The 126,978-nt window shown below is 31.2% G+C and overlaps 11 protein-coding genes and 1 long non-coding RNA gene across 22 annotated transcripts; 7 read left to right on the forward strand and 5 right to left on the reverse strand.

Moving 5' to 3' along the window:
* The first annotated feature begins 5,159 nt into the window (after positions 1-5,159).
* Positions 5,160-6,085, forward strand: LOC126265798 (uncharacterized). Its single transcript, XR_007548265.1, has 3 exons — positions 5,160-5,335; positions 5,402-5,550; positions 5,842-6,085. It is a non-coding gene; the product is annotated as an uncharacterized LOC126265798 (long non-coding RNA).
* An 8,897-nt stretch (positions 6,086-14,982) lies between these two features.
* Positions 14,983-16,118, forward strand: LOC109597434 (leucine-rich repeat-containing G-protein coupled receptor 4-like). Its single transcript, XM_020013111.1, has one exon. The coding sequence runs from the start codon at positions 14,983-14,985 to the stop codon at positions 16,075-16,077; it is 1,095 nt and encodes a 364-aa protein (XP_019868670.1). The 3' UTR covers positions 16,078-16,118.
* Positions 16,119-16,299: 181 nt separating this feature from the next.
* Positions 16,300-17,444, reverse strand: LOC109597433 (carboxypeptidase N subunit 2-like). Its single transcript, XM_020013109.1, has 2 exons — positions 16,781-17,444; positions 16,300-16,730 (listed from the first exon to the last, which is right to left on the reverse strand). The coding sequence occupies exons 1-2, from the start codon at positions 17,433-17,435 to the stop codon at positions 16,300-16,302; spliced, it is 1,086 nt and encodes a 361-aa protein (XP_019868668.1). The 5' UTR covers positions 17,436-17,444.
* A 3,337-nt stretch (positions 17,445-20,781) lies between these two features.
* Positions 20,782-23,849, forward strand: LOC109597445 (histone-lysine N-methyltransferase PRDM9). 2 transcript variants are annotated; one of them, XM_020013132.2, is made up of 6 exons: positions 20,783-20,971; positions 22,062-22,520; positions 22,582-22,700; positions 22,761-22,939; positions 23,000-23,252; positions 23,303-23,849. In XM_020013132.2, exons 1-6 carry the CDS (start codon positions 20,965-20,967, stop codon positions 23,711-23,713), a joined length of 1,428 nt encoding a protein of 475 aa, XP_019868691.2. In that variant the 5' UTR covers positions 20,783-20,964; the 3' UTR covers positions 23,714-23,849. The 2 variants fall into 2 exon arrangements, with proteins under 2 accessions (XP_019868690.2, XP_019868691.2); XM_020013131.2 differs by having other exon boundaries at positions 20,782-20,971; positions 22,582-22,939.
* A 404-nt stretch (positions 23,850-24,253) lies between these two features.
* LOC109597436 (short-chain specific acyl-CoA dehydrogenase, mitochondrial) lies at positions 24,254-31,263 on the forward strand. Its single transcript, XM_020013113.2, has 5 exons — positions 24,254-24,564; positions 24,622-24,779; positions 30,047-30,305; positions 30,362-30,514; positions 30,569-31,263. Exons 1-5 carry the CDS (start codon positions 24,528-24,530, stop codon positions 31,177-31,179), a joined length of 1,218 nt encoding a protein of 405 aa, XP_019868672.2. The 5' UTR covers positions 24,254-24,527; the 3' UTR covers positions 31,180-31,263.
* Positions 24,795-26,852, reverse strand: LOC126265794 (programmed cell death protein 7-like). Its single transcript, XM_049968454.1, has 3 exons — positions 25,548-26,852; positions 25,313-25,499; positions 24,795-25,257 (listed from the first exon to the last, which is right to left on the reverse strand). The coding sequence occupies exons 1-3, from the start codon at positions 26,460-26,462 to the stop codon at positions 24,890-24,892; spliced, it is 1,470 nt and encodes a 489-aa protein (XP_049824411.1). The 5' UTR covers positions 26,463-26,852; the 3' UTR covers positions 24,795-24,889.
* A 1,357-nt stretch (positions 31,264-32,620) lies between the features above and the next one.
* Positions 32,621-34,122, reverse strand: LOC109597450 (cytochrome c oxidase subunit 6C). The gene is made up of 3 exons (XM_020013138.2): positions 33,880-34,122; positions 32,917-33,084; positions 32,621-32,856 (listed from the first exon to the last, which is right to left on the reverse strand). Exons 2-3 carry the CDS (start codon positions 33,078-33,080, stop codon positions 32,784-32,786), a joined length of 237 nt encoding a protein of 78 aa, XP_019868697.1. The 5' UTR covers positions 33,081-33,084; positions 33,880-34,122; the 3' UTR covers positions 32,621-32,783.
* Positions 34,123-35,382: 1,260 nt separating this feature from the next.
* LOC109597439 (lactoylglutathione lyase) lies at positions 35,383-36,447 on the forward strand. The gene is made up of 3 exons (XM_020013119.2): positions 35,383-35,639; positions 35,695-35,924; positions 35,981-36,447. The coding sequence occupies exons 1-3, from the start codon at positions 35,568-35,570 to the stop codon at positions 36,234-36,236; spliced, it is 558 nt and encodes a 185-aa protein (XP_019868678.1). The 5' UTR covers positions 35,383-35,567; the 3' UTR covers positions 36,237-36,447.
* Positions 36,308-37,015, forward strand: LOC109597441 (biogenesis of lysosome-related organelles complex 1 subunit 6-like). The gene is made up of 4 exons (XM_049968506.1): positions 36,308-36,387; positions 36,476-36,601; positions 36,654-36,828; positions 36,879-37,015. The coding sequence occupies exons 1-4, from the start codon at positions 36,362-36,364 to the stop codon at positions 36,996-36,998; spliced, it is 447 nt and encodes a 148-aa protein (XP_049824463.1). The 5' UTR covers positions 36,308-36,361; the 3' UTR covers positions 36,999-37,015.
* A 21-nt stretch (positions 37,016-37,036) lies between these two features.
* On the reverse strand, positions 37,037-37,730 carry LOC109597440 (iron-sulfur cluster assembly 2 homolog, mitochondrial). The gene is made up of 3 exons (XM_020013120.2): positions 37,644-37,730; positions 37,330-37,590; positions 37,037-37,276 (listed from the first exon to the last, which is right to left on the reverse strand). Exons 2-3 carry the CDS (start codon positions 37,581-37,583, stop codon positions 37,099-37,101), a joined length of 432 nt encoding a protein of 143 aa, XP_019868679.1. The 5' UTR covers positions 37,584-37,590; positions 37,644-37,730; the 3' UTR covers positions 37,037-37,098.
* Positions 37,731-39,470: 1,740 nt separating this feature from the next.
* Positions 39,471-40,678, reverse strand: LOC109597449 (protein FAM136A). The gene is made up of 3 exons (XM_020013137.2): positions 40,277-40,678; positions 40,001-40,219; positions 39,471-39,948 (listed from the first exon to the last, which is right to left on the reverse strand). The coding sequence occupies exons 1-3, from the start codon at positions 40,361-40,363 to the stop codon at positions 39,829-39,831; spliced, it is 426 nt and encodes a 141-aa protein (XP_019868696.1). The 5' UTR covers positions 40,364-40,678; the 3' UTR covers positions 39,471-39,828.
* A 1,581-nt stretch (positions 40,679-42,259) lies between these two features.
* On the forward strand, positions 42,260-121,018 carry LOC109597457 (protein daughterless). 10 transcript variants are annotated; one of them, XM_049968407.1, is made up of 13 exons: positions 42,260-42,327; positions 56,221-56,267; positions 63,551-63,811; positions 113,012-113,329; positions 114,375-114,548; positions 114,916-114,984; positions 115,944-116,166; positions 116,300-116,408; positions 116,652-116,738; positions 117,348-117,446; positions 118,043-118,188; positions 118,248-118,375; positions 118,507-121,018. In XM_049968407.1, exons 1-13 carry the CDS (start codon positions 42,267-42,269, stop codon positions 118,561-118,563), a joined length of 1,779 nt encoding a protein of 592 aa, XP_049824364.1. In that variant the 5' UTR covers positions 42,260-42,266; the 3' UTR covers positions 118,564-121,018. The 10 variants fall into 10 exon arrangements, with proteins under 10 accessions (XP_049824364.1, XP_049824366.1, XP_049824370.1 ...); XM_049968409.1 differs by having other exon boundaries at positions 118,513-121,018; XM_049968413.1 differs by having other exon boundaries at positions 117,357-117,446.
* Positions 121,019-126,978: the final 5,960 nt, after the last annotated feature.

A 126,978-nucleotide genomic window follows, 5' to 3' on the forward strand; every position in this document is an offset into this window, starting at 1 on the left:
GAATTAATATACTTTAATTTAAAATTAATTAAGAGAAACCAAAATTAAATATTTTATTCACCTGGAACTAAATATCGGCTTACAATAGATGTTAAATATTCCTTTTTATTATACCATTATTAAGCAATATTATAATACTGTTGATAATCTGTGGCTGGTCACAGAAATAGGACACTTTTGAAAAATATATATTTGTTAAATTTAAACAAAATTGTTAATATTTTCTAGGGTACCCTTTGTTCGTTATAACTATCTGTAAACGGTGAGGCAAAGTTTCAATGAAATATCGGTAATGGTCGTTTGAAATTAAATATCACGACCCTTCGATTAATAATCACAGTTCATGTAAATTTGATGCTTTTAGGTGTTTTAATCAAGATTACATATCGTTTTATAAGTTTTCAATTGTATTTACGATGGTCTATCAAGAATCTCAACATTTTTGTCTTTTAACCAACTTTGAACAACTTTGGATGAACGTTTCGTATCATTATCATGCATAAAAATCCATGTAACTGGTAAATTATCATTGGCAAATAATCCTATTATATCTATCATGATGACTCTATATACGAAACGGTCCATTTTACTAATAATTTCTTATATGGATCCTATCCCATGACGAGGAAAGGAACCCCACATTAAAACTTCCAAAGGACAATGAGTATGATGTTGTTCTATTGTATACAGATTATTCATCTTTAAAGTACCCTTCGCCAAAATTCTGGACGATAATTAATACATTTTTAATCCCGTTCGAATACTCTTTTTTGATACCAGTGGTTTCTTTAATGAAATATGCCCTTGCAAATTTTGTTCAGTCATTCGATTATTCCACTGGACACACTGATATTGTATGTCCCAATTAATTCTTTTTTACCTAAAGGGCAAGATATTATTTACTAATTTTTCCAATATGTCTATCAATAAAAGTTGTTTTTTCGTTATGATATTTTCTTATTGTATTTTCAATTGAATGAGTGTGTTGTTACATATTTGTTAATAATAAGTTTTTAACTATATTGCTGATATATATTTACATCTTTATGTTTCATGTTAATTATTATTTTCCTCTTCTCTGGAGAGCAACGTTTATTTCTTCTCACTGAAAATGAATTTATTTAATAAAATAATAATAAATCCCACTAAGAATAAATTCTAACTAAAATTCGACTAATATTGGTATATGCGTTTAAGGTAATGTCTCCGACGTTTATAACAGATGTGTAACAAAAAAAGCAAAAAAAAATATAGAATATTGAAATATATATTTTTATACGGAATGGACAAAATTTGAATTAAATCCTTTTATGCAATAGCTTACAATATGTTTGATTTTAAATTTGGTGGGATTTTTCGTCAGATCCGAAAGAATTTTGGTATTTTTGGAGACAAAAGTAAAACTTTTCAAAAACATCCAGTAATCAATGAGTAAAGTCTGAATTGTAAACTTCCGTTTTTGACGTGTTTGATAAAATATTATTAAATAATTTATAATCCTACGGTAAGTATAATTTTTTGTATACTTTATTTAAATAATGTATTTCATGAAACTATTTTAGGCATATTATCTAGATACCAATATTTACCATGGCTTCTTCCGATAACGAATATGACACGGACAATAAAAAAACGTAAAAGGGGAAACAAAAGCAGAACTGCCAACATAAGTATAGAACTGAATGGGAGAAAATGTATGATTTCAAAAACCGGATAAGCAGTAAAGTAATATTTTTTTTCTGTTGCAAGGCCTGAAAACTGGATTACAACAGTGGAGCAACGTCAGCTGTCTCAAAACTATATAAAATGTTGCAAAAGACTTCAAAAACAACCAAAGTTAAATACAATGACATCATCTGTGGTTATTACTTCTACCAAAGAACAACTGAGTAAGTTTATCGCTAATAATAATTTACCTTTTAGTTTAGTTGAAAGTTTGATCGACTTTACAAAAAAAATATTTCTTTAAAAATAAATCAAAATATTAAACAGTTAATATGCAATCGTTCAGTTCACTAAATAAGTTGTAAGGTACATCTTTTTTGAAGATAATTGTGAGCAGTTTGCAGCTTACAATTGAACACTGTGATGAGGAACATCGTTTCCTCCAAAACTTGTTAAATGCTTATGTCATTCCCTTACACTAGTAGCCTCTTATGCATGTGAGAAATTACCTGGTTGTATAGAATGTTTAGAGACAAGTGTTCATATTTGCAAAACTCAAAGACATTGAAACTATATAAAGAATTTCAACAGTTTTTATATATTAAGATACAAATATTAACTAATCCAAATTCATTGTTTATCACTAAATAGTGTAATTAATAAAATTCTGGAGCAGTGCCCTAAAATTGTTTTTCCAATCTTAGTACTCGAAAAAAACATGATAAGAATGCTGAAGAAATTTTTTGCTTTTAAATAATACTCTTATAAATTAAAAGTATTGCCAAAACGGTTTCAAAATTTCTTCAAAAAATAATAACACTTTTCCAACTTTGTCTAGTTTTGTGAAATATCTTTTATATATTCTCCATAATAATGAGGCCGTAGAACGTGTTTTTAGTGCTAGTAATTTAAATAAAACTAAGTGCAGCTAAATGTTAAAAGTTCAGATAAAACTTTTGTTAATTTTGATATAGAGAATCAAATTTTAAGCAAACCAAATAACAGTATGTATTAATAATGTATTTTGTTTTTTTTAAGGATTTTCGTTCGTTCGTTTTGCGGTGACGACGAAGACGACCTAGGCACCCACCTTACGATGAACACGATACGTCGGAGGCCACGACGAAGACGGATTAAGGAAAGCTGCAAGAGGCTAGGTTGACGAACTTTTCAAGAAGAATTAGACCTTGCCAGAGGACGGAAACGTGATGGAATAAAAATGAAAGGAGAGGACACGAGTGAAGGTGATCAAAATCAAAACGATATTGACAACATCAGGACGAGGGCATGAACTTCGAAACATGGCTTAAAGAATCGTCCGCTGAAAAATGGCAACGGCGCAGAGGGCGGGGCCTAAACAGGATGTTCGAATTAAGTGTTTCCGGTTGCTGTCAAAAGAGAGTGAACGAGTGATGTTTGACAGTAATGGGGTAAGACGTGTTCTTGTGTGGTCTCTAGACGTGTGCTCCATCGATACGTCATAACCACCTTTTCTAAGTCTCTTTTAACTGCCACCATACCACAAACTGGGGGCTCAAGCGGGATTGTTAAAATAGAAAAAGAATCACTCGGAAAGTTTTTTTCTGAAAATGTCCCGAAAATCATTCGCTGAAGAGAAGAACGAAGCCGCGGGCGAGACCTAAACAAGATGGCCGAACTGTAAGTATTTCCTGTTGCAAATGTCTTTGATAATAAGAGTAAGATTTTTTTTATTTATAATAAAGGGAGGAAACCTTCAAAAAACATTTCTTGGTGGAATCCTGGAAAAAATAAATTTAAGCATGTGGTAACACTGATCAGAAGTTAGAGCGAGTAATCTTTAACAGTAACGGAGTAACACGTGTATTTCTATGATCTCAAAACACTCACGTGAGTTCTCCATATAAGTTATAACCACTTCCTTCGTGCTTTCTGTAACTCCGGCAATACCATAAATTGAGGGCTCAGCCGGGATTGTTAAAATAAAAAAAGATTTACCCAGAAAGTTTTTTTGACGTAAGGATTGACGTAAGAAAACGTCACAAAAATTGAAGAGGCAGAATTACGACGCAAACTTTTGCGGTGACGATGAAGACAACCTAGGCATTCACCTTACGATGAACACGACTACCGATACGTCGGAGGCAACGACGAAGACGGATTAAGGAAAGCTGCAAGAGGCTAGGTTGACGGACTTTTTAAGAAGAATTTGACCTTGCCAGAGGACGGAAACATGATGGAATTAAAATGAAAGGAGAGGACACGAGTGAAGGTGATCAAAATCAAAACGATATTGAGAACATCAGGACGAGGGATGTACTTCGAAACATGGCTTAAAGAATCGTCCACTGAAAAATGGCAACGGCGCAGAGGGCGGGGCCTAGACAGGATGTTCGAATTAAGTGTTTCCGGTTGCTGTCAAAAGAGAGTGAACGAGTGATGTTTGACAGTAATGGGGTAAGACGTGTTCTTGTGTGGTCTCTAGACGTGTGCTCCATCGATATGTCATAACCACCTTTTCTAAGTCTCTTTTAACTGCCACCATACCACAAACTGGGGGCTCAAGCGGGATTGTTAAAATAGAAAAAGAATCACTCGGAAAGTTTTTTTCTGAAAACGTCCCGAAAATCATCCGCTGAAGAGAAGAACGGAGCCGCGGGCGAGACCTAAAGAAGATGGCCGAACTGTAAGTATTTCCTGTTGCAAATGTCTTTGATAATAAGAGTAAGATTTTTTTTATTTATAATAAAGGGAGGAAACCTTCAAAAAACATTTCTTGGTGGAATCCTGGAAAAAATAAATTTAAGCATATGGTAACACTGATCAGAAGTTAGAGAGAGTAATCTTTAACAGTAACGGAGTAACACGTGTTGTTCTATGATCTCAAAACACTCACGTGAGTTCTCCATATAAGTTATAACCACTTCCTTCGTGCTTTCTTTAACTCCGGCAATACCATAAACTGAGGGCTCAGCCGGGATTGTTAAAATAAAAAAAGATTTACCCAGAAAGTTTTTTTGACGTGAGGATTGACGTAAGAAAACGTCACAAAAATTGAAGAGGCGGAATTACAACGCAAACTTTTGCGGTGACAACGAAGACGACCTATGTACCCACCTTACGATGAACACGATTACCGAGACGTCGGAGGCAACGACGAAGACGGATTAAGGAAAGCTGCAAGAGGCTAGGTTGACGAACTTTTCAAGAAGAATTAGACCTTGCCAGAGGACGGAAACGTGATGGAATAAAAATGAAAGGAGAGGACACGAGTGAAGGTAATCAAAATCAAAACGATATTGAGAACATCAGGACGAGGGCATGGACTTCGAAACATGACTTAAAGAATCGTCCGTTGTAAAACGGCAACGGCGCAGAGGGCGGGGCCTAGGCAGGATGTTCGAATTAAGTGTTTCCGGTTGCTGTCAAAAGAGAGTGAACGAGTGATGTTTGACAGTAATGGGGTAAGACGTGTTCTTGTGTGGTCTCTAGACGTGTGCTCCATCGATGTCATAACCACCTTTTCTAAGTCTCTTTTAACTGCCACCATACCACAAACTGGGGGCTCAAGCGGGATTGTTAAAATAGAAAAAGAATCACTCGGAAAGTTTTTTTCTGAAAACGTCCCGAAAATCATCCGCTGAAGAGAAGAACGGAGCCGCGGGCGAGACCTAGACAAGATGGCCGAACTGTAAGTATTTCCTGTTGCAAATGTCTTTGATGATAAGAGTAAAATTTTTTTTTATTTATGATAAAGGGAGGAAACCTTCAAAAAACATTTCTTGGTGGAATCCTGGAGAAAATAAATTTAAGCATGTGGTAACACTGATCAGAAGTTAGAGAGAGTAATCTTTAACAGTAACGGAGTAACACGTGTTGTTCTATGATCTCAAAACACTCACGTGAGTTCTCCATATAAGTTATAACCACTTCCTTCGTGCTTTCTTTAACTCCGGCAATACCATAAACTGAGGGCTCAGCCGGGATTGTTAAAATAAAAAAAGATTTACCCAGAAAGTTTTTTTGACGTGAGGATTGACGTAAGAAAACGTCACAAAAATTGAAGAGGCGGAATTACAACGCAAACTTTTGCGGTGACAACGAAGACGACCTATGTACCCACCTTACGATGAACACGATTACCGAGACGTCGGAGGCAACGACGAAGACGGATTAAGGAAAGCTGCAAGAGGCTAGGTTGACGAACTTTTCAAGAAGAATTAGACCTTGCCAGAGGACGGAAACGTGATGGAATAAAAATGAAAGGAGAGGACACGAGTGAAGGTAATCAAAATCAAAACGATATTGAGAACATCAGGACGAGGGCATGGACTTCGAAACATGACTTAAAGAATCGTCCGTTGTAAAACGGCAACGGCGCAGAGGGCGGGGCCTAGGCAGGATGTTCGAATTAAGTGTTTCCGGTTGCTGTCAAAAGAGAGTGAACGAGTGATGTTTGACAGTAATGGGGTAAGACGTGTTCTTGTGTGGTCTCTAGACGTGTGCTCCATCGATGTCATAACCACCTTTTCTAAGTCTCTTTTAACTGCCACCATACCACAAACTGGGGGCTCAAGCGGGATTGTTAAAATAGAAAAAGAATCACTCGGAAAGTTTTTTTCTGAAAACGTCCCGAAAATCATCCGCTGAAGAGAAGAACGGAGCCGCGGGCGAGACCTAGACAAGATGGCCGAACTGTAAGTATTTCCTGTTGCAAATGTCTTTGATGATAAGAGTAAAATTTTTTTTTATTTATGATAAAGGGAGGAAACCTTCAAAAAACATTTCTTGGTGGAATCCTGGAGAAAATAAATTTAAGCATGTGGTAACACTGATCAGAAGTTAGAGAGAGTAATCTTTAACAGTAACGGAGTAACACGTGTTGTTCTATGATCTCAAAACACTCACGTGAGTTCTCCATATAAGCTATAACCACTTCCTTCGTGCTTTCTTTAACTCCGGCAATACCATAAATTGAGGGCTCAGCCGGGATTGTTAAAATAAAAAAAGATTTACCCAGAAAGTTTTTTTGACGTGAAGATTGACGTAAGAAAACGTCACAAAAATTGAAGAGGTGGAATTACGACGCAAACTTTTGCGGTGCCGACGAAGACGACCTAGGCACCCACCTTACGATGAACACGACTACCGATACGTCGGAGGCCACGACGAAGACGGATTAAGGAAAGCTGCAAGAGGCTAGGTTGACGAACATTTCAAGAAGAAGTTCAAGGTTAGACCTTGCCAGAGGACGGAAACGTGATGGAATAAAAAGGAAAGGAGAGGACACGAGTGAAGGTGATCAAAATCAAAACGATATTGAGAACATCAGGACGAGGGCATGGACTTCGAAACATGGCTTAAAGAATCGTCCGCTGAAAAATGGCAACGGCGCAGAGGGCGGGGCCTAAACAGGATGTTCGAATTAAGTGTTACCGGTTGCTGTCAAAAGAGAGTAGCAGAACACATCAGTGTTTGTTTTCAACCCGTAGTAGGCATAATCTCGTGGCCAATAACCGATATACGATCAGCCTCATCCAGAACAAAATATTTGCATGAAGTGAAAGACACGATATTACGAGAGACAACATTAGACGATCAGGGTAACTTAGTCTGGATAAAAAACTGATGTGTCGCCACAGCACAATACGAACATCTTCGTAAATTTGTATGACAAATTCAGTTGTCGGAGAGATTATTTCCACAATGGGAAATACTGGGCAATCTTCAGTGGTGGATGGAGGTTGTTCTTCCATTAATTTGTCAATAATGGGAAGCAGAAAGACTGTAGTTTTTCCCAATCCAGTTTGGGCACAGCCGATCAAGTCTCTTCCATTTGCAATAATAGGTACAGCATATTTATGAATTGGAGTTGGTCTGGTTTAACCAGACACACCCGAAGTTATGAGAGTTATGAAAACGGATCCTTAACGTTATATACCGGCATCATTTGCGTGAATATCAGTGCGACTTTTTCCACTGGAGTAGCCCATGTCGCAACTAACGCTGAAGACTGGTTACACCAGACCACCTACAATTCAAAAATAAACGATACCTATTATTGTAAATGGAAGCGAGTTGAAGGGCTGGGCCGAAACAGGATCGAGAAAAACCGCATACTTTTCTGCTTTTCATTATTGACAAATTAATGGAAGAACCATCCTCATCCACCACCATCTTCACCCCGGTGCCACCGGGGGCTCCTTTACAACGACCTCCTCTATAACGACTTCCGCTCGTGCCTCTTATACCTTGGTCTCTATCACTGCCACTCCATTCAACGAAATATCAGGTGACGGAAACACGGTGGAGTAAAGATGAAAGGAGAGGACACGAGTGGGGAAGGTAAAAAATATCGAAGCGATATTCAGAAAACCAGCGGGCGCATGGTCTTGCTTGAAAAATCGCCGTTGAAATGGGCAACGGTGCTGAGGACATTGCCTTATCAGAATTGGTGAATTGTAGTGTTTTCGATTGCACTCAAGTGTCGGAAGAGAAATACACTAACGGAGTAAGAGGTGTTGTCGCTTAACAAGATGGCTAAGAAGTCTGCGTTGTGTTTCGTTTCCACAAACACAAGAGTTTTTTCTTTACCTTTAAATTTTTGAAGCATTTCAATTAACTTTTCTCTTATCGAACTTTATTACCAAGTGAAAATATTGCTCCACATCATTTGAGGCACGCACTGTCTACGATTCCAACTTCCACAAATACAAGACAAGAATTTGCCGGCCAAATCTTTTAAGGAAACGTAGCAGACATAGTCTTGTGGTGTAGCATTTGCTCAATCGCCAATATAAATCTCACATCTAGTATGCCATCACCTTGATCTAGAATAAAATATTTACATGAGGCAAAAGACACGATGTTATGAAAAACGAAATGGATTAGGCGATGAGTAATCCCAGGACCAAAATGTGACATCAGGCTTGTTCTCTTGTCGGAAAGATTATTACCACATTGGGATATGCTGTTCTTCCAAACCCAGTTTGGGCACAGCCCATCAAGTTCCTTCCATTTACAATAGATCTCGCATATTTTTAAATTGGGGTTGGGTTATACCATAACCACAGTCTTTACGTTTTCAAATAAAGTAATCGGACTGCACACAGTCACATCAACGTCAGTCAGTTTCATGTTGGATGGTGGTTTTTCTGGACCGGCGTCATTTGCGTTAATATCACTGCGACCATGTGGCCCATCCGATTACTTAATTTAAAAAGTCACAACTTTTAACTTAAAACGTAAAGAAGTCTGATTACAATATTTTCATGGAGTGAAAGACACGATATTACAAGAGACAACATTAGACGATCAGGGCAACTTGAGTCTGGATAAAAAACTGATGTGTCGCCACAGCACAATACGAACTTCTTCGTAAATTTGTATGACAAATTCAGTTGTCGGAGAGATTATTTCCACAATGGGAAATACTGGGCAATCTTCTGATTACACCCAACTCAATTAACAAATATGCGATACTTATTATGGTAAATGGAATGGAGATGATGGGCTGTTCCAACAACAACAATAGTATAAACTGAGGAATCGTTGAATGTGGTAGCAGTGATAGAGACAGACCAGGCGCGAAAAGTCAAGATTTTGGTCAAAATGATGCCAGACGCCACAGATCTAACAGCAAGAACGAAGCATGCGGTGAAAACAACGAAGAAGCGAGAAGCAGTTGAGGATGTCGTGACAAAGGATCCTGCGTTGGCAGAGAAGAGAGCGACAGCTGCAGTGGAAGAGGCTATTATAGCTGGGGTGGAGATGGTGATGGCTGGGGATTGTTCTTCCATTAACTTGTCAATAATGGGAAGCAGGAACCCTTCGGCTTTTCCCGACCCTGTTTAGGCACTGCTTGTCAACACCTGTTTTACTTGCAATAATGGGTATTGCATGTTTCTGTATTGGTGTTGGTCTGGTATAGCCTGACGTTTTTGCGCTTCCAAATAAAAGCTACCTAAGTTGAGAAGTTTCGAATGAATTAAAAGGACCGGCCACATTTTCGCCTGACAAATTCACATCAGTGAATGTGTCAAGAGAAAATGTGCCCAGTCCGATTATTCCATTCGAAAATTCCCATCTTGAACAACTTTTATTTGAAAACGTCTGGTTATACCAGACCAACACCAACTCAAAAATATACAATACCTATTATTATAAGTGAAACACGGATTTTTATTGGCTGTGCTCAACCAAGGTCAGGAAAAGCCGCAGCCCTTCTGTTTCCCGTTATTGACAAATTAATGGAAAAATAATCCCCACCCACACCACCATCTTCACCCCAGATATGGTCGCCTCTTACAACCCAGTCGTCGCCTTCTCCGCTGTCATCACGGGCTCCGTTGTCATGACCTTCTCTACTGCTTCTTGCTCCTTCATCATTTTCACCTCATGCTACGTCATTGCTTTTAGATTTGTGGCGGCTGGCACCATTTTGACCAAAATCTTGACCTTTTCCTCCTTCTCTGACTCTGCCACTGCTACCCCATTCAACGAAGTTTTGGTCGAAATGGTACCACATGCGACAGATTTAACAGCAAGGACCAAACATAGGATGAAAATATCAAAGAAGAAAAAGTTCATAGAGGAGATTAGTGTGTTTGAAATCATGGTAGTTCTCAATATAAGTCATGACCGTAATTTCTGTGTTTCCTTTCATTCCCACAATCCTACATAATATTATATTGTATCAACTTATGATCTAGTTTGGGGCTTGCTTGCTCCAAATTTCGCCAGGAAAACTTCCTTCAACGTTTACTTCATAAATGTATAGAAATTTCTCGAGAGTTTCAAATTTGAAATTTACCTTGTACAACATTGTTAAGGAAAAAATATTAAAATTAACTGACCAATTTGTCACATTTTAACTTATGAAAAGCTCTTTGTAAGAGACTAATTTTATGGCAATTGTAATGTGTCTTATGTGAAATATGAATAAAATTATATCAATTCGATACTGGTGTTTATCTGTGCTACTTTCCAACCCCACGAGTCACGAGTGTGACAATAGTTTAAACCTTTCAATACCGCAGGATATATAAGTCCCAGAGAATGTTCAAAAATTATTGGTGCGAAAAGTATCCACTTTTAAAGCGCTGGGATGGGACTAAACAGTAGTGATGTGATGATTAGCAATCAAGTAAAAAGATACAAAAGATGTGTGATATTTATGAGCAACTGTCACAATGCCACTATTGATACTACAGTTCGAAAAATGAAAGATGGTACTACTAAAAATATTGAATGCCCTGAAGCTGTGATTTTCTACAATAAATATATGGGAGGACGTAGATCTTGTAGATCAAATGATTACTTTATACGATTAAGATAGAAGAAGTGGGAAATGGTGGAAGTCTTTTTTAGTTTGCTAATGACCCGTGTTCATAATTCGTATATTTTGTATCAAGAACTCACAAAAAAATTCCATTTATCGATTTCGTAGTAGATGTAGCTGAAGAGTTGATCAGAATCTTTGTACAAAAGGTCCAAAAGACAGGGCAGGGTTTCAAAGAATGTCAGAGTTTTCGCAACTGTTGGAGAACATCTTCCAGTTGAAAAAGGCGGCCGAAACAGATGCATAAGATGCCAGTCCAGGAAAATTGAAAAAAGGACTAAAATCATTTGCCAAATGTCAAGTAACTTTATGTATTGATTTTCTTACACCATACCATACATAATGTAACAGTTTCAATAAAAATAAAAGTAAATATTCCCTACTCTTTAGGTATTCAGTACCTAAATTTGAGGTCTGATTATTTACTGCTGGCATATATTTATCCCATAATTAAACTACAGTAGGGGCATATGTATAATAAGGCACTTTTTTCTAAAAATCTGAAATTATGTAAACATGTTCCTTTACTTATTTACAGCACATTTATAATTATATCTTCACTGGCCAAAAGTCGTATTGAAAGGGTTAATATTGGTACTAATAAGCAATGTCGTAAACCGAGAAATGCCAGGAGAAGATATTATAGAGAAATATCCACAGAATACAGTAGCAGTCATAATCTAGTAACTTAACGAGATGGTTAGCGGATGGGGATTCGCTTGACTCAAGACCTACAAGAAAAGCTCTGATTTCTACTAAAAATGTGCCCAATTTTGACTTGCTTACATATTCGGTGGACCACAGAACAGGGTGGACGAATGGTTTTTAGTGACGAGTCTGTACATTAAACATGTTGCTCCTACATATTGAAATGATGCTCTTAATAAATGTGATTCAACAAGAAAAGGATCCCAAACACAATCAAAATTGTAATGTTGCTTTAGAGACGATGTTTTATTTTGTCCGTCCTAATCTCTAGACATCAACATAACAGGAAAAAAAAAGGATCACGTTTATAACCAAATTCGACACAAAAATTTTACAAATTTAAATGAATATTTAACATTTTAAATAATAATGGGGGCTGCTGTATAATAATGGAACTTCACGCATCCCTAAATTATTCCCTACAAGCTATGAAATTTAGTATAAAGAAGTTTTTGATCACTATTCGTGTGCTTTTAAGTTGCTACTGTTACAAAGTTGAAAACTTTCAACATCCTCAACAAGTTAGCACATTTAAATTGATCAGCTCTGCAATTAAAACTAATCATTAAATATGTAAATAACCTTGCACTACCGCATTTTTTCACGGCTTATTGTACTTTGGGTTTTAAAAAGTTTCATCCATACAATAGTAATGATCTACATCCCTCAGGTCATTACTTTGTGCGGTGCGGTAAAAAGAAAATTGTTATTTGATTGTTATCAAACGGATTGGTTTTATTCAGTAAAATTGTTGAAAATCCCATTATTGTAACGCGAACGAATTGAAACCAACCCGACCCAACAATAATTTCATAATGTCATATCAAGCGCAAAGCTCGGCTGCAAAGAGAATTAGCATTGATAAGCGTATGTCGGGAGAACGGCAATAACTTATTCGATCTGAAGTGAAATACAGCCTTTGCATCGGCTTTGGAAACTGCCATGTCGACAATGACGTTATCGAGAGCGCAGTTTCGGACCAATGGAAGAATTAAAGCAGTAAAATATATCAGTCCAGATTCTCTATGCTTATTTACGCCAAGCTGATGAATATCGCTTCAGTGCGGCGTATTGTGTTGTTAAATGGTTGCGGATTTGACTAACGTAAAGAAGATTAAACTAGATGCATGTGATCAATAGAAAATTATTTTCAATGGAAACCAAGACCTCTCACTGAAAAGAAATTAACGCACCACACCAATAAAAATTGATATTATTATTTTTTGAAAACGGGAAAAATAAACTCTTTGTATATTTATTTAAAAGCAGGTTTTATAATTGTTACAAAAAATCTTAACAAATAATAAAAAAAATAAGAATTTACAAAATTTGGTCTTTATCAAAAAGAAAAATTTGATCTTAATATGTGGTATTTCGACCTCTACTACGAATGACAGCCTCACATCTTCTGTTCATACTCAAAATCTAGATTCCAGTTTCATTTTGGTCCAAATTCGCCCAAATTTCGAATAAAAGAGTAGAAGCTCCACAACAAGTTATTCAGACTGTTAGGATGGTCCCTTAAACGTCTCCCAAGAATGTCCCAGATATGTTCCGTGAGGTTAAGGTCTTGACTGTGAGGTGGCCAGGTCCTAGCATTAATCACAACATCAGCAAGATAATTTCGGACTACATAGGCTGTATGTATGTGGACGTGCATTATCCTGTATTAGTAAAAAATTGAACGTGTAAGCGCATATGACGCGACATGTTCTTCTAGAATACATTTTGGTAACGCTCACCAAGTCGGTATGTGCTGTTAAAAAAATGCCTCCTCACTCCATAATTGAGCCCCCACCAAATAAGGTAGCATTTACGAAGTTACATTGAGCATATATTTCATTTAGCCGTCGAAACACACAAACACGTCTATGGAATGTGTTCAGGCAAAATTTAGATTCATTTGTAAGCAGAACTCATTGCGAATCCGCTTCTATCCAATGCCCTCTAGCAAAATTTAGTTGGGCTCTACGATAATCCATGGTTAAGGTAGGTTATCTTCCTTAAGACATTGTCGAATAGTTTCAATACTTATTCGAACCCTTTCTACGTTTTCTAACTAAGACTGTAAACTTCTTGTAGTCACAAACCGTTGTCTCACAGTTAAAAGTCACAAAAAAATGATCTTGAGCAGAAGTTGTAGCACGCTTTCTACCCTGACATGGTCTAGTATGTTCACCAGTCTCCATATATCGTCGTCGTATAACCTACGAGTAATGGATATATGGGCTATTCTGTGGTAACTCCAATCTTGTTATATTAAAACAACCCATTGATTCAATTAACGAAAGTTAAGAAGAAAATGGGGATGATAAATGAGTTCTAACGACACGACCTTTTTAATCTATTGTACTAATTTACCAAAATCGCTATATTTCAAATAACAAAAGAACTAAACATCTTGTAAAAACGTTTACACACTTTTTAAAAGCCATATACGGGGTTGTTTCAAAGATAATACAAACAATGTACTATTTACTTAAATGTAAAAATTTATTTATAAAATTATAGGTGCGTTAATTTCTGTTAAGAAAATATTTTTGTTTTATAATTTAAAAAAGGATAAAATATCCTTATAAAAAATAAATAGAATAATAAATAGAAATTTGTTCATGAATTTACTGAAGTATAATAAGGTTAGAGTGACTTCTTAACTAATAAACACTAATAAACAAAATGATTACCTCTGATGATCTAATTTTGATGTAGGTCAGCGTACCAGATGGTTTCAGGAAATTTATTCTGTTACCTCACGTCACAGAAACACCAAAATAAATTTGCAGAAAAAGTAACAATAAAATATTTATTATTACACCTGAAATGTGAATTCCTTAATAAATACAGAATATAACATAATAAAATATACATGTTTTAAATTTGTATATGTTTATCCGTGTGTAAAACTGTCATTCTTAATTAAAATATGTCCTCTATTAACTTAAATCAGATAATATTTATTTTAGGCTCCTTATACATGTGACTGACACACTTTGTGCTCAAAAACTAATTATAAGATAAATTGATGTGACAAAGTCTAATCACTTTGGATCCCAAAACTAATGGCACGGAAATTTTTCAATAAACCCCTTTAAACCAACACCGCTCTTACACCGTCAACAGACCATTGTCGTGTCCGAGCACAGCAGATAAATAAACTGATTTAATGTGACGGAGAAAAAAATTGCTCAATGAAAAAGATTTACTTATCCGGTCAAATTAAACACCAGCTCCGCCGTATCTAGACCATGTTGATTTCAATTCAGTACAACAATTGATCTCAAGACGGCAACATGTTACAGCGCATCGTGTTGTTAGTATCATTGTTCAGTGCACTCTTCGATTTAATCGTCACCGCACAAAGGTGCGAATATTTGAGAAACATTACAGTTACGGTTTTCCAAGAAAATGGGGACCCCTACAATCAGACCATCAACGGATGCATTGAGGACGTCGTTTTCAGTGACGAAAAGAACGTAGTCACGGCCATAACCATTTCCAATCAAAATATCACACACCTTGGAGAATATTCTGTGAGGAATATGGCGTACATAAATGAAATTATAATAGAGAATTGCGTGCTGCAGAGCATTGAGGCTGGGGCGTTCAGTAATTTGCCCAAACTCAGCAAAATCACGTTGGGTTTCAGCGAATTGAAAGATGTGGCTATCGACGTGTTTAATGTCCTGGAGAATTTGCAGGAGATTAGGATACATAACACCGACTTGGACACAATAGACAAGGAAAGTTTTGCTAACATGCCGCTCTTGAGGAAGTTCTCCAGCGATATCAATAAATTGGAATACTACGACAAGGACTGGTTCACCAACAGTGTCAATTTGGAGATACTGGACTTTCAATTCAACAAAATTAACTCGTTACCAGAGAAGGCGTTTTATAATTTGAAAAAATTGAGGAAGGTCAACTTCAACAACAACGAAATATCATACATCGAACCGAACGCCTTTGAAGGACTGGACAATCTGGATACGTTATATTTAAACTACAACAGGCTAAAAATAATAAACGACGACATTGTGCCAGACAAATTAAAAATCGCTTCTTTATACATTAACGCAAATTACCTAAACTATCTGTCAAATGCACTACTTAAGAAGGTAAGTGTGAAACAAATTTCCTTGGACTACAATCCTTGGAAATGTCCTTGCCTCGATCGCATTAATTATTGGTTAAACGAAATAAACGGCACCACCATAGGAACACACAACTGTACCGGATACACACCAATGTGTCTTTATTCGAAGAACTTTACAAATACATGTTTGGATACGATCGATGAAGATCTGACTACGGAATATATTCATAAATTAAGGAACGCCACTAAATTCAAAACTGACCTCAACCCGTACTGTGCTAGATTAGACTAGATTTGTGTCTGTTTGTATATATTTATTTAATAAATTATTTTTTTGATTGTTTTTATTGTTGTCTTTTAACTTCATTTCATTTCGCTCTAAATAAAACTTTGTAACAAGCAGCAATGTATTATAATTTGCACTGATTATTCATGAGTCTAAAAACTCTTTCAATAAGATATTTGTATTAGGGGGAATTATAGAAGAAGGTAAGTAAAATGTTCATAATTTTTATTACAATAAAGTCAATTTTTCAGTATTCACGCAGTATTTCAGTGCGTCCACAGCATCCGTCAATGTATTTAGAGTCTCCAAAAACATCTCGTTCACCTCGTCGTCCGCCACTTCGATACAAGTTTTAGAATAACTTTTCGGATAAACGCAAATGGGTATTTTACTCGTTGTGCAAATTTCCGGACTGTAAGTAGTGCCATTGGTTTCAAACAACCAGTAATTAATCCTGTCTAAGCACGGACACTTCCAAGGGTTTCCGTACAGCTCCAAAGTTTTAACGGAAATCTTTTTCAATACCTCATTAGAAAGGAAGTTTAGATAGTTCCCACCAATAAACAACGTATCTAGTTTGAGACCTCTTGGAAAAATGTCCTCATTGATCGTCTTCAATCTATTGCCACCCAGTCTTAACAGTTTTAAACGTTGGCACCCTAAAATCAATTTTTATATATTTTGTGTAAGAATATATTTAAACCCAAACCTTTAAAAGCGCCTGGATGAATTTCTGTTATTTCATTGTTGTTGAAACTAATTTCTGTTAATTTAGGTAACCCATCAAAAGCCCTCCTTGGCAAACTGCGAATCTTATTGCTATTGAAGGTTAATCTCTCCAAGGAAGTGCTGTTGGTAAACCATTCCCTGTTCCAGAATTCTAATTTGTTGTATGAAAAGACTACAGTCTTCAACTTTGACAAGTTGGCAAAAACTTGGTCAGCAATGTAGTCAATCATGTTATTAGAAAAGTTAATGTATTCCAATAGAGGAATCACATCAAAAGTGTTCCTAGATATTTCCTTCAGTTTACTTAAACGAATTGACAACGTAGTTAATTTTGGAACATTTGTGAAGGCTCCAGGTTGCAACTCTTCCAAATCGCCAGCCACTGTCGATAGTGTTATCAAGTCCGGCATTTCTGTAACCGAACTTTTTCCCAGCCGTTGCAAATTCTCCTCGATGTAAACAGCCGTGACATTCCTCCATTGGAAAGTGGAAGCCGTTATACACCCATTTGTTGTCAGCTGCAATTTGGAGTCATCGCCCAACACAACAGTCAGTTTGGTCTGTTTAAGATACTCACAAATTTCCCTACTAACACTAAGACCAAGAATGCAAAAAAATAGTAAAATGCACTTCATTATTTTTTTTTTTTTTTTGAGTTACAGACGCACACACACACTGCAGTTAATGTCTTGCACTGATGGGAAACCGTTTAACAGTAATTTGTTGACGAGCGTTCTTCTCGATTTATAAAATCCGGTTTAGTTGTTTATCAAAAATGCGTTAACAATTAAACTGGGCTGAAGTTTGATAACAATGCGATTCGTAGGGCAATAAGTAGGTAATGAGGTAGTTATTGCTTCTTGGAATTTGACGCTAGAGAAAGAGTTAACTAATTGGATGTGGATATGTGAACTGCTCCTCCATTAAAATTTAGTCTATTATGTAAATTTCCGAAAGTTTTGGTTATTCCATTACGTTCGCAAAATTATTTTGTATTGGAAAGGGAGAGAAATAATTCAATCAACCACTAAATTTTAAATTTCCCGTTGAAACTTTTTAGATTTTTAAACGAACATAATTTTATATTTGAAATAAAAAATACTAAAAATAATCTAAATTATTGCATGCGATTAAACATAAATAAATAATAATTTTATTGCCATGAAATATTCTGCTAACATTTTTAAAAACTGGTTGTTATAACTTAGCGTCCGGTTTGAATATCCCTCGATGTATTTTAAGCACAACTGACTAATCTTTGTTTTTCATTTTCCCCAGGTACAATTTACATAGATTTTTCGACTACAAAAGGGAAACAACAGCATAATAAAATATTCATATGAATATTTTTAAGCTGAAAAGTAAATACATCACGCACATTGTGTCCAGTCAATATTTTAATACGGCAACTAACATAACAAGGGCGCCCTCCATAAAGCGATAGTGCAAACTGTTCGACAAGTTCCAAACATATTCCTACAATGCGTTCGAACGGTTCAGGTTTTGTCTGATGAGATGTCCTTTAAATTTAAAGCTCTTAAACTATATTCACACACCGAATATTTTCAGAAAGTTTATCAGGAGGACTAATTTTACCGCAAAAAGCATAGCCCTAAGTGATGGTGTTTTGAATTTTGTCGAAAAGTTTTTTGCCAACCTGTAAAACCTAAGTTTTGAATGGATCAGCCTGTATATAATTTTTGAGGAGTAAAACTTGTTAGTACTACCAAAAAATTAAATTTGTCATTATTAATAATGGAAAATATGTGTTTCAATGTTAGTGTAATGAAAATAAAGATATAGTTTCAAATATTTCTTTAAAAAAAATTAATAATCTCGAGATCTCTGAGATCTTAATTTATTTAAGTCTATTATTTTTATATTTTTGTGTAGATAATTAATGTGTGCCCCAATAAACGACAATTCTACTTAACACTCAAAAATTTAATTTTGTTTAATATTAATCTCAATTTTCTAAAATTACTTCCTTTTCTATATAATAATATAAACTTTTTGTTTTCACACTTAAAAATATACTTAAATATAAATAAATAAATATAAATAAATAAATATGAATAAATTGTGGTGGACAAAAAAGCACACATTACTATTCTACCGTTAATGAGGAAAGGCACACTTCTAATTAAATGCAATCAAAGTATTTTATGTTTTATTTAAAATAATTACACTACATTCTTTCTACCATTATTCATTATGTAGCAAAATCAAGATAATTTCTACCTAAATTAAATCTTAAACAAAATAAATGCCAAATGTGGCTGGTCACAGAAATAGTACACTTTTAAGAAATATATAGTTGTTAAATAGTTTCTACAAAACAAAATTGTTAACATTCTGTTGGATACTCTTTGTTCGTTATAACCACATGTAAATGGTAATACAAAAATTGAATGAAATATCGGCACTGGTCGATTGAAATTAAATTTCACGACTCTTCATTTAATAACCACAATTCTCATCTAAATTTGATGCTTTTTATCAATCATCCCAATATCATTATCTTTTAACCAACACAACAACTTTGGAAGCATGCTTCGCATCATTATCATATAAATCCATGTAACTGTAAATGTAAATTATTGTTGGAAACATCTCATCTCCCATGATGTCCCTATATACAAAATGGTACATTTTACTAAAATTATTTTGTAATAGTCCTATATCATGCCAAGGAAACAAACTTCAAATAAAAACGTTTCTTCCATCGTGTTTCAAAGATTTTGTAGTGTATCTAAGATCCCTTTGCCAAAATTCTGCAAGTAATTAAAATATTTTTGTGCAAAACTTTAGTCTTGTTCGAATATTCATCTTTGATATCAATAATTCCTTTACTGAAAAAATATATCCTTGCAAGTTTTGTCTTTTCAGTCGACGTCTGATTGTTTTACTAGACACTGATATTTATTTACCTAGAGGACAAGAAAGGATGTCGTTTACTGATTTTTTTGTCTGAAATTGTTTTTTGTTAGGACATTTTCTTATTGTATTTTCAATTGAGTGTGTTTTACATTTAATAAAAAGCACTGTAAATCAATTTTTGAAAGCATTTTAAGTTTTTAGCGATATTAGTAATATTTAGACCATGTTGCTTCATATTAATTATTATTTTCCTCTTCTCTGGAGAGCAATGTTTCTCACTGAGTGAATTTATTTAATAATTTAATATAAATCCTACTAAGAATAATTTCAAAATACATTTGAATGTGACAATTCTTTGGACCAACCAAATCAAACTAATAAATGCGTATATAAGATGTGTAAAAAAAGCAAAAATAAAATAAATATATATTTTATATATTGACTGGACAAAATTTGAATTAAATCCTTTTAGGGAATATCTCAACATTTTTATTTATTTTTTTATGTATTATTTATATATTTTTTATTTATTTATTATTATTTTATTATAATTATATATATTATAATCTATTATTATAATTCGCGTTAATTCCCGGCTCAATATTCCGATAAACCCTTAGAGTTAATAATCTTCCCAATAAAATAATTAATAAATTATTATTATTATTTTATTATATTTAATAATATATATATATATATATATATATATATATATATATAAATATAATTATTTATGTAATATTATGTAAAATATAATTCTAAATTCAATAATTCCAAAATACTTTTTGTACCGATATAATTTATACAGTTTCGCGTTAATTCCCGGCTCAATATTCCGATAAACCGTTAGAGTTAATAATCTTCCCAATAAAATCATTAATAAAGACGCAATAAATTACCGGTCACATCGGCACCGACCGTTATGCAAAACGCACAAACAAACAAAAATTTTGAGCTGTTAAAAATCAATACGAACGAATGCGCCGTTCGAGCGATGTCAGCTCGATAGAATAAACGCTCCAACATCATTGGCTGCGGAAAATCAATGGCCCGACTCCGATTTTATCGATTTTTAGCACCACATCTGCAGCCAAGGGCCGCATAAACACCACTCGGCTTTTGAATGCAGTTCTCGCTGTTTCACGTTCGTCACAACGTCGTGCAGGATATATAATTTGTGTTGTCTAATTGCGATTGATTTTCTTTCAATTTGTGATTATTGAATTATTTTGAGGATGATGTGATTCGAGATTTGTTCGGGTTTATGATCAATAATAATAAACAATGGCAAGTAAGTAGAATATTTTAGGGTTACTTTACAACACTTTGGCGCCAAGTTATGTCTAATTCTTAGATATATGCGCATTCTTAACCTCTATAATAGAGCTACGTTGTAAAGTTTTTGTAAATAAGGACGAACAATAACATTCATTTTGAAGCTATTTTCTATTGAATTAACAAAATTCTTTGGAGTATGTAATCTAATTGGTTCACACGCATATTATGTTTATGTTAAATTAATGATGTTCATCATTTTCTTGTATGTTTTCAAATTAATACGACCTAACATTATTTATTAAATTTTACAATATAGTCTATTTCAATAACTTACATAGAAAACAACACTTTTTGTTTACTATTGTTTTATATTTTGATTTATCACAACCTTTCACAATATTTATATAATTTGGGTAAATAATTTTATTTGTTGATATCATAAAGAAGTGAATTCTTTCTTTGGAATATGTAGAATATTTTCCTGAGCTACAGAACTACTAAATACAAATAGAAACTTATTTGAATCCCATTGATTTATTATTAGAAATGTTGTGTCAGGAATCAAACAAATATTATAGCCAATGTTCAAAAGAACTGTCATTGATGACATAAGATTAATATTTTATTAGTGGCAACGAACTATTAATTATTTTAGTAAATGCCTAAAAATATTTTTATGAACAAAAACATTTATTTTAAAACAATTTTATATACAGTGTGCGACATTTGAAGGCAGGACACCCCTACAAAATTTGCATTTCATATTTTTTGACCCAAAACCAAAGTCAATCAAAATTGAAGAAATCATACAAGCAAATTTTATATGGAAAATCTGACTACACCATTGGATTAAGCACTCCCTGAAATGGGTATATACGAAATTTCATAAAGAAATATGCAATTCATAATCTGTGTAAAAATTAAAAATCATATGTTTATCAATTTAAATTTTTTTTTTAAGTATAATATAGAATAAACTGTCAAAAATTTTTGAAGAATATTAGAATATTTATTTACATTATTAATATTTATGGTATTCCGCTTTCAAATGGGTCACATTGTATATATAATATTAGTAAACTAATTCCTATTTTGTTTTTCAGACATGGATCCGAATATAGAAAAATACCAGCTAAAATGGCACTCTTTTACTTCGTATCTCCATTCGTGCGTATCATCCTCCCTCCAGAGCGAGTCCTACACCGATGTGGCTCTAGTAACAACCGATGGTCATCAAATTATGGCTCATCGATTCGTATTGGCTTACAGCAGTCAGTACTTACAGGACGTATTGAAGTTTCAGCCGAAGGTTACCACAGCCCTACCCATAATGATTATTCTTCCGCCAGAAATCACCTATAGAACACTGAAAATCCTTATTAAGTACATGTATAGTGGCGAGGCCACGGTTTCAAAAGATATTCTGGAGAGTGTACTAAGAGGAGGTGATCTACTGAAGATAAAAGGCTTATATCGTCCCAAAGAAGACGATCCCTTAAAGGCGGTTAAAACAACAGCCAGGTCCGAAAGCGTTTGCTCCTCACCTGGTCTGTCAAGCACTGGTAAGATCATTTTTAATAAAATACATATTAGATTAATAAAAGGAACATTTAAATCTTACAGGAGTGAACTCGCCCAGTCAACCGTCTCCAGGCCCCCCTCCATTAGTCAACATTAGCAATAATATCGTGACCAAGCCGTCTACATCAGGCAAGGCGTCATCTTCAGCAAATAGCCAAAAGGTTTTAACTTTTGAAAGAAAATTAACTTCGGTCTTCAATAAAAATAAGCCCCTTCCTAAGGTACTGAACTACGCGTTTAACGTGAACAAGCCGCAGGACAAGGATGGCGAGAAGACGACCAAACCCGCAACGCAACCAAAGCCAAATTCTAGCGAGAAGGAAGAAGATCGCCAGTCAGACGAAGAACCCAAAGAAGAAACCCTGCAGTTCGTAGTGATTAAGGATGAACCAATTGAGTGGTAATTGGGTACCATATTTAATAGTATAAAATGATATAGTATAGATAATATGTGTAACAGGTCGGAAGTGTCGCCTGCAGAGATGGAACTAATCGATGACAAAGAAGTTTTCACGGACATAAACGTGAAGCATGAACTTTACAGTGAAGACTCAGAGGACAATGTGCATACAGAACAACTTTACACACCGTTAACATGCGAACTTTGTACCGAAACGTTCTCAATTCCCGCAGAATGGGTACGGCACGTGCAAACACACACAGACATGCTGCCAGCGAAACGTCAAAGAAGAGACAGACCCGACGGCGAACCTGTGAGTATATCGTGTGGATAACTGATTGCCAAATTATATATGGTTTTTAGGACGACGGTGGAACATTCCCGCCACTGCATTGCGACCTGTGCCAGAAATACTTCCCAACGCCTGCCGAATGGGTGCAACACATCCAAGGCACTCACACGGAATTCGAACTGCGTCTCTCCAATAATGAAAAGACTAACAAAAAACCCATCAAAGAAGTTGTCTCATCTAAACCATCAACGTCCAGTTCATCCATGAAAGTGTGCACCGACTGTTACAGAGTGTTCCCGTCTCAAGCTTCTATGCTGATTCACAAACGAACTCACACCGGAGAAAAGCCATATCTTTGTGAATATTGCTTTAAAGGATTCAATGTGAAGAGCAATTTACTGAGGCATCTGAGGACGATTCATGACAAATTCGTTCATCCCACTGATTTGGACAAAAAAGACGAAGAACCAGCGGACGATTGAAAAGATTGTGTTTTTTTTTGAGTTTATATGGCAGACATCTGGGACTGAATGAAATTGTTACGTGATTTCATACTATATTTTTGTATACTGTACATTGTTACATTTTACTTTCAAATAATACATACTCTCATCCAAATTTATTGGTTCCTTTATTAATTATTTATGCTCATATGCAACTAACATGTAAAAGTAAAATGATTTTCATATTCAAAGACTACTAATAAGCAGGAAATTACTTGATTATCTTTTAAAAGGTTATTAATAAGTTGATTGTACCAGTTATCAGAAAATTGATGAAAACATCCTTACGTATTTAGTGTGAAAAGAAACACCAAGTGTAAAACTATTTTTAATACGAAAGAAAATAAATCAATTTAAAAAATGAAAAGCAGCGTGCACTAGTTGACTGTGGTAACATATTTCAATTAAAAATATAATTTTCACAGTTCTTGATCAGACTGCACTGTGATCCTGGTTGCCTAGACACAACGTCAGATTGTTTATTTTATTAAAAGAAAGTTAACCTTGATTTTTGTTCTGTGATTAAAACTAGCCACATTAAAATATGAATGTTTTTCGGTTTCATTATGTTTTTATATGCAAGACAGAATAATTCGACTAAATCATAATTACTTAAACTTCACAAACATAATATATCAGATAACGTTATTGAATAAGAGTATAATTTGTAACATTGTAAATAAGATAAGAACGATTCTGAAAAGGTCAATATCAGGTTCTTTAATTGTGAAACATATAAGAAGTGCTTTTATGCAAATACCATCAGTATTGAACTAGCAGGGGAACATAAAAAATGTCTCTTAGGAAACTGACCACATGCTTTTTAAAAGGTAAATTTTATATTGTTGTTAATTTAATTTTGTTTTAATTTTGCTGATACGTTTTAGTAAACAGTCCACACAACAGCCTGGTGAGATGTTTCAGTCTACACAAATTGTCTGAGGAACACTTAATGTTGCAGAAGACATGCCGTGACTTTGTTGAAGCAGAATTAAAGCCTGTTGCAGCTCAATTGGATAAAGAGCACAAATTTCCAGCTGATCAGGTAATTCTTAAGTAATTGAATTAAATGACATAACAAAAGAAAACAGTATAATTAATATATCTAATATATGTATATATATATATATATATATATATATATACAACAAAGGATTACTTATTTAGAAATTTAGCCCACAGAACATTTGGTTCCTCGTCAGGGACTACCCAACCTATTGGTATTTTAGAACCATCATTACTGTTTTCATCAACTAAAAATGTGTCCCAACTCCTACGAATGGCTATAAACGTTTGCATGTTACATTCTGCAGCCATTAAAGACCAATACAGAAACTGATCTTCTTGTTCTACTTTTGTATTCCCAAATAATGCTATTTTCCATTCTTCATAATGTTGTTTATGCTTTTTCATAAGTGCCCTTTTTGAATCTTCTAAAGCAGTCTTTTCCAACATTGTACGCAAATTTTGTTCTTCGGTGCTGTACCTTTTTAACAAATTTCCCCAAATTTTTATCAGTTTCTCTGAAATGTATATGTATTGTAATTGTTGCGAATTTTACTAAACTTGATTTAGTACCTGTGGTAATGTTAAAACCTTGCTTGTCCTCCAATGTCAACTTCGTACCTTCCTGCTGTGCCTTATTAGTCCTGACATTCCTAAGTTTAATTAAAGCTGTAATCAGACACAATTGCTTTCTGGCTTCTAACTTTTTTTTAATAACTTCCTTTAGTATACAATCTGCATCCCTCTTCTTTTTTTCTTTCTGAAATAAAATATTGAGTAATTAGTCCACAATAGTATAGAATGATACCTCCTTGATCTTATTAGCCTTTTCCTTCATGCCTGCTAACCAATGGTCAATTTCTTTCTCCCGAATTTTACTTTGTAACAGCTCCTCTTGTTTCTCTGCAACTATCCTTATTTTTCTATTTTTTCTGTTTATTCTCTTTTTCCGTGTTTTATCAACTAGCCTTTTAACGTAACTCATTATATTTGGGTCTCTAAGCTCACTTATCAGAGAGTTATACTGTTTTGTTAACAGTTTCATTTTATTAATTTTCATTCTCCACATATTCTCATCCATACTTGCTGATTGTTCAGTAAGCTTTGATTCTATCTTCAGAATATCTGATATGATTATACATTGCTGTAGTATCGCCTTTACATGATGCAGCGTTAGACTTTTTTTAGGGGAAATTAAAGTACTTGCTGACCACGAGTTAATTATCAATTTATCATAAGTATACACATAATCTTCTTTTTCATTATATAATACACATTTGGAATCAAAATTATCATAAGGTGTATAATCTGTTTCACTTGAGTTACTAAAAGGGGAATCATTTCTAGTTTCCAACACATCATAATTATAAGGAGTATCAGAATTGTAGTCACTGTAATATGCAATGTTTTCAGCTCCTGTTGAAATATTGTTGTAAACTGGCATATCTTGTTGCATTTCTGGAGGGGCACTGATATTAGTATACTGAAGATAATCTCTTGTCATGGTGGTAACAGTAACATTATTGTAAGGGAAGTAATTTTTTTGTGCCTGGACTGCATTGATATTTTCATAAGTGGGTCCTGGTGGGGCATTAATAGAGTTGTAAGAAAAGTAATCCACTGTTGTTCTTGGAGTGACACTAACATTGTTGTAAGGGGCACAAACTTCTGAACCTGTTGAGGCCATTGATTGACCATAAACATTGTATAATGGAATATTCATTGTATCTAACAGGACAAAAAATAAAAGATAATCATATAAAATTAGTTAGCACATGTGGCGTAATTTTTCTTGCTTTGGCAAATGTCTTCTCGCATCAGCCAAAGCTTTTTGGGCCTCTAGATATTCAGGAATCTTTTAAAATTCAGTGAAATTGCTCAAAATGGTGATGAGTTCATTGCAGGCAACTAAAAGTCTTCGATGGGAGTCTGGAATGATAAATTTAGTCTCAGAAGTAATTTTCTCTGATGTCGCACTTGGCGTCATCAGAAGCGTTAGCCAGAAACCGGTAAATTACTACGGCTTGAAATTATGTTGGTAGTTTCCGCAGGCGCATTAGATTCAAAAACTCTCACAACGTTGCCGCATTTGATGTTTTATTCCTTTCTGAGATATTTTTTGTCTGTTTTTTATATTCCATTATTAGCGGAAAATGTACATTAGAAATAAATAAAACACTCTAATTAATTAAAAATATATTGTTTCCTTAGACAAACTAAAAATGAATTAAAGAAATTTCGGCTGCTTTTATCCTTATTTCGCCAAACAAATTCGTGTAGATGCGAGATAAATAGAGCTTTTGATGTCTCAAATTGGCGCTTTTTGCTCTCATCCATATGTTTTTTATATTTTGTGTGTGGATGGTGACATCATCGGGATTCGCAAAATTCCTCTTGAGTGTAGATTCCATCCCTAATCTCATCTTTTCAATTATATGTCCTTCACCCATTTGAGATAGGTAATTGTTTAGAATCATGGCTCCACCTATTTTCAGCCATAAAAAATTGAGCTATCAATTTTTTTTTTTTTAAATTATTATTAAATAAGGAGTATGTTTTGACCGAGTAAAAAAAATAATATTTAATAGATTAATTATAAATAGAATTAATTTTAAATTTGAAAAAATGTCAATTTTTGCGGTTTTAAAATTGTTATGAAACTTTATTATGCTATATGTCTATTTTTTTCAAAAATTCATCATGAATTTTTGAAAATTTAACAATTTTTATTAAATTGATGTTTCACGTTCTATATAATAAAAAATTAAATATTCATTTCATATATTTTTTTAAATATTTTAGATGTGATGAAGAACTTGTCATGGTCAATTAAAAAAAAATTCTTATAAAAAAATTGATAAAAATTTCAAATTTAAAATTAAAGTTTTATACAATTTTATATATATTTTTTTTTTTTTTTTTTTTTTTTCATAAAGCTCATCAAAAGTAGAATAATTAAAAAAAAAAGAAATAAAACCAAACCTAACCTAACTTAACCAATTTTTTTTCAGGAAGTTCATCAAAAGTTTTTGTTATTATACAAATATTTCAAAATTTTATTATTGTTAAAATATTTACAAATTTGGAACAAAATCAAAAAATTTGAATTAATGAATATGTTAATTTGAAAATAACCTCAAATATCAGTATTTTTCAAATTTCTCTGAGATTTCATTTCATAAAAAAATAAAAACGGTGACTTTTTTTAAAATATTCTATTTTAGATGATCTTTCCGAAAAAAAAAATAGGTTGGATTAGGTTTCTATTTCAGTTTTTTTTGAGAATATTATATTTATTACTATGATAAAAATATATAATCAGCATTTTTCAAATTTAATGTTAATTTTTCTCTAAGGAATCTTTTACTTGATCGTAACATATTCTTTAATGTACCAAAGGATACTAATATTCAGAAAAAAAGTATGAAAAAATATTGTTTTTTCGATTTTTTATTGCCAAAAATAGATGGAGCCCCGATTTAAACAACTACCTAAAATATTAATAATCACTGCAAGATTCAGTGAATTAATCCAGTTTCACCTTATTGAATTTTGGGTAGTTTCGGAATTTTCACCGAACCCAATTTTCTCAATTGTGGGGACTTGGTTAACAATCATTCAAATCCTTAAAAAAACTAAACAATTTTGTTTCAATATTATTATTATTCATGACTGATATTATAATTAAAATAAAACAATGAATATTTTAAAAATTAAACTTAAACTGTCGCACAATCTGAAATAGTTGAAATAAAATTAATAATATAATATACAAATAAATTAATTTTTTACTTTTTCTTTACTAAAATTGTCTGTAAATTATTTTTGGATAATTTATACTTATCTTAAAATTAGTCTTCTTCTTCTAACCCTTTTGTTTACTCGTTGTCTTTTATTAATGCGTTGAAATCGAAAGTTACAGATATCTACACTTGCCAGCGGTAAAATTAAAAAACAAACTCATAATATGTGTACATAGAATACACGTGATTTAAATTGTGTAATCTGTTATCGTTTACGCAAATAACTGTGATTTATGCTCGTGTCATTAATATTTCTATAATTCAACGAAAACTTCAAATCATTCTGATACGTCTTACTTTGATAAAAAGCTGCGATTAAGGATTTCAAAATAAATATCATCTTAGTAATATTAAATAAATATTGAATCTTTTTATAGATTGTTTAATTAATTTTTATCTAATTAAAATAAAACTTGAGAATAGTACGGGTTTAGTCACTCCTAAGTGATAAATTTAATTATAATATAACGTGGCATCTGTCTGATAGAATTATCTCTCCCACATATTTTTTATTAAAAATATTGTAAACACTTCACTATAATCGACTTGTAGTGGAATTTCTCAGTTATTTTGTATCCTTTATGGTCGGCATCAGGTTCCTTCTAATTTTTCAATGAGGCAGGCGATGCTTTTAAATAAAGATCACTATAACTTAAGTAATTGGACCAAACATCCCGTTCGATAACTAATTTTCTTTTAATGGTTTATTTCTCTTTTTATGCACCAGCACAGTTACTAGATGTCCATTAACCACTTTTAATGGAAGTATGGCAGATTGTTAAAAAACTAGAAAATGAATAATTCAGGTCAGTCATGGGCCAACTTATTCATCATGTCAAAAAATGATTAAAAATTTAATTCATATAATACACTAATCCGAGAAATTACTGCACCACCTATTATTTTTACTGGGTGATCACACCAGAAGTACAGTACACTTGCTCAAGATTGTTTTTTGAGTATTTGAACTTTAAATCAACAGTTTGTAACCGCAAGTATGCAACATCTTAGGGAAGATAATTTACAACCCAATGTTTCTTCTTAAGGCCCGACATTAACTATGGATAGTCGGTTATCTTGCTCCCTTTGAAATTGTTCCGTGGTGTGCCCAGCCTGCAATCCAAACCTCATCATACATATCGGGCATATGCTTGGAAGAAAATTAATGACCATACAAACCGTTCCAAGAGCTTGAAGGAAGTATCCCCTTCTTTTTTAAATTTAAGATAACCTGTACAAAACGATATTGAAACCCTGATTTTGAGTAATGAACAGAGAAAGTAAAGCTTTTATCTATTCTTAATTTTTATGTGTCTAGTCTATTTCTCATTTTTAGAAAAAATAATGACCAATTATTTTTGTGGTCCGTTAGGTTCTAAGGTCTATGTACCTTAAACGGTATTTTTAATTTACGGACTTTATGAAATTATTTTAAAATTAATAATAAATATTGGTTTCTTTAGAAAATGCAAAACTAAATTTTTGCCAAACTTATATTTTACAGATTAAAAAGTTGGGAGAATTGGGATTGTTATCCATCAACGTGAACGAAAAATATGGCGGATCTGGCCAGGACACTTTGGCTCTATCTGTTGCTGTTGAGGAAATCGCCAAAGGCTGTGGTGGTACCGGCACAATTGTTTCCGTGCACAACTGTCTCTACGTAAATCTTATTGACCGTTGCGGCACCGAAGAGCAAAAAGAGAAGTTCCTGAAGCCATTCACTTGTGGTACATTGGGTTGCTTTGCCTTAAGTGAACCAGGTGTGACTAAAACTTTGTTACTATATGGAAAACAAGATATTAACCATTGATTACAGATGCTGGAAGTGACGTGGGTGGTATGTCTACAACTGCCGTCTTAGATGGAAATAGTTACATTTTAAATGGTACAAAATCTTGGGTGACAAGCGGCACAGAAGGAAAAGCTGCCGTTGTTTTCGCCACTATCGATAAAAATTTGAAACACAAAGGTATACGTTACTGAATAATAAAACTAGTACATTAAACTCAATTAATTTACTTAGGTATTACTGCATTCCTCATTCCACTGCCAACGCCAGGCCTTTCTCTAGGCAAGAAGGAAGACAAACTTGGCATCAGGGCTTCTTCCACCTGCAACCTGATCCTAGAAGACGTCCGAGTTCCCAAGGAAAATGTATTAGGTACAGTCGGTGGCGGTTTTAAAATGGCTATGGAGCAATTGGACAAAGCCCGCGTGGGCATCGCGTCTCAGGCTCTGGGCATTGCCCAAGCTGCTTTGGAAGTGGCGGTTGATTATGCAGCTCAGCGTAAAGCATTTGACAAACCTATTAATAAGTTTCAAGCCGTCAAACTTCGTCTCGCCGACATGGCTTTAAAACTGGAAGCTGCACGTTTGTTGGTGTGGCGGGCCGCAGTGCTTTGCGATGAACCTGGTAGATCGACCAAGGAATCATCTATGGCCAAATTGGCTGCTAGCGAAGCTGCAACATTCGTATCCCATAGTGCAATTCAGATATTGGGCGGAATGGGTTATGTCACTGACATGCCCGCAGAACGCCATTACAGAGATTCCAGAATTACAGAAATTTATGCTGGAGTAAACGACATTCAAAGACTGGTGATTGGAGATCTAATTGTAAAGGAATACGAGTAAATGTTCGCGTAAAGTGATATTTTTATTATACACTGATATATTTTTATAGATCTTTTTTATTCAAATACATGGTGTTATTGTTTATGTTGTTTGTATTAATTTATCAATCCAGTTAAATGGTTTAATAAATATGGGATTATTGTCTGAACTAACCAACATAATGATAAACCAAAAAAGTGCAAAAAGAACAATTGTTAAATTTTAGTATTTTTAGATCTTGTTGGATTATTAATTGTTATTAATATAAAAAAACTCGTGTTCAAAAGTTAGGCATGTGATATTTTTTAGAATAAAAATGGCTCCACTTTAATTGTATTTGATTTGTATATATTTTTTCAATTTTTATTAAATTTAATACGAAAAGAGAAGAAAAATGATTCATACAATTCAAGTCAGTATAATGTACATTTAGTTTATAATTGATTACAATAGTGTTTCCATGAGTATTTGTCAAAATTTGTTCGTATAACTATGACTAAACGTAAATTTACTCAGATTTTCATTTATGAAGGCCATAGCGGCGCATTCATTTGACTCACGTCCATAAGCAACAAAGATTAGACTGGGAAAGGTCCTAACTTCACAAGTCGTGAGAATGGAAATCTACACAGAGCAGCAGAATTTGGCTATTCAATGATGATGCTCGAGGTAGCATCTGGTCCTGACAATATACTTGAAGCGTTCAAGAATTTTATCCATTTGGTAGGTGGAGGAATTTGTTAAATGTCTGTACAAAATGGTACATATGTCAATACATGATGACTGGTCAAATATACTCAAGAGACATTGTTAATAGTCTTCAAGAACTTCGTTAACAATCAGGAATTATGTTCGAGACTCGAAATTTTGGATATTAAAACTTTACCACCTTCCTCGAAGTTTGTTGATCAAAATTAAGAAGTTGTTTTAAAAAAAATTAAATTGATAAATAAAATATGTCATGTTTTCGATTAAAAAAAATAATTGAATTTGTCTAATTTTTTTAATCTTTTGTATCCATTCTAAAGTTTTATGGTGTTTGCGATCAAATGATAAAAATTATACGTTCATAAAGGCGTTTAGTAATTTTGAAAATCATAATTATCATTTAATATATATATATATATATATATATATATATATATATATATATATATATATATATATATAATATAAAATTATGAGCTAAAATATTAACATTAAAAAAAATTCGGAATATGGTAACTGAAAGTTGTTAAAAGTACAAATTCCTCTTGCTATATTTTTAATAAATGTGTAATAGTAATGCCTAAGTTATTTATAGGTTTATTTTTAGATTATACACAAGAGCAATTCTGAGAAGTCAAGAAAACAAATCTACTTGAAAACTGGCAGAATATAATACCACTTTCGTCAACCCTCTTGGAATAACAGGATTTTCATTTGGGAGGGTTTAAGGTATATAATTATGTTCATATACAAGCTCGTTTTATATTTTTATTCTCTATTTACATCAAGAGTTGATCCTGAAATTACAGAACTAAGGCGTAAGAAAAGTAAAGTGTACACAACGTATTTATTTACTAACTAGTAGTCCATTTACTATATGCGCACATTTAATCACATAGAAGTGCATGTTATAGATGTTAATTTGAATCACATGAGTCAAAAACACCACGTTTCCTTTGACGCTCAAATTCCTTTTCTATATCATACGTTCTGCAAGAAAATCAAAGTATTATTTATACGTGAATTAAAGTAAACAATAATTTTACTTACCTATAAAAGTCGGCGTAAGCTTTCTTTTGGCCGTCCCCGTAGACAAATCTCATGTAACAACCGGCAGCAACAACCGAGATGAACGCCAATGTCAAGTTTTTCTTGATTTGCGCATGCAACAGTCCCCTCATTTGGGGCTTCTTCAATTTTCCGACTTCAGACATTGTCCTAAAAAATTTGCGTTATATAATTTACACATACATTTACACAACTTCATAATTACTAAAAACATTTTTAGAAAAAAAAACATAACAGGACAAATGTTGTACAATTACGTAATAGTGACTAATGGCCGTCTGATATCTGAGGTAGTAACAAGTGAAAATAAAATTTAATTAACTACTCAAAGCAATAAAATGCCCAGTGAACACTTCATGTCATGTATCGGGAAAAACATAAAGTCTATTTTCGTGCTGAATAATGACATAATCTACCGCAGTTTTACAAGTATTACCACAACTTCACTTTTAATCAACAGAAATAACTATATAATCTAATTAAATATATAAAAATAACGTGTATCTGAAAAGTTTAGTGTTAATTTTAAATTATGACTTGTAAAACATATATTTACATTTAGTCAAAATATTTATTGATTATTCTAATATTGAAGTAGAAATGGGGTTGAAACCCTTATAAACGAAATACTTAATATAACGCAGTAAAATAGTGGCTAAAGTAAATATATTAAATAGTGGTAAATAACATATCAATACATCTAATAACTTTAACTTTAGTTATTACAATATTAGGTAAACATGTATGAATAATATTAACAAAAAATGTTATGTAATATATGTGATTGAAATCAATAGATATATTTCCAATAAATAATTACTCGGCCTATAGTAAGTAGCTTTTCAATATACATATGTAAATACAAATAACTGATGTATTAAATCACTCACAGAATACCAAAAATAATAAAAGAAATGAAATGTTTTAAATGAAAATATTACTTACCTTAGAAATTAATGTACACCTTAAATAAAACGTACTTTCGACTGATATCTCAAATAATTTCCCCTATTGATAAGGTGCGTCTGTGCCTTATCTTTGTTGATATTTGCAGTTAATAGGTGAGATACAATAATACAATATCGAGATCGAAAGATGCACGTGAGAACAGTACCACATACGAATCGAGCGCTAACTGAAAAAAAAGTGCTGCGATCGATCAGGAGCCGGTGTTGGTGCGCAAATATTCGCGGGTTGGGACGCGCTGCGAATATTCACCAAAGCACAAAATTCGCTACGTGACAAAACGCATGTGAAGGTATACTGTAAGAAAATATTTGGTGACGAAAATAGAAGAGATCAATAAAAGGCTTAGCGGGTGGCTTCCTCTGGTGTCGATTAAATTCGGGATCAATATTGAAATATATCAATTAATACGATCGGATATTAAAATAAATCTTTCATATGCCCAGGTGTATTAATCAATAAATGGAGGGGATTTCTTTTTATATAAATAAAATTAAAATGGTGTTAAAAAACTGAAATATTTTTATTAACAAATCCTTTCAAAATTTTATTACCTCCCTCTGGGTAAATCAGATAGGACAGTTAACGACTGCAGATTACAGAAATGATAAATATAGAATCACAATAAACAGTGCAATATTTACACAGCACATATGTACATTTAAAATTTGCTGGTTGTCAGAATGCTAGGATTTCCTGTGAGCACACTAAGAATAGTTAGTAGTAGTTTAGTAAAACTAATGTTTTTACTAAACAATTAATTACATCAAGCTCCTCTTAAACAATTAAAAAAGTAATTTTAATATTCCCAAGTTACACCTGTTTATTTTTATATATAAAAATTAAAAAAGTATACATATAGTATATTCTAGTAAAAATATTTTAATGTCAATAAATTGATGTAAGTAACATCCAAATGTGGAACATACACCACTTATGCATACACCAATTAAGTACACACCAATTAGGCATATTTTCTTTAATATGCCCTAGAGAGCTAGCTAGCTTAATGATTCTCTGAGAATGTAAATTTCCTGTAAAAGATTAAATAATCTTTGAATGTTTATTTATTATTAATAAACGAAATATTTCTATCCAACTGGATTATAAAATTGAGGATTTGATTTGTATCCATATTATATTTAGATATTAACTATAGATTTATTTATATATACATATAAATAAGTATATATTTTAAAAAATTCCACACTCTTCAAATTAATATTTAAATATTCCGATTCGATAAAACATTGACCTTAGTTAAATAACTGGTGTAAATGATGCAGTTTATAAAAATTAGCATTGTTATATAATACAGAGACATACGGTTCTATGTGATACACATACATATTATTACAGACTTACAAACATAATAATATCTAAAAATATAAATAATATCTAAAATATTATCTATTATATTAGATTAAAAGTTAAACTGCAGTACACGTATACTATACAGCGTAATAATATTATCTGAACTTCATATAATAAAAACGTTTTTTGTGTTTTGAAATCTAAAAACTTTACATATTCCAAGTCTAAAAAAAGCCAATTCTGTTCTAATAATATCGGCAACAAGTGTTACATTTGCACCGGACATTGCAGGTTAGGATTCGGTGATTTAAGAAGTTGTCTTTTATAGTTATAATCAATTTATTATTAACAAAATGGGTGATGTACCGCCAATTTCTAACGAAGAAGCTCTTAAATTGTGCAACCAAAGACCCGAAGAAACTAAGGTAAGAAGTGTAAAATTGAATAAAACAACCGGTAATTAAAATAAATTATTTGCAGGAGTACATATTCCAACAAACCATGTACCGCATAAAGGACCCAAGGAAGACATTGCCGTTTTATTCCAACGTGTTAGGAATGAAATTGCTATGCAAATTGGACTTTCCATCAATGAAATTTTCATTATATTTCATGGGCTATGAGGACGATCAAGATTTGAAGGGCGAGGTCACTTCACAGGAAAGAGTTCAGTGGACAATGGGAAGAAAGGCCACAGTTGAATTAACTCAGTATGTGTTAACAAATTACTTTAAAATATATTATTTTTAATTTTTATTTCATTTAGTAACTGGGGCACAGAAAGTGATGACAGCAAATATCACACTGGAAATCAGGAGCCGAAAGGATTTGGTCATATTGGAATAATGGTCCCAGATGTTGAAAAGGCCTGTGAACGATTTGAACAGCTTGGAGTCAATTTTGTAAAGAAGCCGAATGATGGAAAAATGAAAGGCATTGCTTTTATCACTGATCCTGATGGATATTGGATCGAGATTTTCAACGATAAACGAGTTGGCGAAATAGCCACCACTTTTAATTAATAAATATATTTTGAAATTTGAATAAATTTTATATTTCGCGCCTTCATTTCAGAGTAGTTCAAAAGTCACCACTTTGTTATAACCTATTTTTATTTATTGTTGTTTTTGTTCTACATTCTTGAACTATGGATACAATTTCTACAGAAAATATGTTAGTAATAAGTATTTGATAAATAATAAATCTGTATATATTAATAAAGTATTTGATATATGTTAATTTTCAATTAAAACTTTTATAGTTGTATGGGAGTAAATCAAACAAATATAAATCCCTATGTAAATTCAGTTGACTTCTTGTCTGAAGGATTGTTGCACATATATCAGCCCAGTCTAACAAATGTAAAAAAGCAATTAAAGGAGTTGACGTAAGTCCAATGTTTGATTTAAATTCGTGGATAATATTGTACCCAATTTTAGAGACAAACAAAAAGCGATTCTAGATCAATTACATGAAGAAAATTTATCTTTATCTAAAAACCAGTACAGTGCAGACCTTGAAGAAATATTTAATAAAATGAAAGTATACCAAACTAAATTATTGAATATAAAAAAAGACATTAAAGTTTTACATGATAGGAGTACAAAATTGAAGGTAACTAAAATATAATTTTGATATTTAATTTATAAAAATAGTCCTTTCAGAAACGTGCTTTAAAGCTGCAACAATTAAAAGAAAAAGAGGAATATTTTAAACAACAAAAGGAATTGAAAATAAAGAAAGAGGAGGAATTAATAGGCCCTTCTAAAATGACAGTTGACTAGTATTAAATGTAATGTTAGTTATATAATAAATCAAATGGTATGTCTAAATAAATATATATTTACATTATATACAATAAATTTTCTAAACAAAAAACATCTATTAATCTAATCGGACTGCAAATGATGCACCACAAGAACACCCCTGTTCAGCCAAGGGATTGTTAACAATTTTAAATGAAGATCTAATCAGTTCCTCCTGATAATCAACTGTAGATCCTTTAACATATTCCAAAGATGTTTCATCAATTACAACTTTGGCCCCATTTTTTTCAAATACTCTAAAAATTTATAAAACAATAACAATTTATTCAATATACCTTAAATGACTCACTTATCATCTTCATTCATTTTGGACACCAAGTCAAATTTGTACTGGAAACCAGAACATCCACCTCCTTCTACAGTGACTCTCAAAAAGCAGGCTTCATTTTGGGCCAATTTCTTCAGTCTTTCGACACACTTATCAGTCAAATACAATTCTGGTTTAACGTTAGCCAGAGGTTTTACATTTGCATTTTGTACGTTACGAGCAAAGGTTTTTGTTATGGCTGGTCCAATTCTTCTGACTAAAATTCCGGGAAACATTTCTTAGCTGTAAATAAAACAGGAGATGTTGACAATAAGGTTATGATACGAATGACCTACCAGTATGTTTATAATGTTATTCAATTCTTTTAAAAATAATAAAATATTTAAATCATGTTTGTGTCACAACGATGATGAATTTAAAAGCAATAATAACCTAACAAAAATAAAAAATAATTTATTTACTCATTTAAAAACCGCGTAACTTGAATTTCGTTCTTCAAATCTTTTTTGAAAAGATCAAGCATGTTGATTAGTTATTTCAAATTATCCCCTTTGCTTATAAGGACAATCTTAAATGACCAACTACTTGAATATTTGAAACACATTATATTTTAATTAATTATTCTATTAATTTAAATCCTTTTCTCACCAAATCGGATGTTTTAATAACAATATATTTTTATTTTTTTTTACCAGTAGGATCAAATTGAATGAATTGAACTCATTTTTTAAACGCTTCCATTGTTAGCATACGTTTTAAAAAATATGCATAAAATAGTTATTAAAAGGAGTTTGATGATATAGTCTAATTAAGATACATGTAAATAATTTTATATACACTACTATATATATAGCAGTAGTAACATAGTAGTGCAGCTATAGCAGCAATGTAAGATGTATTTTTAGTATAAACTGTTAAACTAAATATTGATATTAACAATCTGAGACACAATTTACACTGTTTACAAATATATCGCATATGGGATATATGTATGTCAGTCTCTGTTAACAAGTTACAATATATTCTAATATTGTAATAAAAAATTGGAAGTAATAATAAAATAATGTTAATGAATTTTTCAAAATAAAAATTAATAATCCTTACTAAAGCGACGAACTTCTTTCTATAATTATAATTGTGATCAGAATAATTAGTTAAAATAAAATAAAAAAAAAACAGAATATTAGCTTCTACATTTTTCCAAACAGTACTTGGTGTCATTTCTTGCTCTACAAATAGCTTCCTTCCCTTCTTGACATACTCAAAATTAATGAAGGATTAAATTCTTCATCCATAACTCGCCAACCCTCTCTAAGAACAAAAACAAGATCTTCCAAATTTTGAAGCTAGTGATTTCGAATGTAAATTTGTCTTTCAAGACGATCCTATACATGTTGGAATGGAAAGGAATTGAGATGCAGTCTGGTGAAATGGAGAGTCACTGCATTTGAGTAGTCACGATTTTGCAATGCCAAATTTACAAATCTCGCACAGTGAGGTGTCGTCTACAAAAACAAAATCTGGTCCAAATTCTTAAAGAAGGGGAATAATAATTATCTGAAGTCGTCTAGTCATGTGTTGCGGGTAATCTGCAACAGAACTTGTCGAAGATGTCTTCTGGTTCTAAGACGGGCTTCACGCAACCTTTTTCTGATGGCAAACAGACTAATGGTGGTTCCAGTGTCCCCACGAAGCCAGGATGTAAAGAACATGCGATTTCGTCTAGCAGAAATATTTAGTAAGACATGGTTGTAGCTCGTTGTTGACCATCACCATGTCTTACCATGGCATTACCAGTGTGCCGATTATGATTAAAAGCGTAACTTAATACGCTTTGTGAGATATACACGAACTACTTGTTGACTTAGATTCCAAAATTGTAGTAATAGCGGTAAAATCTTCTTTGAAGCAATTTACAGCGCTAAATAATAGAAAAATTAAACATGATCTAGGAAATTCAAATTATCGATTTGAAAGACACAGTGTATATCTAACAAATTTTGGTTTTCTTTTGACAATTTGGTCTTACATAATATATTTCTTGATAACATAATAAGTTACCAAAATAAGAAACTCAGAAAGAGACAATAAAATATAGAAAACAAATGTGTTGATATCTTAGAAAGTGGTCTGCAAGTAACTGGGTGTATACATACACTACATTTTTATAAACAATTTTTATTGGCAGTTTTTGTTAATGAGTTCAACCTTATAATATAAAAACATTAAGGGACAGAGAACATTAATATTTGCAGAAATGCAGTGCAAATGCAAAACAATACCTTCCATTCAATCAATGTCAATTGGCAACACATTTTAAAGGAATACTGCAATAACTACCATTATACCAACAGTCTCTGTAATAAAAACATCCTACATTACTGTAGTAAAACAAAAACTTGTTTGCACTTTATATCTAACAATGAGGAACATTTTAGTTGTTATTAAACAACAAACCAAACTATCACTTTATGCACTATATGATTGTAAAAATATATTTACATTAATATATTACATATATTAAGGAAATCCTTTCTGCAACTCAGTCTTCATTTTCTTGAGCAGTGCAGGCATATAACCCAATTGTTTGTCCACACACTGAGTAGCACATTTTTCAAACTGTGCTGTGAATTTTTCAATCTACAAAGAACAAAGATATTATAATGTTTAAAAATATAACTGTTAAATTTACATCTGACTGAGAGGGATCGCGCCCCATTTTAAGTTTAATGTCATCATTGCAGTCCATTACACAATGTTGTAGTCGGTTCTGCAATTGCTCCAATTCCCCTTGTACGTAAGTTTGGGCTGCATGCATGGGACTTGAACATTTCTCCACACAACTTTGCACCTTCTCCACCGATAGTTCTCGGTTATCGCAGCACGTAGCTGCACATCTGTGCATATCGGCCTAAAAATAATCGAGTTTATTTTATGTTACACAACATTTTCGTCCGTAAAGTTTTACCTGCATTTTTCGAAGATAGAGCAAGTCCAGCTCCGTGACCATTTTGGTCATTTCTTGCTCGATACGTTGTCTCTGTTGTTCCACCATTTCGAACTATTATTCTGCGGCGAAAGTAGGAGAACACAATGATTTAGCCGAAGGAATGAGGTTATGTGTTGCGGAATGTTGATTCCTCACGTTCTTTAGCAAGTTGACCAACGCCAGGATTTGGAAAGGCACCAAGTTTTCGGATTAAAAAAAAAATAATTGGCGCAAACTGCTGGGATTTCGGTAACGCCAGCGGAAAAATTAAATAACAATTGTGTGTAAAATAAATGTAAATTGTAGTGTATAACAAATGAATATAAATATACTTTAAATTGCCAATAATTTCGTCGAAGGCGTAAACGATTAACTAATCGGCAAATATTTTAATAAATGTCGTTTTACTCATTGATAAAAATAGGGTGCACACCAAAGCGGAAAACCACCCAACATTCACATGCGTCTGCTTTCGGATTTCCCGCTATGGTTTGACAATTGAGCATTGGTGGGTGTCGTCAGGGTTGCCAACCTGATGGATTTTCTGTCAAATGTTGTGGATAAAATTGAAAAATAAATGATTATTGAAAAGTGGAAAGATAGTCTAATAGCTGACTTTTAAACGGAAAATAATGAATTTGTCTTAGTTTTAATATATTTGTACTGTATATTTGGGGGTAACTATTAGAAAGAAAAAAGATAAGAATATGATCCATTTTAATTTACATTCATGAATTTCATTCATGTTCATTTCACTTGTATTTATTTAATTTGTATTTTTGGTTTATTAACTCTAGACAAGCGAGCCAAAAAAAAATCATTAAACTTTATGTTAATTTAAATAAGGTTATTGATAATTATTAGTATTTATTAACGGTGAATGTATTAAACATTATAACTGCATCTTACCGAATGATTTAATATTATAAAAAATATTTTGGACCTCAATTTTTAAATAATCTAAAACTTGAAAACGGAATTATTATAACAATTCAACCATAAATTAATATACTTAAACTTAGCTAAACAAAAATAAAATTTTTTATATTGTAAAAATATTATTAAAACATTTTATACTCTAATACAAGTTAAAATAAAAAAACTAAATGTGATAAAAGATTAATTTTAATATACAGTTTAAGATTTGAGAGTTGTGAAATATACAGTTTTAATCTAAATAAATTTTATGAGTCAATTAAAATGTGAGAGAATTTAATGATAATTATAAATAATTATACAGAGTGCCCATTGGAAAGAAATTTTAACGAAGTTCTCTGTCAATTGTAAAGCATAAAAATATGTACTTATAGACAAAATATGACTATTATTTTTTGGTCCAAAATCAAAATCTACAGGTTAATTTTTTAGATATAAAAATTGAATAAATCAGACCAGTAAATTTTTTTTTTTTAAAATTTAACTGCATCAAACTTTTTGAAAAATAAGAAAATTTGTGCTATTTTTTACATTTTATTCTAATGCCTACTTAAAATAATAAAATAAGTAGTTAAATTTTTTATAAAAAATTTGCTAGTTCAATTTTCATGTCTAAAAATTACTTTATTAATTGACTTTAGTTTTGAGCCAAAAAGAATGTGAAAGAGTACACATTATCAGGCTTTACAATTAAAAAAGTTACAAAAAATACAAATTTTATGGTGGTATTGCTTTCAAATGGCCACACTGTATATATTAATGTAAACATACACTAATACCTATTTTTATTATTTTGTTGGGTTGTATTACGCGATTGTTGTGTAAATCAGTTAAATTATTGTAAAATCACATGAATATTCAAATATTATTTAATTTGACGCATTTTCCATGGTGTCGGAGAAAAGGTGGGCATAACGGATTTTTGACGGAAATTCACAATAACATTGACGGAATTTTAAAATTGTTGTTGGCAACACTGGGTGTCGCTGCTGTTGTTAGTAGTGTCAAAATGGCCGCCAGCGACGATGAACCTATGCATCATTTATATGAAGTTTTTACCACTTGTTTTAATAAAATAGCCAACAAAGCACCAGGTAAGTCAATTATTGTTAATTTATAAATGTGTCAGCGCTCAAAAAATAGTGGTGATCGCGTAAATTTGGTCCTGGGACGCGAAAATTTGAACACTACGCGTGCGACATCCCAAAACATTGAACAGCTTGTTTTAAAATCCGACTGTGTACGGTGTTTTAGATCATTTATCTCGGGCTATATCTAATCTGATGTTATATTAATTTGCACCGTTGTTTATTAAATATCTTTATGTGGTTCGGTTAATTCATGAGAAACAGGTACTACGTTAATGTCATTCTATTGTAGTGAGCTTTTCTTCAAAATGTTTACATTATTGTCAGTTGTACGGCGAAGCTTGGGGCTCATTATTGTGGCCGTTCCTCCAAAAATTCACACGGAACAGTTTATTTTCCTATTATTTTTCATATTTGATTCGCTTATGATCATTGTTTATGTTATTATTTCGTTTAAATACCCGTGTTTGTTTTTATTTGGATTTTGTGTACGGTGAAGTTCTGTACGATCAACCTGAAAAACGTTCACAATAAGATGTTTTACAGTTATTTTAAGACAAATTAATGTTGTTAACGAATTTGAAATTGTCTTAGACGCACGACAAAACCTCGGTCCACACAAACTAATAAAAAGGAAATATAATTTAATCTGCGAACGCTTGATTCGAAATAATTTGTTTTAGTTATTGTATGTAAACATCAATTTTGATATCCTATATTTCGCATGCACGTTTATAAGTGCTCTTTATTACTAAATTACACATTATCAATAGATAAATCGTATCGGTGTTATTAACATTAACAAGCAGCAGTATTAATAGTTTACTCTCATCGTCAGTTCACCTGTCAATAGTGTGTAATTTTTTTGTTAATTCAGCAGTCGTGTCTCGGATAATCGCGAAAAATGATCGCGGACGATGACAGTGATATTTTGCTTTACTTGAATCTGGACAGTCAGACACAGTCACACCGTAAGTTCTGCACATGCAATTGGGGGACAGGTCTGCGTTTGTTGCTTCCAATTTGGGGGAATTCCTTCAGCTCCTACCTGTTGACCAACTACCGTCTGTTCGATTTTTATTATTCCTTTATTACGATTATTTAACTTCTATCGTAATTGCCACATGTTACCTTACACATATATCCTGAAAAAAATTAATTGTATTCTTTTCTCTTAGATGTTAATAATTCCATTACATGTGACCAAACGTTTGTCATCATTTATTTGTTTGTATTATAAATAAAAGACACAAAAAGTTGGTATAAGCATTTATAAGTCAATGGCTTTAAATCTTATATTTGTTTATTGAATTTTCTAATATGTGATTTAGTTAAATGTAATTGCTGTATTTTTAATATGTATCAACAGATTGCGATGCATTTTAGTTGATTCTTTTTACAAATAAAGTGAGTTTAAACTGAAATGTTTCTATAATCATTGAAATTTTGATATTCCCAATAGAAAAGTGATTTTAAAATGTGGAATTACGACATCGAAAATATGGTTTATTATATAATTTTAGAAAGAAATGTAAAACTTTTATAAATAGACAAATGACAATCAAATTTGTTATCTTTATCAGATCAAAATCAGTTTATAAATAAAGTGTGGAAGCTAAAGAGATGAGTCTAAAATTCCTGTAGTTAATCTGATACATTCACTCGGAAAACAGGCGTTCTAATTGGTCAGGGAATATTTCTATTCTTCTGGTCAATGGACTCTACACATATACATAATACATTAAATATAAATGAAGACAATAGTAAAAATGTAGTAGCAAATGTTTCTTACTTTACGCAATATTCGTATCAATCTTATCTAGGTTTTAAGTTGGCTGTATTTTGTCTAAAACATTTACCTGGAATTTATAATTTAACAAATGGATATAATGTAGATTTCTTTGTTCAATTTAAATGAATTATCATTAGATATAGTCTATTAAGTAATATTTCAAATTTATAGGTGCTTTAATGACGGATTTCCTCGTCAAAACATGTATATCTCATTTCCTTTTGAATATGTTTTTATGTATTTACTTCGTTAAGTAATGTTACTTCTTCCGGAATGATTGTTTAGTCTATTAGACGAGAGCATATCGAAAATTTGATAAAGATCGTTTACACGGGGTGTCCAAACTGAATGTTTTATTATAACTGATGTGTGTATTTTTCAAACACGGTCACTCTATTGTGTGGATGATTCCAAATTTACATTCACATTTACTAGAATAACGTGAATTTGTGAGTATTTTTTTAAAATTTGTGCCTACATTATTTATCAATCAATTACCTAACTAAAAGGAATTTTTGCACGTCTGTGTTCCCTTATTTTTAGACATCCATAACCTTTAGAACATCAATAAAATATTTTGTTATACAACTAATTATATATTACAAATGCCATTTAAAATGTTATTTCCTCCGGGTTAAATGGAGCAAGAAACAATCCGTCTTACATCTCTTATAACCTATATATTTAGCGTTTTTATTATATTAGTTAAATATGAACAAGAAACAATTTTTATTATTTTTTACTGATTAAATTACCATCATTATTATTTTTTTTACTAAAAGAATGTTTATGTTAAAAGTAACTGCCGGAAAATAATTTATTGATTTTCTGCTGCTGGTGATAATTAATCACATTATTGTTGTTTTAGATCTTGCAATTATATCTACATTTATCAGCAATGTACCATAATTGCAGATTATTTTACAGTTATCCAAATGGTTTCCTATTAATATATTTTACGTTGACATAATCTTATACAGTATAGTGTGCCATTGCCTTTTAGGTACAAAAGAAATAAATCAGTTTTTCGCCGTTTACTAGTAGTCTATAAATGCAAATTATAATTTATTAAACAGGTCCAATAAAAACAACGAAATCAATCTCCAATTTACACACTGTCGGATGGTGTGAAACGCCCATTATTATTTTTTATTTAGTAAACCTGATGTTCCGGAAATTCTTCGGGCATTTTATTGATGCAATATAATTCCATGAAGTACTAAAATAGTCGAGATGTTCCATATTAATTGCTGGGCGGGCAGATTTATTGTTCTCATCTTCGCGTGTAGGTTTATTCGATGACTAATATCCGAATTTAGGATTAACGTTTTATTAGAAATTCATCATTGGCGGATCACACGCTTAAGTCAATTTGATTAACTGTATCGTTTTTAGTTTGTCGATATTTTTTTGTTTTTGTAATTTTATGTTCCTCGTTATTTGTTTTTGGCCAGGCCACATTTTGCCTTATCCAATTATTATTGATTAGGCGATACTTTGGTTGCGGTCGGAGAAAAACCTCAAGTATTTATATTAATTGGCCTTAAAAATGTAAATCGTATCGGTAATGGCGGAAGAATATTTATGAATTCGGAATTTTTGTCTGGAAATGGATCGTCAAGGTGTTCGGCAAGACGGTTTGTGTGTTTGTGTGTGGGAAGTGGACATTCATTTTTTTTTTGAACATTATCTGTATTTAAAAAAAATAAAATTACCTTCTTAAATGATTTATTGGATGTATCGTATCAATATCGTTCTCAGTGATTAAATAATACATATCATTCTCGCATGTATTGTGTCTATAAATGTGTACAGTCACGTACAAAATTGCTCTCCTTTTGTGGACGGTTAAAATTTTTGTTTCGATTTAGGTTGGCTTTATCTGATGTGGGAAACAAGATTAGTCTTTTAATGCAGTCGATGTGAAATATTGTAAATTGTAAACCGTGGGCGTTACATTATAAATTATAATATTTGAGAATTATTTATATGCTGGCAAAAGTGTTTTACAACGTGCGCTGTAAATCCACAAACTCTCGACGTAAATTTATTGTGCTCATTATGACAATTGAAAATTAATCGTTGAGGTCCTATTCTTTTAGTTTTCAGTTTTATGTTACATGAAATATTGTAATCAATTTTTAATATTCAACTTGAATAGTTCGGGCCTCGGCAGACAATTGGAACAATTGCGTCTTAACTGTGCCGCAATAAAATCTAAGACTGTCAAATATAAATGAGCGCCCTGTAGATCACTAAGCCTCATCTGTTTCTGAAGTTTACGACTCTTTATTATTCCACGCGTCCTTTTAGCCCTTCTCCGCAGCGTTTTAAGTACGTCGACCCTTTGTAAATGCGTTTTTATGACCCTTTTTTTCCTCACTAGTGCTCAAAACTCCACGTAACGCCATCGACGTTGTTAAAACAGGTACACTTAAATGCCCCGGTCGATCGTGATTGTTTCAATGAAATCCGTATTTATTCATTATGCGAGATAGCATCGGACTCCCGCATAACAAGCGGATGACGGACGGGGGAATCGGTTCCGTTCCAAAACCGTTTTCCCTGCAACCCCCCCGGTTTCATTTTCATAGGCGCAGTTTCGTCTTCTCCGAGTCTCACATCTGTCGAATGCGAGACGACAGGTAGAGAGGACCGAGATCGAAGAGCGAGATGATGCGATGGGGCCGCACGGTGGTACAAATCCATTTTGGTTTCAACATGAACCATCGTTTTTCCGACACGTTTTGCTGCTGCGGCCGTATTTATTTGGGGGTTGAATATGTACAACAAATCACAAATTGTTTAATATTTATGGTACTTCCTGACCACTGCCTTTGTTGAAAAAGTCCTCAAATTTTGATTTCGAATGGGAACTATAATTAACTTTAGCTATAAGATGTCGAAAAAATAAAGCTTTCGAGCATATTTTGATATATTTTATATTATTGTTTTAATATCTCGAAATTTACCAGAAATGTTGTTATATTTTAGCTGGAGATAATTTAATATATCACGTATATTTTTGGATTTCGTTTCTTCAGATAGATATGGAAACGTACAAAAAGTTGTATTATCTCAAAATTTTAAGGACATATTTATAGAGTTTATATTATTTACAAAAATTTATACCATTTTACCATTTATCAATGAAACAAAGATTGATAATTTATTTTATTTATGTCTTAAAAGCCAAATTTTATATATACACGAACAATTATGAGATAATTATTGATTTTCAAACAAAGCATCAATGTTTACGATATTTTAATAAAAAGTTTGTCAAATATCATATTTGGTAACTCTAATATAACGGATGAAAAATATTTTGTTCCATTTGTTATAAATGACTATATGTCGAAATTTCTCAAAAATATCGTTAAATTTTAAAACAAAGACGGGTAATTTATTTTATTTGTTTTAAAAGTCAAATTTGATATTTACACATGAAAAATTATGACACAATCACTGTTTTTCTCTTAAGGTATCAATGTACTTTACTAAAAAGTTTGTTAATTATCAGATTTGATAACTTTAACATAAGTGACTTAACATATGAAAAATATTTTGTTCCAAATTGTATAACCATGAATATCTCGAAGTTTATATTTATGTTTTAAAAGCCAAATTTTATATTCACATGAAAAATTATGACATAATTACTGATTTTCAAACAAAGTATCAGTATTTAAGATACTTTAATAAACATTTTGTCAAATATCATATTTGATAACTTTAATATAACTAACTTTTGAAAAATATTTTGTTCCATGTTTTATAAACGACGATACCTCAAAATTTATTAGAAATATCGTTAAATCTTAAAATAAAGACTGATAATTTATTTTATTACTGTTGTAAAAGCCAAATTTTGTATTTACATATGAAAAATTATGACATAAATTACTGATTTTCTAACAAAGTATCAATATTTAAGATACTTTAATAGACAGTATGTTGGACAAATATCATGTTTGGTAACTTTAACATAATTAATTTATGAAAAATAGTTTATTCTATGTTTCATAAACGATGATATCTCGAAATTTTTCAAATGTCACTTTTCGTAGATACTTCAGAAATAGTCGGAGGTATCAAAATGAGGTTTGTAGAAAAAAGAGCGAACTCTTGGACCTTCGATTCAGCTCTTTCTCTGTCAGGTCTAAAAATTTTTGTAACAGTCAAACACAACCAATTTGGGACACCCCGTACTGGCGGTCGTTTTTTTCGTTGAACTTGTTTCCCGACGTTAGGGCGTTATAAACAGCTCCTATATACGAGCGTTTGTGCGGCCCACGAAGTGTTAAAATTTCGTTTTTTCTTTTGTTCCTGTTTCATTTTTTCATTTTTTTTTTTCTAAAGAACGTACCGAAACGAAAATATTTTATGTGTACGAGAAGGAGTAGGAGCAGTACGAGCCGATCGTGCACAATTGTAATTAGCGAGAGCTGAAAGCCGGTTGGCTATCAAAGACAGATGTTCGGTGCGGCAGCGACGAGGTCCGTTGGCGTTACGACACCGCGGCGCACCGTCCTCCTAAAGCCCTAAATTTCGACCTCAATTCGAGCGACGCGACAGACACACGAGTTCACTATTTCCTTTTTATTTGTTTTTGATTCTTCAGGTGTTTGGGGGCAGAGAATTTCTGTTTACTTACATTCATTACGTCCAGAGGAATTTTTTAAGGACTCATCAATTTTCACAGTGGAAATTTTCGATTCATTTCTATTACCGTCTAATGTGTGTCGATTTCTATTGTCAAGTTTTTTGTTCTATTTTTTTTTTGGATATTGTGTAATGTGAAAAATATAAAATAACAGCTGTTATTCTATAAAATATTCCATAAATATTACCATTTTAAGTTATAAAAATATATTTGATATAAGTAATTAATTTTAGAATAAAAATTTTTCTACTTTCTTTCAAACTTTAAAAGAACTTGTTTTTATTGATATATTTAATGGTTGGTTTACTCCTAGATATATTTTCACTATGAGTAAGTTTTTTTAATTTTTAATAAACCTTTGGCTGTTCATTTATGTTTTCAGAATTTTGTGTTAAACTTATTTATATTTATTATTTTTGACAAGATATGTCTTAGTATAAGTATATATTACTTTATAGGATTTTTTAGACATCTATTTATTAAATTATAAAATATTAGCTTTGTTTAGTTTTTTGTGTGTTAATATGGGAAGAAGTTGACTTGAATTTTAATTCCTTTTATTTAAAAATGTCTACAAAATTAAAATAAAATTTAGTTCTTTAAATGTTTCACTATATTTCTACGTTATGCATATTTTTATTTCAACTATTATTTTTTTAATTAGTACATTCTGTATCAATCGCCTAATTCACTCTTGAGATATTTCGTGATATATATAGTGTTGTAATAATCATAATTTATAAGTTTCTATGTACTTGTCAGTTTTTATATACTCAATAAAATTAATTATTTAGAACATTTACGTTAGTATATTTTGCATTTGCATTTTGCATACATTTTAAGTGATTTTTCTAGCATAGCATTAAGTTGTTATTATTAAATGTTAACTATAAAAAAAGTCTTTGTAGAGTTTCTAAAAAAAATGTTTAATTATTCATGTTTTATTTAAATAATGTGATAATCACAAAATTACTATGTACCTTTATGTATTTTTTACATCTAAAATTTGTTTGTTTTTTAAAATTCAATATCATAAAGCATGAAAATATGTACACAGAAGGTCACGTTTTTTTGTCTCAAAAAAGTATCAAGAACAATTGAAAAAGATAACTTACCTTACTTATCAAAAAGATGCATTGAATTGAACGGTGGTTTGGTGGAACTAAATAAAGTTTGGGTATTAAGAGTATTAAGTATAGTTTTATTAGTACAGTATTTCCATATTCTTGAAAAATATGTGCTATTTTTATCAGTTTATTCATAAAAATAATTTATTTTTTTAATTTTTCCACAGAATTATGAATATGCATAAATTTGATATATACCCATTTAAGGAGTGCTTAATTTGGTGGAGCAGTTAGATTTTCTGTAAAAAAATTTAGTATGATTTATTCAATGTTTGTGCCTAAAATTATTCTGTAAGCTTTGGTTTTGAGGCAAAAAAACGTGAAATTTTGTTCATAAGTACACATTTTCTTAATTTACAATTGAAAAAAAAAAAATTGTTAAAATCGTCCAAAAAATACAAATTGTATAGAGATGTATGTGGGGCACACTGTATTTTTGGGAACCTCGTTTTTTTCGTCACATTTTAAACAATTATTATTTGCAAATTTTATGGAGACACATATTTTTTGGAAATTAGATTAGATATCAGAATCAATCAAAGTTTTTTTTTAAAAGTGAGCTCTTGTCAAAGCCAACCAATTTGGGGCATAAAGGAACAAACCTTTATGGATGTTAATAACCATTTTACAACCTTAAAGTAACAAACATATATATTATACATTTCATAAACTCATACATTGAAACGGGAAATAGTGAAACAGTATTCCGTTTATTAATTCTTGCACCTGGAATAAAATGAGCAAAATGAAAAAGAGAAGAAAGAAAAAGAGAAGTAAACGGACAAAAAGATGTTTGTCCAAGTGCAATTATCTCGGACATCCCCATACGAAAAAATAAAAGAGCCGTGCACCAAAAATCGAATCCGTACTTTCACTTGGTCGAAAATCTTTCGCGCACAAAATCTTGGTATGAAGAAGAAAACAGGGCCGCCGCGACCGTGGGGGGGCACGTGCAGCACCGGTGCTTCGGCTCTCTGTGTATGTGTGACCAGGTTACGATTCTTTTTTTTTTTCTCGTTGTTGTTGTGTTGTTTAAATGCCGCACTTTGTAGGAATATAATTAATCGCGTTTTAATGGCGGCAGATGTGTGGGTACGCGTACGGTCGCCGAACGAGAGCAGCGGCGAGAAGAACGCGGACCGTGGCGTGAGGTGGCGCCGTCCAGTCTTCCCGCGGGTCCGTTATCTCTGACTCAACAATATTCGTTTGTTTTAAGATTTCGTGATTCTGATCTGATGTTTTAAAAAAAATTCCAGTATAAATAAAATGATTTAATCAAAATTTTGCGATTGGACGACTAGATTGGTGACATTTTAATAATGTGTATTTGTCTGCCTATCGTTTATCATACGTACACATGTATATCTACAAAGCTAGGATTAATTACACTCGTACAATGTGCATATATTTTAATATAAATTAATAAATTGTCTCTTTACTTAATTAGATACTATATCTTGGATATTATCATTGACTGTGGGAAATATTTCCGTTCATTTTAAGGGCTCTTAAAATTCATTCTATTATTAAAATTATTAACACTTATATGGTGTGGCCATAATTATAGTAATATATTATGAATATGAGTTGTACTACTAATTAGATGCCAGTACCTAAAATGTTTATATTTTCTGTTATTGCAATTAGTCAATCTAATTTTAATTTTTAAAAAATTTTTATTTTTTATTGCACAAAATAGCGGTAACTCTTTACTTTATGGTCTCTCATTGCTCTTTGTGAATTTAAATCGATTATTAACTAACATTCTTTTGCTTATTATAGTAAAACTGTAAGAAAAACTATAATTCAGTCTTACAATGACCGAGAGAAACAAGAAGAGATGGCTAAGAGTTTATGGATAAATAAAAAAAATTGGATAACTTGCTAAGTGGTAGCTACGAAGAAATATGTCTGAGATCGAAAAACTTGAAATTCAATCAATAACTGGATAATTTGTATGTTAAAAAACAATTTTATCTTATCGTCAAATGAAATTAAAGCTGACCTGGAGGAAAGGGGACTTATTGAAGGTAAATCAAGGAATGTGAAAAGATTTTTTCTATAAACGTCGGGGTCTAATTTTGACTTGCTTAGGATCACATTCATTAGATCTCAGAATCGGGGCTGGAATAGTTTTTACTGACGAGCCTAAATTTAATTTATAAAAAAGTGATGGTTCTGTTTATGTTAGACATCCTACAGGGACACAAAAACTACACAAAAGTTGGATATACCCACAATATAATAATTTGCTAATAATATATTGTTCCATATATTGAAGAAATGATAAAAGAAAAGATCCCAAACACAAATCCAAAATTGTGACGGATTGGTCAATGGTTCAAAGCATCACTGGATTGTTTTGCCCATACCAATCTCCAGACATAAACCCATTAAAATATGGGGGATCACGTTTCACGATTACTTAATGAGATTAGATTAAATGTTTGAGAACATTTAATATAATATTATTAATAGTAATATACTATTAAGAATATTGAAATCGATATTTTGTTTCATTCAAGTTCATCAGGGGAAGGGAACTTTTAAAGGCGTCACTGTGGATAGAGTGAGGCCCATTAAAATCCAGTTAACAACAAAAAAGTTATAAGTATATATAAAGTTATCTGTATATATTATATATGTAGGTATGGTTACTATACGTAAATATTTTCTTAAATTTTCAATATATATTACGTAGAATTTCTTTTCATTTAAAATACAAATAAATATTTGTTGTTTATCAAATATAATAATAAAATATAAATCATCAATGATGTTTTCCAATCAAACAGTGTAATTTTTGTTCAAGTTGACAGTGATTAATAGTCATGACTTATGTATATAAATATAAAAATATTTTAATATACTTGTTAAATTTAGAAGTATTTATTTTATGGTAGTTATTAAATTTTCTAAATTTACTTATCGAATCTCAATTTAATTACGTGGAATATTTTTCCTTAAAAAAATAAAATAATCGAAAACATATCATAAAAATATTTTTCCAAAAATATTTCATTGAAAGTAAACATTTGAATTTAAAATTTTACATTAAATGTTCGTAAACAATCTTTTCAAATGAAAAATATTTTGTATGTTTACTGTTATTTTATATTAATAACTAAAAATGTTTGATTATATGTGTGTGATTGAATGAAACGGACATTTTATAAAAAACTTATGCAAAGTAATAATAACTTAATACGTTTAATTAGTTTGAAAGTCTTTCCAATGCAGCTTGCGTCATTCACGTGAATTACGTACACTGCATCATGCAAACAAGGTGTCTTCTTGGCGTCCGCAGTCGCTAAATTAGAGCTGATCTATAGATCCAGCTTCCGTCTCGGTATAAATGGCGTGCTCGTACACATTTATCGGGTCCATTGTAATTGCACTTAATCTACGAACTGGTGGATACGGCGATATGCGGCGTTCGGAGAGTTTGTCTCGTGAGTATCTCTCGGTTTCGAATTGCACATGCATTCCCGTTTCGGAAGGCGTCTATCTATCTCCATTAATAAAACGATCGCGACGACGAAACGTTTTCAATGGAGATCGTATTCGGGGTCACAGATATTGGGTTACCGACAGTAACCTGTTCCTTTGTCGTCGCAGCCCCCGCACGACCCGTGCGAATTTTTTTTTTAAACCTTCGTATCCTTTTCAATTTTTGGCCCGGTCAAAGTCGCAATTCGTGCTGCGTTTTATCGAGTCGAAAGTCAAATTAGTGCAGAGATCGGGGGCAGTCGGCCGTCCAACCCTTTTCCTCCTTAATCCGCGTCACTTGTTCGGGGCGCCCCCGTCTCCCAAAAAGCGGATCCGGGACGCGCTCGGGCGCACGGTCCGCCGGTCAAACACGTCCCGAACAATGTGTGTATCAACGGGACGGGACGTCGCAGCAGCAGTTTCTGCTGCTAATGAATATTATCTTGGACGTGTCTTCAGCATCGGACACAATGAGGTTCACGGTCGCGTGGACTTGACGATCGTCCGACCCCGGAGTTATTAACCGGAGATGTCGGTCGGATTGGCCGGCAAAGTTTAGTGAATGCCGCCGACAACCGTCCGTCCTCTTTACCAAATGGACGTCGTCGAAAAATCGCCAAACATTTCGCTCATTCTTTGACTGACTGATGTATTTTGTTTGATGATCAATAAAGTCTTGTGTTTAATCTATACATAAAGTGGAATAAATAAGCATAGAATTTATGGAGTAATACTAAGAATTTACAGCAACATAATAGTAACACAACTGTTGATATTAATGAAAAATAAGTTTTATATCATCTAAACAATTTACACTTACACATATATTTGACTACTGAAATACGCGTTGAAAAACTGTGAGTAACATATTAGAAATGTACATGATAAAAATTATTATTTAGATTCAAACACAAACATCATAAAAGAATGCGTTGTTATTCCATGAATATATATCTATAACAAAAAATAGACTTCGTTCTTCTAGGCAATCTCAGCTTTAGTGGATATATCTGACCTAATTACTCATTTCTGTGTAGATATTTTTATGAGATTGAGATAATTTTACTGTAATTATTCCTGAAAGCTTTGTTTGAAAGAACTTTTTTTTTGTAAGGGAGATTTTGTGATCATTTTAAAGGTAATTTTATTATCTATTCAATGCTTTATTTAATGAGTAAAATCTTCTAAAAAAAGTCTATCTAAGTTTTTATTACTAAAAAATCGATATTCCTTTTAAAATTATGTATTACAGGTCAATATTTACATTACAGAAGACAGTTGTGTATCTCGTTTACTGAATTGCTAGTTGTGCTTATAATAGTTATCAGTGTGGCACGTTTAAAAGGGGAAATCGTATTTTTTATTTATAACTATTTTATCTATTTTAATGAATGACATCTCAAAAGAGTGACATGAAAGAGATCTATGTCACCTAAAAATGTGTTTCACGTAACCCGACCGAGGGTAACTAACATTTTTTGTCAAAAAAAACTGAAACCACTGATCTGTTCAGTCACTAATTAATATTGTCACATATTTTTAACACTTTATTCTGTGTTTTATTTAAGCTGATCAGAAGAATTTGAAAATTTATCAATATATAATATGTGTACCTGATTTTGATACGAAGCCGTTTCCATCTTAAATGTGCCACACTTTACATTTTTTTCTCTTAAAGTCAACATTGAATATAGAGTGAAAAGACCTTTCAGATGAGGAATCACAAGGCTAGTTAGATCGAAAATATTTTAGATGGTTTTTATTTCAGGTCTGTATTATGTTCCATTCAAAAGTTATCAGAGGAAGGGTACTTCCCCATACAATATGACTCATTTAGTTTTTTTTATAATTTGATTTCAATGCCAATTTTTTCCTCTTAAATTCAGCAAAACGTCAAAATTTCTAATTAGGAAATATTAGAGAATTTTAACGAATATTGAAAAAAAAATGGAGTTTTGTATCATATTATTGGATTCTGGTCCTCCACCTATGATTTCAGCTAATGGTTCATTATATTTTACAATAATATTACTCAATAATATAAGATTAAATATGTGATCACATAAAATTTAATATAAGCAATATATTATTATGAATATTGGTTGTACGTATAAGTCTCTTAAATTTTGGTTTTCATCCATATCTTCATTTTCATATTTTTGTTTATATGTGATGAATTATCTACAGACCACCTAAAATCTAAAATTTTAAGAAGTACATTGATAAATACAATGTTTATGTATTTTTCATTAACTCCCATAAGTATTTATTCGTGTAAAATGAGAAATTTGATGAATTTCTGTGAAGTAAACGCACACTATTGTTTACGTATGAAGAAATGCGAAGGAAATGCTCGGTACGCGGTAACCAAAACTTATTTTTAGACGTCTTTCGATTAAGGTTTTTGTCATTCACGTAAAAAGAAACGTTTGGATGTTTGTTTTCTCAACAATTCCGTGTCGTTGATTTTCCAGTGAAACCGGGCAGTTTTACGCTGATCTGTTTATTTAGACTGCGTCGACAAGCGAACATTCAAGCACCGCTCAATTTTACTGTAAGCTCATCTAACTGGTACCCGTTTATGTTTGTTTTATCGCTTTCGTTTTATAGTTCCTTGTTGAGAAACTGAAGTCTGATTATTTTATTATTTTAAGTTCAAGTTTAATGTGCGATGATCGGATATCACTTTTGTTGGCAGTTACGTTTTACTTAAAACGTTTAGTGGTACGGAGGAGCACAGATAAGCCTCCCCCATTTCAAATATTGACAAATTCGTATAAAAATATTGATGGATGTACATATCTAACAAGTATTATTTGTTCCAGAAAAACCGGGGTTTCAACCTCCCTACGGAGGAATTGATAATGGGATGGTAAGTAAACTGACATTTCACTACCTATTATTTATTGAACGTCGCGACATATACAGGGTATGGAACATGTACAGATTAGTAAAATGATAATAAAATTTGGTGGCTTGTGTAGGGTGTTCTTAATTGGCGCCAATGATAGGTCATTGTAAGATAAAAAATACACCGTTTATGGGACACTCTGTATACTTGAAAATGATGTGTTTCTTTGTATAATTAGATTTTTTCTTGCCCGTTTTTGACATCAAGAAATCTACTTTAGAATTTTAAATATTAATACATTTTGAGATGATTTATGCTTATTCAGCAGTAGCATTTAACATTTTCTGTACAATAATCAAGATACATAGTACTGAAATTATTAAATGATAAGATCTAGTTGCCTTAAAAAGACTAAATAGCCTGTGTCTTATCCTAGCAAGCCACACATAAACGACAATTACATGTTATGTCAAAAATAATTGTTATAAATTATGTTGACCAACGCATTATTTTCAAATATACAGTTCATGAGTTACATCAACAACGCATATCTGTAGATTCAAAGTTAAACAAAATGTTTTTCTCTCCGTTTAATGAAACTTGTTAAAATTTGGTATGGAGAAATATTTTCAACTGCTGAAACTAAATGTGCTACTTAAAAATTTGAAATAATATATAGAGTGGTCGTTATACAATATCGATTTTTTTACTATAATATATTCCAAAATATAATTTTGTGTATTTAAAAAAGGGTTTGGAATGCTCTTGTTTGATGTCAATAAAATACTTTCTTTTCTAGAAAATCGTAACTCAATTTAGTTCTGTTTCCGAGAAATGTTTTCGTAAATTTGATTTGATCTTGAGTTCGTTGAAAATCAATAAATACATAATAAAAAAATTAGATAATTGAATATCTTGGACACTAATTTACGTTTCTAATGCTTAGCTTTAAAGTAATATTTATTTTACAAAATTATCACTGTAGTAATCAATTTTTGGCAACATTCTACAAACAAATTTTTGTCACGTGAAAAAAATTCTTACAACTGAAGAAAAAATCAACCTCAATTTTGACTACCTCTTCACAATTATTTGTTTATTATTATGTAAAAAGTTGGACAATGATAAAAATAAATAATTCTCACAGAGAAATATCTGGGTTATATGGTGGATGGGGTAGAAAAAGATTGCCTTTAACTAAAAAAGTTTGTCTTTCACTTAGTTTTTTATCAACTTGGTCAATTTGACATCAGTAGAGAGTTTCATTGGTCTCTTGGTTGGTAGTTAGTAAGGTAAAATTCCATGTGCAGTCCACCATGTAGTCATCAACATCTTTCTGGTTTTAAGACTTTTAGATACTATTCCTCCAACTTTAATCCACTGTCCAGACTGATGAGAATTGTTGTTTCATGTTCGATGTAACAATACGATCAATAAAAGGTTCATTTGAAGGAGGAGAGTATTAACAATTTTTAAGTGCGCAATTTTGAAATTCATTAAATGAAACCTTTTTGTAATGGTTGTTTAATGAGTGGCCTTCTGCCACTTTTAAATCGACGAAGTCATATTCGTACGACTTCATTAGTTACTGCATCTTCTCAAGACTTATTGTTGACACTTCTGTTGTTCTAAACAAGTTTTTAAATAATACACAAAGGTTAAATATATACGTTTACATAAATTTGTACGAATTATAGCATTTGTATATGCAATTTTGAAACTAAAAAAGTCCAGTACAGTAAGTAAAAAATAAAAAATAAATAAATAAATAAATAAATTGCAGTGTCAAAAATAAGTATAAAACTTGTACAGTCTAATACAAAAATGTGAAAATGTATTTTAAAATTTAGTCAAATAAATAATGAATCAAAACTTAAATAAATAACTTTTCTGGTACATACCTAATAACACGAAAAGAGAAAAACATTTTATTAAACTATTTCGACAGTGGGTAATTGTTTAGAATCATGGCTCCACCTATTTTCAATCATAAAAAACCAAAAAATTTTGCTATCGACAAATTAAAAATAAATAAATTAATACTTCTTAGGGAAAAATAATTTAAAATTTGCCGAAAATTGCCGATTTTTTATGTTTTTTTTTTGTTGAAATTTTTATAAAAAATCTTTCTGCATGCGTGCCAATTTATTTCAAAAAACTCATTAAAAAAAATAAGCAATAGTATAAAAATTTAATTATTTCATTAAAATTACAAGCAAAAATCAGCATTTTTTTAAATTTAAAATTAATTTTTCTCTAAGAATTCTTAATTGATTTTACTCGATCAAAACATATTCTTTAATGCGCCAAAGAGTAGAATATTTTGAAAAAAAAAAAAATGAGAAAATATCGGTTTTTCGATTTTTTTATAGCCAAAAATAGGGTGAAGCCGCGGTTCTAAACAGTTATCCGACGATGTAATTTAAGGATAACCCCGCACATAGTCGCGGTACCACCCTGTATACGCTTAAAAAAAAACACCGCGGCTATTATTGAAACATGAGCCGCAACGATAACTGTCCAGTTTGTTTACATAGCATTCAATTTCACGGAATCAAAAATAACAAATCGCGACCCGACCTCTAGCACCATTTATTGCGCGTCCGTAATTATTTTACATTATGTTACGATCGCACAACGAGAAAGCGATATTAAACAACGGTCATTAGGTCGTAATTAGCCGGTGCGATTCAAAGGCTAATTAATAAGCAAAGGAGAAACAAATCCGGGCTGATAAGGACTCAGGCCGGGCCGGCCGGCCCCGTCGCCCCGGCACGCAGATAAACTCTCGGGACCCTCGCGCGCTCTTTGTGCCCGAGCGGCCTGTTTTGTAAACACGCTGCTGCTGCTGCTGCTGCTCCGCCGTTTATCGCTTGCAGAAACCACAAATTTTATTGGAAATCTTTTCAACGCGACGCGCACTTTTGTTTTTTATGTTTGCAGTGTTTTTTTTATTTGATAACTATTGTTGTTTTGTATGTAAACATAAAAGAAGCTAGTCAGTGACACTGAAAATGTTTTTTTGTTTTCGTGTTTTCGTGATCATCAACATCCGAATGTAGAAGTAGTGATTTTGACCTCAAAATTTCTTTTTATTAATTTGGATAAAGCAAATTAAACAAATTAAAAAAAAACAAAAAAATAAAAAATTCGTAAAAAAATACTATTAAATAAAGTACATTCAGTAAATTAATTATATATTAAGTAAAATGAACAAATAAAAAAACGTAAAAAAAAAACTTAGTTAAGATGCTTCTTCTAAATCACTTTTATTCAATAAAAGTAGAATTACTATTATCATTTTAATTCTAAGATTATACTGATTTTTTCTTTGATATAATATTTTTGAATGAAATTTTTTTGCTGATTTTGTTGAATTCTCTTAAAAGATCAGACTTAAAATTTCAATTTGCAAGATTTTTAAAATATTTCTGGATTGGAGACCTCCTTACATCACTTTTTTCTATCTGGTTTAGATGTGTCCAAAGTATAAAATAATAAATCCAATTGGGACATCCTCAAAATTTCTTTTTATTAATTTGGATAAAGTAAATTAAACAAATTAAAAAAATAAAAAAAAATTCGTAAAAAAATACTATTAAATAAAGTATCTTCAGTAAACTAATAATATATTAAGTAAAATGAACAAATAAAAAAACGTAAAAAACTTAGTTAAGATGCTTCTTCTAAATCATTTTTATTCAATAAAAGTAGAATTACTATTATCATTTTAATTTTAAGATTATACTAATTTTTTCTTTGTCATATAATATTTTTGAACGAAATTTTTTTGCAGATTTTGTTGAATTCTCTTAAAAGATCAGAGACTTAAAATTGCAATTTGCAAGATTTTTAAAATATTTCTGGATTGGAGACCTCCTTACATCACTTTTTTCTATCTGGCTTAGATATGTCCAAAGTATAAAATAATTAATCCAATTGGGACATCCTCAAAATTTCTTTTTAATAATTTGGATAAAGCAAATTAAACAAATTAAAAAAATAAAAAAAAATCATATAAAAGTACTATTATATAAAGTATATTCAGTAAACTAATTATATATTAAGTAAAATGAACAAATAAAAAAACGTAAAAAACTTAGTTAAGATGCTTCTTCTAAATCACTTTTATTCAATAAAAGTAGAATTACTATTATCATTTTAATTTTAAGATTATACTGATTTTTTCTTTGTCATATAATATTTTTGAACGAAATTTTTTTGCAGATTTTGTTGAATTCTCTTAAAAGATCAGAGACTTAAAATTGCTATTTGCAAGATTTTTAAAATATTTCTGGATTGGAGACCTCCTTACATCATTTTTTTCTATCTGGCTTAGATATGTCCAAAGTATAAAATAATTAATCCAATTGGGACATCCTCAAAATTTCTTTTTATTAATTTGGATAAAGTAAATTAAACAAATTAAAAAAATAAAAAAAAATTCGTAAAAAAATACTATTAAATAAAGTATCTTCAGTAAACTAATAATATATTAAGTAAAATGAACAAATAAAAAAACGTAAAAAACTTAGTTAAGATGCTTCTTCTAAATCATTTTTATTCAATAAAAGTAGAATTACTATTATCATTTTAATTTTAAGATTATACTGATTTTTTCTTTGTCATATAATATTTTTGAACGAAATTTTTTTGCAGATTTTGTTGAATTCTCTTAAAAGATCAGAGACTTAAAATTGCAATTTGCAAGATTTTTAAAATATTTCTGGATTGGAGACCTCCTTACATCACTTTTTTCTATCTGGCTTAGATATGTCCAAAGTATAAAATAATTAATCCAATTGCGACATCCTCAAAATTTCTTTTTAATAATTTGGATAAAGCAAATTAAACAAATTAAAAAAATAAAAAAAAAAATCATATAAAAGTACTATTATATAAAGTATATTCAGTAAACTAATTATATATTAAGTAAAATGAACAAATAAAAAAACGTAAAAAACTTAGTTAAGATGCTTCTTCTAAATCACTTTTATTCAATAAAAGTAGAATTACTATTATCATTTTAATTTTAAGATTATACTGATTTTTTCTTTGTCATATAATATTTTTGAACGAAATTTTTTTGCAGATTTTGTTGAATTCTCTTAAAAGATCAGAGACTTAAAATTGCTATTTGCAAGATTTTTAAAATATTTCTGGATTGGAGACCTCCTTACATCATTTTTTTCTATCTGGCTTAGATATGTCCAAAGTATAAAATAATTAATCCAATTGGGACATCCTCAAAATTTCTTTTTATTAATTTGGATAAAGTAAATTAAACGAATTAAAAAAATAAAAAAAAATTCGTAAAAAAGTACTATTAAATAAAGTATATTCAGTAAACTAATAATATATTAAGTAAAATGAACAAATAAAAAACGTAAAAAACTTAGTTAAGATGCTTCTTCTAAATCACTTTTATTCAATAAAAGTAGAATTACTATTATCATTTTAATTTTAAGATTATACTGATTTTTTCTTTGTCATATAATATTTTTGAACGAAATTTTTTTGCAGATTTTGTTGAATTCTCTTAAAAGATCAGAGACTTAAAATTCCAATTTGCAAGATTTTTAAAATATTTCTGGATTGGAGACCTCCTTATATCACTTTTTTCTATCTGGTTTAGATATGTCCAAAGTATAAAATAATAAATCCAATTGTGACATTCTGTACATTAATAAAAAAAAAGATGTATCTGAAATTATGAAAATATAAATATTTTTTGTCTATCAGAAAATTATATATTAAGTAAAATAGATAAATTAAAAAAGGTGAAAGAACATTGAAAAAAGTAGGTTTAAATAAATATTTAGTAAAATGCAAATGTAGAACAACATCTTGATTTTAAATTATCATTATCATAATTTGTTAATCCTAAGATATTATTGATTCCTTCATTGTTTTAGAATATATTTTATAGGAGAGGGTAGGTAGAACTAACAGTATCATTATTTATTTATTACTTCCTCACATTTTCATATAACATCCACTTAGTGTAAGTTATTGATTTCCGTAAGCAATTGACTTAAAAATTGGTACAAAGAGTAGTTAGCCATTATTAAATAAATTGTTTTATCCAAATTTTTTAGAAATACCTCGTGTAAAGGATATAACAATAGCAACTTGGTACTATTATTTACTTATAGAAATTAGTGAAAATAGAGGTAAATTTTTCCATCATGATTTTTTCTCAAAATTTATTATTTACTAATAAAGAAATTTGACTTAATATATTACGTTCTCTGGTTAATTTAATTTTATCATACCATGGACAAGGTGATATTTATCAGACTTCAACAATTATATACATACGTAATATGTATTAGAAATGGATCACCTATTTAAAAAAATAAACCGTTTGATAAGATGGGTTTACGAAATACTCGAGATTAGGAAATAATTCCTCTGCTTTTACACACCTGACATTTTTATAAGCTAAATGTAATACAATTTTATAGAAACGTGATTTTCTGAATTAATGACTGAGAGTTTCTTCGCACCTGCTTATCAATATCACAGTCAAATTAAACAACATAGATAAATAACATTTGAAAAACCAGATACATTTAATATTAAAATTTCCTTACCATATAAATAATGTGCATAAAATTGTGATGTAAGCAATTCTGTGTTAATTAAAAAGTATTAAAGGGTATTAATTAAAGTCGTTTATTCTTTAATTTAGCCCAGTTGCGGAATATTTATCAGAGAAAATGTCACTTTAATTATACACCGCTTTGTTATTGCGAATGTGCCGACATTTTTTCATGCAATCCAGTAAATTGAATAAAAAAACTGATATTTATTTTTCCTAGACGTCGACTTCTGCATTCTGAACCATTGTTTTCCACATGTCGAACATTATACACCTGGTTATTTTAAATTTCCCAACGGATAGTTCTCATGGGCCAGCCCGAAATAAAAAAAATCGCCATTAATTAAATAATCGGCGTTAAATTAAAAAACGGAGTTAATGATATTTAAAATACCACCATCAATTGAAATTACACATTTACGAGTGAATTAACGACGGACTTTAATTAAGAATAGATTTAATCGGTCCATCGCCACGTTTATTACGGATTATAAACAGAAATTTGTTATCTTTGAAACCCGTAATCCGTGTTTGATTATGTAAATTGTCGAAATGACCACGGGCATTAAGACCATAATGATTGTTTGCCCGCCAGGCAATCAAATTGTCTTAACACACGTTAAGGCAAGGCGAAACCGAACTTTTAACATTTTTTCGATTAGTTTCCATACTAAAAACGAACGTATTTTTTTCCATCCAGGCATACGCGCTGAGTCCGGCAGGTCCAGTATACTCGACGGGGGCGGGCGCCAGTCCGACGCAGGCGGCGGGCGGCGAGCCGTTCGCTGCCGACAGTCCGTATTTCCCATTCGGGGCGCGGCCCGCAGCCGCCCCCGGCGCCCGCCTCTCCGTCTCGCCCGCGAAGGCGAAGGTGGCGGGCGCGCTGACGCCCCGCGGCGCCAAAGATGATGCACAACAAACTGCCGGAGGACCCGGACTCGACAACCAGCAGTGGGGAGTGGTGAGTACCATTGTGTGTAATTTTTTATGCGAACGGGCAGATTTTTGCCATATAAAATAATGTGGGTAAATTATTATTAAATGTAAGCCGACGGTTTGGTTTAATTAAGGTGATCATCGTCTGTAAATTGTCCATGTAAATTCAGATATCGTCGATAGCGTCCTGAGTACATTGTATCAATGCCTGTAGAATGCATTTTTATGTTTATAAATAATTATGAAACTCCACTTAAGTCCATGTGAATTACAAACATAAAACTAGTATTATTACCCATATTATGGGTAATAAACTACATTTTGTGCCTCTATAATCGTATGCACTTAAAAGAGTATTACTTAGTTATAAAAAACTTAGTTAATTTGAAGTTTCTATTAAATGGAATTAATAACCTTTTTTAGTTTTTTGCTACCGGTGCTTATTAGATTTTATCTGAGTAAATATACAGGGTGTGATTTTGGTTATTTCGTGTATTTCTTGACCAAACAGACTTAAGTGGTCAGAATTCAATTTTTTGTACGTCGATTGTTAAGAACTGCAGTTTCAAATAGCTGAGATTTGGCAAATTTTAAAAAAGTTATATTTTTGTTTAAATTTATTTTTTATTACATACATTTTACAGGTATTTTTTACATACTACGTACTATCATATGTATCATAAAAAATCGCATTAAAATTTTGAGGTAATATATGTTATATATATTTAATTTCAAATGTGAAAATTGAATTTTCGTATTTAAAATTTTTAAGAAAATAAAATTTTCTAAAAAATCCGTAATATATTAAATTATTTTTAGCTAAGATATAACGATATTTCTAGTTTATTTCGAGATGATATTAATAATACGCAGTATAATATGTATCTCGAAAAATATCTCCTTAAAATTTTGAGGTAATATGAACTATAACTTTTTAGTTCATATGTAAATTATAATTGAATTCCTCTTTAAATTGTCGAAGAAAATCGAGCTTTCTCAAAATATAAAAGATATGACGATAATTTTGGTATATTTCGAGATAATAAGGAATTATTTCAATTGTGTTTTTAAAAATCAAATTTTATGTTTACCAAAGTCTCAAAAAGTTGTGACATAATTTCTGATTTTTAAATCAGTTTTCAATAGGTATGATACTTTAATAATAATTCTTTTGTTTTATATTTGTAGATATTTTATAGTCATCTACAGTAGTATAAATTTATGTATCAGAAATATCTATAATATCTCAGGAGAAGATATTTTATTTCATTTATTTTTTGAAAATTTTATTTTAATGACATTTTAAGAGCAATTTAATTGTGTTTAAAGCCGTATATTTTTTGACCTAAATATCTTATACTACACAAAAAAATTATGTAGAAAGTTTTTTATGATTTGACAAAAAAATAGATATTGCATTACATTTGACAAGTTTTAATAAACCATTGATAATTTGTTTGAAAATCATCAGTTTTTTTCTACTATAATTTGGAGGAATACAATATTCCTTATCAGCACAAGATAATTTATTATTTTTTGGCATTATAATGGCAAACTACAACTTTTTCGAGCTTTTCAGGTATATTTTTTTGAGTTAACAATCTTATATTATGTAAAAAAAATGCCTCCGTTTGATAAAATAAAAATAAAAGAAAAAAAAAACGTCAGTTTTTGTAGATATTTCAGAAATCAAAATGCGATTACCGACAATCAACGTTATAATAAGAATGAATTCTAAACATTTAACTTAATTTTGCTCTACCTGAACTGATGGAGATACTCTCCGGCCAAAATGTACCAATTTAGGATACCGTATACATAATATTATTTATGACCCATTTGAAAAATAACATATTGCTAATAAAAAGTCATGTAGCAGATACAAGCCGAGATAAATAATTTCATTTAGATAACATTGGTTAAACTGGTACATATTAAGCCCTCCTCTTTTCCAATCGTAAACTATAACAATTGACCATCTGAGAACAATTTATCGAAATTACAGTTTAGTATGGACACGAACGCGATATTAATGAACTGTAATTCGGAAATCATTTATTTTTTTTAGTGTTGCGAATATGGTGGCTAAACAGTTAGGTTTACATCTAGGCAAAAATCACCAATTTAATGGGTTTCGCGTACGTGAGATTGATTAATCAATCATCGACGTTGATTGTGTCTGTGCCGAATCGCCGTAAACAAACAACAATATGCTATATAAATTTTTTCATTGTAAATCGCGATTTGATACGCATTGTTTTTTTTTCTGTTTCGTTTCAATCATACATTACGGATAACCGTTAATTCAGCGTCTTGTATCCATGTAGAACACACATTAGCTTGAAATTTATTTATGTGCAGAAGACTTATTGTACGTTCAATTACTGTATACAGTTACGATATTTTATAAATATGTTATTAAATCAGCTTCTGAGTACAGTATCATATGGATTGATGTGGCAGGCATTGTAGTTACATGTGTGCACATTAAAATTCCGCTTCGGACGTTTAATGCAATTCGAGAACGGTGTGCAGCCTCTTCATGTTTTTCCGTACGTGCCAATTTTTTTACGTATCGCTGAAATAATAGAAAAAAATTAAGCTGTCGAAGAATTTTTACGAAAATGATGTTGAATTTATTAACAGAGCTGCGGTTAAATATAACTTTTTAATTTATCGATAGAACAGACCTTGAACAATCTCTTTATGTTGAATTGTGCTTATCTCATTTTTATATTTAATGCACAAATAATATTTTTTATTTAATTATTAATTCAGTACAGCACTGTTTACTGTGTAAATGTTCAAACGACACGTTAATATAAATCTGTCTTATTTAAAAATCACGTAGATAAATCGCAGAATCGGGCCTACGTGTATTTTATTATGCAGGAAACGGGAAAGTGAGTCCATGAATTTTCCGACCTGTTCTGTTTCGTTTCGCATTGCCCTCGTTCCGAATAATTTGTCGCATCGGACAGTCCAATTTTCTTAACGTTGTCACTTGATTTATTTTCCTTTTATATTTTAATTGTTCTAATTCAATCAGACTAATTTTCTTCCGGCGTGTCACGTAGTAATTACGGGGGGATTAATGTTTAATAAGGTCATTTTCCTGTCAAACTCTTAACCTTGATAAACTGGGTGGTTTTCGGATATTAAGACGATACAGTAAACAAGCTTACTAGTTAACTGATGCAAAAAAACATGTCTAAACTCGAAATATACCGTTATAAACATGCAATTTTACAGGGTGTCCTAAATAAGTTAATTTTTGTAATAGGCAAACTAACTTATGGTTAATCTTTTAAACGTTTTAAATGTGTTTTTTCGACTCGAAGACAAAGTTGGTCATACATCAAAATTTTATATTTTTTGTAGTATCTAATTAATATATAAAAAATGCCAATATACAGTTTTTACAAAAAAATAAGTAAATAAATGTCCAAAAAATCACTTTGACGTAAATATTTGAGAAACGGTCAGATATATCAAAATGCAAGTTTCAACATGAAGGCTTTCCACAAAATTAAGCTCTGGATATTGAAATGTCAGTTCTTCTGTGTCCGGTCTGGATATACTCGGTAACAGTCAAAATCAACCAATTAGCGACACCCTGTACTACTGCGTACTGCCAAAAATAATTTCGCACCGGGCCAATTAGGTTCCGGGGCCGCATTGACAAAATAACGTAGCCGGAATCGAATTTCCGGGGCGAAAAATGGCGCGTCGCCTCGGACTCTCGGGCTATTTGTTTCGGCGGACGATATTTGTCAGGGGCAGGAGGGTGGGATTCCTGCGGGAGCGCACTTCACCCTGGCTTATTTAAGCGTTCGCGTTTTTTGTGCCCCAATCCGTCCGCCGTAAACTGTTTTACTGGGACGGTTTTTCTTAATGATCGACGTTACAGTTTGCCGGGTCGAGCCAAGAAATATTCGCCGAATCTGAGCGGGGGCGTCTACCACGTTCGAATGGGTCTCGGTCGTATTTAATAGTTATTAGCAATTTTCCTTGTCCGGTCTCGGATTTCTGTTTCACTATAGTCAGTGTTACTTTTTTTTATTTAGACTAAAATTGTAGGAATTATTAAAAAATTCATTAGTTCACTGCTAAAAAAACAATTTATTTAATAATAATTAACATAATAATAAATTTTAGGATAAAGAAATTATGTTATACAAAGCATAAATATCTAACAACTGTAATTTCAATTATTAATTTTATAAAATACTCAAATACATGAATGTTCATTACAAACTAGAAAGAAACTTACTATTTTCAAAAGACATACATACATTTTTATAATTATTTCAAAATTTTAATAATTAAAAAAAAATAATAAGGAAATTATTTCAATGTAAAAAATTGTCCCATTTCGGTTATTAATTTTGGAAGATACATGTTTATTATAAACATGGGAGTCACCCATCCAATTTTTTATTTAGCTTAAAATTAGAAGAATGAAAAAAATGAATGAAGAAACTACAAATCATAAAACTGTTGGTTTTGTTCAACTGATTTATTTTTAAGTTAATTTTTGATGAAAAGTTGTGGTAATATAAAAGATAAATATCTAAAAAAATATGTAAAATCAATTATTCGTTTTATATAATAATTAAGTACAATTACAAATTAGAAAGAAACATACTGTTTTCGAAAATCATTGGTAGATTTTTATAATTATTTCAATATTTTACTTAATAATAAGGAAATTACAAAACCATTTATATTAATTAATAAAGTTGCCATTTATTAAAAAAACTTGCAATTAATAATTTATTTCAATATAATATAAAATACCTAAAAAATTTTGTTATTTCAATTATTAATTTTGGAAGATATTCAAATACATGTTTATTGTAAACAAGAGAGAAACTCACTGTTGAAAACAATTAATAGGGAAATTACAAGTTTAATTTTGATAAAAATCTTACGATAGAAAAATTGTGGTAATATAAATTATAAATATATAAAATAAAAATATGTAAAATTAACTACTAATTTTATAAAACAATTACAGTTACAAACTAGAAAGAATTTCTATAATTATTTTAATATTTTATTAAATACAATAAATAATTTATTTCAATATAAATAAAAAAGCAATTACTAATTTTGGTAAAAACAAAAGGTATAATTCCAACTAATTTTATAAAATATATAAAAACATGTTCAGTACAAACTAGAAATAAATTTACATTTTTCGAAAGACATTGGTAAAATTTTATAATTATTTATTATTATTATATTTATAATAATAAGGAAATTTCAAAATTATTTAATTAATAAAATTATATTTAGTTAAAAAAACTGGCAACAAAGAAATATTTTTTTATATTAAATATAAAATAAAATATCTAAAAATTGTGTCATTTCAATTATTTGGTATTTTTGGAAGATAGTCAAACGCATGTTTATTATAAACTAGAAAGAAACTCACTATTTTTAAAAGTCATTCATAGAACTTTTATTTAGCGTAAAATTACAGGAAATACAAAAAAAAAATGAATGAGAAGAGATAAAAAATCTCTTAGTTCTGCACAACTGATTTAATATTAATTGAGTTAATTTTAATGTAAAAAAACGATACAGAAATTATGGTAATATAAAATGTAAAAAATTGTTGTAAACTATTAGTTTTATATAAAACTATCTAGTACATGTTCATTATAAACTAGAAGTCTTATATTTATATATTGTTAATCAAATCTAATAAATTAATAAAAAAGTATATCATTATGTTGGATTAAGATTTTTGTATTGTATTATTACATAAAAAAGAGCACAAAAGTAGATTAAGACCAAAGAACATAAATTAATGACTATTATCGAAATAAAAAAAAAAACGATGAGAGATTAGAAAATTGAAATAAAAATTTTAATAAATTAAACAGACAATAACCGATAAGCTGATAACATGAATAAAATATTATGTAGATAATTAACATTTTAATATTAATTAATTAGAGAACCCTTGATTCTGTGATAAAATACAATGTTTTCTAACTAGGTTTGTTTTACTTTCGTAACTGTTTCAGTCACGGAATGTTACTTCGTCTGAGACCTATACAAAAATGTGAGGGAAACGTAATAGAGCAATTTAACCACCGCCACGAAGCGATTTCGCTTACGGATCCCTGTTTTTGCTTAATTAAATAAAACGATTCTTAAAACCGTTCCATTTCGCGTCATGAAATCTAATTAATTGTCATAGATGATTTATTTATTATCTACTCGACTCAATCCGGAAACCAGTGTCATTATGTCGTATTTTGTATTTTACATTGCAATACTTGTGATAAATTAATCCATTATACATATTAATTGCCCGACTGACGATCGCATAGGCAAATAGTCTCTTGTTCCACATTTTTTCGCTACAACGGCCATGTTATTTTCCGTTTAATTGAAGTTCAACTCCGTTGATATTAATGTACCACTTACAGGAAACACAATTAATTAATACTTCTAGACGTATATTTATGGCACTATTGTGTAATTAAATATGATATACACACATGATCGTTTCGAAAACTTATTATTATTGTTATTGTTATTTTTAATTTTGCGTGCCTTCCCACCCGTGCGGGGGGACCCTATCTTTGATCTCATGTGCTCGGTTCCCATGTTAAAAACCGGCGAATAAAAAAAAAATAATCCCAAACCAACGGACTTATGCATGTGCTAAATAAACATTTTCGGACGCCTTATCGTTCGGTACGTGTTAATTAGCGGAAAAATCGCTTTTTCGGGTCAAACGTTTCTTCAGGTGTACCAAGGCACGGAGTATCGCGCCCCACACATCAATCCTCCCGATTAATTACGGGCAAAAGTCGGGGGGGCCAATGTGCTAAATATTCGTTGCACACACGAAACATCACTTGGCGTACGGGGGCCGATCCGTCTTAACGACCGTACGGGGTTTTGTGTGTGGGAAGCGTGACTGTACGTATTATCTCGGTGCCCCGATAGATTAGGGTGTACTTAAGGCGCATTTGTCTACTTCAAATGTATTTCGTAATGGTAATTCAACTGTCGCCGGCCTATTTTGAAACTGCCTGCCCGAAACCGATATTAATGAGAGCTGCACGTAGCCAATATCGCACAATAAATTCAATTTTCCCCGTCTCCGTTTGAAAATTACGTATTAAATTAATAATTACATTAATATTAATCAAGTCTTGCACAACAACAATTAATAATATTTCAAACTAGTTCTAAGCCGGCGATATTGCTGAAACGCATTTACCACTGCTACTGGTTATTGTTTGCAAAACAACTTGTTTTAATGGCATTGCAGATAAATCACTCTGGGCTATTTAATAAGGACAAAGAAGGGGAATAATGATTGAAAACGCACGCCGATACAACACGGCTAATTTGGTTTTCTTTCGTTTTATTAAGCTGCCATCGGTTTTGATACCTTCATAACTGCGCCACGTCTAGTTTACGTCGAACGGCTCTGTGAGATTGAAATTGTTGGTTTATACGGAGTTGGCAGTGAGATAAATACTGGATAGGTATTTATCCAAAAAGTGGGTGTATTGACTATTATCTTTTTCTGTGATTCCCCTGTTTTCTTCTGTTTCCTACGGATATGTCTCTTACTTTTTTTTTGCCATATTTGCATTAAAAAAGTTAATTAATTTCAAGAATAAATGGTATTATAATTATTTACAATTATTTTCATATTGCATATTAATAAAGAAATCATATAAATACATACCTGACTTTTTAATTTCGACCACATTTTTAGTAATATAATTATTAGTTTAATAATTATTATTATTCAATGACACATAAAATCTAAATTTAAATAAAATCATCCCAATAAATACCAAGAAAGAATTGGTGTAACTACCCAAAATTCTGTTTACTGGATACATATTATTTATGAAAATTGGAAATACCCCCGTAAATTTTATTTACCACTGAACAATTGATTGAATGAGTCACACTGTAGATATATTTGTTATTTTATATTCATTTGTTAAGTAAAAATAGTACTGATACATTTAAAAAGGAAACACTCGAAATATTTTTATAACTCAATTTTGATGATTAATAGTCCAAAAAATAGATAGTAAAAAACTTAATTATTTTCCATATTATTTGACTGAGATCCACTACTAGCATATAATATTTTTTATAAAGTGATGTCACAGATCAAATTTCTGTGAAACGCCGGGTACTCAGTCACCGGATATATGAGTTTTATTTTTTATTAATATCAATATTTTTCTGTTTCTTAGTTTAATATAGTGATCATCATTTGGATGATGTTAAAAACAATTATTTAATAAAATCATAATACATAAAAACTTATTTACATATGTGTTTTAAATAGATCAGACAGGTTTTTTATACAGATCTTAAAAGTAAGTGAAAATTGATTGGGATATGACGGTCGAAGAAATATAAAGATTTGTAAATTTAACATATTCAACATTATTATCAATGTAGAAAAGTTTCTGTTCAAAAGTTTAGTAAACATGAAGTAAAACCTGCGACAATAAACTTTAAACAGCAACCAGTTGTTCTTGTAATGAAAAAGAGAACTTCTGTGATACTTTTAACTGACGTTAAATGTCGTAATTAATCACCTTTCGGTGCCAAAAATCAAGTTCGACGAACAAAAATAAATATCGACGGCGCACTACATTTACACTTCCCACGATACGGTTCTCAGTTGTCGAGGGTGCCGGAGGATTTCTTGTGTCGGTGTTCCAACGCGCTTCGGTCTTCGTTGCTGGGGGCATGTCGATGATCCCCATTCCGATACGGAGTAACGCACACATCCGGTCCGTTTCAAGTTACAGAGTCGTTATATGCGTGTATCGGTGAGTGCATACAAGGGGAGGACGATCGTCGACGGGCCAACAGCCGTTTTACACAGGTTTTATTGTCGTTTTTATGCATAACCCACGAGGTTCGTCGCGATGCCAATACACACGGATTTCAACCTCCCCCTTTTTGCGTCGCAAACGTACCCCGAGAATTCGTCGTACCTGCTTCCATGTGACTAGTACACGGTTCGAGTGCCGTGCATTTCGCTCGCTAACTTTTAAACACAGACGCAAATTATGAACGATCCCATAAAACCTGACCGTACAACTAAAAGACGTCCATGAATTATCCCATCATAGCCAATGAATTAAATCGCTTCGTCAGTTTCCTACCGACACGAAGAAACATCTCGGAGAAACGCCATAACTATCGTAATAAATTCATTAGATTTATTTTGTATAAGTAGTTTAAGCGAATTTACGACTGATGCCGACCCATGCCAATTAATAATTTTATCTTGTTTAGACATCGACTTGGCATCATTACGCGATACGCCGCGGCGTCGTCAATTACCGGGGGCTCCCGGATAAAACGGTCTCGCGAAAAAGTGCCCACTCTCTTAATCGTCCGAACACGGAAAATCTAAAATGAAATCATGTTTATGCGCGTCTTGATTAATGATTATGACCGAGCGAGATGCATCGTTTCTCCGGTCAATGCAATTTCGACCTGACACGGCGGATAAACAATATTGAATACAGAACGGGACGAGCTAGCACAGATACATACTAGATGCGCTGCAAAGTAAACAGGATTTTTGGAATGGGACCTTTCTCTGGTGGCATCATCCATATGTGATGCTTACGGTGACAACTGGAGTTTTTGCGATGGAATTGACAGTATGTTTGACCAAATGTATTTCAAAATTCAACATATTATGAATGATTAGACAGACCAAGTAGGAGGACAAATTTCTTACTTTTCAAAACAAGTCACTTTTGAATCTTTTTTATTGGGTTGTTCGGAAAGTCATTTCGTTTTTTCCCGACAGAGGATTTAATTGTATTTCTTTGCATCCAACTTCACACTTAAGCCGTATAATTTTTTTATGCATTGAGAGCTCATATAGCAAGGCTTGTGTGTGAGAAATTCCAATTAATTCTACGCAGAAGTTTTTGGTTGGTGCCTTTTTAAATATGCAGAGCGATAAGTAGCATTTTCGACATATCTTACTGTTTTACTACAGAAAGGGTAAAAATGCTGTTCAACCCAGAAAGAAATTGACCGATGTGTATGAAGAAGGTTGACAGTACGGCAGTGCCAGAACTGGTTCGCTAAATTTCGATCCGGCAATTTTGATGTCGAAGATGCACCACGTTCGGGAAGGCCGATTGAAGCTGATAAAGACGCGATAAAGGCATTAGTTGATGCGAACCGGCGAATAACAACACGTGAGATCGAATTGAGGTTAAATTTTTCAAATTTAACAGTTTATGACCACTTGAAAGGCCTGGGATTATCCTCGAAGCTCCCACAGAGAGAAAAAAACGAAATTACTTTCCGAACAACCCAATAATTTTGGTTTTTCTGATGCCTTCGACTGAAATTCTAAGAATGAAAAGAAGACACATGCTAAATTGTGAAAAAAATTGAATTTAACAAAATGGCAGAGTTTTGAAAAAATAATGTACAGCGAAACATTTACAAAATAAGCAGAAAAAGAGGTACAACTGCAGTAAATTTGATAAATGTAGTTTCGAGAAAAAAGTGTTTAAAGATCAAATGATTAATTTCATTGTTACGAATAAATGAATATCATATTTAGAACTAATTTGCTATTCCAGGTCCATATAATTCACCTTCCTCTTCTTCAAAAATCGCCTGTTGGGCTGTTGTAGCTCTTCGAGATGATTGTTGATCCTCTTTCGAGACAGCTCGTTAGGTTAACTCCGTTTATTCAGATACCGAAAAAGATTTTGAATCTTAATTCCCACAAACTGTCTATAAAAGGCACATTTTTAAGTTTTACACATCACTAAATTGCTAACTGCATAAAAAAAAACGACTAATTCCATACAAATATAGTGGACTATATTCCTGGAATCGTAGAAGCCAATCAACATCGCCTTCACTTTTCAATTTAAAAGTGACTTCTACTAAGTTTGTCACCTTTTACATCTTCTTAATGAAATATTTCTGGCTTCTCTGACGGTTTTCATCAAGATTTTCTCATATTCAGCATTCTTCGAATGTGCGATTCTGACCACAATGATGAAACAAGCATATTGTCACTACAGATGCAAGAACCACACTTACAGTGGGCCAAATGTCACGAAATTTTGACTGAAAATCGGTATATTACGTGGCATTTTAACGCAATAGCCACATACGGGAACAACTTCCATACAAACATAGTGGACAGTATTCTTGGAATCGTAGAAGCCAATCAACATCGTTTTCACTTTTGAATTTAAAAGTGTCTTCCACTAAATTTGTCACCTTTTACACCTTCTTAATGAAATAGTTCTGGCTTCTCTGACGGTTTCCATCAAGATTTTCTCATATTCAGCATTCTTCGAATATGGGATTCTGACCACAATGATGAAAAAAGCATATTGTCGCCACAGATGCAAGAACCATACTTACAGTGGGCCAAATGTCACGAAATTTTGACTGAAAATCGGTAAATTACGTGGCATTTTAACGCAATAGCCACATACGGGAACAACTTCCATACAAACATAGTGGACAGTATTCTTGGAATCGTAGAAGCCAATCAACATCGTTTTCACTTTTGAATTTAAAAGTGTCTTCCACTAAATTTGTCACCTTTTACACCTTCTTAATGAAATAGTTCTGGATTCTCTGACGGTTTCCATCAAGATTTTCTCATATTCAGCATTCTTCGAATGTGGGATTCTGACCACAATGATGAAAAAAGCATATTGTCACCACAGATGCAAGACCACACTTACAGTGGGCCAAATGTCACGAAATTTTGACTGCAAATCGGTAAATTACGTGGCATTTTAACGCAATAGCCACATACGGGAACAACTTCCATACAAACATAGTGGACAGTATTCTTGGAATCGTAGAAGCCAATCAACTTCGTTTTCACTTTTGAATTTAAAAGTGTCTTCCACTAAATTTGTCACCTTTTACACCTTCTTAATGAAATAGTTCTGGCTTCTCTGACGGTTTCCATCAAGATTTTCTCATATTCAGCATTCTTCGAATGTGGGATTCTGACCACAATGATGAGACAAGCATATTGTCACTACAGATGCAAGAACCACACTTACAGTGGGCCAAATGTCACGAAATTTTGACTGAAAATCGGTAAATTACGTGGCATTTTAACGCAATAGCCACATACGGGAACAACTTCCATACAAACATAGTGGACAGTATTCTTGGAATCGTAGAAGCCAATCAACATCGTTTTCACTTTTGAATTTAAAAGTGTCTTCCACTAAATTTGTCACCTTTTACACCTTCTTAATGAAATAGTTCTGGCTTCTCTGACGGTTTCCATCAAGATTTTCTCATATTCAGCATTCTTCGAATGTGGGATTCTGACCACAATGATGAAAAAAGCATATTGTCACCACAGATGCAAGACCACACTTACAGTGGGCCAAATGTCACGAAATTTTGACTGAAAATCGGTAAATTATGTGTCATTTTAACGCAATAGCCACATACGGGTGGCACCACCAGACCTTGCCCTACTCCAAAAGTCCTATTTACTTCGGAACACACCTTGTAAAACATTGAACTAATTATATTTTTATAGTGCGCAGTCTTTTATGCCTTTATAAAAATTCAACAATTTACGACTTTTGCCTTTGTACTTTTTTATGGATGTGAATTTCATAAGTTGAGCACATAATTTTATAGGTTTTACGCGTGTTCGAATGTGCATTTTATCAGATTTGCCCATTTACAGCGCGATTTTATGCGGTAAATTCGTAAGCAACCACAACCCAAAACTTACATGTCAGACCTCCGAGTTGCAGGCAACGACTGGTTACACCCAATTAACAGATGTTATAGATTGAATTTCGCCGAGTTGAATTACGAAATCGGCGGGATTGCACCGTGTGAATGGGATCGTGTTTAGATCGTTAATTACTGTTTATCAAACTTCACTGGAAGAAAAAAATTTGTTTGCTTTTTTTATCCGGTTACTTCATTAGAATGAGCGGCGGGACGAGGCGGCCGAACGGCGATAAAAATTGTTGCATCCATCGCTTTTGCTATTTCATCACCGGCTCCCCGACACCAGATCATAATCTACGAAACAATTACGGCAATCGTTGCGCGCCGGGTTATGAAATGGCACCGGGACCGGTACACAGGAATGTTGAAAAGCCAACGTGCAGCGCGACGACTGGAAAAAAAAATCACGTGTCCGATCAGCCCATACACTTGTACCACAAGATATCCCGATACACTTCGCTAATTCGTAATTAAGTGTGTTTCTACAATGCGATTTCCCGGAAGCGATTGAAATGTTTTAGCGACGCGTCGTTTTGCGTCGTTTTTTGATCCCACGACACCACCGGTAGCCGGCCACACGTGGCACCCTGGGAAATTGACCAAAGCGCGTGGTATTTTTAAAAGACCCAATTGATTTGATTCCGATTTGTTTCGTTTCACTTGGTGTTTTCATTGGGATAACACAAGATGCACTTGATTTAACATTTTTAATGGTATGTCAAGAAAGTGGTATGCCATAAATTTCCATATCATTTCACATACTTTTATATTTTTATAGTCAAAAAATTAGATGGAGCAGCAGATTTAAAAATCATATTCATCTAATGATCATCTGGAATAAAAGTATCAAAACCTGAGAATTAAAATTTCATTATCTTATCTTATTTTACGCTATTGTTTAATAAAATGTTTTACGTAGTAAAATATACTTATCTCAAAAATATCAGTTTAAGATTTTCGAGATAATATACCCATAAGTAGTTTTAATTTTCTTTAGTTACTGCATAACCATATTTCTGAATTTCGGGAAATTTGATGTTTTTAAAATTTAAATGGCGTAACTTATGTATGTATATTTATCAAAGTTACAAAATATTTGACATTCAAACAAATTATCAATATTGATAGACATTTTGTCCAATGTTATATTTGATAGTTTTAAAGTGACAATAAAAAATTTTGTTATATCTTTGTTCAAGATAATTTAATATCTCACAATTTATGTATTTTTGGAAAATTTTACGTCATCTTAACTGCTAATTCAATTATGTCTTTTAAAAATGTGCACATATCTCGAATTGTTAAGTATAAAAGTATCCTATGTTTCATAAAAAATAACACTGTTTTTAAAGGTAAAAAAGGCGTATCTCATAGTTTATTTTATAATTAATGTGATTATAAATTTTAATTCACTAAAGTTACAAGAACTTGGAACATGAACATGTAACAAATTATCAACATCATTCGTTTAAGATAATTTAGTATATCACAATTTATGTGTTTTTGAAAAGCTTTTTACTGTCATTTTAAAAGGTAATTCAGTTAAGATTTCCATTTCAAAAATGTGCATATACCTCGAATTTTTGAAAGGTAAAAGGTATAGCTCATAATTTATTTTATAATTAATATGATCATAAATTTTATATTCACTTCAACTTATGACATGATTATTAATTTACAAAAAAAATCTCAACATTGATAATCCTTTTGTCCTATGTCATATTTGGTTGTTTTAACATCACAAAAAATATTATTATATGTCAGTTCAAGATAAATTAATAATTTATATATTTTTGGAAAGCTTTCTAAGGAGGTGTTTCTAAGAAAATTTAAGTAGTTGAAAATGTGTTGTTATGTAATAGAGAAAGAGAGGTCAATTTTCTATGAACTTCTCCTTGTGGTTCTCATTTGTTAAGCTTAACTAATAATTCAAAGTTTTCTTAAAAAACTTGTATAAAACTCCAAAGAAGTTCATATAATGAATTTATAAAGACCTCCGATAAATTTTATCATTGATGATGTCTGGATACATGAATACGTAGCAATAAATTGACGAAAGCGACTTCCCGGTGCGATAAATTGTTGTGCCGCACTTCTGAAAACCCACAGTGTGTATGTATGTGTGTATATATGGTACTTCCACACAAAACACATACGCGAGATTTACGCGATCCTGTTGGTTAATGCGCGAGCCGTGACATAACAGCACTCGAACGTCTTGTAGCTTGCCCCGTGCGTTTGTGTGAGTGTGTGTGTGTGTGTGTGTGTGTGCAGTCCTCACCTGTCCATCATTTGCATAAGATTATTTACAATCCACGCCGCTCGAATCGTTTCTCTGCACACGCGTCCGAGATATGGGGGACACGATGTTCGTGGCTTTGTGGCTGCCTTTGATGATATAATTGGTAGGAAACCAATTCTTGTTTTTCTAATAAAATTGATTTCTGAGAAAAAATCACGGGTTTTCCTTCTTTGTCTGAACGATCGAATGTGGATGTGAAGGAGGTGGTGGCGGTGGCCCTGCGATGAAGACGATTCGTTCAAACGTTTAAACGTTCGAGTGTTGCTCAGATCTTGGCCGTTTGACGTTTTTTTTTTCGTCTAAATATCGGATCATATTGCTCAAGTTTCTGTAGAAAGATAAAGTTGGCTTTTTTACATGTTAAATTAACGTTTCAGTTCTCCTAATTTGTCCAGGATTATCCTCAATTTCAACATTTCAACAAACGTAATAACAAAAAAAGTTTCTAAATAACAACTTAAATTGCTTTTTATGTACATTTCTTATTAGTAATTTATTTTTAATAATATAATTATTTTTATTGGTATTTTTTTTATTTCCCTGTCATTATCTGTACTGTTTTATTTTTTCTATTATTTAAGTTCATATTACTGTTTTTGTTGGTTTTTTTAAAATAATAATTTACTTTTTTATTAAGGAGATCGATTATAATTTGTAATAAAAAATTTAAGAACAATTTTAATTTATTTTTTATGTACATTTCTTATTCGTAATCTGTTTTATAATGTTCATTAATTAATATTTTAATCTTTTGTCATTATCGCAGCTTATTTTTTATTGATGAAATTTATTATAATTTGTAATAAAGAAAATGTGAGAACGACTTAAATTATTTTTTATGTACATTTAACATCTTTATTTTTTTGTGATTGTACTGTTTTATTTCTTTAATTATTTAGGTTCATATTGTTGTTTTTGTTGTTTTTTAGTGTAATAATTAACATTTTTATTAACGAGATTGATTATAATCTCTCTTATTATAATATAATAATAAAGAAACTTAAAAACGATTTGAATTATTTTTTATGTACATTTCTTTTATAATTTTAATTGATTAATATTTTATTTATCTGTCTCTCAGTGTCTGTACTGTTCCTATACCTATGATTATTTAGTATAATTTGTAATACAGAAAATATAAGAACGAGTTCAATTATTTACATTGCATTCAATTATGTAGATTTCTTATTAATAATCTGTTTCTTTAATAATTTTCATCGATTTTTTGTCAAGTTCTCATATTATTGTTTTTGTTGATTTTTTAGAATAATTATTGACTTTTTTATTAATGAGATTGACTATAATTTGTATAATAAATAAGAAAAATTAAGAACGATTATTTTTTATGTACATTTCTTATTATTCTATTTCTTTTATAATTTTAATTGATTAATAATTTATTTATCTGTCATTTTATGTACTGTTCCTATATCTAATTATTTTTTAAGTTCTCAATATTGTTTGTTCATTTATTAAAATAATAGTTTGTTTTTTAAGAACAAAATTTATTATAATTTGTAAGAAAAGAAATAAAATCTGTTTCTTTTATAATGTTCATTTTTTATTATTGTCATTATTTGTAATGTTTTTTTATCTTTTAAGTACTATTACTAAAATTTTTTTTGTGTTTTTTGTGTTTTTTATTAATCAATGATTATAAATTGAAATTAAGACAATTGGATGATTTAAATTATTTCTTTTATTATTTCAATCATCATTATTTGTTTACACTATTTTATTTATTTAATTATTTAAGTTTATAATATTGTTTATTCTGATTGTTTTGTTTGTTTTATTAATGATTGATCATAATTTGTAATAAAGAACATTTAAGAACTATTTTAGTTATTTTTATCTTAGACCTATGCAAAATAAGAAAATGATACTTTTGAATACAGTTTCATCAGTTTGTTGTGTAGGAAATTACCTGCCAAAATGAGACCCATGAAATTTGATACTTAAGAAAATACACAGGTCGTAATGTTTTGTTGGTCCCTTGTCGGTAGGAGTGAGCCAATAGCATAGAATTTGAATTTTTCCGCTGCCGAACAGGATTCGGCATTTTTCTGGAATAAATTATGCGCATTGGGAAACCCCCTTTGTCAGTTTCCCCACATTATTCACGATTATTATTAATTATTTATTTTGTAATGCATTCTCTCGGCATAGGTTTTGTCACTGCGTAGGCCCGGATTGCCGGTACACTTGGCTTTCTAATCATTTTTTATATAACCTATTACGGCCTCGTAATGTATGCATATATGTGAATTAAACATTTCATTTGGTCGCCATTGTTAGGAGTTGCCGTGTTATTATATTATACCGTTTTTTTAATCAGCTTAACCAGATCCAGTAATTGTGTGCAATGTAGCCCATACAATGTCTGTGCGGTGTTAAACAAATCCGATTATGGGTTTGTCGATTTTTACGTAGAAAAATTTTTAAAATCCCACAAAGACACTGGCGATTTGTTGCGACATCGGATTACGATGTTGGTGAAATCTAATTTAATAACGGGTAATTTGATCGGCGAAAACATCAAAGCAAATTGAATAACTATGGCATTTAATTTGTCTTGCGGGACGTGGTTTAAATTATTTTTGTAAACAGCAATAATAAATGAATTATAATCGTTCACGTAATAGTTACGAAATGCACTCTGTGCTGTGACATTTTCTCTCATTATTTCGATAATTGTATGTATTTATTTAGCATGTCCGCCAGGAAAATTAAATTTTTCTGCCCACTCGTCGTAACGCCACACGACTCTATAATAAATACAAGTAAACCGATAAGAACACGTTTATTAATTTTAAATTCAGGGGTCACATACGAGCGTCCCGTTTTTATTGGTTTGAATCATCTATTTATTGACTGTGACATAACATTCATTGAAGGTAATTTTCTCTTTAGCGATTCTTAGAAGTTAATATTGATGGGACACGGATAAATTGACGTGCGGTGTCTGAAAACGGCCTAAACTAGTTCGAAATATTCCTTCCGGCGACGGCCGGCTTTAAAAAAGGCTCCATCTGTTCGACGCATTAATTATTCAATTAGCGCGATACCAAGATAAACAAAACGAGCCTATTTAATTTATCTTAAAATTTCTATTACATCGAACGATCGCCACTGGTACCAGCTTAATGGGATGCTGACTAGAGACTTCATGACTCGAATTTATTAGCAGGCGGAATAACGAAACTTTACAAATTGAAACGACCCAATTTCCTTCATTATTTTTAATGTGCGGCGATAGTTCTTATCGTGGCCAAACGGAACGCTTAACCTCCCAACGAAAAAGTCAAGTGAAAATAAAAATGCTGCGGACTAATTACGAATATGTTAGTCAAGTTGAACTTCACCATCTCTGGTGTCGTATTTTGGTTGGCGCACAAATTTTCCGTTTTATTTGGCCCGGTTATTTATGGAAATGAAAGGAAAAAATGATTTGTTTATCTGAGCCAAGTTATTAACAAATTGGTTTCAGATAAACTGCTTTTAAAAAAAAATTAAAGGCGACATGACCATTTAGACAAAATCTCTTAATAGAACGCGTCTTATCATGGATTGGAACAGTGCCATAATTTTAATTTATTTGCTAAAAATACTCGCTCTGGCATCCTAAAAAATGGCCTTTCGTATAGAATATTTAGTGCCTCATTGAAACTATCCGTAATCCATTCCAAATTGTGGGTTCTTAAATCGCAAATAAAATCACATTCGAGATTTATATCCAAGTTTATTTTTGATTGTTAAGTCAATGGTGTTTCGCAAAAGTGGTCGGAATTAAAGGATTACACTTTGCACGGTCTAAAAATCGTTCTCCCATTCAATTACTTCCCTGGTCTTTTTATCTTTCCCATACATTTCAAGCGTGAAGCCACACATTGGCCATTTCGCAATCGACCATTAAATCAATCTCCGCGAATATTAACGCTAATTTACATTAGTTACGTCGGTATTATGGCATAATAAGAATACACATTTGCCGAGAGAGAAATATTCCCATTGGATGTGCACGTAAACAAACCGTTTAGGCGCGAGGGCATTGATCGTTTTTATTATGGACTGGGTTATTCTCTTTTTGGGGATGGGCAACACGAAACAAAAAAGTTTTACTACTTCGCCCATTCTTGTCTTGTTTCAGCTTTCTAATTATAATATTAATGTGTTTTACATACAATCTTAGCTTGGTGGTAATAATAATATAGTCGACAAAAATAATTTCTTTTTTCTAGTATTTTTATGATAATCATAATAAAAAATTAAATGTACGAAAAACTTTTATATTTTTTGGGACCTTTTTTGATATATTCTATCTAATTGTGTCGAAACTATATACAGAAAAAAACTGACTTAACTGAGCTTAATTAAAAAAAACATTGATGCTGCGACATCAACACTGTTTTTAAAATATCTACGAGAACTTATGTTTGCCATTTTGAAAAAATTAATTTTTTTTAAAAATTCAAAATTTTGAGATGAAATGTACTGGTTGTACTAATGGTGGGGAATAGTTGAATTAGTTTAAGACTTTTAAAATAATATAAATTTACTTTTGTTTTGTACAGTATTATAAAAATTACTACAGTATCGGACAAAATTAGGGCGACTTTTATTTTGTTTAAATATTAAAAAATATATTGCGTATAACATTCTCACATCTTTATGGCACAGACGAGATTACATTAGAAACTATTTGCTCATATTGTTTCAAATATTCTTTATTTGTTCAAACAAATCTGATTTATTTATGATGCAATTTGCTTTAATCTTGTCATCCACAATCTCCTACAAGTTTTTTATTGTATTAAGATCGGAAGATTGAACTGACCATTCTAAGACATTGATTTATTTATGTCGAATTTGGTTTTAAACATTTTCTCCTATGTATTCTATAGGGCAAAAAACATCGATGTTTTGGTCATTTAACCAATCCGACACAATTTTGGATTTCCATTTATTAAGAGTTTCTTCAATATATGGAAACAAATTGTTTTTTAATATATTCCTGTACATAAATCAGTCTGTCTTTAGATTTGTCACTAAACTAATAGTCCCCAGGGTTTTGTAGTTCAGTGAATGTGATCATAAGCTAATCAAAATTGCACTCATTGTTAGTAGAAACCAGGGTTTTTCTTGTCAGATGACCGCCATCCACTAACCATCTTCTCACAGTCCTTTAACTAATCTCAGTAAGTCCATTTCCTCCAAGTTTTACACCAATAGATAAAATTTTAGAATTTTTTTCTAAAATTTCAAATAAAATGGCATCTATATACATCAATAAGTAAAGCGTAAGGAACTAAAAAAGTTTGTGAATGTTGCATCTTAATATCTTTTTGCCGGATACATAAACAAAAATATGAAGAACATATAGTAGACTCATTTATGTTATGATAAATAACATTTGTTTGAGTTCTCTTTACTCATTATTTATATTTAGTATGGACACGCTTCCTGTGAATAAACTCATGAGATTTATTTCTAACACAAAAATCTCTTTATAAAGAGTCCATGTTAATATTGCCGAGTGTCTATTATATGGAGCCAGTCAAGTATTTTCTAAAAAAAAACAACTCGTCACTTTTTCCATTTTCGTCGATCTCGCTATTGCACAACGCGAATTCCATTGTACCATCTCTAGAGAAAGAAAAAACTCGAACAAACAATTAGTATTCCTAATTGACGACGGTCGCCGATGAATGAATAATCCCGCTACATCTCCACGTAGAACGGACCCAGTCCGAAGACAAAGGTTCGACAACAATGGGAAGAAAGTTAAAAATGTCAAAGCGCGCAAATGGACAACGCAAGGTGAAAAAGAACTCCATATTAGTTCAACATTAATTAGCCCGTTTAGGAAGGCGGTCGGCAATTTTACAAAATCGTTCCGTGCCTTTGGAATTGTCTATTCGACAAGACAATAAACAGAGATACGCGTAAACGATAACGTACGACCAACAAATGTTCACTTACTTGTTTTGGTGTGCGTCCATTAAACTGGACCAAACACACATAAGGCACTTGCCCGCAAACCAAGAAGATTATGATCGCGAAACGTGGCGAAACGTTCCGTCACGACCCCGGGTCGCCGCTAGATTGTGAGAAGTGCCCGCTCGCACATTTGGAGGTGTTCGAAAACGTTGCGGAAGAGACGGCCAGAAAACTAACACATGTTCATTCAAAATTAAGAGCGCGTTTTCCGCATGAGCGGACGCCTTAATAAAATCCCATCGAAATTAGAATTAGTTAACATCTTCGTGGCTCGATTTATCGGCGGTCCGATAATGGCGAACGGCCCAGCGTGTATACGTACATGCGCTAATGGAATTTATATAATCATTAGGAAACCGGCAAGAAAAGCCAGTCTTTATCTCCGGCGCGGCGTACGTATTAAAACGGCGCTGTACATTATCCATTGAACTGTGAAATTCCTCGCAATAATGCAATTTGCAGACAAGCCGATGAAACGGCATCGTGGACACGAGAAGTTAATGAGTTAAACTCGTGTGGCGCGTTCTTTGTTGCGCACTTTTCGGTATGTTTTTGCGGTGGCGGAGACCAATCGGGCACACCAATCGGAATTCGCCTGTGCGAAAATTTCGTATGTCAATTGAAAAGTGACTATGTTATTTTGTCGGGCAGTCGACGAAGACGTTCAAATTTATTACTAAATTGCTTGTCTTCCAACTTTCAATGCTTTCTAACTCTGCTTGATTGATCTCTGGTGGATTTATAATTTTTTATTATTTTTTAATTGTTGTTATTAATAGCAGTCATATTTCTCTCACAGATTAACTTGACGTCTGATTAAGATATTGAATGTTTTCAGAGAAGAATGTTCCTTAATCACTGGAAGAAGTATTAATTGTCTTAATAATTGACAGAAAATTCTTCGTGACGACACTTATTTAAAATGATTGGACAGTTTAATTGTCGTGACCTAGGATTTTTCCCTTCATATCGGTTTTTGGTTTATGTGACAATGTTTGATATTTGACGCAATCTTTAATTAGAGCTCAATATATTTTACAATGAATTTAAAATCAATCTAATCAATTTTTTCAAAAATTAATATAATATGGTTTCTAGTAGGAATTATACAGTTGTTTTTATTCCATTTTATAATTTCAAGATGTTGAAATGAATGAAAAAAATGTATTTTATTTTATTAAATGAATTGTATTATTGAAAACATAAATTCTACATTTTTATTTGTTTTTAATTCATTGAGTAAAAATATATTATGCAGGGTTTTCCATTATTTTTGTATTATTTTTTTTATATAATTGAATTAGAAAAACCAAAATCAGATCGTGTGTATTTTGGGATGACGTTTTGTATATACATAAATTAATATAATTATCTTTATTTATATGGTCACAATATTCTTTATTTTAATAATTAAACAATGTTCTAAAAATTCTATTTTTATAATAATCAACAAAATTATCAATTTTTCATATATTTGAAACTATTAATTTGCCTATTTTAAAGAAGTCTGGAGTAGTTAAAGAAAAGTTAAAAATCATCTATAATACTAAAAATTTACAATAATATGTTGATATTTATAAAATAACAGGCTCTTATTTTATAAAATAATATTATAATGAACTTTAAAAAATAAAATATTACACATAACAAATGAGTTTATAATTGTCAATGATTATATTGAATTTGATCAATGTTTCATATATATTCAAAACTATTATTCTGTCTATTTATAATAAACCTGGGATAGTTAAGAATGTTTAATATAAAAAATAATTTAATAATTCTAAAAATTTTGTTTATTACTAATTAAAATCAAGTTTACTAATAAAAATAAGCTATTATTCTAAAAATCAACAAAAGTAATATAAATAATGGCCTAAAATAATTAAAAAATAAAATAATACACATAACAAATGATAATCATCTATAACTGAGTAAAAATTTTTGTTAATGATTATGTTGATTTTGGTTCTATAAATTTCTTTTATTCAAATAATTATCAATTTTTCATATATAAGATAATTTCAGCAATCACTGAAATATTATTTCAACATTTTATGTATTCTACTGAAAAATATGTATTTTTATTCTTATTATCCCCTCTTTGACCCAATAAAAAAAAAAATTCTTATTAAATCAATATTTTATTCATAAAAATTAACTTCTGAAAATGCTTTTTTAATTCATTGAGTAAAAATATATTATACAGGGTTTTCCATTTTTTTGTATTATTTTTTTATATAATTGATATTAGAAAAACCAAAATCAGATCGTGTGTATTTTGGGGCGAAGTTTTGTATATACATAAATTAATATAATTATCTTTATTTATATTGTCACAACATTCTTTATTTTAATAATTAAAAAAATCCATTTTTATAATAAATATAGAATAATTTTCAAAATTATCAATTTTTCATATATTTGAAACTATTAATTTGCCTATTTTAAAGAAATCTGGAGTAGTTAAAGAAAAGTTAAAAATCATCTATAATTCTAAAAATTTTCAATAATATGTTGATATTTATAAAACAACAGGCTCTTATTTTAAAAAATAATATTAAAATGAACTTAAATATTTAAAAAATAAAATATTACATATAACAAATGATAGTTTATAACTATCAATGATTATTGAAATAATTATCAATGTTTTATATATATTCAAAACTATTATTCTGTCTATTTATAATAAATCTTGGATAGTTAAGAATGTTTAAGATAAAAAATAATTTAATAATTCTAAAAATTTTGTTTATTACTAATTATAATCAAGTTTACTAATAAAAATAAGCTATTATTCTAAAAATCAACAAAACTAATATAATAATACACATAACAGATGATAATCATCTATAATTAAGTAAAAATTTTTGTTAATGATTATGTTGATTTTGGTTTTATAAATTTCTTTTATTCAAATAATTATCAAGTTTTCATATATAAGATAATTTCAGCAATTACTGAAATGTTACTTCAACATTTTATGTATTCTACTGGAAAAATGTGTATTTTTATTCTTATTAAATCAGTATTTTATTCATAAAAATTAACTTCTGAAAATGCTTTTTTAAATATTTTGCTACTATGTTAACTTAAATTTACAACTTTTGAAAATTATTTTTGAAAAACCAACGGAAGAAACGATACTGAAGAATAAAATTATAATGGAACACCCAATAAATATTTGACCCGAGAGTTTATCCCAATGATTGGAAGAAGCACAATTGATTCGCCTCAGACTTTCTTTATTAATCTGTTCGTCAAATTTATCTTTCACGGTAAATCACCGTCCATATTTAGCAAAACATTTTCTCCTCCCATATATTTTTTTCCTTCATTACACAAGAGTGAATCAAAGTTTGGTGTATGCGTAGAAAGTTCCACCAAAACATCGCACATCAAATTATAAATAATACTCCGATCCTTTTTGGTAGAAAACGACGCACGGCCGCTTTTTATTAATTGCGGTCAATTAGTTGATTTATTGCTGTTTGATAACGTATATACGAGATATTAACATGAAATTTTAAACCCGGTGTGCCGCATAAGACGCAGGAAACATCTGCCCGACTCAGATTCGCAAAATTATTTGCACTCGTGATACATTTTTCCACATTATTCTTGCTGGTTATCCGATTTCCAGCAAACAAAGATGATGGCAAGCTAAAAATAGATCGGGGTGTCATCTAATTTCTTTGTTTGGCTACAAAAAAAAAAAACTATTGCACCGCCCGTAAAAGTACATGCACAACAAATTCCAAATCCGTACAAATTAACATAAACAATGCACCCGTTCCTGGAAGTTGTCCGATTCGCTGACATACGCGCAAAAAAATAACAAAACTACAACGAGATTTCTCTTAGTCATATGTTTTAGAGCCGTCGCGAAATCGTCCCAGGTTATTTATTTAGTAACGGTTAAAAAAGTGTTCGGGTTCGGTCGAAAAGATTGCGGAATCCGGGGCAGAATTGCACACGCACGCTGTATTACAGGTGCCTCGGAGTCTGCGAAAATCGGCCTCATCTCGTCACACGACCGACCGACTACGCTTTAATTAAATCATGCCGAAGTTATTTCTCATCCAAGGCCGATGGGTAGAGTAGATCCTTTATTTAGATGTATTTTATTCAGTCGCACACACTGTTTTCTCATTAACGTCACGGATTTCCATCGCTTCTTCGATGATTTGGTGCAATAAATCCGTTGCAAGTATGTGATGATGGTGGTAGTAGACAAAGAAATCATGCACTCTCGCGGGGAATTTCAATTAGATTGCGAAATCGTTGTTTCTTGATATGTTTGGTTTTTCTTTCGCTTAACGATTTGGAATTGCTAGTCGAATTTGATTTATGTTTAATTGTGCGGCAGTTTCGTACAAATTTGCCGGATTCGGAGAAACTTAAATTGACACGCTGCAATAAATGCATGCTGGTATAAGTACAAACATCAATCATTAAACTTGCGTTTAACATTTAATGATGTTTTGGTTTTATGATATAGTTCAGAAGTTGTTTTAAACAGTTAGCGTTTTGTGTTATTGTTCATACACCTTCGGGACTGTTCTGACTTGGGTTTCCCCGTTTTGCAGTTATATTTTGAAGTATTCTAATATTTGTTTGTATCTTTTTTAGTAAAATTGACACACTTATTATTAATTATTTTGAAGATACTGTTTGCGGTTATTCGAGGGTAGAAATAATTATTTTACATTCAACACGTTGACTCCCATTGTAGTCGGAAATTGCGAAATTAGAATTCAGATGAAAAGAAGACATTCCACTCACAGAACGTCAAAAATTTACTTAAATAATTGAAGAAATCACCGAATCCTTAAGATTTATTAACCCAGATAATAACTTGAGGACTTGCATGGTTTTAGGAGGAGTGTTTGCCTATGATTTTACTGAGGAATAACCAAAAAGTATTTAATATTATGTACCATACAGATGTAGTAGTTTACTATTCAGTAGGTTGATGTCAATAATATCTCTATGGAAGACGTACTTACTGCTTTTGAAAAGGCTCAAAGAAAGCAACTGATGCAGCACTAATAAACTTTTATTTAATGTGACTTGTTAATAAAGTATAGCAACTGTAACTTTGAAAGGGATTTGTGGTATTTAATTTAACATTAACACTTTGTATAATATTATTTTTGTTTTATGTATATTATAAGTTTAGTTCTCCTCTCCTATAGCATAGACTCGAACATTTTCCGAATATATAAGTCCTTCAAGCTTCTTGAATTCCTGTGAATTTAAATTCGTAAAATTTTCATGTCGAATTTGTTCATAATCATAATTCCTCATGTTCTCTATAGGGTTGATGTCTGGAGATTGGGACAGGCAAGACAAAATATCACTTTTAACCAATTTGTCATAATTGTGAAATTGTGTTTGGAATCGTTGTTGAAACACATTTATTAAGAGCATTATTTTTTCAATATATGGAACCAAATATTTGTTTAATATATTCCTTTATGTACATAAATTAATCTAAGGAGGCCTACGCCAGAAGAATTGTAACATCTCTATAGCATAATTTAACTCCACCACGTTTCACTGTCAATATGACAAACTTTTTGTGTAGTTTTATTATAAATTAAATATAGACTCGTCACTAAAAACTACTCGTCTCCACTGTTCTGTGGTCTAGTGAATGTGATACTAAGCTAGTCAAAATTTGACACATTTTTAGTAGAAATCAGGGTTTTTGTTGTAGGTCAGGGGTCAAACGAACCCCCATCCCCTATACACCTTCTTACAGTCCTTGAATTAATTTCAGCAAGTATCATTTCATCCAGGTTGGCTTTAATTTCAGTTGACGATAAGATTGAATTGTTTTTTGACATTCGAATTATCCAGTCATCGATTTTGTTTTCAAGTTTTTTGAACTTTGCTACCACTTTTAATAATACGAGAAACAATTGTCCGATTTAGCCGTAAACCCTTGGCCATCTCTTCCTTCTCAGATTAAAAATGATAAAGGATTAAATACTTATAATAAGCAAAAGACCACTAGTAATAATTAAATTTATAAAGAGCAATGAAAAACCATAAAGTAACAGTTGTTATAATTTTGTTCATTTAAAAATCGAAAGGCACACAATATTTTAAAGAAAAAAAAGATACAAGAACAATAACAGAAAAAAATAATAAACATTATAATTACTGGTATCCAATTCAAGTAACACTGCTCATATTTTTAATATGTTTTAGCGATTTCTATAATTATGTTAATTATTGATAAAATTGTTTAGAATGTTTCTTGTAGAGTATCCTAAAAAGAATTAGAAATAACACAATTTTTTTATAACAAATAATAGAGACAAAAATGTGACGTGATCTAAAATTAAATTAGGGTAATTAATTTTTAAATTAAATAAAATTAATTACCCTAATGTTATTCTTTCAACAATTGGTTAAGATTTGCCCTATTTTAAACAATGAGTGTGTATAATTTGTTTGATTAAGTTTATAAATGCTAATTGTCTGTGTTTTTTTTTCAGGTAAGTGCTTAATAGATATTGCTAGACTCCAGCAAAGTAAGATTTCTCGTGAGTAGCACAACTTATTAATTATTAAATTTTATTAATTTATGAATATTAATGTAAATATTTATCTGCACAAAGGTCAGACTACTGCTAGCTAACAAAAAATAATTCATTAAATCTGCGACAGCTATTTAATTTGCATAATATAACCAAAATTTCATTAGCGAATCCGGTCTTTTAATTTGTTATTCTACTTTTTGTTGGATTAATAATTGTACTAGACGTGAACCATACCTACAGGTCGACACTGTCATAAACGGATTATTCGGGTTCCTCTTGTTGCGATCACGTTTATTCGTAAAATGCAAATCTACAGTCTTTACAATGGCCAAAAAGCATTCACTGACTTTCGGGTTTTTCCCAATTCTACCGTTAATACCTAATAAATCGTTATGCTAGTGATGGATTTTTATAATTGGCTTTATTTGCGCATACAAGATTAACATTACCTCGGGCGTAAAATGCAATATTAACAAGAAATGCATGTTTAAACACTTTAAAGCCAAAGAACATGTTATGTTATTTAATATTTTTACGGTCACTGTCTGGTTAAACTAATTACTAATTCATTGCTACGAAATATTTCTTGTCAGGCACGATATATATATATATATATATATATATATATATATATATATATATAAATATATTTTTTTGTTTATTATAATTAATAACGTGTTAATATTTACGTTGGAACAAAAAGGAACGTGGATTTTTGCAAATTCCTCCTATGCAGCCACTGGCTTATTCTCGGCCTTTTTAATCCTGTTCTATCGCCAATAAAAATTTTAATTTGCTAATAAGGATACGGACGCATTCCACGCGCATTCCCACGGATGACCGTCGTCGCATTTTTCAACGCGTTATGTTTTAATCTTCTATCGCCGCCCCGGATTGGCGGCCGGGGGACTTCGATATGCAAAAGTTTATCGGAAAGTGTGTTCGGATGACATTCCCGTGTCTCTAACATTCGTAATTGGGACATAAATTTTAATGCAGCGGCTGGAAATGTGTTTTCATTTTCTGCCATAATAATCAACATCCATATCGTTAGTTGGATTGGCGAGGTCTTAATTTAAGTGGATCGGACGCTAGATGATTCGCTTTCGATAATAAAATTTGAAATTTAAATGTCTCAATGAGATTTACGTGTGCTTCGAAAACTGTACACATTTTTACGTACTTAAAATTCAATGGAACACGTTCGGTACTCTAATTGAAGCGGAGGGACACGTTGTTCACGGATGATTGGCAACGTTGCATTCACTTTACTTGAAGGGGTTGTTCGGCAGGTAGAAGGTTGACGTACCTTATTGCAAAGTGTACGTTAAAATTGTATAAATTAGCATAGGAAAGAATGGTTTTACTATCGGTGAGAATTTCTATCGCATTATGAAACGGAAAACTGGTCTAATAAAACCAACAAACAATGATGATTTCGAACACTTTTTTATACCCCACTATTTTTTATTCAAATTGCGTTTTTGGTCATTAGATTTTGTTTTAATTGATTATGTCAATATTTTAGGGTTGGATTTACTATTTAAGAATGATATATTTCTACCATAAATCAATTACATCAATCAAGTTTTATATTTTTTGTGTATACAATTAAAGTACATACATTTTCAAAATGTTTATATATTTTTTAAATGTTTATATATTATTTAAATTCAAAAATTCTCTTTTTTAATAATATTTTGTAGCTTTTAAATTATTATATTTTTGTGATAATTCTTAAAAATATATAATTTTGAATATTTGATGTCTCTTTAAAAATATTTTTTATTTATTAATTATTTAAGTTTTTTTTATTCTAAAAAATATGGAAAATTAGTATTTGAAATATTTTTTTAAATTATTTTTTAATTCAAATTTCAATTTCAATTTTTATCCATCCATATCAGAAAATATTGTGCTAAATATAATTTACATTGTTAAAATTTATATTTTATCTATAAAATTATTTTTCAGTACTTTTTGTATTCTATTCAGGTGGTTATTTTTAATTTAATTTTTTATTTTTTTTTATTCTAAAAATTAAGAAAAATATTGAGGGAAAATTAAAAATAATGAAATCGAAAATTTGAGTATTTGAAATATATTTTTTTAATTATATTGATAAAATATAAATTCTAGTAAGTAAACCAGTAATTTATCTATTTTGTTTTAAATATCTTATTTTTTATATATAAAATTATTTCTTGATATGTTTTGAATCATGTTTATTGTTTTAAGTCTCTTGTTATTTTTAATTTCAGTTTTTTTATTCTAAAATTAATGGAGAGTTAAAAATTAATAAAATCGGAAATTTCTGGTTTATTCATTATAATTTTCCTATTCTATTTTAATTTATTAATATTTTTCTATTTCTATTTTAATTATTATTTTTTTATTACATTGATAGAATATAATACCTAGAAAGTAACAAGTACCAATAATATTTTTTATTTTTATTTTTTAATATCAGAAAATATTGTATACTAAATATCAAATTATCAATAGTTTTTGATATTTACTTATTGTTTTAAGAATTTAAAGTCCTTTAATTAATAAAAAGATAATTAAAATATAATTAATTAATTAGTTTTAAGTATTTTTTATTCTACAAATTATTTTCTGTTTTTTTAATTATTTTTGGATCTAAGTAAAAATTTGAATATTTTAAATTATATTTTTATTCCAATTTTAATTATTTTTAATAACCATAATAATATTTTATCATCTAGTAAGAAATAGCGTACAATTATTTATGCCCTTTTTGTAATTAATTTAATTTGTTATTAAAATTAATAATATAATTTAATTTAATAATTAAATCAATATTTATAATATTTATTTGTAATATCTATTAAGGAAAACATTTTAATTTATACTGTCTAGCATGTAATAAAAATAGTCTTTATCTAATTTGCTTTAAATATCTCATGTACATAAAATATTATTGCAACTAATTAATTCAAATTATCATTAAAATTAATGATTAAACAAATAAAAATTAACAGTTTGTTAATAACAATTTCTTTCTTGCAAATTACACATATTAAATTTGTAAATATCTTAATTACAATTACATATTTGGTTATCAGATATTTTTCGTCGTTAATTATTAATTATAATTAATATTGAAAATAAATTTAGTTGGAAATAATTATTTTCAATAAAATATTGAGTAACAATTTGGCAGAATTGTAACAAAATTGTTATATAATATAATTATAATTAAATTGAACTAATTATATTTTGAATTTCTTGACATTCATTTTATTAGTGACATGCAACGTTTAAAATAAATCAAGTTTTTAAATAAATAACGTTGTTGGTGATGAAGTTAAGTTGTGGTCAATTTATTATTTTTGTGTAGATTTCATAGCCGTTCGTTTCGTCGACAATTAACCCCATGAAACCCATTAAATGGCAAGAAACCGAACTTCGGCGTATGAATGTTGTGCGAACGGGCCAATTGTGTAACTGTCGAACGTGTGTGATGGATCGGCCGGTTCGTCTTCACTTTCTCGTGGGCCCGGTTTATTTTTGACCCTTTCGAATGCGAAGGGCCCCGTCGGTTTGCCTTGCCACGTTGCCGCAGTGCCGAGCCGTCGACGTCGTCGTTTTGGCCGTGCGACCCGTGCACTCGGGGGTAACGTTTTGCGGCGGGCACACCGAAAGAGCGGTTTCAGAGCCAAGCAGTCTCGTGCAATCGCTCGCGAAGGAGGCGTACTCGTTCGTTTGGATCGTTCCGGGTGGTAGTGGGGTTACACACGGTCGGGGGGACCCGTGGGCAGAACGAGAGGGAGAAAGAGAGAGCGAGCGAGAGACGAGCACAGAACAGAACCGAACCGAACCGGCAGTTTATTATTACATATTCATACACACAGCATTCCGTCATACGGAGACACATAATTCCGTAGAGCTCATTCGGTGCCTTGGACGACGGCGTGCGCCCCCGACTCCATCGGTGGATTTACGTTTTCGGTGGTGCGACCGAGCACCTCTACAGTAAAACCCGTGTGCATTAAGTGTGTGGCCCGGCATCGGTGTTGGCAGCATGGTGTGCTAGTGAACCAATATTATTAGTACCAGCGAGCCGTGAAACTCTTTGTTCTCAGTCTCGGATAATTGTCGTTTTGTGCATGTACTACGTATGTGTGTGTGTGCCGTTCCGCGTTCACAATTGACGTTTGAAAGTTGAAGGACGCGCGAGGATGGCTCTTGCAATTAGTGGTACGAGTTCTCCTTCCTACGCGTCGCGGTGCCAGTAAATCAGTGATGCAATCCTAGTGACACACCGCACACAATACACACATACACGAACACGAGATGGACTTTCAAAAGCAGAACGGTTACTATGGTGGGCCCGTGGCGTGGAAGTACCCCCCGCAAGGCAACCCCGACAGTGGAGTAAGTTCCAATGCAAACGGCGAATATTTCTTGATTTTTTGTTTATGTGTACCAAAACTGTTTTGGCAATTCCCTGTAGATTTTAGCTAACTCTGAAGGTGTAAATAAACTGCTGGGTACACTTGATGGTACCGATTGATATTGCGTATAGGTACTCATACATGGCATTGAGTTGTCTTTAGTAAATTCAAGTAGCGTTATTTAATTTTTAAATCTCTTGCGCCACTTAATTTTCTATGATACAAATACAAATACAGAATATATTGGTTTATTGTTTGATCTTGATTGTTTGATAAAATTTGAAAATTATTGTCGTTAAACAAAATATGATTATCTTAATTTTTAGTCATATTCTTTTTTTTTCAATAAATGTCGTGTAAATATTTACTTTTTATTGATATTTATCCATTACTACTAACCACTAAATTGAAACAACACTCTATACTCATAAAATTTGTTCCATTTTTTGTGTGAATTTATCTCTATTTGCTTAATTATTTAATAAAAATAGTTAGTCATCGATAAAAGCTATATTTTTATATTTTTGACTGGTATTCATTCCCCAGTAATTAATCAAACCATTTTTTTATTGGTTTCTCATCTAAAATCGTACTTTTACGAAATATAATTATTAGTTTTATATTCCATTTTTAATTATATTTTTTATTAATTTTTAATGACTTTCTAAACTTAATTTTTTACATGTAGTTTTTATTAAAATGTGATCTAAAAAATAATTTTTAATTTAAATGTTTGATTATTTCCGGTTGTGAAGTGAATTTCACATTTTTTTTTAGTTAACGCCATATTTGGTAAGATGTTTTGTTCTACTTTTTATAATTAATTAGTATAGTAAATAGTTTTAGTAGATTTTAAACATTTATTTAAATTTAATAGTATTCTTTTGGAACTTAACATTTCATCGTTTAAAATGATACAAACCATATTTGAAATGTTTATGATTTTATTTTTTTTATGTATCAAAATTTTAAAAAACTATTCTTAATATTAAATGTTATTTCCTCCCAGTTATGATGTGAATCTAAGTTTTTTTTTGTATCATATTTGGTCAGATTTTTTGTTTTAGAGTGATTAGTTCCACTTTTTATAATTAATATCGCTCGCAGTTTTTGTGAGTATTAAACAGAAAAAAATTAGAATTGTAATTTGTGTGTTGTTTTAATTCTCTCCATCTTGGTTTAATTCATTATTTAACCGTACTCGTTTTGGTTTAGTAAAAAAAGTTAATCTTCATTTCATTCCAACCTTAATTACTTACTATTATTGTATTATTTTAAAACAGTTTACTTTTTTACTGTAACTTAATGTTTTATTGTATTTAAAATGCTACATTTTGTTGTTGAACGTTTCAGTTTTATTACTTTTTAGTTCCATAAACTGCAGCATAGTTTTAAAAATACTCCCATTGTTTTGTAAAGTATGTCATGTCCTATTATTTACATATACTTATTCTTATTTTGGTTACTTAAATTTAGAATATATTTTTTTCGTCAACTATATTGGTCATCGAATCATTTTAAGCTGAAGATATTTTAAAGCATATTACAAAAGATAAACATGACACGTGTTATGTTGCTTAAATTATCTTGTTTTATTTATTTTATTCGGAACTTAAGAGCTATTGACCAAAAAAGTGTGGAATAACTCGTTTGGCTGTATAACATTTAAATTTATTACCATATCGATATGAGTCATGTAATAAGTTTATTAATATTAATATATTATACCTGTATTTCCTATGACATTTCCCTACCACTGCCTTAATATAGTAATTTTCAGACAATGTCAACCGATTCACCAAATCCACTGATTAATATTCATCCTGGGAATAAAACGTGTACCGTGTCTTAAGTAACATAAACGTTTAAATTTATTATATTTCAAAACATTATTTGTACTTGTATATCCTTTTAAGAAACTAACCAAATTGCGGACCATTTGAAATTTAAATCAATCACTTGCATTGGCGACTGTTTAATTGGCTACGACTTGTACAGACTTTTTGCTTATAGGGAAAACGTGAAAGTGAAAATTATACGTCTGTATGGTGTTAACTCAACCCAACTGTATAACTAAAACTCAATTTTGCTTTATTTTTATAAAGCTATGTGGTGTTTTTAAATTATCATTTCGAACTAAATTATTGTATCAATGTGAGTGACGTTGATAAAACAATTAATAAAGGTGAAAAATGGTGGATGCGCACGTCCACGTTTCTCCGATTAACGACGAATTTTTCTTGGAACCATCAATATCTTTTTATTGAGTATTTATGACAGTCGTAATTGTGCGATGGTGACGGTGAGTCCCCGTCGCTGGTCTCGGACTTGCCGTTCATAACACAGAGAAAACGTATTTCTGTTTCATTTAATGTCAATCATTTTTATTGAGATTTATTTATATCACACGAGGGCACGGCCTACGCGAACGGGACAAGAATAGCGGGGCGAAAAACAAGATCTGCGGCGGCGATATTCACGCAGCATCTCGGAAAACGTTATACGAATGATGAACGTGTTATGGCTAGATTTTATTTACCCGCAACGGCACGACGTTGGTCCTTTTTAATTAGGTTCCGTGCCATTCGGGCGGATCTGTAAATTTGCGGCTTAGGACAACAGTCGCACATAGTGTGGTACTTAACAAAAGTTTAAGCAGAATATAATATAGAAGTTTATTATTTTCAAATATCTGCTCATATCATTTAATGAAATACTGAAAATATTTTGAGCGTCAAAACAAAACTTTTATCAGATTATAAATTCTTGTGGGAAAGTGAGAAATATAAAGGACTGTATTGAAAAAAAAATATTTCTTAGAGACATAGTAAATTAATTTAAGAAATATATGCATCAAATATGGAAAGAAAAAAGTTAATTAAAACAGTTTACACCTCAAATTTTAGAAGAAATTCGCCAAATGCTCAAATATATATGTATATTTTTCAGTTTCACTTTGTATTTATAGAATTTAAGGCAGAAAATTTGATTACTTTGTCAATTAAAAACTAAAAAATCCAAATATTTATTCATGTCATTTTGAACATTACTTAAAAATTATTTTTTTGAACGTTAGAAAATGTATATTTTTATTAGATTATATATGTTTTTAAATATCAGAAATTTAAATGTTAGTGAAAACAATTATTTCCAGGGACATATAGTTTATTTTTCAAATTTTAAAAGAAAATCACCAATTTTCAAAAATTTTTAAATATATCATTATGTTACAATTAGAATAAATTGTTTAAAAATAATTTGCTTTTTGAATTAAAACATGTGAATAATATAACAGTTTCACGTTCAATTTTTGGAATTTAACAAAATTTGAAAATTTTTGCCAATTAAAAACTAAAAAATCTGACTATTTATTCTTGTCATTTTGTGTTACTCAAAGATTATTTGTTTGGACATGATAAATATATAAAATATATTGAAAAGGATTATTTTTTTCTGACAGTTATAAGTAAAATAATTGAATTTATTAATTTAATTATTATTTATAATTAATTAATATTAAATTAATATGTTTTAAATTTCAAAATATTTTTAAATGTTATATCACTATATTATTATTATATAATTTAAAATTAATAATTACGACAATGTTTGAGAATTATGAAAGAAAAAGTTTTTGAATTTGACTTTTAAATATTTTAATTGGATCCCTTCAATAAAAAAAGAGACAAAAACAATAATTACATTTAAAATCCGAATATTGAAGCTTGCGAATGCTGAAATAAAGAAAAACTTTCGTTGCTCGTCTCTTGTTATCGAGGAGCAGTCCTTCAATTAAACTCGATTCGAACTTTCCTTCTTGGAACACCATATCTTTAACGATAATAATAAATTCTGAGAAGTGTGCATAAAACGCGCTGCGTAAGTGAACTTATATGGCATTTAATTATATTAATATTGCAATATTTAGGACACGGGCGCCCATTAATTCTTTTTTTCTTTTATTTTATTCTTTTTTGTCGCACGTTTCAAAACCAATATTTCAACCTAGTCGTGTCCGGCGGCACAACAGCTCTAAAAATTTCTTTACGTAATTATTGAAAAACGACCACTAATTGTTCCGTGCATGAGTGCACAAATGTGTGGCCGTGTGTGTGTCTGAGTATCCGGTTTCCGAATGACAGTTAACTTTTTGTCAATAGAACCGGATCGAAGCCGATGAAAAATCGAGTCTACACTGACACTGTCAGTTTGGCCATTAAAAAGTTTCAAAATGAGAAATTGTACTTTAATTAAGTTTTTTACTGTTTATGTTATAATTCATTAATTAATTAACATATATATCTCCTGTTAACTGTATTAATTATGCATATGTTATTAAAATATTTATAAAACTGATTGTGGTCATAACTGGCGTTGCCTTAACGTATTCATCACCAGCACATTTACAAATTGATATGCAGTGTGGAACAGTCAAGTAGAAGAAATTAATATTTTAATAGGTAAGCATATTAATAAAAAAAGTGTATCTATCACAAGCCCCATTAAAAAAATTGAATTTAAAAGTACTTCGAATCTTCTTCGACTGACCTTTAACCCGCAAATTTTTAAATGGGAAGTAGATGCTTGTAATGAATCATGTTAAACGTCTCCGTTGTGCTTAAAAGTGTTATATATTTCAAATTTATTTGCAAAAATTAGCATTAAAAACAAGTTTAAATTATATTTATTGGTTTTAAATTTATTACAAAAAATAAAACAAGACCATAATTATTGTTTTTAAATTTAATGCAAAAATTAACATTTAGAATAAGACAAAATCAATAACTAATAACTAATCGATGTTTTTAGTGTGTTGTGTTGAACGATTTTGTTTATGATTTTATTGTTTTTAAATGTTAATTTTTGCAATAAATTTGAAATCATCATAATTTTATTGAAGAGGGAATGAAGAGACCTTATAAATGGTGAATCACAAGCCCCTACTTACTATCCAGTAAAAAATGGGGGCTTGCAACAACCACTCGAAGGGAGTTCAACGTAGCGATAAAATTTTTTCGTTGCAGGATGTCATTTCGTAATTTGAAGTGTCGGAATTTTTATAAATAAGACAATTAATTTATTCAATTTGGCTTGTTCCACTCTGTTGTTAACATTGTTAATTATACATATGTTATTGAAATCTTAATAAAACTGTTTATATTAGTTACATTAACATATCCATCATCAGCACGTACACAAATTGATATGTGTATCGGTTACTGTTGTTTGGTCCAACACACTTTAATTTATATTTCAATTGAGAGACCTCGTGGCCGAAAGAAAGAAGCTACATAACGTGGAAGATAAAAGTGACTGCCAATTACTGTAACAATCGTGAACGGTCATCCTTTAAACAGACACATATTTTAATAATCTCGTATTAATTTTATTTATACGTATGTATATTATTTCTTTCCAATCAATTGTGTCATTCAACCTGGGCCGCTGTCAATTACTTTATTATTTTCAATCTTTGCATTTAAGACGATTGTACAGTTAAAACTTGACGAGATACAGTTACCGAGTGATTTATGATCATATCGGAGGCTAAGCGCTTTGTTCTTGGCACTGGGAACATGTATAACTTCGATTCGATAATGATAAAACGATAAATCTGCGCCACCGTTAATATTAACACTCGGCGAAATAATCCCAAGCAAGTTTTAATGTTCGATTTTTTTTTTATATTATATAAAAGGACCGATATTGAAAGTAACTCAGCGGGAAGCTGCGTCGAACCGGAGGACCGTATCAAATAGGATGAAGACATAAATGATGATATGACAAAAATCGTGTCGTAAAAGTGGCCGGAGGACCGATATATTGTCGAAATATGCTGAATGCTCAACTTAACCACCCCCGGGGACAATAAATTCTCTCTCTTTCCGATACAAAATAACGGAACGGTCCTCCGATAGAACAATAAAAGTGCGTTTCCTTCTTGTAATTGGGATTTCTGTCGTTTTTTTCGAAGTAAACTATTTCTGTGGAGACTCACACGAATTGTGGGTCACCAAAGGATAATCGACAACCATTAAAACAATAATGAATTATTTAGCAATCAAATAGGCAAACAATTACCGGGTACCGGTGCCCATTGGTTCTGCTCACTGTTTGGATTTTCTACGGCTTTAAATGTAACATTTTTTTTATTATTTCAAGCCGTAGAATCTTGCCGGCTCGCCAACTGCGAGCAAAACTGTTCGGTCCATTGTTGCCGTAATCAATTTTGCCTAACGGGGATTAGCGAGTTGTACAATCGTTTAAATGGCTCATTAACTCGAGAATACACTCACCGTGTATTTTGGCGTCTGTAATTTTTATCGTCGAACTCGAGTCTGGGTTGTGGTAGGTACTTTCTAATTATCAATTTGCGAGGAGATTCGATTTTGTCCAAGGACAATTTCTTTTGTTCCTCCTGTACCGATAGTCAAGTGTTCCTTAGATTTTTTTTAAACGTTTATTCAAGTCGTATTTTTGAAATTATGAGGTATTAAAAACAGAAGGTTAGGAAAAGTTCAGAGCTTCTGTTTAAGGTTGTTGCAAAATTACAATATCATTAAATTAAATAATCCTACACCTTTTTCTTTATTATACGTTGAAACAATTAATTAAATTTATCGTTTTAATATTTAAAAAAAAATAATATTAATATTTTGTGAATTAAATATAAGATCACGATAATTACCATCAAATTCTGGTTCAAACTAATATAATAAATTGTTACTTATATATAATAACTGTTTTAAAAAAATTACCAACGGATATTCTTGGAGAATTTTTAGACCAATTTTAACAGAATACAAAAAGTCTTGATCCATCTTAACATAATTATTAATACCAAATATCTCGATAATTTTTAATAAATTTTGATTCAAATTAACATAATAACTATTGTAAAAAAAGCAATAACAGCTGTTCCTAGAGGTTTGTTAAATGAATTTCAATTAACTACAAAAATTATTGATCCATCTTGATATAATTATTGAAACCAAATATGACGATAATTTTTAGTAAATTATGGTTCAAACTAAGATAATAACAATTATAAAAAATGTTAACAGATATTCCTAGAGGACTGTCAAAAGATATTGATTAAGTACAAAAATTCTTGATCCATTTTGATAAATTATTAAAACTAAATATCACGACATTCTGTTTTCAAACTAACATAATAAATTATTATTAGTAACTTTTCTAAAAAAGTCAACAATAAATTCCTGCAAGATATTTAGATAAATTTTGACTGAATACAAAAATTCTTGACTTGATATAATTATTAACACTAATTATGATGATAATGTTCAATAAATTCTGGTTCAAACTAACATAATAAATTAAGTAACTGATTCAAAAATGTCAACAACAGATATTCCTGGAAAAGATTTAGATCAATTTTGACAGAATATAAAAATTCTTGATTCATCTTGATATAATGATTAATACTAAATATCACGATAGCTTTGAACAAATTCTGGTTCAAACTAACATAACGAATTATTATTAATAACTGTTCTATAAAAAAGTCAACAACAGTTCATCTCCCAAAATTTGTACAAAGTAATAAACAAACAGTTATAGCAATCGAACAATTAAAATGCCAGGTCTAAGAATAACGACTGGTAATTGAGAGTTAATTGTTATTCTTTCATTCCACACTTTTACGAAACTAACCGACACTTCAACCAACATAACGTGTTGATTCCGGTTCATTCGGCTGATTGATCTTGTTTATTGATCCGTGTTCCGCGTTCGCCAATAATTCACTCAATTGGTTGGCCACTTAAAATCCGATGTTCGTGCATTTTTTCAATCGATCCCACGTTACGTCGATATTTTCGTAACATTTCTCTCTATGGCTTTTAATTTTTCAATCTAAATTCCATTAATACGGAAAAGTCGGTCGGCATTCATTTGTGCGATCTGTAGCCGCCATACATAATTTATACTCCTATTACTATCGTCGAATTGTGAGTTTTTTTTTGTGCATTCCTCGTCCCTAAAATACGTGTCACTTCATTTTATTTATTCCTTTTATATGTTAGATAATTGGATTAAACCGTATAAAGGATTTTGAGAAATTTAAATTACTTGCACAGCAAAAAAAAAAGGCTAAAAATAAATGAATTTAAATGTCTTCTGTTCTTTCCACAAACACCGTAATCCACAATAAAATCTAATCAATGTTAATACGATTCTAGCAATTTTATTTCTAATGACCGTGCCGTTAACATTATCCCAATTGGGGCCGTAGAATTGAAATTTATTGCCGTGAGAAAACGATGGTTTTAATGGGAAATTAAATTTATCTAAAGTGAAACTAGAGTCGTTCCTTGTGGCATGCATATATCGAACGAAATAACTGTGTTTCGGTCCAATCCGGCACATAATTAGCCAATATTAATGACAAGCTTATTGTCTACTTAACAATGAGGGATTACAAAGCTGCAACAACAAAACAAAATCAAAAACAAAACAGAACAACTGTTTTTTATTTATTTGTTTAAGTAGACTTCGGTTCATTGTTAACGTCGGTGTTTTTAATTAAGTTAATCACGTAATTGGTTCTGTTTTTCCACGTTTTTAACGCCGTGATTAGTAATGATTCACTCGAAAAATTCGTTCCTTTTTAAATCTCGCCTCCGGTCGCCTATGAATATACGATATTTTTTCTAGCCTGTCGGAAATGACTCACGATCTCGTCAGTTTTTGCTCCAGTTACGTGAAGAGTTAATGGAAAGAAATGGGCTGTCGCCCGTAAATGGTCCGGCACTTAAACAATTGCGAATATCGGGCGAAAAAAGTAATTTAATATGTAAATAGATTCCCAATCGAGTGTGCTGAATGTTGCAATCGTCCGATGGCCGCGAGAGAAGTTTTTTTTCTTACGTATACACACACACACACACATATTTCAGTTTCGCCATTGCGCCACTCGTCGTAAAGCATACGAACCGGGGCCCGGATAAATTGCACGACATAAATTGTCCAATGCGTTTTCATTAATGGGTAATTTATATAGATTGTCGCTTGTATTTATTTATAACGTACCGTCATATTTGAACGTTACGTACGGTTTTATGCGGTCCACAAGCGACGTGTTTATTGGCACCCGTAAATCTACGTCCGTCCGTGTTGCATCGTTGCACCAGACAGGAAGTCGAAGAAAATCTATTAGTTAATTGATTTCAGTTTCATTAGGGAGGGCTGAAACTGAAACAACTTTACACTGGGAAGCGTAACTGTCTATGGGAAAACATGTTGCATATTCAGATTTTTATTGTTTATAATTATTAGCCGTTAGGTTATTAACACCTGAAAGCAATATGCTGCTAGACATTCAGGTGAATTAGAAACCAGAACTCTGAGAAACAAGATTTTTGTTATTAATAACTTTGAGTTGAGTTCTAAAAAATCAGATATTTAAGTTAAACTAGATTATACACTATTCTCAATCTGGAGAGGACATAAAAAATAATTGAAATAGATGTTAAATTCTTTTAATTATAAATTATAATCAGTTTATTCGAAAAAATCTACAAAAATAATATATCAACTAAAAGAATTAAGAAAATGAACTTATCAATTTTTGACATATTTAAAACTATTTTTTTTTACTTTGATGAAATCTTTCAAAGTTAAAGTAGAGGGTATAACATAAAAAATAATTGAAAAAGTCTTAAATTCCCTTAATTATAAATTATAATCAGTCTCGTTAATAAAAAAACTATTATAAAAAATCAACAACGACAATATATGAACTGAAAGAATTATGAAAATGAAGTTATCAATTTTGAATTTAGAACCATTATTTTTCTTATATTATTGAAATCATATTAAGAAGGATAAATGCATAGATAGATTATAATTGAAATATGTCTTAATTTTTTTGATTGATAGTTCTAAATTATAATTTATTATAATCAGTCACTAAGAAAAAACTTGACTGAACTTTCTCGATATGCTGTATCTCGCATTTAAAAAGGTAAATTAATCATAATTATATAATTTTTGAAACCAGTCAAAATATGTGAAGTAAATTTGTTTTTAAAGACATCAAAATTAAAGGGATATTTTTCCGCCACATTTTTAAATTATATTTGTAAATTATTCTATTACAGAAGTGTGTTAATTCCAAAAACAAATGTTACAGAATCAAGGAAAATAAGTAATATCAGTCCGTTACAGCTGTGAGAGCAATGGTCTGAAAATGAGAGGTAATCCCGTGCCAATTGTCTTAACATTTAGACAGCATAATCGATATTAAGATTGTCAATTACCATACGTAATTAATTATTGATTACGCATATTCGTGTAATTATGCTAAACAGATAATATATTATAAAAGTAACATTTTCATTCCTCTTGTTCCATTCTCGGCGTTTTTGTCTCTGGTCTTGTTCCACGCATCGTCGATAACATAAACACCCAGTCACTATAAATCTATTAAAACTAACACGCCATTATAAACAACAAGATAATTACCAATTAAGAAAATTGTTAATCGTATACAGTAAAAATAAACACAGTTACTTTTAAAGCTCGGCACAAATTATAGGCGACCAGAACTAGTGAATTTTCGTCGCCAACTCCGTCATCACCATTAAATTCTTACGAAAAACGAATTTGTAAATTTAACCATCGGTAGCTATGAATCGAGAGTTCCACCAACAATTACTGGGATTGTCAATCAAATAGAGCCAATTATTGAACAAATAATTATTTTGTCCATTGAACGCGATGATCTTTTATAGTTGACCGAAGCGATTTAAACATTCCCCTCGTCGTTGGAACGATGATCACAAGTAGCGATTTGTTTTGATTTGAGATTATTTACATTCTTGTATAAAGCAACATCTGTCCGAGATTCTAACATGTACTTTATTTATAAACTTTGCGACTGACTGGATATAAATTTGAAATAATAATTTTTGTGACCTGCATTTTAACCAGAAATATTTTGACGCTGGAAATTTCGCCTCCGACCTGCAGTTGTTGTTCATTCGGATTAATTTTGTTTGTTTGTTTGTTTCAGGTGAGTAAACGCTTTGGATGTTCTTTAATACGTCGTAAATGGTAGTCAAGGATTATTGTGAGTATAAAGTTTAATCTAAATGGTGCTTCATCGGCAACAAGTGGTTTAACTCCGAAACTGGTAAATGTTATGGACTGGTTGATTTACTACGGGGAAATTATGGATCTAAGCTCGTAGAAAAATTACTACATGACTATTAATTAAAGATTGTGGGTTTTCATACAGTTAATATTTGTATATTTAAAACTTTTATTTATATTTTTAGAGTTAATAAAAACAAACTAAACTTTAGGAGAAAATTTGTTGAACAAATTTAATTTTAAAAATGTGTATCAGTGGAATTTACGGCATTTCCCTCCCTCTTTATAATTCTATATACATTAGTGGTCATTATTATAGCAACTTTTTAAAATGTTTAATATATACAGAATCATAAATTAAATTTAGAGTCACTCCTTCCCAATGTTTTTTGGTCCAATAAATGTGATTCTAAGCAAGTCAAAATGGGACTTTCACATTTTTAATAGAAACCGGGATTTTTCTCTTCCCATTAACCAACTTCTCATAGTCTTTGAACTAACTTCAGCGTGTCCCCTTTCCTCTAGGTTGGCTTTAATTTCAGTTCACGGTAAGATTGTATTAATTTTTTTTTTTAATTCAAATTATCCAGTATTCGATTTTCTTTCAAGTTTTTCGAGCTCTGACAAATTGTTTCATAGCAACCACTTGGTCAGTTGGACCAAAGACTAAAATAATTATAATAAGCAAAACTCCACTAGTAAATAATTTATTTAAGCTCACAGAGAGCAATGAATGACCATAAAGTTGCTATAATTTTGTCCATTGAAAAATAAAAAAGTAAGCAACTTTTTAAAGAATAAAATTAGATTGACCAGTTGCATAGTAGACTCAAAAATAACATAAAAAACAAACATTATAGGTACTGGCATCCAATTCAACTAGTACAGCAATATTTTTAATACTATCGGAATTGTTTAAAAAACTAAATTATAAAACATTTATTTATGCCCGATACTTTATTTCTCTTAGTTCATCACATTTTTCCGGTTTGGTAGGAGATCTATTTTTATTAAGAACAATGCCTCGTGGTCAACATCTGTCGACGGATTTAAAAAATAAAATTATTGTGACCTATAATTCAGAAAGATAAGGGAACAGTTTCAAACAAACCAGTATCAAAAACAATTAAAAGGTATCTAGTTCATGGGAGTGGGGAGAAACGAAGACGAGTTGGACGAAACAGAAAAACCTCCAGATCCAACTCAAATTTTAAGAGAATTAGGAGGTAAATCACTTAGTTCCAGAACAATTCAGCGTTGGTTAGTGGAGGCAGGGCTGCCAGGAAAACTCCGTCTTTCAAAAAAGAATAGAGATTTGAAAAAACTACTATTTTCGGACGAATCAATCGCTTACGGTATATCGTATCGTAACATACTATAAGATGTCATGCTACCCTATTGTGAAGGGGAAATGTTAAAATTTATATTTCAGCATGTTAAAGAACGGTTTGTTCAACAGAAAATCAATGTCTTAATGTGACCAGTTCAATTTCCCGATCTTAATCCGATAGAAAACTTGTGAGAGATTGTTGATAAGAAGATTAAAGCAAATTGCATCACAAATTTGTTTCAACAAACCAAAAATGTTTGAAACAATCTAGACGAGCAAATAATGTAATCTCGTCTATGCCATAAAGGTGTGAAGATGTTATAGCCAATGACAGATACTGGACGAAATATAAAATATTAGGTCATTTACGTAGGATTTACTTATTATTTATTTTTAATTTTTTTAATAGAGTTGCTCTATTTTTGTCACTATAAAAATTGTTAATTTTATGGTTTTATTTCATCGTTAAATAACATAATTTATATATGTGTATTTTATTATTTAATAGAACAGCAATCAGTTTCGTAAGTCAATATTGTTTGGTATTTAAACAAAATGAAAGTCGGTCTAATTTTGTCAGATACTGTATATTTTATGCTATAACAATAACAACTACTATATATTTTTACTGAATTTTGGAATGAAATTAGTATATTGAATAAATTTAATTTTGACACAATTTATCAAAGGAATTTAGGATATGAGGATGTTCTTCGAATATTTAAATGTTTATAATTCGATTATTTTTTAGAATTGCTAATTTTTTATTTTTGTAATTTGAAACAAATTTTGTAATTTTTAACTGCTGTCTCTGAAGATTTCTTTAGAGAAATTATGAAGGTATAATCATCAATTCATAATTATCAGCGAAGATGTTTTTTATTTATATAAATATTATCAGTTTATATGTGTAACACCTAATAGTGAACTTGGAAATGATTTGCATGTAAATCAATCAATCTGTTTTTTATTATGACTCATAAATAGCTGTTCAAGCACCTATGTATAATAGATGAATCTATGCCTGCAATTTAGAATTGAATTCCGATATATCAACATTTATCTAATTTCCAGCCGGCTAACGGTTAATCGTATCCTTCGAAATTTCGTTCAGTAGAATAAATAGAAAATTTAATTAACCATGTTAATCAGCCGGTCAGAAATAAAAGGCTGGCGACACCGAAAACCCACATCTTTCACTTGGCTCGGTTCTTTACGACATCGAAACGGCCATATAATTCTCGGCGATCGGAATAAAAAAATCGGGAGCGACGTTTTCAAGCTGTTCGATCTTGATTGCGAAGCGTTTTTTCTCTCATTAACTTCGCGTACCTCGTGAAACGTTGACCGGAATCGAATCGGAGATTTTAATAAGCATATAATGAAACGAACGTGCGGTGCACATTTTGGAGTGGGTGTCGCCGACGTGTTTTAGAGGTACCCATGCCGTGAAGAAACCGCGTGCAACAGATTTTTGAGTGGTACCGACTAACGGGACACGTCGGTTAATACGTTTTCATAAAAATCTTTCGCTTCCGGTGGATTTCACCCGGTAATGGTTTAATTGAAACGAATTTTTTTGATTGGAGAGGTAAAACGTAATGATTTGGATTCCGGGACGGGGGTCGGTCGCGTGCAACGATCGCCGTTCGTCGATATGTATCGCCGAATAATACGGCCTTTAAAATTCCGCGGCGTTTTCATACATTGACACGATAAACCATCTAAAGTGTATAACTCACGTATCGGTCGTAAATTTTACCATTGATATGGGAAGGCGTGTTGTGCGTACGCACACACGGCATCGGACTTGATTTATTAAAGCCGAAGGAGCTGCTTCGTTAAATATTTTCTTGTGTCTCTTGAAACGATTGTAAACAAACGGAAGGAATGGGGAATGTTTGTGTTGTTATGTTTAACTTACCGATTTTGGATTGTAAGTCGAGAGCAGTTTTGGAAATGAATTGGTCAAATATATTTTGCGTTCATGTGCTGCACTTCATCTCTGTCCCGCATTTAATTTCGTTAGTACTAAATGTATTAACCATATGTTGGGCCTAAATCACGAACTCTACCGTAAATCACATGTGTATATTTGTGTCTCGAGCACTATTCACGGGTAAAAAAATGAAGGACACATGAACAGTTGTTAATTTTGTATTTAAAATTGTATATAATTATAATACTTCTTGCATATTTCGTGTGTTTAAACTAATTTTGCTAAAGAAACAGTCCGCATAACATATTTCGCATATGTTTTTTAATGTCATGGCATGATTATTAGTAAAATAGTCCTTTCACCCTTCGGATCAACAGCAATTAAGTGACAAAAGACACCACTTGTATGTCGAAGTAAATTATCGTTATACTCAATATAGATCATATAGATTTTTTAACATTTTTTTTTATATATATATTTTTTTCATTTTCTAAAAATATTTTTAGTAAAATCATCTCATTCTTCGGATAATATCCAAAAAACATGACAAATAAACATCACTTGCACATCGAGGTAAATTATGGTGATAAACAATATAAAAATTTAAATAAATTGATGAGTTTGATGCAGTTTTATTATATACCACCTATATTCATTTATTTTCTAATTTTATAAGTGTTCAATTTATATCCGAGCTATAAAAAATTCAATATATCTATCAAATACTGTTAAAAATTGTCTCATCCTTCTGATTAAAACAAAAAAATGACAAAAGAACCTCACTTGCATAGCGAAATTATGGTGATACGCAGTACAAATTAAAGTAAACTCAGTTTTATTGTATGTATATATATATATATATATATATATATATATATATTTTCTAATTTTATATTCTAAAAGTTTCAAATAATAATTGATAACTATCAAGGAATAATCATGAGGGAAGAATAATTAAAAAATATTCTATATTTCTTTAAATATTATTAGTAAAATCGTCTCATCATTCCAATCAAAACCAACAAAAAAATGACAAGAGAACCTCATTAATTTTCTAATTTTATATTTTTGTAACAATAAATGTGTTTTAATTTGATTATTTGATTATCCCAAAACCCCTCATAAACCAGAGAACTAAAAAATAGCAAAGTAATATAAAAATTTAAATAAATCATGCAATTTTATTATACCTACAAACAACCACATCAATCTCTTCGATTGTGTCTCGTGAATTATTAAAATACATCAATATTTAATTTACCGTAATTATGTTACTTCTTAACAACACAGAATTGCGTACTTTCTTATTTCGATTCTTGCATTTGTATAATCGATAACAAATTTCTAATTTATTGCTGAATAGAATAAATAGTCGTTTTAAAACAATGTTACATTACTAGAAGCATTAATTTTAATTTTTTTTTTTTTTTGTTGCCACTTAATCAAATTAATAATGTGGCTTATTTAGATTGTTTCACAGAGACCTTATCAAAACTAATTGTTGACTTAAAAACCCGCATGTCCATAATTTAAAGTGTTACTTCCACGGGTTAATGCCCAACTTATTCAGAGCTATAAATAGATAAATTACATTTATTTAATGAGAAAACAAGTACGCTTGTTTTACGCGACAATAGATTATTTGATTTTTTTTAAAACTAACATAACCGATCCTTTGAATTTAAACGATGACTTCCTGAATGCGTGCTAATGAATAATATGGCATGATTTCCTTCAAATTCCACGTAATCCACAATTGGAATGCTTAACCAGAAGATACATGATACTTGACCGACCCGATTTTTTTTTTAACTAAAAGTTCCTATTTTTGGATCGGGTTCACGGATTCGTCGGTGTCTGATTGCAAATTCTCAATAAAAAGTATACAATGTTTCCTGGTAATTGATACATTTTATGAAACGGAACATCATAAATTCGTAAGTTTTTTTAGCGTTGGGATTACTTATAATTAATGATGTAGTTACAGGCGGTGTCAGTCTACTTTAATAAGAAAAATAATTATAATTATCAGTTTTTATGTATTCAAGAATTTTCTCATTTATTATTATCTTTTTTTCTACAACTAATAATCAGTCTTATTAATAAATAACTATGATCCTAAAAAATCAACAGATAGCAAATAAATGAACGTTCTTATGTGCTTGTCTTAACAGACAAAATATATTTATATGTTCTGACAAAGTATCTTAGCACATAAAAAGTCCATGGAAATTGAGGGTACTGCTTGATTTTATTGAAATATTCGGTTTATATACGTACAAAATGTTTTCTTGTAACCATCACTTTACAAGAAAGCCCTGAAAGGAATCATTTTTTGGTTTGTCTCAAATATTAGATGCAGCCTTGCATGTATTATGGAAATTTAAATCGGCAATTGTCGCCATGGCAAGATGTCGATATTTAATTGATCATAAGTTATTCATCCACCACTGACGTGACATTTGTAATTTGTGCGCATTTTAAATATTAAAGATCTAAAATAATGTTTAGTGGCGAATTAAAAATCGATAACGCAATATTAGTGGGGACGGCAAGCTGGTCAACCTCCGTCATTAAAACGTTTAAAAATGCATGTCGATACTATCGAACATTCGTTTAAACGTTTCGCTACGCTCCCATAATTTATAACGCACAGATTTGCTCTTTTTGTACAGCCGACACGAAACCGTTTAGCGATTCTCACAACGATCCTCTAAATACGAAGTGAATTTGATTTGGCGTTTAACTAACTGTGATTTTTTTCTTTAGTATGGCTCCGACGAATTCGGCCACGACTCACCACGCTACACGTCGCCGGGTGGTGCGGGAGCGGCGGCGGCCGCCTCCACAGGATACTACCTAGGCGCTGACGGCACCCCAAACACAGTAGGCGACTGGCCACCGGCCTACGGCAACGCGTACAACCAGTACGAGTCGTATGGACTGATACAGGAGGCGGAGGCGGGCGCTCTGCCGCCTATGTCGTCTCTGCGACCGAATGGAGCTCCAGCGCCTGCTGGTCCGACACCACAGGGCTTCGGCGCCCCCAATCACACCGACAACGGAGTTGTCAACAAAGCCCTTGGGGTAAGTTGTTTTTTCCAGGAGAAACTAAAGTTTATAACTTGACGAATTATCATTCGTTTTGTTTTTTTAATATTAGATACTGGAAAGGTCACCATTAAAATTCATAATTTGCCAAAGTTCTACAAGCAAGTTAATAGCACGAATAGGAAATTCTTTCTTGAATCTGAAGAAAAGATTAATATTAGTCAAAATTTTACGTACAAAATTGGATTTTTAAAAAAAGTCAATAATAATAAATAAGAGAAACGTCTAGACTAATGTATGGTAGAACTTCCTATTTAATATTACCAATCCTCCTTTAAATCTCTTGCGACATATTCTCAGAAAAAAGTAAAACTGATTCTCTATTGACTAAAGAAGATTGTTTTTGAGTAAGTTTTTCATGAACATTTTCAATTTACTAGGAGTACTTCACCATACTATCATCAACATCTTTATTGGGTTAACCAAGCTCCTAACTTCAACTCATTGTCCACATCAGCGAAAATTGTCGTAACCATCCCTTTTTTCGTTCCATGTAACAATACAACCAATTAAAAGTTCATTTCTATTGTGTCCAAGGAGAGAATTGGCTACAGCCATACGTTTAATTTTGTTATTCTCATTTAATTTATGAATCCATTTGTCCAACTTTTTGATAAAATTTATTGCATGAAGTCTTTTTCTAATGATTCATCGTAGTCTAATTACTGATCTATTTACATACATGTTGCACAAGATGTTTATTTCCTTAGGTGTTACTGTTTTCATGATAACCTTGATGTTTATTGTTCATCTTCAATGCATTTATGACCACTTTTAAACGGAGAAAACCCTAAATCGTTCAACTTAAATCACAGCATCTTCTCTTGTCTATTACTTTAAACTGATTTTTGGTCTCGCAAAGCAAATTTGCATGTATATACAATTTAATACAGTATGCTAAAAATAATTTAAAACATTTTTTTTATATAAATCAAGAAGTATAAATGACCTCTTTCGACACCTAATATTTTGCACATCAAAGTAGAGAGATTTTATGATTGATTGATTGATTTTTCTGCAGATTTACCCGCCAAGCGCGAGCTCCTACAGCTCAGCGCCCAGTACGCCCCCGGTCAGTTCGCCACCGCCACTGGCGCCCTCCGGCTGGCTGAACACACAACACAACAACCCGCACTCACCGCCCCAGTACACGCAGGCGGTCAATGTAAATAATGCACCTCAGGGATTACACATGGTACGTGTCACGGACCAGATCTGAAGTTTTTGTACATAATTTTTACCTGAAAAGTCTTTTTTTTGTCGGTTTGGAGTGTTTGTGCGATTTTTTCTACTACCTTTCAGTTTTATGCTGCATTGCATTCACAAATAAACACAACGGCCACCTTAATTGTTGCTAACTTTTGCGACGGATCGGGTTTCGTTCCGTTTTGTTTTATTTGTGGGTACGGTTTTGCGATTTTGTAAATAATCATTTGATTTAAATTGGAAGTGGCAATTGCAACGGTCGGACCGTTCTTATCGATTGCCGAATTGTTTAGTAGTTAATTTTCGTTTTTTTTATTAGTTTGTGTTTGCATGTTTTCTTTTGTTTTCGTGTGAAGGCCCCAGCACCTGAAGCGCAACATTTAGACGATGCTATAGGCTTTTTAAGGGACCACGCTGAAGTCAATGTAAGTAGCCTTTTCACCTTGTTTTAGTCGCTTTTGTTTCTGGAATTGTTGTCGCCTTTGCGTGTTTTGTTGCTTGCATTTGCGAATGTTTGTGCACTGTGAGTTTGTCTGATAAGTGTGTGTGTTTATCTTTGATGATAAATAACTGGGTTTTGTTGCTGACCAAAATTTAATTGATATTTCGATTGATTCCAACACATGTCTTTCCTATCGCCTTGAATCGCCTTCAGAACTGTTTCAATTTATTATAAGTGCATATGTTAATTAGTTTACTACCTTAAACTTACATAAAATCTAGGCAACAAATTTTTATAACATCACTAGAAACCAACCAACCATAACGTTTCACAATTTTGAACTTATAGTTTTAGAACAAGTATAAGAATATATATAATAAGGTCATTTGTTACTATTGCTAACTATTAGTCAACATTTAATAAACATATATATTAACAAATTACTCAAAATATTTAATTATTCTACTTTATATACCAAATAAGTTGTATTGTATAATTTTATTATTAATGGTATGCCTGTCAGGCACTTCTTTCCAATTCAATTATAAGAGCTGTTAAGGATAAAAAACCACATCTAATAAAATTTTTCAATATAATTAAGTTTTATTAAATTACCAGGATCTGACATTCAGGTGGAACAGAAAGCAGTGTTGTTGCTAATATACAAGTAACACCAATTTCGAATCTACTAATTGACACTTAGTATTCAAATGATTTCTTTTTCCATCTGTAATTGGAATTGGGATGAATGTCATCTTTGAAGACAAGTTTTAAAATCACCATTAAAAAGTTGGTTCTTAAATAATTTTGAAGCGAAGAAATGTGTGTGTTTGGCAACTCAATTCGTGCATTTGATATCATCCACTTGTTTATTATCTAAAGATTTTACCAACAACAAAATAATACCAACTTCTAAAAATGAGTTACAAACGCTACAAATAGTTTTGTGGTGGTAATTTGCAGGGCACTCGCATGGAGGAAAGACTGGACGACGCAATAAACGTTTTGCGAAATCACGCGGAGCAACAGTTAATATTAGGGCAGCTTCCCAACAATTTGCCGCAGCAGCACCAGATGACGCAGCTCGGTTACTCGGCGGCCCCGCCAACGACGGACCCACATCTCGGAGATCCAGTCAAAGTCGAAAGGCCCACATATAACACAAGTGAGTTGATGGTTTACTTTACATATTTAAAAGATGGGTAATGCGTTTGGGTAACGCTTGGGTAATTAAATTGTGTTTAATAAAAAATGTGGTTTCTTCGTTTTCTTCTATTCAGAAGATAATACTTTTTTAGAAAAGCGGAAGGAACCCCCAGATAGTGATACGAAACCATCGAGCTCAGAAATAGTGCAACCAAATTCAACCAGCGGACCTCCAAAAATGTCGAAGCGATCGAGGAAATAGTAAGTTTCTAAATTTTTACATGTCAAAATGAGATACCATCATGAGGGACACAAAATTTTACATTTATACAGCTCGTGTGTAAATGTAGGATGTTGTGGCCAATATCGATAATTTTCGTTGCGCTAAATCTCAAACAATTGTTTCTTATTACACTTTGTGCGTTAATAAAGAAAATTAATAGTTGAGATGAGGCACATTCACATGTGTTTTCTGCATTTTCTGTACCTTCTCCGTTGTTTAAGTAATGCCGATGAAGATGAAATTGATGACCCAAACAACAAGGCCGTACGCGAAAGAGAGCGTAGACAGGCCAACAATGTCCGAGAAAGGTTTGTAGAGAAAACAAGTGCACTAACAATATCCACAAGGCTGAAAACTATCCACTTCCTAGAACACCAACCCGTCTTAAATTTTGTTGTTGTTTTCGACAATTTCTCCACACTTATGATTTTACTTTGACAATTGTCTGTATTCCTTCTGCTGCGTCCGACGCAGTTCCTTTACCTTCTTCATCCCCCTTTACAAAACCGCCTACGAATCTAATTGAAGAGGCCCATATTCAGATTACAAATGTTACGTGAAGCGTTGTCGCGTAGCGTAACTTTTGTCGTTAAGAATTTGGCCAGCATGTTGTAGTAATTTGTTGTAATTATTAATACTAGTTGTCACTGTATAATGAAATTTTTTACAGAAACACATTTAGAATATGGGCCTTTGTTATTCATAACATTATTTCCACCAATCGCGCCTTTTACGGTGCACTATCAGGCGCATGCTCATCACCTGAGTGTGAGGCGTGCGTTCAATTTCTGTATGTTCTATCAACGGAGAATCTCTGTTATTTATTTATTTTTTTGGGGACAATTTCACTTCAGACGGCTTACTGTTTCTCGTCTCTCTCCTAGCTTAGTTAATGCCAGATTTTAAACATAAGTTAGTTGTTCCAGTGCGGAAGAAACGGAAGATGGCGAATTAGATCCCGATATCAAAGCGCAAAGGGAGAAAGAAAGGCGGCAGGCCAATAATGCGAGAGAAAGGTGGGATTTCCATTGACTCATTTGCCACACGCGCGGCCTTATATTCATATGTGTTTCTTAATCAATTTCCCAAAAAATTAAAATTTGATTCCACGTCTCCGAGATTGTGTTCCTCGAGCGTATTTCCCTGAATTTTTCGTTGCAAATTGATATCTCGTATATAGTTTCGAGTAATTACGTTAGTTTTTTATTGATTAAGGTACAAATTGCTTCACTGTTCTTGAGTCGTAGTGGAGAAAGTACGAACGTGGTGCATACAATCGTACTGTACACGATAGTAAGTAATGTTTATGGTACTTTTTTGCTGCGACTCATAAACTGACTGAATTATACATTACTTTTTTACAATATAGTATGTAATTGCTTGCACTTGCGTAACTTCCCATTTGCAGATGATGTGTTTTAACTGGGAAGGGTAGTGTCGTAGAAGTGTGAAACAAATGTAAATATTTCAGCATGTTGTGTTTTATCTCGTTGTTAACACAATCTTGGAAAACGTTGTGATAGTATATTGCTGTACAAAAATAGAGTAATTAGAGCTTTTTAAAAGTTACATGTTAATTTGTATAATTTTTAAAATGTGACTTGTTTTTTAGAATACGTATCCGGGATATAAATGAAGCGTTAAAAGAATTGGGCAGGATGTGCATGACGCATTTAAAAACCGACAAACCTCAGACGAAACTGGGCATACTGAATATGGCCGTCGAGGTGATCATGACACTGGAGCAGCAAGTCAGAGGTAGGTCGCCGAATATTTCAGCAATTTTATGGAATTTTCATTGTGATGTGTTGTTGCAGAACGAAATTTGAATCCAAAAGCGGCCTGCCTGAAGCGGCGGGAAGAAGAGAAGGCTGAAGATGGACCCAAATTAGGACCAGGACCACATCACATGCTCCCCGCGCAACACTACGCCACATCAATACCTGTAAGTATATTGGTTGTTTGTCTATTAAGTGAATGTTCACCGATATTGATATTTAATATTGGTGTTAAATATTTATAATTAATTAACCGTTGCATTTTAACAAAGATTTATACGTGTGCCTTCACTTATTGTTTCAGGGAGCGCCTCCGACCAACCTGCCCCACAATCCGGGTCTGCCGCCCCAATAGCAGTGCTAGTGCTAGGCCCTGTAAAATAATTTACATTCATTAAGTAAAGAAATATATGCATGTTGTCTCGTTGGCAATTTCTTTTGGAAAAACTTATGGCTTTTTGATGTTGCGTGGCATTAAAACAAAAGCGACGAAGTATTAAAAAATATGTGCACAAGTGGATAGTCCAGACAGTCTTACTAGCTTGTTCATATGCAGTTTGAGATACGTTTTTGTTAATCAAGATTTGTGTGCCAAATTCACGAACAATACTCTCTATATTTTTTGTATTAAGTTTAATTGTAATATTGCGTCACGTCCACTAGTTTGTTAACGGCTCTACTTAAACTGGATTTATAACTCGTTACGTACTTAGTAATCGTAAATTATTGTGATATTTTCCGCCACAAATTATTTATAAACACAACAGACTAGTGAACCTGTGCGCACGCATTATTGATCTCCTTTATGCCATTCTATAAATGTGACATATTTTTATAGTTGTAGCATTTTTCTCTTCTATGCCCCTTATGAACAACTACTTAAATTGTGCCATTGGAATAAGATACGAACATGTTCTCTACATGTACAATCATGTGATATGTATGTACACATTGTGTTATTCAAGTCTCTCAAGCTGCATATAACAGATGAACAAGGAGAAATCATCAGCAACACTCGAAGCTACCCAGTGTAGATTTATCGTTTTGTTTATAAACTGATTAGGATTTAATTTGTTGCAGCTCGTTTGAAACAGATTAAGATTTACATTCACAGTCCTTTGATATTCTTTCTACATATTACATACACCAGTGACGTTTGCTTTAAATTAAATTGTGGATTGAATTTTTGGCCTTATCGAGAAAAAGTACCACAGGATTTGATAAATTGCTTTCCGTTTGAAATGTGCTGCCTTTTCGTCTCTTAACACATATGTACTGAGCAAAAAATCGATAGTGACACTTATTTAAAAAAAAAATCTGGTTCATCGAAGACAATGAATTTTTTTATAGGGCGAGTGTGAATTTTGTAAATAAAATTTTTTCAATTCTATGAGAGTATATTGTACATATAAAACGTTGTTGTGTCATGCAACAGTAGCAAAAATGCATCGAATAATTTACATTACGTTAAACACATCTAATCAGTTTATAAGCGACCTATCTGTCTACTTGCGCACATAATTTTTAACACCTCGTCATCACTACTTTTGTTCTAATGTCACGCAAAAGCCATAGGTCTTTCCAGATGAAATTGCCAATGAGAGCTCTTTACTTAATGAATGTAAATTATTTATTTTTTTACAAACCGCGAACAATATTTTGATTTACCCATTTTGAGTATGATCAAATTAAATACGTTCAATTTTAATTTTAAGTTTATATTGTTTAGTATAACATTTTAGGTAGATTTTTCAAGATAAACATGTAACATTTCACACTGTTTATTATTTTAGTTTTTTAGTGAATTTATATTTATATTTGTTTTGATTGTTAAGCATATTTTTAATTATTTCAATTGGCCAAAATGTACAAATAATAAATCAATATGTATTTTATTTGAATAAACTGCTTGAACGACATTGGAGAAAATTATGACTGGGTTTTATCAGTGGGATGATTTGTTCTTTCAATATACTGCAACACCAGCGTCATACAACCAACAACATTCATTATATTAAAGAATGTAGATAGAAATTGTGCAATCTTCACCGAGAAATACAGAAAAAATCCAATAATAATGTATATTGTAAGAACAAACGGTTAATTTATTATTTTAAAGTCTTATATATGTTGTTTTGCAGTCAGTGGTACTTCTATTTATTCAAATAAGGTATGACACAGTTGAAATAGTTAAGTATTATCTTGTTGTATCCTGAAATTTATCAGTTTTATAAGTTTTTTTTACTTGCAATAATTTTAACTGCATAATATATTTTTTAACTTTTTAAATAATTTTAAATACCAGTGTTAGATTTTGGATTCCAGTGGCAGCCTTTTTGATGATTGGCAGCAGAGAAAATGTAGCACTGATTGTTTTTGGCACTAAATTTATATTTGAAAAACTATCTGGCAGCCATTTCCTCCATTGAGAATTTTCCAGTATTGGTGCAAATATAATTTCCGCGGGCGCCAATCTTTAAAAGTCACCGGCTGTTTTCTACGAATTCTGTAAAAGTGTTTAAACATTTTATATTATATATTTTTGTAGTAAATGAAGAGTCGTTGACTTTTAAGCAGGTCCCGTTGGTATCATTAAGTGATTAGACAATTTGTAAAGCTTACCCTAACCTGTATAAACGTTTAAAGCGGATGTGTTTTTAAGTATATAAAAAGTATATATGAATAAAATATTGCGTGATGAGAGATAAGTTAGGTTATACAGCTAGACTATGAAACTTAAAAATAAAATGATTATCAAACTATATGTAATATACAATACGTACATAATATACTATGTGCCATTTTTCGTATTTATTGTGTATTATTTTATCCTATACCTAAACTATTTTCAAATTACTTTAATTTTAATTAGTAATGAGCCTTGCCTTAATGTAAAATTACCAGATTGTCATTTATAAAAATAGGTTGACGTATAAAAAAGTGCAAAAGCCAAGATGCTTCACAAAAGTTTTATTTAAAAGTTGCGTCATGGTGTGTTTTTTACGTCACAGCAGCTGTTATATATTAATTAACGACATTTTTACTACTTTTAACAAAGAATAATGTTGGTACCAAACTAAGTATTATTTTAATGACAAATTTCTGCATATAGATAGTAGATAAAGAGACCTGGTTCTTCTGTTATTAATCACGTTCATCAGATTGTATGTGAGACATAGCAGCAATTTCTAGACAGAATTGCAATCAGGATGCTTAGCAATCCTATCTAACAGTACATTAACACTAACGGAACGACCACTTGAGTTAAATAAACTTGATAAAATTTCATGTTAATGCTTAATTTTTTTAGGGTTCATTATAATTATGTATTATTAACACTGGAAATCTTTATTTAGTAGCAAATGTAATTAAACCTTAAACCCTTTTTAAAATATTCTATGTTACTTTATTGTTAATAACATGAGGGATTACTTTAGCTGTAAAATTGTGTTAGTAATAATAATGTGGTAAATATAGTTGCAGATATTCCTGCACCACCCACTCTTCATTCATTCTTGGACATTCACTTCTTTCTTTCACAGCGTCGATCTAGAATTATAATTGAAAATGATAATCAATTTTAATACACCGATAAGTTTCAAAACTCAACTCAAGATGAACCAAATTTTTCTTATAAAATACTAATAGGAATTGTTAAAGTGTCTTTAAAAGTGTATAACTATACACTATACTATAACTATAACTATAAAAGTGGTATCACAGTCGGGGTCTGATACTTTCATATATTCTTGATATTTTACTTCATGGTTGTCTCAGAAGAAATAAATGCACATGAAGAATAAGATTTTTAATTTTATTATGGATTTGCTAATATAGATTTTGTTAAATTTGGCATTAGCATCCCTTTAGAAAAATATAGAAAACAATTTTTGTGTGGATAATTTAAATTGCTTAGATTATAACAATTTTAACAATATTTTAAATTGTTTGCCAGTAATTTTAATTATTTTTGCTTATGTTCATGTTTCAAGTCCGTTATACACAATATTCAGTTCGTATTTAATGTTACAGTTGATTAGTGTTATAAAATAAATGGCTCTAGGAAGACTTTCCTTTGAAGATTAATTGTAATTTGATAATACATTATTCCTGGATGTAATTGACTGCGTATTCACCTGTACGCAATTCCATTCCTTTGTTAATCTGCATTTTGTAAATATTTGGAATTTACTCCTTTTGAACAATATCGAAAACCATGTTTATGGTACAGATTTAGAATCGAAAGCGCTACCAATTTAAACAGGCAACACAGTATATTGCTTTTAATACATAACTACCTTAGAAAACCATGTGTTTTTTGAAGTGGATAATAGGAATTTCATAAATTAAACAATAAGAATATTTTCAATTTATTTGCCATTAATATTAATTATTTGGGTACATTGTGAGTCTGTTATATATATTACTCAGCTCATACTTAATATCTCAGTTGATTAGTATCATAAAATGACTCTAGAAAGACTTTCTTTCCTTTGAAGATTTTGCTGCAGTAATGACAATACAATTTCTGAATGCAATAAATTCGCATTCACCTGGTAATTCAGATGAACGGAACATAATCTTCTAAATAAGTTTCCTTTACAGTTGACTTTATGGAAAACTCTTGTTTATAAAAAAATCCTTGGTATAAACAAGAGTATAAGAATGAGATTTTCACTCCTATTGCGGATTTATTAACATGAATTTTGTTCAATTGGGTCTTTTTACCTCTCTTGAAGAATAAAAAAACAATTTTTATAGCATAGTTTAAAAGCGAGATAGTTTCCAACTTAAATAAACATCACAGCATGGTGTTTTTAATAAATTATTACCTTAGAAAACGATGGATGATTTGAACTGAACTAAAAATATTTTTCCGGTATATTAATTGAGTATGTTTCGAGTCTGTTATATAGTATTTATTCAATTTGCATTTAATGTCTCAATTGACTAGTATCCTAAAATGACCTTTTGAAGATTTTGCTCTAATAATTACAAGTTGACAATACATCATTCCTGGATGCAGTGGGCTTATTCACTTGTACACAAATTTGTCTATTAATTTTCTAAATAAATTTACTAGGCAGGTGTTTTTAGTGAAAACTCGTGTTTATAATTAAAATCCTTGGTAGAAACAAGAATGAAAATACGAGTGAGTGGACACGATCCAACAAGCGTGTGGTAATTAATACCATGTACTATGTATGTTATACTAGTATTTGAAAACAAAATTAAGCCTATTGTAAAACCTTTACAACATGTTAATATGATTAATAACATAATAAAATTAATTCTACAAGGTTAGTTAATGTATACTTTTTCACTTCAAAAAGAAATTTTAGAAATTCCTTTATACTGTAATTTTGTCTAAAATTTATTTGTTCCACAAAATCGTGTTTAATTATAAAAATGAAATTAAGTAATTTAATGTTTCGGAAGAAGTCACGGCAATAAAAAAATAATATTAATTACAGTGACTTCCACATCATTATAAACCGGGCCTCATATACTATAAAGTGTTAGGCACATTTCTTAATATAAAAAATAATATAGTCACCAGAAACAACATTTAATCGTAGCACTTTTATACTTAGTAAAAGCGTGCAATATAAATAAATTATAAATTTAAAATAAAAAAGGAAGTTATAATAATAAAAAAAATTGAGGACATGTAATTAAAAAATATATATTTTTATAAATGCTATTATTATTAATCCTTATTCATAGTATAAACAATAATTATAAAATTCGATGTTTCTAAAACTCCATTAAGTAATGCGTCAATATTTTGAAATACTTAGGTTTGTCATTTGATGCAGTTAATCAGAATATTATTGATGCAATTTCAATTATTGCGCTGTTATTATTACTATTATTTCTTAAAAGACAAATTCGAAAAATCAGTCAATCTTCTTATTTTCTAGGTAAATAATATAATTAATTAATTGGGTCATACAATATGAGTGTGTCTAGTGGAACAATCAGCTGTCCACCAAATAAACAAAACTTTCAAGGATATATTTCAGTAAAGAAACCATTGGTATCAAAAGAGAATAGTCGAAAACTAAAACTTTGCACAAGAATGTATTAATTACCCTCCAGAATTTTGGCGAAGGGTACTTTGAAGTGATGAAGTTTCGTATATAGATGTAAGAGATCCATGATAATGATACGAAGAATCGATGTTATTCAAAGTTGGTTAAAAGATAAAAATATTTTACTTAATGGTATGCGTTTACTAATTAACGTTAAAATAGCAATTTCTACATTCACCACTATACATATATAATATAATAATAATAATTTTTAGGTAGGTTTTTATGTAGATTTAAGTTGTATTTGATTAATAAGACTGTCATAAACATAGTTTGTAAATTTTATAGTATTTTAGCAATTAAATACATAGTTAATTTCTAATTTTATGATTATGAAACCTGAGAAAAAATCAATTTTAATTTACAATTGCCTTAGGAAATAGGTTATTCTTATTCATTTTATATAATGTCTGAAAAGAAGTGTTATTTGTTATATAATTTATATATTTGGCTCTATCAGATAATGTCAATTTGATGCGCTATGCTGCACCTAGTTTTAAATAACAATTTTTAACATTATGGCAAAAAATAATTAATAAAAAATTAGGTGGTGTCAATAAAGAAAATTACTTTTCATGGGATTCGTAAGTTTCACTTTATGCATTATTATTATAATTTCACATATGATTAATATTAATAATAATTATTTGATTACATCCTGATTCTAATTTTCATTCTATTATTAATCGCTAGAAAAAGTGTATCAGCTTTCATTTAATGTTACATATTTGTACTCATCCCCGATTCAAGTTGTTGTTGTTCCCGAAAAGAAATTTCCAGCCATTAAATTCGGATAATCATCTTGGTGTGGGTCCGCGAATTTTTGTCACTCGAGTTTCGAAAATGGCGAGTGCGTGAGCAGCCTTGACAGTGCCCTGGTCACTGGGTCAAATCGTTGAACTTCCCCCATTCACCTCCGTAGCGGATCCTACGCATGCACTCGCACGCTTGTAAGCATTACGGTATTCCTTTCCGAATATATGTATATTAGTTTTCACCTCGGTTGAACCGAGTCGGTTCCCAAATTGTCCGTCATTCATCAAATGATACACCGCTCAGCACGTACAGCGCATTTCTCACCTGTGGATGTGGATTATGTTTCTACATCAGGGAAAAGTGTAAACACAGTGTTTTCTATTTTATATTTTTATCTTACGGTTGTCACCAATGGTAAAAACTTTTCAGTTTTCATGCCATGCAAAAATATTCAGATATGTATAATATATAAACTATTTTTTTAAATTTTTGGAATATCTTACAATTGGATTTTCACATTTTAATAATTGATAACTTTTTGAACAGGTGTTGCTTAACTTTTCATTTTTTAAAAGAATTTTTATTAAATATAAATATCAATGATTTACTAAAATTCAATGTAATAATAATTGATTGTTACAAATATTTTCTGAAAACCGGAGATATAAACATATACACACTTTGTATATTTATTTAAAAATAAGTTTCTATTTATAATTGTTACAAAAATTTTTAAAAAAATATTGTTTTTCTTAACAATTCTATGCAATTTTATGGAGATGTTCTTGGCTAATCTTGTTAGTTAGCTGTCAGTGCAGTACCTACTCTCCATCACATTGTTAGATGCGATTCTCAAATAACAAAGAATTAAATAACTCGGTAAGAAAGAAAATAAAAAACTGGGAGAAAATGTTTATATTATAATTAATATTGTAATGTTTTCCCTGTCACCAGTGTCGTATACCTTTGTTGTTATCAAAGTTTGGGGATGTTCTACTAGGTTTTCCATTGTCCGTTGTCGGTTTGAAAAAACAATTTTCTACATATAGTTCAATTGATACCGCATAATATATTTAAAAAGACCTCGAGTTATTTGCATTTTTACTTCATTTTCATATTTTCATTACTGTTAATGAATTTTATATGTAGCAAAGGAAGAGAGCCTCTACATATGATTCAACGGTTTAGGTTTTCCATTATAATATATTTGTTTTCAAGTATTTTGAATTTTAAATTATTGCAATCTAGGAAGATTTAGATATATTATATATTAATTTCAAATTATGTGTTAACAACTATGTTGAAGATTCGGAACCAGTTTCATATATTCAAGTAAGAAACCTATATGAAAAAGTCAAGAATAAAACTTCGCGGCTAATATATACCGGTTGATCCACGGCAGTAACGTTTCAATTCAGAAATCGAATACAAAATACACAATTTACCGCAATAATTATAAAATTGAGTACCGTAAATAATTTTAAAAAAGTTCATTGTTTATAAAAATATGCCAAAACGTATAAAATAGTTTTAAAAATCGAGTAATTCATATAATTTAGTAATTCTATTTATTCTTCTCTTTTTTCCCAATCTCTATAAATTTATATATTACGTACAGACATAAATTATTTGAAATAAAACGAATTTTTCCGTTCTCTTTTAGAGAGAGACTGTTACGACATGGATAACCAATTATGAGCCGGAAAACCGAGTAACCGCTCTGCCACGGACGGGGCGGCCGCCTCTAATAAGGAGGCAATTGGTAAATGCCGTTACTAAAAATCCGTTTGCTTACACGTCAAATTTTGCGGCAGAATTGAACGTCAGTATCACAACGGTCTGGAGGACATTACATCAAAAATTCCTCTGTCTAATTTAAATAAACTAAAAAGGTTAGAATTTGTAGAGCAACTGAGGGA

This window comes from Aethina tumida, chromosome 1 (genome assembly GCF_024364675.1).
Source record: "Aethina tumida isolate Nest 87 chromosome 1, icAetTumi1.1, whole genome shotgun sequence".
NCBI classification, from domain to species: domain Eukaryota; kingdom Metazoa; phylum Arthropoda; class Insecta; order Coleoptera; family Nitidulidae; genus Aethina; species Aethina tumida.

Excerpts from the sequence above, each read along its gene's own strand:
- LOC109597434 (XM_020013111.1), top strand. The coding sequence starts at position 14,983 with ATGTTACAGCGCATCGTGTTGTTAGTATCATTGTTCAGTGCACTCTTC.
- LOC109597433 (XM_020013109.1), bottom strand. The coding sequence starts at position 17,435 with ATGAAGTGCATTTTACTATTTTTTTGCATTCTTGGTCTTAGTGTTAGT. Across the intron at positions 16,731-16,780 it reads TCATCCAGGCGCTTTTAAAG|GGTGCCAACGTTTAAAACTG; the intron begins GTTTGGGTTTAA and ends AATTGATTTTAG.
- LOC109597445 (XM_020013131.2), top strand. Across the intron at positions 22,521-22,581 it reads ACCTGGTCTGTCAAGCACTG|GAGTGAACTCGCCCAGTCAA; the intron begins GTAAGATCATTT and ends TAAATCTTACAG. Across the intron at positions 22,940-22,999 it reads AAGGATGAACCAATTGAGTG|GTCGGAAGTGTCGCCTGCAG; the intron begins GTAATTGGGTAC and ends TATGTGTAACAG.
- LOC109597436 (XM_020013113.2), top strand. The coding sequence starts at position 24,528 with ATGTCTCTTAGGAAACTGACCACATGCTTTTTAAAAG. Across the intron at positions 24,780-30,046 it reads ACAAATTTCCAGCTGATCAG|ATTAAAAAGTTGGGAGAATT; the intron begins GTAATTCTTAAG and ends TATATTTTACAG. Across the intron at positions 30,306-30,361 it reads CTTTGCCTTAAGTGAACCAG|ATGCTGGAAGTGACGTGGGT; the intron begins GTGTGACTAAAA and ends CATTGATTACAG.
- LOC126265794 (XM_049968454.1), bottom strand. The coding sequence starts at position 26,462 with ATGAATATTCCATTATACAATGTTTATGGTCAATCAATGGCCTCAACA. Across the intron at positions 25,500-25,547 it reads AGGCTAATAAGATCAAGGAG|AAAGAAAAAAAGAAGAGGGA; the intron begins GTATCATTCTAT and ends ATTTTATTTCAG. Across the intron at positions 25,258-25,312 it reads AGGTTTTAACATTACCACAG|AGAAACTGATAAAAATTTGG; the intron begins GTACTAAATCAA and ends TATACATTTCAG.
- LOC109597450 (XM_020013138.2), bottom strand. The coding sequence starts at position 33,080 with ATGTCTGAAGTCGGAAAATTGAAGAAGCCCCAAATGAGGGGACTGTTG. Across the intron at positions 32,857-32,916 it reads GCTTACGCCGACTTTTATAG|AACGTATGATATAGAAAAGG; the intron begins GTAAGTAAAATT and ends ATTTTCTTGCAG.
- LOC109597439 (XM_020013119.2), top strand. The coding sequence starts at position 35,568 with ATGGGTGATGTACCGCCAATTTCTAACGAAGAAGCTCTTAAATTGTGC. Across the intron at positions 35,640-35,694 it reads AAAGACCCGAAGAAACTAAG|GAGTACATATTCCAACAAAC; the intron begins GTAAGAAGTGTA and ends AATTATTTGCAG. Across the intron at positions 35,925-35,980 it reads GCCACAGTTGAATTAACTCA|TAACTGGGGCACAGAAAGTG; the intron begins GTATGTGTTAAC and ends TATTTCATTTAG.
- LOC109597441 (XM_049968506.1), top strand. The coding sequence starts at position 36,362 with ATGGATACAATTTCTACAGAAAATAT. Across the intron at positions 36,388-36,475 it reads ACAATTTCTACAGAAAATAT|TTGTATGGGAGTAAATCAAA; the intron begins GTTAGTAATAAG and ends AAACTTTTATAG. Across the intron at positions 36,602-36,653 it reads AAGCAATTAAAGGAGTTGAC|AGACAAACAAAAAGCGATTC; the intron begins GTAAGTCCAATG and ends ACCCAATTTTAG.
- LOC109597440 (XM_020013120.2), bottom strand. The coding sequence starts at position 37,583 with ATGTTTCCCGGAATTTTAGTCAGAAGAATTGGACCAGCCATAACAAAA. Across the intron at positions 37,277-37,329 it reads AAAATGAATGAAGATGATAA|AGTATTTGAAAAAAATGGGG; the intron begins GTGAGTCATTTA and ends ATAAATTTTTAG.
- LOC109597449 (XM_020013137.2), bottom strand. The coding sequence starts at position 40,363 with ATGGTGGAACAACAGAGACAACGTATCGAGCAAGAAATGACCAAAATG. Across the intron at positions 40,220-40,276 it reads TCTATCTTCGAAAAATGCAG|GCCGATATGCACAGATGTGC; the intron begins GTAAAACTTTAC and ends GATTATTTTTAG. Across the intron at positions 39,949-40,000 it reads GCGATCCCTCTCAGTCAGAT|ATTGAAAAATTCACAGCACA; the intron begins GTAAATTTAACA and ends TGTTCTTTGTAG.
- LOC109597457 (XM_049968407.1), top strand. The coding sequence starts at position 42,267 with ATGCATCATTTATATGAAGTTTTTACCACTTGTTTTAATAAAATAGCC. Across the intron at positions 116,167-116,299 it reads AAGGCCCACATATAACACAA|AAAAGCGGAAGGAACCCCCA; the intron begins GTGAGTTGATGG and ends ATACTTTTTTAG. Across the intron at positions 118,189-118,247 it reads ACTGGAGCAGCAAGTCAGAG|AACGAAATTTGAATCCAAAA; the intron begins GTAGGTCGCCGA and ends GTGTTGTTGCAG.